General features: G+C 38.8%; 1 protein-coding gene across 1 annotated transcript; it reads left to right on the top strand.

Annotated features, from left to right (window-relative positions):
• Positions 1 to 25,160: 25,160 nt before the first annotated feature.
• LOC124775407 (astacin-like) lies at positions 25,161 to 111,874 on the top strand. Its single transcript, XM_047250243.1, has 3 exons — positions 25,161 to 25,260; positions 71,657 to 71,833; positions 111,549 to 111,874. Exons 1-3 carry the CDS (start codon positions 25,161 to 25,163, stop codon positions 111,872 to 111,874), a joined length of 603 nt encoding a protein of 200 aa, XP_047106199.1.
• The last annotated feature ends 28,645 nt before the right edge of the window (positions 111,875 to 140,519 follow it).

A 140,519-nucleotide genomic window follows, 5' to 3' on the forward strand; every position in this document is an offset into this window, starting at 1 on the left:
GACTTGCATCTGGTGGTCAAAACTGGAACTAATTTTTTCCCAGTGTACACACCCTTTCACTTCTGCAACGTGTTGTTGCAATTTCTTCAGATGTTGGTGGTTACTGCTTTCACTGGCCATTTACCAAGTTCATCAATGAAACTGTCAAAGGCAACAATTTTCTTAATTAGTTTATTTTCCTCCTATGTCGCATATGTCATTTCTGCAGAATTATCTGCTGTCTTCCAGGTCTTTACAGACAGCCCTTCCTTTCCAGGGCAGTCACCACATTCTTGAAATGAACAAGCCTCTTGCTTTATGTCACAGACTTCTAATGACTTCACATGCCCAACCAAGGTGTCATATCTCACGTGCTCCAGTAAATTCTTCAAAGTTACCACACAAAGTTCAAAATTCGCACAATACACATATATCAGACATCTCTTGGTGGATGTGGAACTACCCACTTAGGTGGTAGAGCATAAAATTTTGATCTTCCAATATGTGAAGTTGTGTAGTTGCTCTTATGAACTGCAAAAGTTGTAGAACACCAGTTTTCTTTCTCCTGATAATGATGTCATCCTGAATAGTCCCTGCCTGGAGATCCAAATGGGGGACTATTTTACCACCAGAATATTTTACCCAAGAGGACGCCATCATCATTTAATGATACAGTAAAGCTGCATGCCCTCGGGAAAATTACAGCTGCAGTTTCCCCGTGCTTTCAGTACCAGCACAGCAAGGCCGTTTTGGTTAATGTTACAAGGCCAGATCAGTCAATCATCCAGACAGTTGCCCCTGCAATTACTGAAAAGGCTGCTGCCCCTCTTCGGAACCACACTTTTTTCTGGCCTCTCAACAGATACCCCTCCGTTGTGGCTGCACCTATAGTACGGCTATCTGTATTGCTGAGGCACGTGAGCCTCCTCACCAACAGCAAGGTCCATGGTTCATGGGAGGAGAACAAATGTACTATTTGGGTCAGTATGACCTGACATAAAAAAATGCTTTAAAAACAGTTGTTATATTACAATATGTTGCTAATGATCATAATGATAATAGTAACAACAACAACAGCAACAATAATAATATACAAAACTTCACTAAAGAAAATTTATTATTTTAATATTCATGCAGGATGTATTAGGAACAACAGACATTTCCACCAAAAAGTCATTCTCAACAACCATCTATCTGTCTACCCATGTCCATTTCTTCCCTTCTTATTTACTACAGTTTGGACACAAGAAGGTGACATATGTTTTGCATATATGTTTATTACACCATCTGTACGTGTTTGTTTTATTGTCATTGCTTGAAGGATGGAACTTACAGCGTACACATTTAGTAGAGTTTCCTGTTGTTACTGATTTAGCCACACTTGTCACTCTTTCAGGTCGTGGATGCTCCTGACCATTCTGAGAGAATCTTCTGTTCTTGGAAAATGCTTCCTAGATGCAACGTGCTCTGAAACAAGTTTCTCCAAAAATATTCTCCTTCTAGTCAATTTTCTTGCATTCCAGTTAGTGTCAGTTGAAGTCCACAAGACATAATATGCATTATAAGCAGCAGTCTCAAGGTTATTGCAGAAAACCATCATGGTCCATTTATCAGTTTTTTTGTTGGCAAATATATGTACCTGCTAGGTGACCGAGCATGTCTACAGCCCCTTTCGTTGAATTACAATCTAGAATCATTTTTGTATTCTTATCAGCCCTGTCAGTTACCTCCACACGATGGTGGAAAGTGCTCATCCGTACAACATTCTTATTTATCTTATGAATATAACTGACCATCGTAGTGTCATTTGTGAACTTACGGATTTCTTATCAAATTGCAAGATATGAGATATTTTACATAATGTTTTTAGGGTTGCTCAAAATGTGTTTCACCCAGTATCCTTATCCCACAAAATCTGTAGATTCCTCATGTGAACAATATACACTCACAAGGAATAGGAGTCCTAAGTATGCATAAAAAAGAGAATCATCAACAATTTTCCATTGGTCCATTGTCTACCATAAACTCATTGCCCCTCAATATTTGACATCTCTATTATTTCATTCTGAAGTACTGTAGAAAATAATACTTCAAATGAACTTTTTACTTCACTTATTCTGCTGCTTACATACTGTGTAACTCTCGAGATACTCCTGATAATGTTCAAAACAGGCAGGTGGCCATGTTGAGCTGGTGGCTGCAACAGCCATTCTATGTTCCAATTTTTAGAAATAGCAGTCTGTATGTCACTTTGAACCGGTTGTGGATTTTTGTCAATGTCATCAGAACAATCGCTTTCAGATGCATTACTGACATGCTCTTTGAACTAGGAAAGTGATCATCCATCTGTTGACCTATTTACTAATTTTGCCAACTCAGTGTCAGTCAATGATGTAATCGCCATGATGTCACGATTCAGACTGATCACAAATGATAGAGAACACAAACTGAGCAGAAACAATGGATAATTTGAAGAGTTTACAAGACATAATGACAAGTCCATTATTGTAATCGCAGGAACTTTGTTGACTTGTTGAATGGTGAGAGTAAGTATGAACAATGGAAGTTATTACTATTATAAAATATGAGACAACCAGAAAGTATTTGACTTTACAGTAATCATGATTATGTTGGGTCATACTGAGCCAAACATTACATATGTAACTCTTTAAGGTTTATGACCAGATGACTTAAAATATTTTAAAACTTTTTAACCACATACTGCCCTTGTATTTTCAAAGTCACCAAATTTCATAAAGTTATTTTGATATTTAAATAATAAGAAACGAAATTTAAAACCATTTCAGGTCGTATATACCTGAACAGAACAGCAGCATTAAACAACAGTTGTTCCTGAAAGCCAAAGAAATATATATTAAACACTTATCTGCAGAAAGAAAAGTTTAAGCTGCTGCTACTCAATTTGCTGATTGCAAAGTGACTATAATGTCCATATACTGTCTGCCCACAACAGTCATTATAGATTTTATGGAGAGCATAGAAAAAGTATTATTTATTATTATCATTACTTAAATAGAAGACATATAGAATATTAATCATTGGCGATATTCACTTAGATGTGTTAGCAAAAATTTCTATGACTAGGCTCTTTCTAGATGCTCAAAGGTCACATAACTTTTACTGCTTCAATGTCAAACCTACCAGACAAAATGCTAGCCTAGATAATGTCATCTCAGATATATGTAAACATGGGACTCACTTGAACATCATTATGCCTTTGCTGTCTGACCATGATGGCCTAATCTTAAGACTGTCTGGAGTTGGAAATATTCACAAACATGAGGCTGAAACCAGAACAGTGAGATTACTGCATGACAGACATATAACAAATATCAGATATAATCTGTAGATTACTGACTGGAACTCCATTCTCAATGAGTATCAGTCCTCCTGTGAAGCATATGAAAATTTCTTACACACTAAAGTACTCTCCTTTAATTAATGCAGTCCTATTTCAAATACCAAGAGGACTTGGTCAAAGAAAAACGGGAAAGGACACATAACTAGCTGGTACACTCCTTATCTGTATAATCTAAACCGAAACTAAAAATACTGCTAATGTCCTACTATGAAATGTCATGAACCAACAGTATGTACAAGCCAGTATATGTGGAACTGAAGTGATATTACAGAAAGGGAATAAGTCAAGCTAATAATTATATAGATCAGTCAAGTAACAAATGTATGGCAGCATGGAAGATATAAAAGCAAAATTTGGGATCTCTACAAAAACACTACCTGCTCCTGTAAGCCCATAAAACTCAATCTCTGCTTTGTCAGTTCAGAAAATACAATGATAATCCAGTAACCAATAATGACCTTGAACCAGCCTTAGTTGCCTTATTGGGTGCAGACTTTGAAACCAACTCCACAGTAATGGTGAGTTTGAATGGAAACCAGTCTCTTCTAAGGATATAGTAGTTGTAATAGCAAAACTCAGTAACTCAAAAACTGAAGATTATTATGGTCCTCCAAATTTATTGTAAAAGAAATTATATAAATAATAACCCAACCCTGTGCTACCTTATAAATTGGTTGTTTGAGGAAAATGTCTTTCCTGAATGTTTTAAGTTAAGTGTAATTTTACTTGAGCACAAAAATGGAGATAGTGAATCACCAAAAAATTATAGACCCATTGCCATATTTTCAATATTATCTAAAATCATTGAGGTGATAATGAAAAAGCAACTAAATGAATATTTTGAGAACAAATGCCTTTTAAATCAGGTCCAATATAGATTTCATGGGAGTCAGTCCACAGTTAATGCAGTTCAGGATATTGTTTCACCTATCTTAAAGGGGACCGAACATAAGAAATATACATGTGCCACATTAGTAGATCCAGCAAAGGCCTTTGACATAATATCACATAATATTCTCATAAGTAAACTTAAACAGTATGGAATAACTGATAAGAGGGTGGCATTCTGCAACCATACTTGTCCATTAGGAAGCAAATGGTCCTAACAGATTCAAAGAGAAGTCAGGCTTCCTGAAATTCATAAGAGAAGTGCCTCAGGGATCAATGATTGGACAATTTTTGTTCGTTGTTTGATAATCTGTCTAGCCTGCTGTCTTTCAAAGCAATAATGCATGCAGATGACACTACGTTTATTACTTCCCATAGTGACAAAAATACCATGCAGGAAATGAATAAAGTTATGATGGATGAGGCATCTTGCTGGTTTAAGGCAAATGAATTAAAAATGAAACATTAGCAAAACCAAGAGTATAACATTCTCCTTTAAAGATAATGGCTCCCATGGCAATGACTCTGTCAAACAACGTATCCATTTCAATACGAAACTGAACTGGAACACACACACACACACACACACACACACACACACACACACACATACATACACACAGATAATTTATGCAGTAAACTATCCAGTGTGTTGTACTTATTTAGGAAATTAAAAACCTGTGTTAATGCACAATAGTTACTTCTTGCCCACTATGCCTTTCCCTACACACATATAACTATGGAATAATGATGTGGTGTAGTTCTGCAGTAGCCAGAAGAGTCTTTATTTGGCAAAAATTGGCAATTAGATGTATGTATGGTCTAAGAACCAACACTCCATGCAAAATGTATTTCACTGATAACAAAATAATGATTGCCCCAAGTCTACACATATTTCACACCCTTATGCACACCAACAACAATTGAGATTAGCACGACACAAGATTGAACATCCACTCTTTCAGAACTAGGAGCAGGTTCTCTTTGAATATTCTCTGGACCAGGCTTATAAAAATGCAAAAAAACTTTCTGCACACAGAAAGGTCTCTTTGTAACAAACTACCAAGTGGGATGAGGCAGTTAAATACAACTAAGTTCAGACACGTTATAGAATCCTGACTGAAAGAGAAAGCTTTCTACACTGTTGATGAATTTTTAAACAGTTACATAAGTGATCTAGCAATTTAGTTATAAACAAATTACTGCTCTCCTTATTAACCATTAATTTAATCATAAACAAACAGCTTCAATCCTTATTATTCATCAGAGTTTGAGCAGAACAACTCTGTGTAGGTAGTGTAACCAAACTTAACACAATGTAACTATAAAATTTTCGAATTTCACACTGTGCAATCCAACCTGTTTTTCAAAAACATATGTATGTAATTATATGTTGCCTTATGTAGCTTCAAAGCTGTCTTATGGACTATTGAATAAATAATAAATGAAGTTTATTAATTTCAAATCCTGTACACCAAGTTAGCAAGTTATTTTCTTGGATATAGAGCAAAAATGATTTAAAATGTTGTTAAAAGGTACATGGACTGTAAGAAATACAAAATAAAGAACAGCATGGTCAACAAAATTGCAGTACAGAATGTAATTAACACAACGCTAGTAAAATTATGAATGCAATGTCACCAAAGATGACAAGGTCAACAGATATTTAAAATAAAATAGAGACTGTAAAAATAACGAACAATCACTAGACATAAATATCTAACTGATAATTAATAGATTCTATTGAAGAACATTAGATTATGTTTTATTAAGCAGTTACATGGGTAACAGCCGAAAATGAGCTGTCATCAAGTTGTTCTCATATTCCCTTCCAAATTAGGAAACAAAAGTTCATGGGTATTGTGGTACTCCTAACAGCAACTGATAAATTATTCTTGTTGTTTATGATATTCATCTAAAGTACACATGGATTTTTCTATTAGGGACTGCTTAAGAAGCTGTTGAAACTTTGATTTCCTATTGGGGACTTCTTACGAAGCTGTTGAAACTTTCACACCTCATTGACACCAGATTTTATGTGAGGAGGGAGAACACTGTACACTTTTATGCTAATGTAACGCACACATTTCAAACCAATGCTATGGTTTTTAGTTCACAATGTAAATAAAGCTTTCTCCTTGTACTGCAACTGTTATACGAGTTGTTTGCTTTGTATGCCAATGGTCTTGCCACAGTGGTAACAACGGGTTCCATCAGATCACCAAAGTTAAACTCTGTTGGGCAAGCCTAGCACCTGGATGGGTGACCATCCAGGCTGCCGAGTGATGTTGGCAAGTGGGGTACACTCAGCCCTTGTGAGATCAATTGAGGAGCTATTGGTTGAGAAGTAGTACAGATATGCTGTTGTCAGAATTCCTATTTTTCAAGGCAGTTTTTACCTGAATGTCTAGGGTGAACTTTTTACATGTCTCTAATTATTCTCTTTCTGTTGTCCTGGCTGGTTCCCCCAGATTGCAATACCTTAAGATATCAGTAAATGGAAGTAGGTGAAGTTTGTAGTTTCAATAGTATCAGTATCACAAATAGAAGCAATAATATGGACAGCATAAGAAGCTGAACTAAGCTTTGTTTTAAGGTAAAGAATACGATCAATTCACTTAAGATTACAGTCAATATGTACATACAGGAACTCAGAATGTTACACATTCATTAGGTCTTGATCACTACTCAAATATTGTAACATTAATTCATATCTACATCTAACCAATTAAATTCTTTACTAAAACAGTTTGATGGATGACAAAGTCAAAGGCTTTCGATATGTCATGGAAGATTCCAATTGGAGATATTCTATTATTAATGAATTCTAAGATAAAAGTATGGTCTGTTCAATTCATGTAACATGATGGAGGCAAAACTGGCTTTTGTTCAGTATAGTGTAGTCATTTTGACGATTAACCAAGCTGAACATGATTTTGTAGAATTTTTGAGAAGCATAATAAAAGGGATACCAGACAGTCATTAGTTACTTCCACTTTGTATCACCCTTTCTATAAAGAGATTTAATGATTCAGCTCTCTGTTGCAGCAATTCATGTGGGTATGGCATATTACTCCACTTATAAGCATTATAACATTTTTTGAAGTAGAGCCATGGCTTCATCAGCAGAGTATAGTGTGCCACAATGTAGTATACTAAATTATTTGGAAACCCGTTTACCTTCCTTTATTGCCCTCCATTTCTTTAATGGTAAGTATGTGTTATAAAGTGCCTTAAGTTCCATTAAGTCTGCATGGCTTATATCTGTTTACTGGGAACACAGATGTTGACCACCAAGCATTTCAGAGCATGTGTCTAACATGTCATTTTCATATTTCTTTTGCATTTTCATGTTTCTTCACTGTTGCTTTCTTTCTTTTGGGTGTCAGGAGACTATTCATCCTAGGAGAGTCTTGGAGCATTCCCAGATTCAGACAGAGACTTGATAATGGCAAAGTGTGAGCTGCAAACAGAGGATAAAGCAAGCACAAGATACAATGAAATGAAGTGCACACACATTAAAGTAAACCTTTGGTATACAGAGTCAAAATGAGAAAGTAGGGCAGATTAAACCAAAATTCTGGCAAATCTGCTGTTGTAAATGAAAGAAAATAAGACTTTCAGCAAAAAAGAACACATTGTTAAGTGTGGGAACAATTCAGTTAACATATAGATCTGAGAGCTTGAAAAACTAGAGACCATCACTGAAAACAAGAGATGGCCCTTTATTGTTTGCAACAAAGCCAAAATATTAACTATAACTCAAGAAATTTATTTTTATGAAACACAGGAAAAAGTTTGTCAAAGATGAAAGACTACAAGTATATGGGTAATAGAAAGAGCATGTGAGTGATACTGTTTGCTTCTCCAGTATAATTTTTTACATTATGACTCAGAAAACTTTTGTATCACCTGATTTTGGCCACAGCAGCCTATGCAATTACATAAGCACAGTATATGTTTTATAATTCTGTAAAAAACTGATGTTACAGCTTTGTGTGTCTGTTTTGCAACCTTTTTATAAATTAAAATGAACTGTGCCTTTTTAGTCATGTGACATGCTCAGTGATCTAAAGTAAACTAGTATTAGTGTAGAGGATAGTTCTTTTGTAAGTTCAGTATAAAATCTGACAGATACATAATCAGTTCATATGGCCTTTCCTCAATTGTGAGCTCTTTTTAATCATGCAGTCACATATTTCTGATCGAGCATGGAAAGTTCTTGTGATTGTCTTCAATTACAGAAGATCAAAATTAGGATTTCATCCTCATTTTATCATCCTTTATATTGCTGTAATCATGTACATTGAGTCTTTGTTCCATTGACAGATTTTATCTAGAATCAAAACTTTTAGGGCTTGTGAGAACACAGCAGGTAAGATCTTATTTTCAGATTCAAAGATGATTCTCCCATGGCTGCCCTTACATTCGTTACAACTTCCTTGAACAGTTTTCTTTCTTCTAAGCAATGGTTCAACTTTCTATTAATCTGCTATGTATCACCTTTGTCTTTGATGGTAGCAACTTGTTCTACACACAGATATACACTGTGGTGACAAAAGTCATGGGATAGCGATATACACATATAGAGATGGTAGCAGTATCACGTAAATACATCTACATCTACATTGATACTCCGCAAGCCACCCAACGGTGTGTGGCGGAGGGCACTTTACGTGCCACTGTCATTACCTCCCTTTCCTGTTCCAGTCGCGTATGGTTCGCGGGAAGAACGACTGTCTGAAAGCCTCCGTGCGCGCTCTAATCTCTCTAATTTTACATTCGTGATCTCCTCGGGAAGTATAAGTAGGGGGAAGCAATATATTCGATACCTCATCCAGAAACGCACCCTCTCGAAACCTGGCGAGCAAGCTACACCGCGATGCAGAGCGCCTCTCTTGCAGAGTCTGCCACTTGAGTTTATTAAACATCTCCGTAACGCTATCACGGTTACCAAATAACCCAGTGACGAAACGCGCCACTCTTCTTTGGATCTTCTCTATCTCCTCCGTCAACCCGACCTGGTACGGATCCCACACTGATGAGCAATACTCAAGTATAGGTCGAACGAGTGTTTTGTAAGCCACCTCCTTTGTTGATGGACTACATTTTCTAAGCACTCTCCCAATGAATCTCAACCTGGTACCCGCCTTACCAACAATTAGTTTTATATGATCATTCCACTTCAAATCGTTCCGTACGCATACTCCCAGATATTTTACAGAAGTAACTGCTACCAGTGTTTGTTCCGCTATCATATAATCATACAATAAAGGATCCTTCTTTCTATGTATTCGCAATACATTACATTTGTCTATGTTAAGGGTCAGTTGCCACTCCCTGCACCAAGTGCCTATCCGCTGCAGATCTTCCTGTATTTCGCTACAATTTTCTAATGCAGCAACTTCTCTGTATACTACAGCATCATCCGCGAAAAGCCGCATGGAACTTCCGACACTATCTACTAAGTCATTTATATATATTGTGAAAAGCAATGGTCCCATAACACTCCCCTGTGGCACGCCAGAGGTTACTTTAACGTCTGTAGACGTCTCTCCATTGATAACAACATGCTGTGTTCTGTTTGCTAAAAACTCTTCAATCCAGCCACACAGCTGGTCTGATATTCCGTAGGCTCTTACTTTGTTTATCAGGCGACAGTGCGGAACTGTATCGAACGCCTTCCGGAAGTCAAGAAAAATAGCATCTACCTGGGAGCCTGTATCTAATATTTTCTGGGTCTCATGAACAAATAAGGCGAGTTGGGTCTCACACGATCGCTGTTTCCGGAATCCATGTTGATTCCTACATAGTAGATTCTGGGTTTCCAGAAATGACATGATACGCGAGCAAAAAACATGTTCTAAAATTCTACAAGAGATCGACGTAAGAGATATAGGTCTATAGTTTTGCGCATCTGCTCGACGACCCTTCTTGAAGACTGGGACTATCTGTGCTCTTTTCCAATCATTTGGAACCCTCCGTTCCTCTAGAGACTTGCGGTACACGGCTGTTAGAAGGGGGGCTAGTTCTTTCGCGTACTCTGTGTAGAATCGAATTGGTATCCCGTCAGGTCCAGTGGACTTTCCTCTATTGAGTGATTCCAGTTGCTTTTCTATTCCTTGGACACTTATTTCGATGTCAGCCATTTTTTCGTTTGTGCGAGGATTTAGAGAAGGAACTGCAGTGCGGTCTTCCTCTGTGAAACAGCTTTGGAAAAAGGTGTTTAGTATTTCAGCTTTACGCGAGTCATCCTCTGTTTCAATGCCATCATCATCCCGTAGTGTCTGGATATGCTGTTTCGAGCCACTTACTGATTTAACGTAAGACCAGAACTTCCTAGGATTTTCTGTCAAGTCGGTACATAGAATTTTACTTTCGAATTCAATGAACGCTTCACGCATAGCCCTCCTTACACTAACTTTGACATCGTTTAGCTTCTGTTTGTCTGAGAGGTTTTGGCTGCGTTTAAACTTGGAGTGGAGCTCTCTTTGCTTTCGCAGTAGTTTCCTAACTTTGTTGTTGTACCACGGTGGGTTTTTCCCGTCCCTCACAGTTTTACTCGGCACGTACCTGTCTAAAACGCATTTTACGATTGCCTTGAACTTTTTCCATAAACACTCAACATTGTCAGTGTCGGAACAGAAATTTTCGTTTTGATCTGTTAGGTAGTCTGAAATCTGCCTTCTATTACTCTTGCTAAACAGATAAACCTTCCTCCCTTTTTTTATATTCCTATTAACTTCCATATTCAGGGATGCTGCAACGGCCTTATGATCACTGATTCCCTGCTCTGTACATACAGATTCGAAAAGTTCGGGTCTGTTTGTTATCAGTAGGTCCAATATGTTATCTCCACGAGTCGGTTCTCTGTTTAATTGCTCGAGGTAATTTTCGGATAGTGCACTCAGTATAATGTCACTCGATGCTCTGTCCCTACCACCCGTCCTAAACATCTGAGTGTCCCAGTCTATATCTGGTAAATTGAAATCTCCACCTAAGACTATAACATGCTGAGAAAATTTATGTGAAATGTATTCCAAATTTTCTCTCAGTTGTTCTGCCACTAATGCTGCTGAGTCGGGAGGTCGGTAAAAGGAGCCAATTATTAACCTAGTTCGGTTGTTTAGTGTAACCTCCACCCATAATAATTCACAGGAACTATCCACTTCTACTTCACTACAGGATAAACTACTACTAACAGCGATGAACACTCCACCACCGGTTGCATGCAATCTATCCTTTCTAAACACCGTCTGTACCTTTGTAAAAATTTCGGCAGAATTTATCTCTGGCTTAAGCCAGCTTTCTGTACCTATAACGATTTCAGCTTCGGTGCTTTCTATCAGCGCTTGAAGTTCCGGTACTTTACCAACGCAGCTTCGACAGTTGACAATTAGAATACCGATTGCTGCTTGTTCCCCGCATGTCCTGACTTTGCCCCGCACCCGTTGAGGCTGTTGCCCTTTCTGTACTTGCCCAAGGCCATCTAACCTAAAAAACCGCCCAGCCCACGCCACACAACCCCTGCTACCCGTGTAGCCGCTTGTTGCGTGTAGTGGACTCCTGACCTATCCAGCGGAACCCGAAACCCCACCACCCTATGGCGCAAGTCGAGGAATCTGCAGCCCACACGGTCGCAGAACCGTCTCAGCCTCTGATTCAGACCCTCCACTCGGCTCTGTACCAAAGGTCCGCAGTCAGTCCTGTCGACGATGCTGCAGATGGTGAGCTCTGCTTTCATCCCGGTAGCGAGACTAGCAGCCTTCACCAAATCAGATAGCCGCCGGAAGCCAGAGAGGATTTCCTCCGATCCATAGCGACACACATCATTGGTGCCGACATGAGCGACCACCTGCAGATGGGTGCACCCTGTACCCTTCATGGCATCCGGAAGGACCCTTTCCACATCTGGAATGACTCCCCCCGGTATGCACACGGAGTGCACATTGGTTTTCTTCCCCTCTCTTGCTGCCATTTCCCTAAGAGGGCGACGCACTGACCCAGCCATCATTTGCACTAAGGTGATTCATGTCAAAAGATTTCCAACATGATTATGCCCTCAGGACAGGAACTAACAGACTTCCAATACAGAATGGTAGTTGGGAGTTATACACATGGGACACTCCATTTCATAAATCATTAGGGAATTCAATATTCACAGATGCACAATCTCAAGAGTGCACTCAGAATACCGAATTTCAGTATTACTTCTCACCACAGATAACACAGTGACCAATGACAACTTAACAACCAACAGCAGTGGCATTTGTGTCAAGTTGTCAGTGCAAACAGACAACCAACACTGCATAAAATAACCACAGAAATTAATGTGTGATGTACACAGAACATATCTGTTAGGACAGTGTGGTGAAATTTGGTATTAATGGTCTATAGCAGCAGATGACCCATGTGAGTACCTTTGCTAACACCACAATACTGCCTGCAGCATCTCTCCTCAGCTTGTGACCATATCTGTTGGACCCTAGAGGGTGGGAAACCATGGCCTGGTCACATGAGTTCCAGTTTCAGTTGGCAAGAGCTGGTGGTAGGGTTTGAGTGGGTGCAGACCCTGCAAATCCATGGACCCGAGGTGCCAACGAGGCACTGTGTAAGCTAGTGGTGGCTCCATAATGGTGTGCACTGTGTTTACATGGAATGGTCTGGGTCCTCTGGTTCAACTGAACTGATCATTAACTGGGAATAATTACGTTAAGCTACTTGGCTATTTGCAGCCATTCATGGACTTACAATTTCCGGACAATGATGTGCCACATCACAACTGTTCACGATGTTTTGGAGAACATTCTGGACAGTTTGAGTGAATAATTCAGCCACTCAGAGCATCCATGAATTCCACTGAACATTTATGGATATAACTGAGACATCAATTTGTGCACAAAATCCTGCACTGGAAACAGCTTCACAATTATGGCTCAATATTTATGCACGGGCTTTCAATGAATTGTTGGGTCCATGCCATGTTGAGCTGCTGGACTATGTCATGCAAAAGGAAGTCCAACATAATATCAGGAGGTATCCCATGACTTTTGTCATCTCAGTTTATTTTACATGGTATTTAATATAATTTCTGGTGGACAAACATTTGCAAGTTACCACAATTTAAGTATTGGCAGTAGTTGTGTGTTCATCAGTCATTTCCAACATCAGTTTAATGACATCACATGCAACCTGACTTATTTAATCTTACGTCAACAACTACATTTACATCTGTATATTACAAACCACTGTCAAGTGCAGGCAGAAGGTACACCCCATTGTACTAGTTGGCTGGGCCTTTTTCCAGTCCATTCACATGTGAAGCATGGGAAGAATGACTGTTTAAATGCTTCTGTGCATGGCTGTAATTAATCTAATCCTGTCCTCATGATTGCTGTAGGAGCAATACATAGGAGGTTGTAGTAAAGTCCTAGAATCATTATTTAAAGCTGGTTCTTGAAACTTTCTAAGCAGGCATTCTCGGATTAGTTTGGCTCTATCTGCAAGAGTCAGCTAGGTCAGTTTTTTCAGCATCTCTGTGACACCGTCCCACAGATAAAACAAAGCTGTGAGTATTTACACTACCCTTCTCTGTATACGTTCAGTGTCCTCTATTATTCCTATTTGTTCAGATCTCACACATCGAATCAATATTCAAGGATGGGTCACACAGATTACTTCTAAGCAATGTCATTTGTAAAGTGACTGCATTTCTCCTAGTATTCTACCAATAAACCAAAGTCTGCTATCTGCTTCATGTCCAGTTGAACCTATGTGATTGTTGCATTCATATGCCTACAAAGTGTTGAACCCAGAAATTTGTACGATTTGACTGATTCTAACTGTGACACTTTAATACTATATTCAAAGGATACTATGTTTTTTTTCATTTTGTGAAGTGCACAATTTTATATTTTTGAGAATTTAAAGCAAGTTATCAATTTTTGCACCACTTTAAAATATTATCAATATCTGACTCAATAGTTATGAAAGTTTTTTCAGGCAGTACTTGATTACAGATAACTACATCGTCTGCAAAAAGTCCCAATTTATTATTAATATTTTCTGTAAGTCATTTATATATCATATGAACAGCAAGGATCCAAACCAACTTTACTGATTCACACCCAATGTTGCTTCTACATCTGTCAATGAATCACAATCCAAGATATCATGCTCTTCCTCCTCACCAAAAATCCTCAAGCAGGTCACAAATTTCAAATGATATCCCATTGATTGTACTTTTGGTAATAATTTTAGATGTAATACTAAGTCAATTGCTTTGCATAAATCGATAAATACTGCATCTACCTGATTGCACTGATCCATGTCTTTCAAAATGTCATGTGAGAATAGTGCGAGTTGGGTTTCACATGACTGATGTTTCCAGAATCCATTTTGGTTGGCATGGAACAAGTCATTCTGTTCGAGATACCTCATTATGTGGTTTGTGAGTCACTTGTGCTACACTTTTTGTAGATGGGTAACATATGCTGTTCGTTCAATGGATTTGCATAAGATTATAATTAAAACATGAGCTGACTCAGCCTCAAATTAGGTATGGGTTCTAACAAGGATTACATTGGGTACTGGCACTTGGTTCTGTTTTAGCAGTTTCAGCTGTTTATTAACACCACTGACTCTAATATCTGTGTCACATATCTTTGCAGTGGTGTGAGAATTAAAATGGAGCAACACACATGGATTTTCATTTGTAAAGGAACATATGAAAACCGAGTCTGTTTTTGCTCTGCTACTCTCAGTTTCAGTTCCTTCCTTGTCCACGACCATCTGGACACTAACTTTGGTACCACTTACAGGCTTTACATAGGTCCAGAATTTCTTTGTGTTTTGTGAGAGGTCCTTTGACAATATTCTGCCACATAGTTATTCAAGGCTTCATGCATTGCCCACTTAACAGCCAAATGCATTTCACTCAGCACTTAAGCCCCTAAGCTTGGTTTTACAGCTATTATGCTGTAATCTCTGTTTCTTTAGATGTTTCTGTACAGTGACTGTATACCCCTTTCCAGAAATTCTTCTGCTAGGTATGTATCTATCAACTGTATTATCAACTATTCTTCTAAACATCAACCACTGTTTTTCTACATGCTCCTCCCCAGAGGTAAATGTTTTGAATTCCTTAGTCAGCCTCTTTATCTAGTTTGCTGAAAATATACATCCTACTACTTGTTTTAGTTTCTCTTTGTACACTCATTATCATTGTTGCTACAACTGTCTCATGGTCACTGATACCGGTGTCAATGTGGACACTCTCAAATAAAAGAAGTGTATTTCTTGTTACTAGATCCAATATGTTTCCATAATGAATGAGCTTCTGAACATCCTTCTCTAGGCATTTTTCAGGGAACACATTTAGTAATGTTTCACAGGACGTACTGCCATGAACACCACTTACAAAACTGTAATTTTCCCAACAGATTGTTGGATGATTAATGTATGTCACAATTATGACAGTATGATTGGAGAACTTTTGTATGAATGGACTTAGACCTTGAAACTTCTTGGCAGATTAAACCTGTGTGCTGTACCAGGATTTGAACCTGGGATCTTTGCCTTTCATGGGCAACGGCTTTCCTCTACATGGGGTGTACTAAAATCCTAGTGATTAACTGCTAAAACATTCACAAGAAAGCGCCAGAATATGAATTGTTCATAAAAAACCATAGAGCTTTTAGGTACAGAAAGCTCGTTAGAACCCAAAATTGATAGCAGTGAGATATTTTGGTAAAATTTAAGTGTATAATTGAAGGACATAATGGATTTTCACTCTGCAGTGGAATGTGCTCTGATATGAAACTTTCTGCCAGATTAAAACTGTGCTATAGCACCTGTCCACAAATAGCAAAGGTCCAGGTTCAAGTCCCAGTCTGGCACACAGTTTTAATCTTGCAGAAAGTTTCATATCAATGTACACTTCACTGAAAAGTGAAAATTCATTTTGGAAAATATTCTCCATGGCTATGGCTAAGATACACACATCAAAAAAAGTTTTGCATCAACACAGTTCCCAGAACAGACACAGTACCTTTGACTGTTCAGAGATGTCACTAAATCCACCCAAAGATGTAGACAACCATGCATGAGCAGCGCCTATTAGACGGAGGGTGTCCGACAGCCAATCAGTTCCTGTCATTCCACCAGGAAGGAGGAACACGGCTCATGTTGTCTGTAGTTCAACCATGCCTAGATGGTCAACACCACAGTTTGATTGTGTCAGCATAGTTACTTTGTCCCAGGAAGGGCTCTCAACAAGGGAAGTGTCCAGGCATCTCAGAGTGAACCAAAGCGATGTTGTTCGGACATGTAGGAGATACAGAGAGACAGGAGCTGTCAATGACATGTCTTGCCCAGGCCGCCCAAGGGCTACTACTGCAGTGGATGACCACTGTTATGGATTATGGCTCAGAGGAACCCTGACAGCAATGCCACCATGTTGAATAATGCTTTTCATGCAGCCACAGGGTGTCGTGTTATGACTCAAACTGCATGATGCGCAACTTCTCTCCCGACGTCCATGGCAAGGTCCATCTTTGCATCCACGACACCATGCAGCATGGTACAGATGGGTCCAACAACATGCTGAGTCGACCGCTCAGGATTGGCATCACATTCTCTTCACCAATGAGAGTCGCACATGCCTTCAACAAGACATATTTGGAGGCAACCCGGTCAGGCTGAACGCCTTAGACACACTGTCCAGCGAGTGCGCAAGGTGGAGGTTACCTGTTGTTTTGGGGTGGCATTATGCGGGGCTGATGTACACCATTGGTGATGATGGATGTCACCATAATGGCTGTGCAATACGTGAATGGCATCATCCGACTGATAGTGCAATGATATTGGCAGCATATTGGCGAGGCGCTCGTCTTCAGGGACAACAATTTGCACCCCATGGTGCACATCTTGTGAATGACTTCCTTTAAGATAATGACATCGCTTGACTAGAGTGGCCAGCATGTTCTCCAGACTTGAACCCTATTGAACATGCCTGGGATAGATTGAAAAGGGCTGTTTATGGATGACGTGACCCACCAACCACTCTGAAGGATCTACGCTGAATCGCCATTGAGGAGTGGAACAATCTGGACCAACAGTGCCTTGATGAACCTGTGGATAGTATGCCATGATGAATACAGGCATGCATCAATGCAAGAGGACATGCTACTGAGTGTTAGAGGTGCTGGTGTTTACAGCAATCTGTACAACCACCTCTGAAGTTCTCACTGTATGATGGTACAACATGCAATGTGTGGTTTTCATGAGCAATAAAAATGGCAGAAATGATGTTTATGTTGATCTGTATTCGAATTTTCTGTACAGGTTCCAGAACTCGTGGAACTGAGATGCTGCAAAACTTTTCTTGATGTGTGTATGTCACCACAATATCCTTTCATTGAGGAGTTCTAGTCTGGCAAGTTAGGCAGGAAAACTTCTGTGATGTTTGGGAGGTAGGAGATGAGACAACAGTGGAAGCAAAGCTGTGCGGATGACTTGTGAGTCATGCTTAGATAACTCTGTTGGTAGAACACTTGCCCGCAAAAGTCTAAGGTCCCAAGTTTGAGTCCTGGTCTGGCATGAAGATTTAATCTGCCAGGAAGTTTCATATCAATGCACATGTGGAAGTGAGTCTGGTGGTTGACAGAAGGATGAGATTATAAGTTTATGCCCAGCCTTGATACCCTTTCTTGTCTACTGCAACAAATAAACCACCTCCATTTACCATTAGCCCGTCCTTTGGTTATATACTTAAATTTTACCAACATGTCTCACTGTTGTCAAATTTGGGTTTTAAGCAGCTTTTTGTACCTTAAAGCTCTACATTTTTTAATGGACAATTCATATTCTGTCACTTTCTTATGAATACTTCAGTAGTAAGTCACTAGGATTCTCATACACTCTCTGTAGGGGACTTTTTTGGATCTTATACTGACACTTCCATGTTCCCACCAAACTATCATTACTTACAATGAGTTGAGAGTCACCTAATCTAAAAAAACTCTATTGTGCATCCCACATATAGTTAGCTAGCAGTGCTAGATAGCAGCCTGTGATGTGTAGTGCACACCTGGACACTCTAAAGTGCACCTGGACATTCTACAGCACACCTGGACACCTGGAAACTCTACAGCTCTCAACCCTACAGTAAAAGTCCACAAAGTCACAGTCAGCTATTCACAAAACCTTGCAAGTCTCTGGTTTGGTATTTTCACTCAATTCAGAAGAAGGGGGACACGATCAATTTTGGGGACAATGCTACAAACTGTGAACTTCACTGAACCTCCATGTGCAAGGCTGGTCTTCTCAACAGTCTGCCAGCTTCTGAAGTGATCCAAGCATGATCTCAGAGCCCAGACAACTGGCATTGTTCGTTTCAACATGTACCAATGTCTGCACTTGGTAGCACCCTGTGCCTGCAATGGCTGTTATAATAGCATCTTTGACATGTTGAACAACACCCCCAGGCATACACACTGACAGCATCTTGTGTTTCTTCCCTTCCCTTGCTGCCTTTTCCTTAAGGGATACCATTATTCACTATACATTTGAACTGCATTTGATTAACAGACACTATCCTTTTGTGCTGGCCTCCTCTTGACACAGAATGAAATGGAGCTCACTGGCCTAGTTTCAGTTTCAGTGGCAGACAGCATCTTGAACTTGTTGATTAGGGGATCAGTATAACACCAAGTTCTCCCTGTTTCATGTCTCTTCTGTACAGGGCACCTATCCCTACCACTGCCACAGCACTCACACTCAAATGAATGAGTAATGATAGAACCATTACTCTTGTAGAGGAGACAGTCCAAAGGAGAGGATAGTACTTGAGGTACCTTTGGTATCTTCAAATACTACTCTCATGAGCTCCACCAACACATCCATTCACAGTAGCTTCCAATCACTTGACAGTAGTCTGGGCAATTTCCAGCTGCTTGCAAATGTCAGCTAACTCATCCCATATTCGAAAACAACCTTCACAGTGGGTTTGCATTGTAGCTAGTGCAATGTTTTATGGAGCAGTAAACAAATAACTTTAAAATGAGCCTATTGATTCTCTTTTAATTTGTGCATGTGTTAAGCTACAAGTATTACTAATTCCCTTTAAAAACTTAATCAATTAGTATTGCATGCAAAACAAATTTTTTATTACATTAACAGAAAAACTTAGGATAAAAGTAACTAACTACTTGCACTCTGAGATGCCAGTGCCTCGCTGAGTAGGATAGGTAGTAAAAAGAAGACTTGAAGTGCACTGGCCAACAGTCAACATGCAACTAAAGCTGCTGCCACTTTGAGGAAAAAAGTGATGGATTCAGAGAACACTTAGAGAGTGAGTCTTCTGCACATAGGTAATTTTATCCTACCACTGAAAGTTACAGTTTTGTTATTTTAAAGAATTACACAAGGTAATGAACAAAACCATAATGCATACTGCTGGTTTCTTTAGAATGTGTGAACAGTTGTATTTATACGATACAAAACCGTATCCAAATTAGATATCTGAAAACATGAACTGACTTGATTAATATAAAAAATTGTTTTCTAATTCAAAGCACCTTATCTTGAGTCTGTCAATTTGTGGGTTTAGGTTAAGTGTCTGCCAGCTGTTTTAATCATTATTGGTCAGATACAGTTAATTAAAATAAACTCCTACATTTGCATTGTTGCTATCAGATTCAGTGTACCACTAGCTGGATGTCTCCCTGCAGCTGCAGCAAATTAGTGTTTTTGTGAAGCTGCCATTAATTACCTGCTGACTAGGGCACAGGCAGCAGTCAAAGGTACATATTGTCACATCATAAACACAATCAAGTACAAATCTTAAAGCAGGTTCATCAGTGAAGTACAGCATTTACCACTGAAAACATGTTTATTACAAACACCAGTGTACAGCCAGAATAGAAAGAACTACTGCTATTTGTACAAACATCAAGTATTCTAGAATATACAAACACAAGAACTTCTGTGAACCTTCCAGGAATGATAAATACTAAATAACAAATAACTGAATTGGCAATCCACAGCACAACAGCCAGTGACACAAACCGTTATGCCAAAACTGCAATATCACAATCATCATAATCAATATAATAATGAATATAAAAATAAAACATCTGCTAATAACTTTTCAGAAAACAGCCCAACTTAGTTCCTCTTACACTGCAATACCTATCAAGGTGAAACAATTTGTTCACACTTGTTACTAAATACAAATGACAGTAGGCTAATCAAGGGGTACTGCACATTTCCATTAATTAATTTATTCACTCATCCATCAATCCATCATGTTCCATAGATCCCATCAAGAAGAAGAACACTCAGGGACGTGGAACTTGTCAAGGTATTAACAAATAACAAGAAAATCACAGAAACTTAAACTGTACAGTATATTAACAATAAATCATCACTATTCTGTGTAATGCTATTCAGGCTTCTACCAACTAAATTAAACCAAGTAAATTAGAAAGAAAACTGCTGTTTCAGGAAAAAGCTGTTGCCTCCTCAGTTATACTATGTATCTCCTTGAAACTTCCTGGCAGATTAAAACTGTGTGCCCGACCGAGACTCGAACTCGGGACCTTTGCCTTTCGCGGGCAAGTGCTCTACCAACTGAGCTACCGAAACACGACTCACGCCCGGTCCTCACAGCTTTACTTCTGCCAGTATCTCGTCTCCTACCTTCCAAACTTTACAGAAGCTCTCCTGCGAACCTTGCAGCAATACCAATTACCCAAGTATGTGAAATGAATTGGTGGGCATGAAGATGGTCACAGATACACAGACAGTTTATCTTGAACACATTAGAAAACACCAATACATCCTTGCATAGCGCTCTCACACATCATGTGAATTTTGCTACCTTATTACTCTCTATGGGTCTAATGAAATGTTGTGTTGTGAGGACTGCCCATTGGATAGATCGGTCACCTGGTGCAAGCCTTTTTAATTGACACCACTTCAGTAACTTGATTATGATGGGGATGATACAATGATGAAGACAACACAACACCCAATCTCTGAACAGAGAAAATTTCTGACCCAGTCGGAAATAGAACACAGGCCCCTCATGTGACATTCTGCCACCCTGATCACTCAGCTATGGAGGCAAATAGGGCTGTAATGATGCCTACCTTTATTAATCTTTTGTGTGCCTGATACTACTGTAGCTGATTGCTGCTCACCCAAACGCCTGACATTGAATATTTACATGCTGAACAAGTAACCTGGTAATTCTCATCAAATGATTTAGGAAAACTATGTAAAATCAAAGTCAGTGCAAGTAGTTGGGAATACTGAATATGAATGCTAGGTCTTAAACAGTGAGCCACCTCATCTGGCTGTAGTACATATAAATAAAGGATCACTACATCACAGTAAGTGGTACAGCAGACCATCACAGGGAAAAAAATGTACATGGCTACTGTCTACATTTTCCAAACGCCATCTTGGAAAATAAGGAAGGTCCTTTGCAGTTGACCTAACAACATGTGCATTTTAGTACGTAACTTATTACTTTTATCTTAAGACTGCCTCAGTAGTATGTAGTATTACAAACATTGTAATAGGAAATGTTGCATATAAATAAATACAAATAAAAGAACAGTAAATCATTTGAAAGTCTGTGTAGTGGTGTTGTGTGTCTACATATTGTTTTATTATGAAAAGAGTCACTTAATCTGTTCACCACTGACAAACCCCTGAATGGAGCATTATTCTTTACCACCCGCATCAGTTGCAAGGAAGTCCTCAATCAATGAGATGGTAGGTTTTATAATAATATTATCAAGAATTTAAATAATGCCTATGGCTTCTTTTACATGGAACTTCTGTGATTTCTGCTAACAACTCAGCAGTTACTAATGATAGTAATTTAAAAGCCTCATTTGTTTTGTGTTGTGTTACTCCTTTTCATTGTCACTGGATAGATAGTAAAATGCCCCTGAACGCCTCCAGGTGATAGTGACTGGTGAATTCCATCCCATCATGTTCTGAATCACATTTCAAACGCCAATGTCTGTACTGCTAGAAGGAAGGAAGATTAGGGTTTCATGTACCATCAACAACATGGTCAATAAAGATGGAGCACATGCTCAGATAATGGAAGGAAATTGGTCACGTTTTTCAAAAGAACCATCACAGCATTTATCTTAGTTGAGTTACGGAAATAACTGCAGATTTGCCAGATGTGGATTTCGGCCACCATTCTCCCAAATGAAAATCCAATGTCTTATCACTGTACCAACTCACTCAGTCTGTGTTGTTAATTAACAGCTACACGTATCACTCATTGCTAACACATAGGCTATCTTCACAAACACTTATGCAAATCACACTTGTGAGTAAATGCTGGTCAGTGACAGCCACAATGGCTACATACAATTTATTTGATTTTTGGTAGTAGTTACACAGAGGTACTAGTTACCAGCAGTTGATCTCACATACTTTCAGTATCTACTGCATCCTGAAGGGGCATTTTATGTTAACTCTAAATTCTTCAACAGCCTACTTAATGCTGAAAAATGAACATGTGTGTCATCTCAGAACATCTGCCTATTGTGATCTTGCTTCCAATGTTCCAACTGAATAGCAACACAGTGCCAGAAAAATGTCTTGCAGCCATTCCTATTGTTTTCACTTTTTGCCAGACTATAAAATCATTTTAATGCACATGCCAACATTCCATAGAGGGAAGTAAGTAAGTGGTATAATTTTCAGTATATTGCATTTCTGTGTTTGTTAACACATTATTCATTGTATTTTATGTTGCAATCTTTTATGTTTTGTTAAATCTTCTTAAATCTGTCAAATCTAAATGCCCCACAAATCTGGATATTTTTTCTTTTTCTTTTTTGTGTCCAGGCAGTGTATTTATTTCTATGTACATTAAAATACAAAAATTCTGGGCAGAAAAAGTATATAAAATTGAGGAAAGATAATCATCATGTATTCCTGATTGGTTGTGAATGCAAAAAAATACACTATGTGATCAAAAGTACCTGAACACCTGGCTGAAAATGACTTACAAGTCACGCTGGAATTCAATATGGTGATGGCCCACCCCTAGTTTTGATGACAGCTTTCACTCTCGCAGGCATACATTTAATCAGGTGCTGGAAGGTTTTTTGAGGAATGGCAGCCCATTCTTCGTGGAGTGCTGCACTGAGGAGAGGTATCAATGTCTGTCAGTGAGGCCTGGCATGAAGTCAGCGTTCCAAAACATCCCAAAGGTGTTCTATAGGATTCAGGTCAGGACTCTGTTCAGTCTAGTTCATTACAGGGATGTTATTGTCATGTAACCACTTTACCACAGGCTGTTCGTTATGAACAGACACTCAATCATGTTGAAAGATGCCATTGACATCCCCAAATTGATCTTCAACAGTGGGAAGTGAGAAGATGCTTAAAACATCTATGTAGGCTTGAGCTGTGATAGTGCCATGCAAAACAATAAGGGGTGAAAGCCCCCTCCATGAAAAACATGACCACATCACACCCTAATACCACCGCCTCCAGATTTTACTGTTAGCACTACAGATGTTGGCAGATGACGTTCACCAGGCATTCGCCATACCCACACCCTTCCATCAGATCGCCACATTGTGCACCATGATTCTCACTCCACACATCGTTTTTCCAATGTTCAATCATCCAATGTTTACGCTCTTTACACCAAGCGAGGCGTTGATAGGCATTTACCGGCTTGATGTGTGGCTTATGAGCAGCTGCTTGACCATGAAATCAAAGTTTTCTCACCTCCTGTCTAACTGTCATAGTAATTGCAGTGCATCCTGATGCAGTTTGGAATTCCTGTGTGGTGGTCTGCATAGATGTCTGCCTATTACACATTACGACCCTCTTCAACTGTCGGCGGTCTCTGTCAGTCTGTCAGTCAACAGACGAGGTCGGCTTGTACGCTTTGTGCTGTGCGTGTCCCTTCCTATTTCCAATTCACTATCACATCAGAAACAGTGGACCTAGGGATGTTTAGGAGTGTGGAAATCTCGTGTACAGACGAATGACACAAGTGACACCCAATCACCTGACCACATTCAAAGTCCGCGAGTTCCGCAGAGTGCCCCATTCTGCTCTCTCACAATATCTAATGACTACCTAGGTCGCTGATATGGAGTACCTGGCAGTAGGTGGCAGCAAAATGCACCTAATATGAAAAACATATGTTTTTGGGGGTGTCAGGATACTTTTGACCATGTAGTGTACATGTCAGCATAGAACATTACTTTCTTTCAAGCTACTGACATTTTCTATTTTAAGTATATACACCCCTACACTTACTCATGGCCATGCTTGGTTAACTTGTGTGTCAGTGTGTGTCAGAGTCTGCATCTACATCCAAAAGGTGCAAACCAATGTTTCATATGTTGAAATTTCGGCACTTTCCAATTGCATATGAAGACAGGAAGAATGACTACTTAAGTGTTCTGTATGCACTAAAATTAATCTAAACTTGCCTTTTCAATTCCCATGGGAGCAATATATAGGGGGCGGTAGTACATTCATATATTCCTCACTAAAGTGGGCTTTCATAGGAGTGTGTGTACTAAAAGAAGTGCAATAGTTCAGAAGTTAGTAATGTGTCTACATTCTACAGTCTATGCTCTTAGGTGTTTCTATGCACCACAAATCATTCAGCTATAGGTGAGTCATTGTCTTTTCTAATTTTCTATTATAATTTCATACACAATACACAAAATTTTGTAACGTAAGTTTGATATATATTTCTTTATGATTACAGAAACAACAGTAATATTATAAAATTAGTTCTACTATAATTGTGAAAGAGTAATATTTTTCATGCAGTAGATTGTATATTAGTCAAATTCTCTTGTCCTTTTTTTATAGGAGGATGACATCAACATTAACGTCCATAATGGCACTGGTCACTGCATCACTGATGGCTGCAGAAATTGAGCCTCCTGAACCTGTCCACAAAGGACTCTACTTTGACCTAGATGTAATCAAACAATCAGGTATAATTCATCCACTGTCTTATTTTTTCACATTAAGTTTCCTATATTGATTTCAAGAGAACAAGTGTAGTTCATCACACACACACACACACGATACTCTGTTTTAAAAGAGAATGCACACATATTACACTAGTAGGTATCTGAAAAAGCAAAAATAGAGCTGCTGCTGAGGCAGTATTTAAGGTGCCAGCCCTGAGAATGACAAAAATATTGCTTGGTGAATAATGATAACCATAGAAAGCCTCTGCAATAAGTTCCAAAACACAAGTTTTGTTATTCAATTGAAACAGTAACACTTTTACTACACATGGTCATCCTTTGAAGGAGACCAAACCTCGATGACAACATTATCAACCTCATTTTCTTGTTTTAGTCACATAGGCCAAATGTGTCAAACCTGTTCAAAAAGGGTTTTGCACCTCCTGCATATCTGTGTGTGGGCTTAGATTCAAGGGAAGCAGGAAAATTAAAGAAATGCACAATAGAAATAAAAATTTACTTTACTGTGAGACAATAACAAAACAATAATCCAAATATAGACAGCCATTCAAAACTGCATACCTTTGTACATATTTGGATTTAAAAACTGCTACTTCATATCATTCAATTCAGTATTGCTCCATCACGAATATTTCAATGTGCTTAGATCCTCTTGGCATGCTGTCTACTTGGTGATTGAGATGTTGTTCCTCAAGCCTGCTCCATTCTTTGGTAACAGCCCTTCTTGGGTCATCTGAGTGAGGAGGTGTATGGGAGTGGTAGACTGAGAGACATCACATAATGGCTTCAAACTGAGAAGCATGTCACACTACTTCAGCGCCCACACCAAATTACATGAAGTTTGACTAAATAGACAATAATGTGAACCTTACAAATCCAACAACTTCTTCAACGCTTTATTTAGAAACTATAAATTGCAGAACTCTAGGACAAAATGAAAATGAATCTAGTTACAAGAGAACTTAAATAACTTAATAAAATAGGAAATGCAGGGGCTATTGGAAGAACAACAAAAAGGCAGAGATAAAATATACTGTACTTAAAATGTGGCCAGAGAAAAAAAGCAGGGAAAGTTCAGCTATAGAATTTACTGTTGATCAGAAAATTAACAACAACATTACAGACACTGAAGGAATGACAGGCAATAGCAGCACTTGTTTTGAAAAATTGTTTTCATCGAAATAATTAAAATCACTGCATCAATCTGCTCACAGTCTGATAAGAAGCTAGAAGATCTCACTAGAAAGTTTTAGACATGGAAAAATAACATAATATTGAACTACAAGATGATTTTAATGTGAAAGTAGCACAAAACTAAAAAATAATAACTCAGTGTTGAACTTTGGATATGATTCCAGAAATCACATAGGTCATATATCAGTAGAATTTCTGAGAAGAGTAATATGTTCCCCCTCAACACATACTCCCAGACTTCCAGACAAGAACAAATAGAAAATGGAATTGGCAAGGTACTTGGCAACATACAACTGGAACTAAAAATGAAATTCTCTATGTTTTATCAAAGAATTAAAAAAAACTGTAGTAATACACCATTTTTGAATGGAAAGTGTTCATAGACACATAATGTGCAGAGTAAAAATAGATATAAAACTAGAAGAAAGCAGGTGCATCAGGCATGACCAAGGAAATGTAGATTTTGAGAATTTATTTAATAAGAAGTTGGTACACAGGTTAAATTGCACAACACATGCAGCATCTTAGAAAATGAAGACAGCAGAGACATAGAAGAAGTGTATAATTATTTAATAAACAGCTACAGAGTTTGCAAGTGTGAAAAATGTGCAAGATAACAGAAACAAGGTAGTTAGTAAAGAGAAGGGAAGAGTTTCAATCAAATGTTAAAGAGAATTATGACCTATAGATTCTATGGAATGTGCTGACTTACACAAAACTACTTGGAAGTGCCTTTGAGAGGATGTAAGTTAAAATCACTGACTCCAAAGTTCAATCAATTCTTCTTAGTAGTGGCCATAACCAGAAGTGCAGAAAAAGGACCATCAAAATCAGAAACTTAAGTTTTCCAGATCATGTGCCAACAGCATGACATCTGAACCGTAGCCTACAACTGACACCCATGGATGAAGTAGATGACTCAACATTGCAGGGGCACTGTTTCATCAACACATGGTGGAGTTTTACTTTTATTTGACTGCAAGGTCATGGCAAGTCAGTGGGTTTTCCAGGAGTTTAGTTGCACTTGTAAGTTCAGTATGTAACAGGTGACCACAGACATGTTTTGAGGAGACTTAAACATAAGTGTTAGTTCTCACCTGATTGATACGGGTAGTACGGGTGTCAAAAACAAGAGGTGTGGCTCATTGTCTAGCAGTTCACTAAACTCTCACTAATCCGGCCTTCAGTAGTCTGGCCCCTCAGTAATCTGGTCCACATTCAGTTCTAGTCACTCAAGCAGAAATGATGCATACAATAATGAATGCTCGTGTGCAACAATGTTGTTAGTTAATTACAATGTTAAACAATGCTATACATGTTTGAAATTGTGGCTTTCTTTATGGTTCAGTATAATGACTTTTAAAAGGAAACACATTATGTTAGGTCTCAAGTAGAAACTTGAAAATAGAGATAAGCTGAACTGAGTTTCTTCACAGGCAGAGTGCAATGTTGTATGAGGAACTAATTATGACCAAAATTTAACAAATAAAGAGATAATCAAAAGCATACAGGAAAATCATGATGAAAGTGATGAATAAGAGGAATAGGAGGAGAGAACATGAAGATACCTCACAGTGCTTGTGCTGAAGCTGCAGACATCCTCTTGGAGTACATTAAGCAATAATCAGAATCATGCAGTATTGATGTAATGCTTGAAAAGCCGTTTGTAATAGAGCATACTGTTCTCATCTATCATCATCAAGATAACTAAAAATTTGGGACATGTTTCATAGCTAGTAATGCTACTTTATATGTACATACTCAAGGACTAAGTTTTCTGTGAAAATGAATGCATCTTTAGATTTAATAAAATACAATCCTTACATGTTAACATTAAATTTAAGACTCTCTCAATAATCCAGCACTTCTGCTAATCCAGCACCCATATGTACCAGAAATGTCCTCCTCAGCAAGAGTCTAGTGTATATAAGCTGTTAATCATGAGCAGTGACTCAGGAGGTGAAGCTAAACGGTACTTAAGGATGTAAAGATGTGAGAAGTGTTGGGGTAGTGGTATATTTCAATTTTTTTTCCTTTGTGTTTGTGTCACTGATAAGAGGTAATCATGTGAACAGTACCACAGGGAGCATCAGGATTGTCAATACCAAAAGAGCTACTTCAAGGGAAGTGCTTAAAATTTTAATAGGTGAAGTAGGTAAGTTGCGAGTGGAGAAGGTTGAGCATCTAAGAGATTAGAAGCACCTGATGCTGAGGAGAAGGAAAAAGCTGATCACAAAACTTCAGGGTATAGAGACAAGCTGTGGGGAGAGCACAATGACTGGTTGATTGAAAATCAGTCCCAGGGTGGGAGGAAAATGTTGATTATGGAGGGAATGAAAAGAAGGGAAAGAGAGGAAGCAGAGAGGAGGGAGGAGTAGGAAGCTGGATGGGAGAGGTGCAGGCTTTTAGATAGTTTGCTTGTTCCTGCAGGGCATCTGACTGTTATTAATGTAGTTAAACCTGTTGATCCTGTGAAGTGTAAAGGAGGAATGTCATCAATAGATGGACAATCTTTTGAGTTGGAAGATTAAATTAATTATAGATGGTGTCATAATAAAAGTTCCTGGGAATTTAAGCAAGACAGAGTAATGATATTGTTGAAGTTAAGATGAGTAATGTAGAAGTACTAGCTCTGATCCAAGAGAAATAGTGGAGTATGTGGTGCAGGAATGGTAATGGGCTGTACCAAAGTGATTAATTGCTGGGATAGAAACATAGGTGACGTAAGTGTAGTAGTTTCTGCCCCAGTGGGTGACAGTAGGTGTTTCATTGCACAAAAGAGCCTGGACCAGGTGGACATTATTTTTGCATCATGCAGAATGGAACTGCGGATGGTGACATTGTTTTAGGTTCTACAGGAAATGCACAAGAAGTTGTGGCAGAAATGGTTCAGGCACATACATTTCTTCAGAAGCAGAGTGAAGGGAGGAAAAGAAAGAGACGAGTTTGTGGAGCAGGTTATCAAGTCAACAGGGCTGAATCGGTTGCAAAGTAAACACCACAGGTTCAGAATGTAGCATGAGCACAAGTACTGGATCATGGACTTGCAGGGCAAGCAGCTGATGTGTGCAGGCAGGCTGTTTACAGCACAGCTGAAGTCTGATGTACACTATAAGTATGAGGTGGGTGAAGGGTACAACACAGGCAAGAAACTAAATGTCCTCACTGAATATCAAGCCAATGTTATCCTTTGGCAACAGAAAGATGTTCCCAATGTAAAGCTGTCACAATGTGCATCTAACATATGGAATAAACGAGTTAAACTGTGTACAAATACAATAAGGCATGATTCAAATGGTGTGCTGCTGCCAGGCACTAGAAAGTTGTTTTGGGTGAGCATAAGTACTGGAAAACCAAGCATTTCAAGGGTAATTCAGTCTGTAATGAGTGCTGCACTGTGAGGAATAACTGGGACTGCCTCTTGAAGTGTTGTGAATGGTAGTGGTGTACGTGGCTTTCTTGTGAGGATAGTTCCGGGAGTATATTTGCTGGGAAAGCATAGGGGTAACTATTGTTGCAAGGAGAAACTCTAAAAGCTGTCCCAAAACAAAGGGATAAAACGACCAGATAGACGGATTAGATGCCAAGCACAAGAGTTAAAGGGAACCAGACCACATTTTCTTGAAGTTGATAGGTTAAGGATAATTTATTAAGAAAGAAAGAGTGTCATTTTTAGTTTGAGAGACTCCAAGGTGACAAGAGCCATAGTAACTGTGTGAGAAGTACTGTAGTGTAAATATCAGAAAAAAATAAATTTGTTACGAGTTTAAGGAATGCTGGAAGCATGGAGAAAGCCAAATAGGAGCAAGGATGTGCCCACTACACAGACACAATAGATGAATACTGAATACTGAATACTGAAGGAATTGCAAGGAAGCAGCCATAAAATTTAATGTAGTAAATGTATAATGTTCAAAATTGTCAGTCTAGTATAATCTTGGAAGTGTGCCACTTATTTTATGAATTAACAGGGGAGGTAGTTATAATGGAGAACCACTCCTGAGCAAGACCTGAGGGACAAAGTCTTTCCCACAGAAGGAGGAAATGTAGCAGCACTACCTAGTTTAAAGTAAAACTTATAGGAATGTGAAAGAAAGATGCCATAAAGTATTGCATTAGCTACCACCACCTAGACATTTAGGTTACAGCAACATGTACTCAAAAAGATTGCGAGGCAGGCTAGCCGTGCGCAATGAAACTTGCACCACATAGCAGTAATAGTTGGAGTGGAAAAGCTGCAATTATTTTTTCCAAGCTGCATTATGACTATGAGGGCCTACCATCTTATTACTTTATGCAGGCTATAGTACTCCATACAGACGTCTTATCCAGTACCCATAACCACCACCACACAACAAAATTCCAGCTGAGGCCATAGGCACTGTTGTCCATGCAGCACCAAGTGGAGATGGGGCTGCATGGAGTTCTTTTGTCTGTATTTTGGTGTTATCATTTATTTACTTACAGCAATTACACTATTTTAAAAGAAAAATACAGGAATTTTGAAGCAGGAAATTATAAATTTACGGTATAATTTAAGAAGAGAATAAAAGAAGACAGGAAAGAATAGTCATAGATATCCCTTCATCAGCCCCACCCAGGCAAGGGGACTTGCTATTGAACTTCAAATGCAGCATCTACATGTTCTATCCACATGAACATTCCTCTTTAGGACAACAATTTATTCATTCCATGCAGATCTAATCTATGTTGATATTGTTAGAGTTCTGTGTGAGTTGATGTTCATTAGATTACATAACAACTACTACCACTAGGTTGGTTAGTAAACAAATTCCACATGGCTTTGGAACAATATCCTGTCTCAGTGTAATCTAATTAAGTTATTTATGTTCCTGCATAGCTGTAGGAGATATAACAAGCCATCACTAACCTATTATTAATTTTTAAATACATTTTTATAGAATAAAACTAGACTTTTTTAAGTAGTTGATCCATCAATTTTGTATAATTGCATAATATGCATAATCTGTTTCTGATATGTATTGGCACTCTTTGATTTTGCTTGCTTGCTTTATATTAAATTTATATTACATTCATATTATTACATTTACAATGAAGTGTTCATTTATATGACTACTTAACAATGTTGGATGCAGGTTTAACATGGATTCCGGATTAACATCTATCCATGGACTATTCTTAGTACTCCTACTTTTAATTAGATTCATTCATAATAAGATATAAATTGCAATCTTTAATTAATTTTTATGTGAGTAGTTGTGCAGGTTACACATGTTTAATGTTATGTATATTCTGTGTGTCTATGTTATGTCAGTACTGTCACTGTCACTCGTATCATCATCAGTACTGGAGCTACTCGAGCTATCCATGTTGGCCTGTCTTCATCTCCTGTGCCTTCTGTACTGATGAGTCTGTTTGTATATTTCATGTTCTGCTTTTGAGATGTTGTTGGCAATCGCGTTCAAGTGTATCCATGTATCTTTCCTCAGTGCATCATATAATGTTGTTTCTGTTATGTGTTCTATGTTATTACTAAAGTGCCTCTGTCTAACACATTTCAAAAGGAAGTGTTCTTGGGAACCAATTCATCTGATAAGGGCTATGTTCAGTCACAAAATAAACCATGCCTCAGCTGGGGTTAACATGGTGCAACCATAACTGCTCCATGATGTTGGGCAAAAATGAATAGACTTGACAGTGCAACCATAACTGCTCCCTGATATTGGGCAAAAATGAATAGACTTGACAGTGCTTATCATTCTTGTCCCACTTTATTTGGTGCCTATCTTCTATGTACTGCCCAACGATCTGCAACACTCTCTCATGTATACCCATCTTCAGCCATTATGTTGCAGGCTAAGGGCTATATCGATCTGGTATATTCCAAGCACCACATATAGTGAATCAACTGATGTGGTGCTGAAAACCACAAATAGTCCAAGTAGCACACTCCTTTGCCCCCACCTAACAGTGATCCTATTCATGGAGAGAGCAAGTCCATGTGCCACGTACTAGCTGCAAATCTCAATACCAACTCAAAAAGTGCACAGTGGTACATTATTATATGTGTGAGTGGTTGTCTGTATTGTGTCAAATTTAATGTCACTAGTTTGTGTAGTACACTTTCGGCTTTGGTTGCAATATGCCATTTTCCTTGACTTACAGAAGGCATTCGATACAGTTCTGCACTATCGCCTGATAAATATATTAAGAGCCTATGAAATATCAGACCAGCTGTGTGGCTGGATTGAAGCGTTTTTAGCAAACATAACACAGCATGTTGTTCTCAATGGAGAGACATCTACAGACGTTAAAGTAGCCTCTGGCATGCCACAGGAGAGTGTTATGGGACCATTGTTTTTCACAATATATATAAATGACCTAGTAGATAGTGTCGGAAGTTCCATGCGGCTTTTCGTGGATGATGCTGTAGTATACAGAGAAGTTGCAGCATTAGAAAATTGCAGTGAAACGCAGGAAGATCTGCAGCGGATAGGCACTTGGTGCAGGGAGTGGCAACTGACCCTTAACATAGACAAATGTAATGTATTGCGAAGGCATAGAAAGAAGGATCCTTTATTGTATGATAGTGGAACAAACACTGGTAGCAGTTACTTCTGTAAAATATCTGGGAGTATGCGTACGGAACGATTTGAAGTGGAATGATCATATAAAATTAATTGTTGGTAAGGCGGGTGCCAGGTTGAGATTCACTGGGAGAGTCCTTAGAAAATGTAGTCCATCAACAAAGGAGGTGGCTTACATAACACTCGTTCGACCTGTGCTTGAGTATTGCTCATCAGTGTGGGATCCGTACCAGGTCGGGTTGACAGAGGAGATAGAGAAGACCCTAAGAAGAGTGGCGCATTTTGTCACAGGGTTATTTGGTAAGCGTGATAGCGTTATGGAGATGTTTAGCAAGTGATAGCGTTATGGAGCTGTTTAGCAAACTCAAGTGGCAGACTCTGAAAGAGAGATGCTCTGCATTGCGGTGTTGCCTGCTGTCCAGGTTCGAGAGGGTGCGTATCTGGATGAGATATCGAATATATTGCTTCCCCCTACTTATACCTCCCAAGGAGATCACGAATGTAAACTTAGAGAGATTCGAGTGCACACGGAGGCTTTCCGGCAGTCGTTCTTCCCACGAACCATACGTGACTGGAACAGGAAAGGGAGGTAATGACAGTGGCACGTAAAGTGCCCTCTGCCACACACCGTTGGGTGGGTTGCAGAGTATAAATGTAGATGTAAATGTGTTCATTGAAGCTATGACATTCATCAATGTGTACCCCAAGACATTTAGCTACTATTTCATGTTTTACATTCATGTCGTTTATTTTAATTGCCAGGTGTCTTTGTAGTGATCCTTTAAGTGTTGTGTATGCTGTTTTTTTGTACTGCTATGGATAATTTGCTTTGGTTGCACCATTGTTGTATTGTGTGTAACATACCACTGACCTTGTTTTCCAATATTGCTCTTGCACTGACTGATTCGCAACTAACAGGTCATCAGCATATGCAACGATCCCATCTGAACATTCATCTCCCTTGATTAACAGCAGTTTTTTAAGGGTAGGGCAGGCAGAAACAAAAGATGCTCAGAGACAGGTTGAAAATTACATTCACATTTATAAAACGGGCAGCCAGAAAGCACATTTTAATGTACACAATTGATATATACAACCTCTGATTGAAAGTATAGATACTCAAAAACTAACTGGAAAATTAGGTTCATCAAGTTTCAATTCAGCCAGTGCAGAAAATCAGTTATCTTTATTGCATCGGCATATCTGAGGACTAAGGGGTAAGCCTAATGAGTTGCTTATTTGTGTCAAAGAATTAGTTGAGCAAACCAGTTGATATAATCTGCCTCTCTGAACATCATGTGACCACTGGTATAAATAGGTTAAATGTTACAGGATTCAAGTTAGTTTCTTACTTCTGGAGAGAAAATATGGAGAAAGGAGGAGTTGCCACATTTGTCAGAAACTGTGTTGATTTTAAGAATATTGATATTAATAAATTTTGCTCAGAACAGCACTCAGAAACTTGTGCAACGGAAGTAGTATTTCATAATACGTTCTTTATAATAATAAGTATATACACTTCATCTTCAGGAAATTTTAACCTCTTTATAAAAAATCTGGAATCTCTGTTGTCCCGTCTCACAGTAAAAAACAAGAAAATGGTGGCGACTGGTGATTTTAATGTGGATTTATTGAGAAGCTCTGTCAGTGAACAATTATTGCAATCAGTAACACTATCATTCAATTCAGTTCCTACTATGAAATTTGCAACTAGGATATGCAAATGATCTGAGACTGCTATTTGATAATATCTTCATAGACAAATCTAGGGAAAAAGTTATATCACAAAACCAATAGTAAATGGGCTATCTGATGATGACATGTAGCATCTTGTGTTAAATTTTGAAACTTATCAGGATAAAAAAATCTATTAAATCTGAGTATAGGAGGGTAATAAATCAGTCAAAAATTGAGAAATTCAGGAAGTTGCCCAAAGACCTGATCTGGATAGATGTTTACAATACTTCTGACTCAAATGGAAAATACAAAGCATTTGTTAATAAAGTTACTTCCACTTTTGAAAACAGTTTTCCCTTAAAGGTAATCACACAGAAGTCAAAAAAATAAACCACAGATTACACAAGGAATAAAGACATCATGTGGGACAAAAAGGAGACTGTATTTACTACCTAAGAACAGCACTGATGTTTGCGTTGTAATGCATTACAAAGAACACTGTACAATATTGAAGCAAGTAATTTAGAAATCGAACGAGCTTTATTATGAAAAAAAGATAATTACATCGGGCAACAAAATAAAAACTGCATGGGATATAGTGAAAACAGAGACAGGTGGGGCCAAAAAGGAAGAGGAAAAGATAGATTTAAAAAAAAATTAGCTTTTGGCAACAAGTGCATGTAGTGTCGCAAACCTCTTAAACAAGTACTTCATTTCTGTTACTGACAGCTTGGGATTATCAGGTTCAATGAACAGTGCAGTGGAGTATCTGAGACCAGTCTTTAAAAATAACTTCAGTAAAACAGAAATGACACTCATGTCTCCCAAAGAAGTAGCATCCATCACAAAATCCTTAAAATCTAAGTATCCTAGTAGGTATGATAACATATCGACGAAGTTAATCAAAGAGTGCTCATGCAAGATGAGTTCTATCTTAAGTTATTTGTGTAATCAATTTCTTATCAGCAGAACATTTCCAGACTGGCTAAAATATGCCAAAATTAAGCCTCTTTACAAGAAGGGGATAAAAAGATACCATCAAACTATCAACTAATTTTGCTTTTGCCGGTTTCTCAAAAATTTTTGAAAAGTGTCTCCTTAAGCATCTGACTGCAAATAATATACTGCCCAAGTCACTGTTTGAGTTTCTTAAGTGTTCTGATACAGAGAAAGCTATTTACACTTAGTGGGAATGTACTTAATTCATTACATAATATATTAGAGGCTACTGGCATTTTCTGTGATCTGTCAAAAGCCTTTGACTGTGTGAACCACAGCATTCTCTTAGGTAAATTAGAATATTATGGATTCACTGGCAATGCTGTGAAATGGTATGAGCCTTATCTAACTAACAGGACACAAATGGTGTTGTTGCAAAATACCTGTGCAGTAAGCAGTCAGTCTTCATCTGATTGGGAATTAATTACATGGGGTGTTCCTGTGTTCCATTGCTTTTTCTTGTGTCCATTAATGACATCTCATCTGTTACATTGCCAGATGCTAATTTTGTTTTGTTTGCACATGATACATACGTTGCAATAAGTAGCAAGTCAAGTACAGATTTAGAAATAGCTGGTAATCAAATTTTCACTCACATTAATAAATGGTTTAAAGCTAACTCACATTCATTAAACTTTTAAAAGCCCCACCATATGCTGTTCACAGCTTGTAAGAGATTTCCTTCCAGCATGTATATAACATATGAAGACATGCAGATCGAAGAGGCTGACAGTGTTAAATTTCTGGGATTACAGCTCGATAATAAATTCCGTTGGGAAGGGCATACCACAGAATTGCTTAAGCTCCTAAACAAGTCTGTATTTGCAGTGAGAATGATGTTAGATGTAGGAGATGTAAATATAAACAAGCTTGCATATTTTGCTTACTTTCATTCTATTATGTCATATAGGATCATATACTGGGGTAACTCAATCAAACCGAGAAAAAGTTTTTAGCATGCAAAAGCATGTAATAAGAATCATTTGTGGTGTAAATTCAAGAAAGCTGTTCTAGGAACTTTGTATTCTAACCTATGATTCTCAATATATTTACTCCTTAATGAAATTTGTTGCAAGTAAAAATCTTTATTTCCAAGCAATAGCTCAATACATAGTATCAATGCTAGGAATAAGAACAATCTACATAAAGACCTAAAATCACTTACCTTGGTCCAAAAAGGGGTTCAGTGTTCAGGAACACACGTTTTCAACAAATTGCTAGCAACCATTAAAAACTTGGTTTCAAATAAAGCACAGTTAAAATGGAGTTTTAAAGACTTTTTGATAGGCAACTCCTTCTACAACAGATGAATACCTTTACAGGGACTGTTGGACCAGCTTAAGATTTCAGTTTAGACAGCAGTCAGTCACAAGTCAAAATTAGATATTTTGTGTATGATAAATTCATTAAAAGTGCATTACAATGTTTCATTCTGACAGCCTATTAATTCTGTAAATATTGGCAGTCCCAGTTTACTGCACAAATGACCAGGGTAGTAGGTATTATATTCAAATGTTTTATGTTTTTTGTGTTATACTTTCTGACACTTTCACACCCATGATAAGATGTACAGTTATATCATGCCGGACAATGCAAGACCACACATCACTAATGCTTCTATGACGTGTTTTTGATGACAGAATAGTTGACTGGCCTCCTCATTCTTCAGATCTAAACCTGTGTGATTTTTACCTTTGGGGAAGGTATATGCAAACAATCCCCACATGCTTACAGAGTTGGTAAACATGGTTTGGCTAGTCATTTCCCATATTTCAACAGCCAAAATTAATTGAGTGTTTACTAATGTGTTCAGATGTCGGGCTGCTCTTACCACAGAGGGACATCATTTTGAGCACCTACTGTAAATCAAGGTAAGCTTAATTAAATCAGATGGCAATGTTGGTTATGCTTAACTCAGGGGAAGTGCATGCACAGCCAACTACCAGCAGATCTGTGTTGAGTCAGGCATGGCGGCGGCTCGCAGAGGTGGAGGTGGCAGCTGGTGGCTGTGCTGCACAACCTACAGACCTGTCCTGGGCATCTTTTGTGAGACACCCTGTATTTCCTTCAGGGATTCCCATTTGAGTTTGTGAGCATATCCATAAAACTTGCACGCTGATCAACCTACCGGTAATAATGTAGCACGCATCAGAATTGCTCCAATGCCTACCTTTTAGTTGTCCCTGAGTAGGACTCAAGAATGGGTCACATGGGTGTTCTATACATGATCTCATTTATAGATGAGCTACACTTTCCTAAAATTCTCCCAATATACTGAAGGTGACCATTCACTTTCTCTACTACCATTGTTATTTCATATCGCTTTGCAACTTTACATCTGTATATTTAATTGACATGACTTTGTCAAGCAGTACATCACTAATACTGTATTCAAACAATGCAGGATTGTTTTTCCTACTCATCTGCATTGACTTAAAGTTTTTCTACATTTACAGTTAGCCGCATACATCATGTCAAACTGTAATTCTGTCTAAGTCACCCTGTATCTTTCAATACTCACCCAAAAATAACACTTTCCAATATACTACAATGCCATCAGCAAGCAGTCAAAGATTGCTGCTCACACCACTCTTCAGACCATTAACGAGGATCATTTTAAAAGTAAGAACCAATAACCCATCGTGTCCATGCATGTGACATCCATTCATGGTCAGTCATTCTTGGCCAGTCACTCACTACACCGCCATTACGTTTCACGTCTCTGCCGGTGCTGGTTATATGGTTACACTGCTTCATTTGTCACCGTGTTAATCAGTAATCCTACTGCTTGTGAAGTGCGCTCAGTTATTCAGTTCTTAAATTCAAAACAAGTTCATCCTGCTGAAATTCGCCAACAGTTTGTTAAAGTGTATATGGTGCAAGTGTAATGAATGATGGAAATGTGCATAAATGGTATAGGCTGTTTAATGAAGGAAGAGCAAATGTTCATGACGAAAAACGATCTGAAGGGCCTACTGCCATGAATGGAGACTTGACACAGAAAGATGAGGAGGCAATTCACAGTAGTTTTTCACATTGTTGCTGACAAACTTCACTAAAAAAATGTGAGACGGGTGCCAAAAATGATGACAGAAAAACATAAAATAAAGTGAATGGCACCTTCTTTGCCCATTTTGGAGTGCTATCACGAGGATAGTGATGAGTACTTGAGTCACACTGTAACTGGTGGTGCAACATGGATTGTGCGCTACACTCCAGAAAATAGACATCAGTCCGGTGGACGGCACTATTCAAACTCCTAGAGAAACCAAGAACATTCAAATAAGAACCTTCAACATGGGAAATCATGACCACCATTTTTTGGGACTGGGAAGGCATTCTTCTGTAAGATTTTTTTGCCAAGAGGAATGGCAAGAAATGCTGAGAGGTACTGTGAAATATTATTAAAGCTTCGACACACTATTCAAAATCACCAGTGGGGACTGCTGTGCAGCAGCATCATTTCTGCTTCACAACAATGCTAGGCCTCACATTGTGGAAGAACAAAGACACAATTGGACAAGTTTCATTGGGAATTACTGGATTATCCACAATACTGCCCTGACTTAGCACCATCGGACTTTCATCTGTTTCCCAAACTGAAGGAATTTCTTGGTGAAAAGTGCTTAGAAAATGATGACATGTTGAAAGAAACTGTTACTAAATGGTTTAATGGTAAGGCAGTGGAGTTCTTTGATGCTGGGATCCAAAAGCTGGTGGCGTGTCAAACACTTTTTGAAAATCTAGGAATATGGAATTTGCTGTCATCCTTCATCCAGGGTTCATATGATATTGTGTGAGAAAAGGCAAGCTGAGTTTCACATGAATGATGCTTTCTAAATCCACGCTGACTTGTGGACATAAGCTTTTCTGTCTCAAGGGAATGTATTATATTTGAACTTAGAATGTGATCAAGAATTCTGTAATTTTGTGGGTCCGTTCTTTTACTGCTCTTGTACATAGGAATCACCTGTGTCTTTTTTCTGTTGCTTGGAACTTAGGGCTGTATGAGAGGTTCATGACAATAGCAAGCTAAGTATGGTGCCAGTGCCAATAGAGCATTCTCTGTAAACTCAAACTGGGATTTCATCTGGACTTGGTGACATATTTGTTTTCAACTCTTTCAGTTGTTTATCTATGGCAAGGATGCCTTTTACAATGTCCTCCATATGGGAGCCTGTGTGATTGTCAGAAAAAAGCTTGTCTGTATATCCTCCTGAGTGAATGATTTTTTAACCACAAAATTAAAACTTCAGCCTTTTTTTTTTTTTTTTTTTTTTTTTTTTTTTTTTTTTTTTTTTTTTTTTTTTTTTTTGCTGTCCTCTACTGTCACACCACACTGGACAACAAGTGATTGGGTAGAAGCCTTTGCCCTGGTAGTGATATTACAGAGGACTAGAATTTTCTTGGGTTCTCAGCAAGATCTCTCACTACAGTACGACAGTGGAAGTTGTTGTATGCTTCATGTATCGATCTTTTTATACCTGCATCAGTGAACAAAGGAGACTGAGAAAATGCACTCAACCTGCAATAGAGAATGCTTAAAATCACTAGTGTACATAGAACAGGGCCACCATAGGACACTGAACATATACAGAGCAGCACAGCACATATGTCACGGAAAATTGAACTGACATCTGAAGATAGACATCACTGTCCTGAGAATCCTTACTGATAAAGTCTCAAGAATCAATATTAAGCAAGGATTCTAGGGACATACTACAGCCCTCTATGTATTCCCTTACAGCAACCAGAGAGAGAAAATTACCGTATTTACTCGAATCTAAGCCGCACTCGAATCTAAGCCGCACTCGAATCTAAGCCGCACCGGAAAAATGAGATTAGAAATCAAGGAAAAAATATTTTCCCGAATCTAAGCTGCACCTGAAATTTGAGACTCGAAATTCAAGGGGAGAGAAAAGTTTTAGGCTGCACCCCCAAATCGAAACAAAGTTGGTCCATTGTAAAATGAGAGACAATTTAGGTCAAATGAATGACGATACAGCTACAGTAGTTTGGTTCAAGTCATAAGCTCAGCAGTTAAGCTTTACCAGGTAGCCATTGCTATGCGTCAGGCGCTCCGTCTGTATTTATACGGGTACCCTTCCTTTTCCATGTGCTTCGCCTGATTTGAATTGATTGCTTATTTTTCATTGATCTGATAAATGCCGTTCTCTTTGTTATAGGTGTTTACGTCACTCACCTGAAAATGCATTACTGTACTGTGCATTGTTTGTCGCATTCTGATAATGAGTGTTTACGGCCTGTCGCCACTCGCGGCACGGCTTGCTTTTGTGCATGCTTCTGCCGCTTACAATAAAAAAAGACAGGAATTGTCTCATTAGCGAACCCATGGCAAGAGACTGCTATTTGTTGTTACTTACACTGCTGTTTTCTTTGATAATGATCAACAAAAACCAAATAATAGACTGCGTATGATAGATTATGTTCTGAACGAGAGTTTAGCGAAAATTTTTCTCCGTTTGAAAATCTTTGCAGGCGCCTCTTTAGTACATTACATTCTGCACAGAAATTAGTCATCTTAGATTTAAAAATCTAGTCAATTGCCGTCCTTCATTTCTGACTGTATCACTATTAGACATAAGAATAATACGAATATAAACATGACATGATATGTATATTCTTCCGCGTTTGCTGTTGTCTCACTCTAGTTTCGTAGTTTATTAGGCAGACAATTTAAATGAGATAGCAGTAAACATGAAAGAATACGTGGCAAAATGTCTATATTCGTATTATTCTTATGGTGAAGACAATACTGCATGTGATTCACAGTTCATAAAAGTTCCTCTTAGCAACCATCTCTTCTCACAGGTAGGAAAAAATTCAGAACGTAGAGTTGGCCATATTGACAAACATCCCAGTCTTGCCAGTCGGATTTTCGTAGTAAATTGAAATGCTGCTACATACGAAGATGAACAATACGGAATTTTTATCTACTTCGTTGGATAATGTATGAAAATGCAATGGTCAAAACTGGGGGCGGAGAAAAAAAACTCGTCTTCCACCTTTTTTTTTTAAATTTATTTACTGACGCAGGGGTTTTGGCGCCAGTATTTATCGTTGTGCCTGCAAAGCAAGCCTGTGTAGCGCTACATACAGGGTGGTCAGAAAATATGTGAAATAATTGTAGGGATGTTACAGGGCAGGTTGTACTGGGACATAAATGTTAAGAAAGAAATTCGATACATTGCGCCGTTTCCGAGTTATTTAGCATTGAAGTTAGTCAATCAGGTCGTCGCGCGCATAAATTCAAGTTTCAACTAACGAGACAAAGCACTCGTTGGGCAACACCGCCCTGGCAGGCCGCTTGAATGCGAGCGCGCGACGCCCCAATTGGCGAAATTCTATGCTAAATAACTCGGAAACGGAACAACGTATCGAATTTTTTTCTTAACGTTTATGTCTCAGTACAACCTACCCTGTAACATCCCTACAATCATTTCACACCGTCTGACCACCCTGTATATTTGACGGCAGAAGTTAATTGCGGCGGCACCTAGCAACATTTTTCGGAACTTCCGCCTACTTTGCACTCGATTCTAAGCCGGAAAAAAAGTGCGGCTTAGATTCGAGTAAATACGGTAAACTCAGTCATGCTTCTTTGGGCAGAAAGGTATAATCCAATTTACACAATTTAATGGTAGGCGCTTAACCCTTCTGCCTGAAGGTTATTTATATTTGTGCATGAATCCAAGAATGCAAAAATCCATGGAGTTAAAGTATTCAAAGTAGCCTTATACCCTTTTGCTCAAATAAAGTTGTCACTGTTCCCTGAAAGAGCATAATGCACTCAAACTTTTCCAACTTCTGGGCTTATACCCTTCTGCTCAAAGAACAGCAAATTACAGTGTGCACAAAAGCCCTTAAGCAGTTAGTGTTCAAGGTTCCGTATGTGAATGGAACCAGAAGAAATTCTAATACATGGCACAATGGGAAGCACCCTCCTACATGAATGTCACAAATATTTTCAGAGTCTGAATGTAGACATAAATGTACATGCTACTGATTAACTACACAGTGGTTTGTCAAAAGAATTATCAGTGCAAGCCAGCTTTTGCCAATATACCTATATCATCATTGAAAATAAATATTCTACTTCCAGAATGAATTGTCACTCAGCAATAGAGTGTGAACTGATTTGAAATTCTGTGGCAGATTACAACTGTGTGCCAGACTAGGGCTCAAACCTGGAATCTCTACCTTCTGTTGTACCAACCATGACTCATGATCTGCCCTCACAGGTTCACTTCTACCAGTACCTCTCACTACTTTCCAAATTTCACAGAAGTTCTCCTGCTTGCCTTGTAGAAGAAAAACAAATGTTAATCCTGCAAAGTATACAGAAAAACTTCTGAGAAGTTTGGAAGGCAGGAGAGAAGTGCTACCAGAAGTGACTCTGTGAGGGGCAGAAGGGGGTATGGGTTGTAATTTTAGGTGTTGTATGGTAAAAACTTCTTGTACTGAAATAGCCTTCATTGATTTCTCAAGAAAAGTGAACATGAAATAGATGTACTTGGCTTTTAATTGAAACTTTTTGCTACCATTTTCTGAAAAGCAGTGCAGAAAGTTTCATTAAAAGAGTGGTAATTTCAGTGCAAGCACCTTCTACAATTCTTTTTCCTTTCTCATTTTCTGAATCTTTACAAGGATAGCAGTAACATAATGGACTGGAAAATTCTACAGCTAGAAATTAAGGACTATGAACGTATTTCTCATAAGTATATCTGGAAAGGAATATTGATATTTTGACTGTACATCAAAGGAATTTGACAGAAGACGTACTCTCACAGCTAGTGTTGCCTACCAGTGTTCTTTGCATGGAACTGGCATCCATCATTGTTAAATATGATTTTAAAAATCCTGAAGGGACACTTCGCTGCTTTGTGCGGTCAAAACTGAAATAGTAGTAAAAAGTGACCCATTTTTTTACATAAAATATTAAGAAATGAGACACTTAAAGTAGTAAAGGAGTTTTTCTATTTGGGGAGCAAAATAACTGATGATGGTCGAAGTAGAGAAGATATAAAATATAGACTGGCAATGGCAAGGAAAGCTTTTCTGAAGAATAGAAATTTGTTAACATCGAGTACAGATTTAAGTGTCAGGAAGTCGTTCCTGAAAGTATTTGTATGGAGTGTAGCCATGTATGGAAGTGAAACATGGACAATAAATAGTTTAGACAAGAAGGCAATAGAAGCTTTCGAAATGTGGTGCTACAGAAGAATGCTGAAGATTAGATGGGTAGATCACATAACTAATGATGAAGTATTGAATAGAATTGGGGAGGAGTATGAGGCACAACTTGACAAAAAGAAGGGACTGGTTAGTAGGACATGTTCTGAGGCATCAAGGGATTACAAATTTAGCATTGGAGGGCAGCGTGGATGGTAAAAATCATAGAGGGAGACCAAGAGATGAATACACTAAGCAGATTCAGATGGATGCGGGTTGCAGTAAGTACTGGGAGATGAAGAAGCTTGCACAGGATAGGGTAGCATGGAGAGCTGCATCAAACCAGTCTCAGGACTGAAGACCACAACAACAACAATATTAGAAACTTTCAACAGGGAAATAGAGAAAAGTCTTCAACAAAACAACAGCACTGATCTTGTGCTATAATATCATTTAGTCATCCTGAAAAGGGGGCAGAAATTGCAGCTGTAATGCTGCTTGCCCAAAAGTATTCCATTTATTACCAACAGACATCATAGAAGTTGAAGGGCAATTTGAGTGATGAATGTCATAAGACTGTGGCGATGGGGTTTGTGTGGCACTTTTGTGCTCTTGCATTTGTACAGTTTTCCTTTACTGTCTTTGCTTCAGATACCGAAATACAAAACTAATACAAGAAGAATTTGTGACAATGGTGAACACTGTGTGCTGTTGCTGTTGTGGTCTTCAGTCCAAAGACTGGTTTTATGCAGCTCTCCATACTAATCCATCCTGTGCAAGCCTCTTACCAGGCACGGCCTACATCTCAACAGGAAAGGGAAGGGGAAACTGGCTGGGGTAATAGCAGGAAATTTAAGGGGGGGAGGCACTGCCATGAATGGTAAAATACCAGTGGTTACAGGTGTTGGAGCAGCACCTTTTTTAGGATAGGTAAGACAGAAAGATGTCAAGTTCTACGAGAAGTCTGGATTGAAACAAATCTTCAGTTTAGGAAAGAAATTAAACAGCACAATTCTAGCACATTGGATCACCAATCACAGCTATCAATTATAAATTTTCACCAATCACCAGAAATTTTATCTCCACCAAGTTGTATCTCAGTCCTAGGTAATTGCATTGATGAATTAAAGTCACCCAACCCAATTGACATAATCTGCCTCTCTGAACACCATGTGACCACTGGTATAGGAACTAGGCCTAAGCACAATGAGAAACTCAGACAGGAGAGTACTGCAAATGTTAGAATAAGGAAAGGTTCTCATAAAAGTATAATTAAAAATAATGTAAGTATATTTCATCAAAATATTGGGAGTTTAAAGAATAAAGTAGATGAGCTTCTGGTTTGTTTAGAAGATTTAGAAGCTGAGAATGAAATAGACATACTATGCCTGTCTGAGCATCACATTGTTACTGATATGGATAAGGTAAATGTAAGTGGTTATAAGCTCTCTGCACATGTAATGAGAGAAAATATGGAGAAAGGAGGAGTTGCCATATATGTCAAAAGTTATCATTGTGCAAAAAGTATAGAAACAAAAAAGTTTTGTGTAGAGAAACATATAGAAGCATGTGCCTGTGAGCTTAAATTAAATAAAGGCACATTTATAATTGTAACTGTATATAGGTCCCCATCAGGATATTTTCATCTATTTCTGAAAAATTTGGACTCCTTGTTGTGCTGTCAGACAGGGGGAAGCAAATTATTATTTGTGGGGACTTCAATGTAGATTCTCTGAAAGAAGGTAATAGGAAAAATGACCTTGAAGTATTACTCGGTTCTTTCAATTTGACACCCATTATTGATTTTCCTACTCGGGTGGTAAAGGATAGCAGCTCACTGATAGATAACTTCTTTATAGACCAAGATAAGTTTAACCAGGTAAATGCTCAGCCTGTTGAGAATGGTCTTTCTGAGCATGGTGCACAGCTAGTTACAATATATGACATAGCTCCATTCAGCAATACTAAACAGTCCTCCAAAGTAGTACGTTCAGTCAACGATTTAACAATTGCAAATTTCAGGGAAAGCCTACAGCAGTTAGACTGGGATGAGGTGTACCGTGAACCTGATGCCAATTTAAAATATAATTTATTTCATGACATTTTTGTAAATGCATTTGAAAATTGCTTCCCCAAGAAAATAGTTAAATATACTCGTAAGAAACCTTGTAACAAACCATGGCTTACTAAGGGTATAAAAATATCTTGTAACCGGAAAAGGGAAATGTATCTGACAGCAAGAAAGAGTAGTGACCCAGAAACTATCAAAAATTATAAAAACTACTGTGTTATATTAAGAAAAGTTATTAAAAAATCCAGGAGTATGTGTATCATGTCTGAAATCAGCAACTCTGATAATAAAATTAAAACAATTTGGAATATTATTAAAAGAGAAACAGGTCAACCAAGAGCAGAGGAAGACAGTATTACCATCAAATTGAATGAAAACTTTGCGAACAAAAAGTCAGAAGTTGAAAATATTTTTAATAATCATTTTCTAAATGTTGTGGATATAGTAGGATCCAGGTGTTCATTAGAAGATGCTAGGCTGTCAATGGAAGAGGCCATACCTATGCAATTTGATACAATTGAAATCTCACCCACTTCTCCCTCTGAAATTAGGAAAATAATAAACTTGCTTAAAAGCAAAAACTCACATGGAATTGATGGCATTTCCAGCAAAATACTAAAAGCTTGTTCTCAACAGATAAGTAAGATTCTCGGCCACCTGTGTAATAGCTCTCTGGAACAGGGCATTTTCCCTGATAGACTGAAATATGCTATTGTTATACCTTTGCATAAAAAGGGGGATAGATCTGATGTCAACAATTACCGTCCAATCTCCCTTCTAACAGCTTTATCCAAAATTTTTGAGAAAGTAATGTATTCAAGAGTAGCTTCACATATCTGTAAAAATGAAGTACTAACAAAATGTCAGTTTGGTTTCCAGAAAGGTTTTTCAACAGAAAATGCCATATATGCTTTCACCAGTCAAATTTTGAATGATCCGAATAACCGAACACCACCCATTGGGATTTTTTGTGATCTCTCAAAGGCTTTTGATTGTGTAAATCATGAAATTCTGCTAGACAAGCTCAAGTATTGTGGCATGAGTGGGACAGTGCACAAATGGTTTAATTCGTACCTAACTGGAAGAGTGCAGAATGTTGAAATAAGTAGTTCTCGTAACATGCAAAGATCAGCACATTCCTCAAACTGGGGAACTATCAAGAATGGGGTTCCACAAGGGTCAGTCTTGGGTCCTTTGTTGTTCTTATTGTATATTAATGACTTGCCATTCTATATTCATGAAGAGCAGAGTTAGTTCTCTTCGCTGATGATACAAGTATAGTAATCACACCTGAGAAACAAGAATTAACTGATGAAATTGTCAATACTGTCTTTCAGAAAATTACTAAGTGGTTCCTTGTAAACGGACTCTCACTGAATTTTGATAAGACACAGTACATACAGTTCCATACAGTGAATGGTATGACGCCATTAATAAATATAGACCTTAATCAGAAGCATATAGCTAAGGTAGAACATTCCAAATTTTTAGGTATGTCCATTGATGAGAGATTATATTGGAAGAAACACATTGATGATCTGCTGAAATGTTTGAGTTCAGCTACTTATGCAATAAGGGTCATTGCAAATTTTGGTGATAAACATCTTAGTAAATTAGCTTACTACGCCTATTTTCACTCATTGCTTTCATATGACATCATATTTTGGGGTAATTCATCACTGAGGAATAAAGTATTTATTGCACAAAAGCGTGTAATCAGAATAGTAGCTGGAGTCCACCCAAGATCATCCTGCAGACAATTATTTAAGGATCTAGGGATATTCACAGTAGCTTCTCAGTATATATACTCTCTTATGAAATTTGTTATTAACAACCAAACCCAATTCAAAAGTAATAGCAGTGTGCATAACTACAATACTAGGAGAAAGGACGATCTTCACTATTCAAGATTAAATCTAACTTTGACACAGAAAGGGGTGAATTATACTGGCACTAAAGTCTTTGGTCACTTACCAAGTAGTATCAACCAACAAGTATTTAAGAAGAAATTAAAAGAATTTCTGAATGACAACTCCTTCTACTCCATAGAGGAATTTTTAGATATAAATTAAATTAAAAAAAAAAGTTGTTATATTAACTTAAGTATGTTGTGAAATTAACCTAATTATGTCATGTATTGGAAAATTCGACTCGTTCCACATCATTACGAAATATCGTATTCATGATCCATGGAACTAGTATTAATCTAATCTAATCTAATCTAATCTTCACCTCTACTTCCTGTATTCATTCCTTGGACTCCCTTTACAGTCCCCTCCCCCCATTTTCCTTACATTACCAAATTGATAATTCTTTGATGCCTTCAAATGTTATCAATCTACCCACCCTGTCTTCAGCATTCTTCTGTAGCATTACATATCACACCCAAATACCTTCAAAAAAGATTGCTAACACCTAAATTTATACTCAGTGCTAACAAAATCATCTTTTTTTCAGAAATGCTTTTCTTGCTATTGACTGTCTGTATTTTATATCCTTTCTACCTTGGCTGTCAACAGTTAATTTGCTGCTCAAATAGCAAAAATCATATACCACCTTTAGAGTCTCATTTTCTACACTTATGCCCTCAGCACTGCCTGATTGAAGTTGACTACATTCCATTACCCTTGTATTACTTTCAAGACACTATCTATTCCACTCAACTGCTCTTCCAAGTCTTTTGCCATTTATAACAGAATTAGAAAGTCATAATCAATCATCAAATTTTCAATTCTTCTCCCTGGACTTTAATTTCCCTTCCACATTTCTCCTTGATTTCCTTTACTGTTTGTTCAACATACATACTGAATAATACAGCGATGGGTGACCACCCTGTCTCCCTCCCTTCTCAACCACTACTTCACTTTCATGTCATTAGTCTCTTATAACAGCAATATATATACTGTACAAGTTTTAAATACCCTTTTGTTCCCCATATGTAATGCTGCTACATTCAGTACAGTTTAAAACCTAGTTTTGAAATCTTTCTTACTATCATATGGTATGATTTATCCGAGATCTTCCAGTGTCTAGAGGACTCTCATATGTATACAACCTTCTTACATGATTCTTAAACCAAGTGTTAGTAATTATCAAGTTATGCTCCATGCAAAACTCTACCACGCAGCTTTCTCTTTCACTCCTTTCCCACGGTGAATGTAATCCAACTATTGTTTTTTCTCATCCTTTCCTGACTATTGGTTTCCACCTCCCATCACAATTAAATTTTCATCTCCTGTAATTATATGAATAATTTCTTCCATCTCATCATTATCTATGGAGCTAGTGGACATATAAATTGGTACTGCTGTGGTGGTTGTTGGCTTTGTGTCTATCATAACTATGATAATGTATTCACCACGGTGCTTTTAGTAGCTTACTGCATTCCTAGTTTCTTATTCACTGTTAGACCTTCGCCTGCATTACTCTTACTTGATTTTGTGCTATGACATGGTACTCAGCTGACCTGAAGTACTGTTGTTCATATCATTGCACTTCACTAATTCCCATTGTATTCAGTCCCCCTTTTAAGTTCTCTAATCTACCTATGTAATTAAGAGATATAAGGTTCCACATTCTGACCCATCTGAATGCCACTTTTTTTTCCCAACAACCTCCTGAGCACTCCCTCCCAGGCAATCCAATGGGCACTAGTTAACATGTGGTATATTTTATCCAAGAGGATGCCATCATCATTAAAACCTACAGTAAACCTGCATGCCCTTGCAGAAAATAATGGCTGTAGTTTACCCACATTCAGAGAAATCTGCAGTACCATCAGAGCAATGTCATGTTGGCTAGTAATACAGGGCCATTTCAAGCAGTCATCCAAACTGTTGCTTCTGCAATTACTGAAAAGGTGCTGCCCCTTTTCAGGTACTACAGTCCTCTCCACATAAACCACTCCATTGTGGTTGCTGCTATGGTATGGCTATCTGTATTATCAAGACAAGCAACCATCCATCCTCGGAAAGGTCCATAATTCATGGGAGTTGGGAGTGATTTGTTATATCTCAATTACAAGAGATGAAAAATACCAACATAATCATGTTCATTAGCATGTTGAAAGCTGAAAGTACATCATGAGTAAGGAACTACATGTGGCAACAGTGAGACATTAGTATTTTATCATACTGGTACTTTGTTACATATCTTAGTGAAATCCCAGAGTGGAGAACAAATGAAATGCAGACTTAATTAACTTGCTTTCTTGACAAAACAAACAAGGCATAAAATTTGACTAATGCATGTATTTCATTGTAGTCTCACAAAACAAAACATGGAAAGACCCTGAAGGTCAAACATTTTACATACTACTGTTATTTTCCAATCTGAAGTCTATCTACTGTAATTTAAAACATGCAACATGCATTGTGCACACTTTTCAGGTTTCTGAGATTAAAGTATGGTTACTCATATTTAAATGAATTTGTATCTTTTGTTAAGAAAATCATGAAAGCAAAAAATTGCAATGAATTAATGAAGTATGTCAGAATCACAGGACTTTCTCCACCAATAACTACTCTATTTTTAATGTTTAACCCAAATAAGTTCCTTTAGCACCTTCTGTATCAATGCTAGATGGAGAACTTGGTTAAAAGCAGCTTGCTTACCTGCAGCTATGTTTAAGACTACATGCAATTTTTGGATGTTTTGCCAAACTACTCTACTGATGGTAAAGAAAAGAACTCATTGGGGGGGGGGGGGGGGGGGGAGGGGGGTAAGAACTAGAAACTAAATTTCACCATGGACACGGGCAAACTTTCCTTACAATAGTGAACCATTTTGAGGGATGTGAAGATGTAGCAGTGGACAACATCTGGAAACAGAAGCTCAACAATTACTCAGCCAAAAACATTGATGTGCTAGATGTTGCAGTGGACAATAACCTACATTACCATTTAAAAACAAATATACACCTCACCTTGTTTGTTTGGAGTTGAACATTCATTCACATGTACAAATACTTTCAAATTATTACAGATGTAGCCTCAGATAGCATTTAAATACTGAAAATTCACTGTTAACAGCAGTTTGCTAGATGACTGACTGGAATAAGTCACTGTGTTCACCAATGAGCTTTAGAAGTAATGCACTTCAGGTTCAAATTGTTAATTATCTTGTAAACATTCAAGTGTGACCATGTCCAACAACAAAAGGGTGATGTAACCACAGAATAGACACATCTCATCTATACAAAATCAGCAACTGTACTAATGCATCTATCCACAAGTTTCATTAAGTACATGACTGCCATGGGCTATTTCCTAAGCTGCTCAGTTTCAAGACCAAAAGCCAATTTTCTAATTAAACATATGTGGAACATTAAAGTATGCTAATCACCATATGTGTAAATTGGTGCAGTGCTTTATACTGTGTGCCTCCTGATGCTTTCATGGGATACGTTTAACATAATAGATTTAACACAAAATCTGCTATTGTAAGAAATATGTAAACCAGTTTTGCAATGAATAACTGCTTCTGACTAATGGCCATCAATGCATACAAAGCAGTGCTTTCAGTAATGTGTAAACTGTAATAAATTAAGCCTAAATGAGCAGTTTGCAATACCTGTATCACTGTACTGACCATTGCTCCATTGTACAAACACACACACTATGAAGGGGTACACATACTGGGAGATTATTTTAAGAATTCTTCTTCTTCTTCTTCTTCTGTAGTGGTCAATCCAAGGATTAGTTTGCAACAGCTACAATGACAGCTTGTCTCCATTCTGTGTGTCTTTCAGCTTTTCATTTCTTTATAGGTGTTACATCCCACATCTTTCACGATTTGATCCATGTACCTCAGTCGTGGTCTTCCTCTTGGTCTTTTTCCCTCGACATATCCCTCTATGATTGTGTTCAGGAGACCTTTACGTCTTAATAGATGGCCTGTAAATTGCACCCTTCTTTTAACAATGAAACTCCAGAAGCTTCTCTTCTCACCTGCTCTTTCCAGAACCACTTCGTTTGTGACTTTGTCGATACATTTTATTTTGAGCATGCGTCTATAGCACCACATTTCAAAAGAATTTAGCTTCTGGTCTTCCCCTGTCCCGAGAGTCCATGTTTCACACCCATAGCATGCCACACTCCCCACATATGGTTTCAAAAATCTTTTCCTGATTTCAAGGCTGATGCTCTTAGATGTTAATATGTTTTTCTTCTTGTTAAAAGCAGCCTTTGCTTGAGTTATTCTACTTCTCACTTCTGCCTTGCTCCTTCCATCCCTGGTAATATTACTGCCCAGATAAGTAAATTTATCAACTTGTTCAAGCAGTTCATTGCCAGAATTATGTAGTCTTAAAACAGAATCTTACAACTGTGCTCAAAAAACTGGTACACATACATATCTGTGAGAGCGGGAGCATTATCTTGGTGGAGCAATCAGATCCCCTTCTGCCAAATTTGCAGAGTCCAGCTCCAAGAGAATCCAGATAACTCTATGACATGTTCAATTGTCTGTCGTGAGACTTCAAGACCAAATTCACGAATTTTTCTCAAAATATTTTGTCTATTTGGACAGTTGATGGATGTGCAGAATGACACTCCTCATCAGTCAACATGTCACCATTTTTGAGACAAGAAAACTACTTTTAGACTTGAGTTTTTCCCATACGATTAGCTTTTTTAAGCTGTTTTAATCACAACAGTTTCTGCAGTTTCTTCCCTGAGCAGGAAACAAAACTTCATAGCTGTATGCTGTTTACTTACACTTGTCATTATAATAAATAAATAATTAATTTAATCAGTCTTCTGACTGGTTTGATGCAGTCGCAACATGAATTTCTCTCCTGTACCAACCTTTTTCATTTCAGCATATCAGTTGCAACCAGTGTTCTCAATTATGTGCTGGAGCAACCAATGTTCTCAATTATTTTATGGGTGTATTACAATCTCTTTATTCCTCTACAGTTTTTACCATCTACAGCTCCCTGGAAGTTATTCCCTTATGTCTTAACAAATGTCCTATCACCCTGTCCCTTCTTCTTGTCAGTGTTTTCCATATATTCCTTTCCTTGATGATAGCGCAGGGAATGTTGACAGGTGAGGAGCAAGTAAAGTACAATGTTTACTGTGTGTGCTTTAAAAAAAAAATAGTGTTTAACATCTAAGAGTTTATATAAAAATAAAATATATCTGTAAGGTAGGTTGACATAGCAACATATCAAGTATGTATAGAGGTTTTTTTTGTTTACTTTGTGTCTATGTATGTGTGTTATTATATCTAAAAACAAAGATGATGTGACTTACCAAACGAAAGTGCTGGCAGGTCGATAGACACACAAACGTACACACAAAATTCAAGCTTTCGCAACCAACGGTTGCTTCATCAGGAAAGACGGAAGGAGAGGGAAAGACAAAAGGACGTGGGTTTTAAGGGAGAGGGTAAGGAGTCATTCCAATCCTGGGAGTGGAAAGACTTACCTTAGGGGGAAAAAAGAACAGGTATACACTTGCACACACACACATATCCATCCGCACATACACAGACAACATACACATACACAGACAAAATGTCTGCTTTTGTCTGTGTATGTGCGGATGGATATGTGTGTGTGTGCGAGTGTATACCTGTCCTTTTTTCCCCCTAAGGTAAGTCTTTCTGCTCCCGGGATTGGAATGACTCCTTACCCTCTCCCTTAAAACCCACATCCTTTCGTCTTTCCCTCTCCTTCCCTCTTTCCTGATGAAGCAACCGTTGGTTGCGAAAGCTTGAATTTTGTGTGTATGTTTGTGGTTGTTTGTGTGTCTATCGACCTGCCAGCACTTTCGTTTGGTAAGTCACATCATCTTTGTTTTCAGATATATTTTTCCCATGTGGAATGTTTCCCTCTATTATATGTGTGTTATTACATTCACATAAAGTTACAATAAAATTATGATAAAAATCACAGCATAGAACCTCCTCATTCCTTACCCTATCAGTCCAACTCATTTTCCACATTCTTCTGTAGCACCACGTGTCAAATGTTTCAATTCTCCTCCATTGTGGTTGTCCCACAGTCCATATTTCACTATCATACAATGCCATGCTCCAGATTTACATTCTTAGAAATTTCTTCCTCAAATTAAGGCCTATGTTTAGTACTAGTATATCTCTCTTGGCCAGGAATATCCATTTTACCAGGGCTAGTTTGCCTGTTGCATCCTCCTTGCTCTGTCCATCATATGCTATTTTGCTCCCTAGGTACCATTTGTCTACTTTGTGATCCCGAGTTCCGATGTTAAGTTTCTCCGTGTTCTGTTAGGTTTCTCAATGTTCTCATTTCTGCTACTTTCATTACAATTATCTTTCTCTGATTTACTCTCAATCCATATTCTCTCTTCATTAGACTGTTCATTCTATTCAACAGATCCTGTAATTCTTCTTCACTTTCACTGAGGATTGGAATGTCATCAGAAAATCTTATCAATGATATCCTTCCACCTCGAATTTTAATACTACTGTGAGCTTCAACTCATCTGTCTTTTGTATCCATATCTGTCTTTTGTATCCATATTCTATCACTAAATACCTTCTTTCTATTCCAGATAGAGAACCTACTTCAAGTGTTGACCCAATCCTGGGCTTGATGTTCACTCATTTTGTAACACATGTGCATTAAAACATAAAGATTCTACAGTCATCTTTCTATTTGATCTCATGTACGCAGTATTTTGTAAATACAATTTCTCAATATTTTCATAAAAACATTTTTCCTTCAATTACATCAAAACAATCTCTTTTAAGCATAAAAATACATGTAAAAAATAGTGCCAATAAGAGGTGGCCAGATTGGAGGTTTCATTTGTCTATAGGAGGCAGAAGGCATTTTTTGTAATTTTTCTTTGCTCCTTGCACCCTTATGAGAAAATCTTATCTTATGGACGTCTTTCATAGGAAATTTAAGGTAATTTCACATGGGAAAGATGTTTTTGTGATAACATATATATTTTTTTAATTGTAGAGGGTGGGATTTGGCATCTCTGGCATTTTCGCAGAAGGGCCAAAAAAAATCACTGCTTGTCAGCACTCTGTAGCACCATTACCAATCGACAGAAAATCAAACCTCACTAACAGATTTTATAGGAAATTTTGTGTACTTTAACTTTATACAGACTGATCGTCTTTGAAAAACACTTAGTTTTGTAGGTGTAAACGAAAAACTGAAAAAAGTGTGATAATTTTGAGTGTTTTTGCATTTTTTTATTGTGAAGTAAATCTCCTACAAGGTAGCAAACATGAAATTCACATTAATCACACCAAAAAAACATACAGAGCCTCTGCAAAAAACACTTCTGCAGTTTTGTTACGGGAAAACCACCATTTGACTGTGCTAATGTTTGAAAAAGGTTTCTCATTATTCTGCTGTGTTCAATGGTTTCAATTCTTTAAAAAGTGGAAATACTGTTAAACAGTATGTCATTAGAAATAATTTGCTTAGTTCTGTTTATATAGCCCTATTTCACTACTACATACTTTAGTCTGGCATTGACAGAATAACCTGTGAAGTGATCTCCCAATTTTCATATTGCTGCTGTTACCCAGATGCCTCTGATAACAAGTATGTATGTGTGACTAGTAGTATCTCAGGCAATGGGCTGCAGAGTGGGGTAAAATGATTTTATGAAACAAAGAGTAATAGTGAATGATGTGGAATTCAGTGGGGTAAATGTGAATTGGCTGTTACTAGTGAAAAGTGTGTATCCAGGTTTATTATGCTGAAGATGAAATATGGCAGATGTTGTGGGGTTACTTGAGATTATGACTACTTTCCCCCCCCCCCCCCCCCCCCATGAACCATGGACCTTGCCGTTGGTGGGGAGGCTTGCGTGCCTCAGCGATACAGATAGCCGTACCGTAGGTGCAACCACAACGGAGGGGTATCTGTTGAGAGGCCAGACAAACGTGTGGTTCCTGAAGAGGGGCAGCAGCCTTTTCAGTAGTTGCAAGGGCAACAGTCTGGATGATTGACTGATCTGGCCTTGTAACAATAACCAAAACGGCCTTGCTGTGCTGGTACTGCGAACGGCTGAAAGCAAGGGGAAACTACAGCCGTAATTTTTCCCGAGGGCATGCAGCTTTACTGTATGATTACATGATGATGGCGTCCTCTTGGGTAAAATATTCCGGAGGTAAAATAGTCCCCCATTCGGATCTCCGGGCGGGGACTACTCAAGAGGATGTCGTTATCAGGAGAAAGAAAACTGGCGTTCTATGGATCGGAGCGTGGAATGTCAGATCCCTTAATCGGGCAGGTAGGTTAGAAAATTTAAAAAGGGAAATGGATAGATTGAAGTTAGATATAGTGGGAATTAGTGAAGTTCGGTGGCATGAGGAACAAGACTTCTGGTCAGGTGACTACAGGGTTATAAACACAAAATCAAATAGGGGTAATGCAGGAGTAGGTTTAATAATGAATAGGAAAATAGGAATGCGGGTAAGCTACTACAAACAGCATAGTGAACACATTATTGTGGCCAAGATAGACACGAAGCCCACACCTACTACAGTAGTACAAGTTTATATGCCAACTAGCTCTGCAGATGACGAAGAAATTGAAGAAATGTATGATGAAATAAAAGAAATTATTCAGATTGTGAAGGGAGACGAAAATTTAATAGTCATGGGTGACTGGAATTCAAGTGTAGGAAAAGGGAGAGAAGGAAACATAGTAGGTGAATATGTATTGGGGGACAGAGATGAAAGAGGAAGCCGCCTGGTAGAATTTTGCACAGAGCACAACATAATCATAACTAACACTTGGTTTAAGAATCATGAAATAAGGTTGTATACATGGAAGAACCCTGGAGATACTAAAAGGTATCAGATAGATTATATAATGGTAAGACAGAGATTTAGGAACCAGGTTTTAAATTGTAAGACATTTCCAGGGGCAGATGTGGACTCTGACCACAATCTATTGGTTATGACCTGTAGATTAAAACTGAAGAAGCTGCAGAAAGGTGGGAATTTAAGGAGATGGGACCTGGATAAACTAAAAGAACCAGAGGTTGTACAGAGATTCAGGGAGAGCATAAGGGAGCAATTGACAGGAATGGGGGAAATAAATACAGTAGAAGAAGAATGGGTAGCTTTGAGGGATGAAGTAGTGAAGGCAGCAGAGGATCAAGTAGGTAAAAAGACGAGGGCTAGTAGAAATCCTTGGGTAACAGAAGAGATATTGAATTTAATTGATGAAAGGAGAAAATATAAAAATGCAGTAAGTGAAACAGGCAAAAAGGAATACAAACGTCTCAAAAATGAGATCGACAGGAAGTGCAAAATGGCTAAGCAGGGATGGCTAGAGGACAAATGTAAGGATGTAGAGGCCTATCTCACTAGGGGTAAGATAGATACCGCCTACAGGAAAATTAAAGAGACCTTTGGAGATAAGAGAACGACTTGTATGAATATCAAGAGCTCAGATGGAAACCCAGTTCTAAGCAAAGAAGGGAAAGCAGAAAGGTGGAAGGAGTATATAGAGGGTCTATACAAGGGCGATGTACTTGAGGACAATATTATGGAAATGGAAGAGGATGTAGATGAAGATGAAATGGGAGATACGATACTGCGTGAAGAGTTTGACAGAGCACTGAAAGACCTGAGTCGAAACAAGGCCCCCGGAGTAGACAATATTCCATTGGAACTACTGACGGCCGTGGGAGAGCCAGTCCTGACAAAACTCTACCATCTGGTGAGCAAGATGTATGAAACAGGTGAAATACCCTCAGACTTCAAGAAGAATATAATAATTCCAATCCCAAAGAAAGCAGGTGTTGACAGATGTGAAAATTACCGAACTATCAGCTTAATAAGTCACAGCTGCAAAATACTAACACGAATTCTTTACAGACGAATGGAAAAACTAGTAGAAGCCAACCTCGGGGAAGATCAGTTTGGATTCCGTAGAAACACTGGAACACGTGAGGCAATACTGACCTTACGACTTATCTTAGAAGAAAGATTAAGGAGAGGCAAACCTACGTTTCTAGCATTTGTAGACTTAGAGAAAGCTTTTGACAATGTTGACTGGAATACTCTCTTTCAAATTCTAAAGGTGGCAGGGGTAAAATACAGGGAGCGAAAGGCTATTTACAATTTGTACAGAAAGCAGATGGCAGTTATAAGAGTCGAGGGACATGAAAGGGAAGCAGTGGTTGGGAAGGGAGTAAGACAGGGTTGTAGCCTCTCCCCGATGTTGTTCAATCTGTATATTGAGCAAGCAGTAAAGGAAACAAAAGAACCGAGCGAGGTGGCGCAGTGGTTAGCACACTGGACTCGCATTCGGGAGGACGACGGTTCAATCCCGCGTCCGGCCGTCCTGATTTAGGTTTTCCGTGATTTCCCTAAATCTCTCCAGGCAAATGCCGGGATGGTTCCTTTGAAAGGGCACGGCCGACTTCCTTCCGCATCCTTCCCTAATCCGATGAGACCGATGACCTCGCTGTTTGGTCTCTTCCCCCAAACAACCAACCAACCAAACAAAAGAAAAATTCGGGGTAGGTATTAAAATTCATGGAGAAGAAATAAAAACTTTGAGGTTCGCCGATGACATTGTAATTCTGTCAGAGACAGCAAAGGACTTGGAAGAGCAGTTGAATGGAATGGACAGTGTCTTGAAAGGAGGATATAAGATGAACATCAACAAAAGCAAAACAAGGATAATGGAATGTAGTCTAATTAAGTCGGGTGATGCTGAGGGAATTAGATTAGGAAATGAGGCACTTAAAGTAGTAAAGGAGTTTTGCTATTTGGGGAGCAAAGTAACTGATGATGGTCGAAGTAGAGAGGATATAAAATGTAGGCTGGCAATGGCAAGGAAAGCGTTTCTGAAGAAGAGAAATCTGTTAACATCCAGTATTGATTTAAGTGTCAGGAAGTCATTTCTGAAAGTATTCGTATGGAGTGTAGCCATGTATGGAAGTGAAACATGGACGATAAATAGTTTGGACAAGAAGAGAATAGAAGCTTTCGAAATGTGGTGCTACAGAAGAATGCTGAAGATTAGATGGATAGATCACATAACTAATGAGGAGGTATTGAATAGGATTGGGGAGGAGAGAAGTTTGTGGCACAACTTGACCAGAAGAAGGGATCGGTTGGTAGGACATGTTCTGAGGCATCAAGGGATCACCAATTTAGTATTGGAGGGCAGCGTGGAGGGTAAAAATCGTAGAGGGAGACCAAGAGATGAATACACTAAGCAGATTCAGAAGGATGTAGGTTGCTGTAGGTACTGGGAGATGAAAAAGCTTGCACAGGATAGAGTAGCATGGAGAGCTGCATCAAACCAGTCTCAGGACTGAAGACCACAACAACAACAACAATTCTATGTGTACACTCAAGTCGTTCATTACAGCTGATGACAAAAGGCACTTCAATGCTTGTGAATGCATTTTAGATAACAGCATTCTTCACACAACTATAACAATTTAGAAGCATACATTTTGTGTAATAGCAATTTAATGTTCTTGTCCATAACAGAAAGCTCACTACATCATAATGCAAAGAAAACTGGGTATATTTCTAGTCTAGAGTGAACATGTACCCAACCAAACAATTCTGGGTAAGTTTGAGCATCAACAGCATAACAGATCAATTTATCTGAAAACTTGGCAAGAATTAGTTGTGAAGCTTCTTAAAAGTGGAAAGCAGTTTTACATTAACTGTATAAAAACTTAATTGGTAGTTTGGTCCAAATATTAAATGCTATAACAGCAGCAAATATAGGGTATATGTGCTATTACTTACATGATTGGTATTTCAAAGAGAATAGCATTGGTTACATATGCAACATATGCAACAACACCATTCCTCTCGATTTTTCTCTCTCTTTCACTCTGTGCACTTACCTGTGGAATATTGCACAAATGTAGATCACACTGCAAATTCAAAAACCAGCTGAGTGCAGAACATGAACAGCATTTCATGGTCTAGAAAGTGAGGGATGACAAGGATGGGCAGAGTGTCCTTGAAATCATCTATAGAAACATAACTAGTAAAGTAACCTGCTACTGTTTTCTCTACTATTCATGTGCAAACAGGTGTGAAAAGTACCAATGGATATATCATGGAAAAAGCAAAGGTAACCATTGAACATGTAGTTGAGTCACTGAGAGGTAGACAGATAGGTAAATAAGATAATGCAGCTAAGATTTCAAACAATATCCTCCCTTAGAGTTAAAAAAAAAAAGAAAAAATCAAATGTAGACAGCAGCACTATGATCTGACTGACAGACTTCATTTTTTATTTTTATTTTTTATTACATTGTGAAAAAAGGTTGTAATGTTATGCACAACAAATATAAATGTTTTATTTCACCTTTGAGCATATTTGCATGAAATCAATGTCATCAAAGTTGCAAATATTACAAAACATCATACAAATATTTCAAATATCATCAGTAAGTAGACACACTGATTGGTGAGTGTCAATATCCCACAGCTGCCTACATGACGTCTCATACGCAACACCATAGATCAACCGCACAATTTGTTTTTTGTAGTTTAAAAACTTTTTCCACTTTTGCAGCATATACCAAGGATAATTATTACTTATTCACTCAGAAGGTAGCAATACGTGAAATAGTACAACATTATTATTTTCCTGTCAACGTAGTGTGAATAGAGCAGATGATCAACATGTTCATTCTATTTTAATTTATTATCCATTTGTATTCCTAGAAATCTTACATGTGACATTTCGTTTATTTTCTGACCATCCATATGTATTTCAAGAGCTTGTATTTTGTTATTTTCTGCCTGAAACTGCATTAAATTTCTTTTTCAAATGTTTAATGATAGACTAGTGGCTGTGAATTATTTGTATAGTTGTGCTATTGTTCCAGTTGTAATCTACAATGAGGAATTCATGCCCTTCTTCAAGGTACTTGCATCATCAGCAAACAAAGCTATATTTGCATTGTTATTTACAGATACTGATAGATCATTAATGTACACTAAGAAGATCAGTGGTTCAAAGATCAAGCCTTTAGGAACACCTTATTTAATAGTTCCCCACTCTGATTTTATTGATTTACCTGCACTTGCTAAGGCAATTGTTTGTTTCCTGTTAAGTAAGAAGTATTCTAGCCAAGCTAGTGGTTGGTCTTTGATGCTCATTTAAAAAGGGTGCAATGAAATATCGTATGCCACAAGGGTAAAAATTGCATCCGATCCTCATCTTTTGTACGTAGATGACCTGAATGAAACAGTTCATGCCAAACAGGAAACATTATTTGATGAAGACACCAGTATTGTTGTTACGTGGTTAAACCGAAAAGACCTTCAGTCAACTGCAGGCATACGATTGCTGGAGGTAATACACTGGTTGGACAGAAGTAAACTTCTAATAAACATAGAAAAAATAGCAGCCATGAACTTTCATAGATCCCATCCTAAGAACAAAATGATCACTCATTGAAAATAAATAACGAAAGTTTAAAATTGGTTAATTATGTGAAAGTTCAAGCAATACATCCATAGAAGATTTAAAATGGAACACACACATTAATGTTTTTACACCTAAAGTGCCATCAATCTGTTATATGGAATGAATACAAAGATACAGAAATGCTGGCGTCTCATCATAATATTCCAGGGGAATTCACATTGACTGTTCGTATTTTCAAAACCCAAAAACAAGCAGCCAGAATTATACGCAACATAAAGAGACAAGATTTGTGTCCCACTCTCTTCCTGACCTTAAGGATACAGGGTACGTCTAATGGTGGAAAAATCGAAATCTTTTTTATGACTTTATTATGTTCTATAGTCTTTCCTAATTACATTGATATATACACTATAGGGTTTCAAATGAAAAATGACCTATATATACCAAATTTTAAAGTTACGGTCATGTATGCCACCATGCCCCCTTTATTTCTGGTACAGAAAGCAGTATTATTTCAAAAAGAACTGTGAACTTTCTGTTAACAGTGATTATATTTATTTATTTATTTTATTTATCCATCTGTTGACAATAAATATTGTATGGATGTTGTCAAGGGTACATGTAAGCCATTTCAAAGAAATGGGACACAAACAATATATACGTAAAAAAGTACAAAACAAAATAATACAATGAAATTAATATAGCCTATATACATCCCTGCTTGTTATTTTAAATGCATAGTCTGTTTTTCATAAGGCTTTAGTTTTGTCCTCCCTAAACGGCAAGTCCTTATATACACAACACTGCTTAAGTATAAATTTACATCACACAACTGCTGTCCTTTAGGTATGTAAATGTAATGAATGATTAGGTAATGAATGATTAGGTACAGATAGAGTATTTTCCATTTTGACTTTATAAATATCATCAGAAAAAATTTATTGACCTACATAGTCATTTACAGAATAAAAACATTGTTCTACTAGAAATCTTTTAAATTCTGTTTTAAATTTGTTATCATCTTCTAACTGCCTGATGTTGACTGGCGGCAGTGTGTTGTACAGTTTTGCACCGATATGGCTCATATGTCTTTGTGTATTCGTTCTTTTTGTTCGTTGGGGATGGAGTGCTGCACTATTGCGGGTATTGTAGTTATGAAAGTTGGCATTTGTCTGAAAATCTGCAGTGTGGGTCCTGACATACCATACACATTTGTATATGTCTAATGATGATATAGTAAGTATTCTAAGCTTTTTGAATATGGGTTTGCAGTGTGTCTGTGGATGACTGTGAGTTTTATTCGGATGGCCCTCTTCTGCAACAAAAAAATTTGTTTTAGGCACCCTGTTGTGGAACCCCAAAATATTATTCCGTATGTGGCAAGAGATTGAAAATAGCCGAAATATGCCATTCTGGCACCCTCTGAGGTACAAACAGTTGCAATAATTCTGAGGGCAAAACAGGCTGAACTAAGTATCTGTGCAAGTTTTATTACGTGGTCATTAAAATTTAGGTTTTCATCCACATGAATCCTCAGCAATTTTGTGGATGTCACTCTGTCTAAGGCTTTGTCACCCCACACCAGATCGAGATTTACATTTTGACATCTCTTTCCAAACTGCATATAATTTGTTTTACTTACATTCAATGTCAACCTGTTTGCATTGAACCAAGAGTGGATGTAATTTAGTACTTTATCAGCAGTTGTTAGTAGCAATTACTTTGGTGCACTTATTATCACACTAGTATCATCTGCAAATATTATTGCTTTGGATGCATCATCTGAGGTGAAATGAAATGTCGTGTGGCTAGGGCCTCCCGTCAGGTAGACCGTTCGCATGGTGCAGGTCTTTTGATTTGACGCCACTTCGGCGACCTGCGCGTCGATGGGGATGAAATGATGATGATTAGGACGACACAACACCCAGTCCCTGAGCGGAGAAAATCTCCGACCCAGCCGGGAATCGAACCCGGGCCCTTAGGATTGACAGTCTGTCACGCTGACCATTCAGCTACCGGGGGCGGACATCATCTGAAGTGTGAAAATCATTTACATAGACAAGAAACAATATGGGCCCTAGGATGCTGCCTTGTGGTACTCCTATTTCTACATTTTTTGCCTCTGATACTGAATTTATTTTGTGGTTGGAGTAAGTTGATGTCAGTCCTACAACCTGTGTTCTGTTTTTTAGGTATGATTCAAACCATTTTTTTCCTATCCCATGTACACCCAACGCTTCCAATTTTTCTAAAAGAAATGTCCTGGTTCACAGTGTCAAAAGCTTTGGAGAGGTCTAAATTTCCTCCTACTACACTATAATCATTTTCTAGATTTTTGATTATTTGTTCAGTGTAGCACATTACTGCTGTTTCGGTATTTTTACGTGCTTGGAAGCCATGCTGATTTCTGTTTAGTAAATTATGGTCATTTAGATGTTTGTTGATTCGGTGCTTCATTAGTTTTTCTAATATTTTTGAAAATGCTGGGAGGAGAGATATTGGGTGATAGTTTTTTACCTTATACTTGTCACAGTTTTTAAATAATGGCTTCACTTTTGAAATTTTCAGCCTTTCTTGAAAAGCTCCTTCACTGAATGATAAATTGTCTATGTGTGCAAAGGGCTTTGCGATTTGTGGTTCTGTCCTTGTTATGATTGACACAGGCACCTCATGTATGCCAGCCGACATTTTGGGTTTCAAGCTTTGTATCACTTTCAACACTTCACCCTCATTTGTTGGTTCTACCTTCATCCTACAAGCTGTTTTTGGATATTCAGGTTTTTCTTCATTTGTAAGTTTTAAGCTTAATGAAGTTGTTGCATTTATGAAATAATTTGGCAAATCTTGTTTATTAATATTGACATTTTTAAAATTTTTGAGGCTAATGTCCTGGTTTTCACAACTCTTCCCCATTTCAGTCTTCACAATACCCCATATGGCTTTTGATTTGTTTTCAGACTGTCTTATAAAGCTATCATTACTCATGAATTTTGCTTTAGTAATTACTTTTCTATATACCCTCTTATAATTCCTGACATATTCTATGAATTGTGGGTCTGTGGATGTTTTCATTTTAGAAATTAGTCTCTTTAGAGTTACACAGGAAGTTTTGATGCCAGCTGTGATCCAAGAACTTGGCTTTTTATTGCCATGTGACCTGATTTTTGGCAGTTTTTTTGAAAAACACATTTCAAAATATCCCATGAAAATGGAAGAAAATGTGTTATATGCATCATTTGTATTTGTTAGGGATAGTACTTCTGCCCAAGCCTCATTAGTTAGCATATTTATGAATTCTACACAGTTTTCTGTAGAAAAATTTCTTTTATACATGAAGTGCGTTTTTTTTTTCTCTCTCTCTCTCTCGCTCTCTCTCTGTCTCTCTCTCTGTCTCTCTCTTCAGAATTTTGAGGATAAGAGCATTGTGGTCTGATAATCCCAAATCTGGTACATTGTATATGTTGGTTACAGTGCAGGTTTCCAGTGTCTGTAAATGATTAAATTTGCTAGTATTTACTTTTGTTCTGCTGAAGCAGTTTGTTCATGTGTTACTGAATGTTTGTTGCCCAAGTGCTACATATATTTGCGGAAGTACATATCCTTTAGTATGCAAAAATATGAACTATGCCACGCATTGAGAAATTCAATAAAAGGAAATTCCTTGGCAACCAGTTTACAAACAAAGCAAGCCACACTGTTGAAGTAACCTATGTATCAGTTCTTCAGGGAAGAAAGTACCACATGACATGCCTCCTGGTGATTCGAGTTTTTATGTTAACATTGACACTGTTTGTAGTAGATTTGTTGTTATTGATGTGGGCATCTTATCTTCTCTGATAAAGGAAGTGGCAAATTGTAAACAATGTGATGGTGTAGACTATCTGGAAATAACTGAACAACAAAGTAGCAGGAAGGGTTTAGTGTCAAAATTAGTTGTTCTGTCTAGATCCTGCAGTAAATCTACCTCAAAAATGACTTCAAACATTGGGCATAATTCATATGATGTGAATTTGAAGTTAGTGTATGCAAAGCACACAATAGGAAAAGCAAAAAAGGCTACTCAAACGTTTTGTGTTTTGATGGACCTTACTTCTCCTCCCAGTAGGTTCAGCAAGTACATAAAAATACTTTTAGGTGCCTTGGCGGTTGTGTCTAAACCATCTATGAAACGTGTAGTGGAAGAAACTGTAAATATTTGTGGAACCAGGGACAGTGTTGTTGCACTTGATGGGACAAGGCAACGTCGAGGACATCATTCCTTGAATGGTGTTGTAAGTGTTACTTCTCTGGAGAATGGAAAAAGTTGTTGATGTTGAGTGCTTATCTAGGTACTGCCACACCTGCCATAGTAACACTGAAGGACATATTGAACATCAGTGATCTAAGAATTATGACGGTTACAGTGGAGGTATGGAGTGTGATGGAGGCCTAAAAATATTTCAGAGGTCAGTGCCCGTTCATAATGTTAGATATACGAAGTACCTAGGCGATGGGGCTCTAAAGTTTATAATAAAATTAATGTGTTCAATATTTATGGTGATATCTTGGTAACAAAACTGGAGTGTTATGGACATGTGCAAAAGAGGATAGGTGCTAAATTGAGGAAGCTACGAAGAGAAATGAAAGTTGCTATCTAATGGAAAATCTCTGTCTAGAGAAGGCAGATTGGCAGAAACTGAAATAGACCTTCTTCAGAGTTATTATGGACTGCCCATTAGATGAACTGCGCCTCTGAATGAAGTTACAGCAATGAGAAAAGCTGTATGGGTCACCTACTTTTATAAGTTGTCCACAGATGACCACTCTGTTCATGGACTTTGCCCTAAAGGAGCAGATTCTTGGTGAGGCTACCATAAAGCAAAAGAAAGTGGTCAAATATACCATCATAAGCATTCTCTTCCTGAGCCTATTATGAATGAAATAAAATCGATCTTTAGAGACCTGAGTGACCCTGTTTTGATTCATGGGGGCACCCAGAAAACAAATGAAAGTTTCAGCCATTGCATATGCGAAAGATTGCCCACGAACGTTTTTGTAGGACTAAATACAATAAAAGTTGGTGTAATAGATGCAGTGATATGTTTCAGTGATGGAGTGATAGGAAGGTTGGAAGTCCTGAGAAATTTAGGCATAAAATATGGCTCTAATACGGAAGATCAATTGCTCACGTGTGACACACAATGGGTGCATGAAGCTAAAAGATTCACTCTTCATGTTACCAAAGAAGCAAGAAGTGCTAAAAGGAATGCCAAGAAGGAGCTTGAAGATGAAGAAATGCTGCAGGATGAAGACTATGCTTCAGGAATGTTCTGAGGCACAGTTTAATTGGACTAATATCTTCATTCACAATTTCTCGCAAGTTGTATTTTTCAGAATTCAGGTACAAATATTTCCTAAGTTTATAAAGCATTGCTCTATTTTTTTCTGTAACTTACAATAGTACATACTTGTGTAGTAGACCTAAACTTTATTGCAGAATCAACTAAATTATAGAAAAATAACATTTTTATTAGGAAAAAAATTACAAAAATGAAAATGTAAGATGTGATATTTTTTTTATCCTTGTAATATACATAATAGGTGGAATTAAATAGGTCTAGTACCTCAGCTATCATGTCATGCATATCTGGTAAAAATTTTGTCTCCATCAAATGTATAACATTGGATTAAATGGCATCTCATATTGAGGAAGCATTTTGGAAAAAAATGTATCAATATCTTTGTAATTTTTTTAAATACTTCTAAGCATGTTCAAAAATATTCAAAATATTTCTAATTTGCTTAGAAAGTGTGCTGCATTACCTGATATCAACAAAAAAATCTGTAAAACATATACATTATAAACAGTGCCTGAAAGAAATAGGTGTTGATTTTTACATAATATTGAGCCAGAAAAGTACACTGTATCCTTAAAAATGCTGAACCTTCCATGCCTGTATGTATCTAAAACAATAATCTTCATGAGAGAATATTTAGGGACCTCCCATGCATATCAGCAAAAGAGCTCAGTGCACAGTCAGAGAGCAAGAAAGGGCAATAACAGTTATGTCCTCTATGCCAGGACATCAACCTATCATAAAAAAGACCTTCATAGAAGCACACATTCATATAACCACCGCCCCCCCTCCCCTAACAACTACTACTTGTAAATGAATCCCTCACCCATTTAAGTGGAATATTATAATATGCAATAACCAGACATATTACAGCAGTCACGTGTGTGATAAGTCACACAAACTGTATGTATGATGTTGTTGTACTAGCATATCCATTTACATTTACATTAAACTCATCCACTTATCCAAAGCAGTCAACTTTGAATAAATTCTGTTAATTATTGTCATTACATATAATCTTTATCTTTCTGTATTTGTTATTGACTTGTCCTACATTTTTACAAGTTGTTGCATGACCAAAGCAGAATAAATAAATAAATGTCACAGTGTGGTAGTTTCTGTATTAATATGTTCTGTTTTACACAGTCAAGAGCTTTAGTGAGATCACATAAAATCCCTACAGGATGCCTTCTACAGTTCAGTTCATCTACAATTTCTTTTGTCAGGCTAAATGTAGTTCCCTCTGAGGAGAGCCCTTTCCAAAAGCTGAACTGGAAGGTTTTCAGTGAGCCATTTCGTGTTAGGTGATCACATAGCTCATTGTAGACTATCATCTCAAACATTTTTCAAATAACTGGCAACAGAGAGATAGACCAATAGTGCGATATTACAGGTCTCTCCCCATCTCTGCGTATTGGTACAACTGTAGCATGTATTAATCTGTAAGAAAATCCCCCAGTTTCCATAGACCGGTTCACAAATAGCACAATGTGTTGCTAATTAGGAGATCAAATTACAGTGCTCTGGTTGACATTCCATTTTACCCAAGAGCTGGTGTTTTCAGCGATCTGACGATTATTTTAACCTCATTTGGTGTTGTGGAGTTGCAGTGTTATTACTGGTGTATGTGGGTAAAATTAAGTAGTTTTATGGCTTCTGAGGGAGGATCAGTGTTTTGTGTTCCTACTGCTAGGAAAACTTTATTGAATTCGGAAGATGCACTTTTCAGATTGTTATGGTTTGCCTAATTTTTTGTGAAGTCTGCTTCTCCTGACTGTTCTAATTTTCTGCCCCTGTTTGTTTCAGATTTTCCATGTGGTTTTTGTTTTATTGTTTGATCTGTTAATTGACTGTGCACATCAATCTTTTCAACTGCTTACATTTGATTTGGCTTTGATTAGTCTCTGGGGGAAGCTAGCTTTAAAGTGTTTGAGAAACAGGTTTAAGTTAAATTTCTTATATAAATTGTCCCCCTCTTTGTCCATGGTGCAGCAACTGTGATATATTTTCATTAGGAAAAAACATTGTAGGTTGCAAAAACAGTATACAGTTTATAGATATGTTTCACCTTTTTGAGGCCTCTTCAAAAATCATACAGGACCTGTAAGTAATGCATTAGTCATAAGCAGTCAAAATTTTGATGTGCACCTTCAGCAAAGACATGCAGCTATGCTTAGAAAGGGTCACACTCCCAATCTTGACACAAACACTGGTACATAAATCATAGTGGCTGGGAGCACATTACCGCATGTGCACACATTACCCATAGTGTCTTCACGGCAGACTTCTTCCACTAGTTCCTATTGTAGATTATTTCTAAACATGATGCTGGCTTTGTTGTTTATTGTTCTAACATGCGCAACTTGAGTTGTTGCTGAGTTTTACGATTGCTATTTGACTAACATACCAATTTGGCTGCAGTGCCAGAACAATGCACACATGCAATGCATGTGTATATGCGTATTGTTTGCTTGTTAGCTCTGAAGGAGGACATTGTTTGAAAATCTAACTGCGAGTTCAGTTTTGTTTATGCATCTCTTCATGGCTCACCTGTATGGCAGGTGGTAATCTTTATTATTTCCCTTGTTTGTACTGCATCTACAAGTTTTCATTATCACATTTAGGATGATATTATCCTCACTTTTTTAAATGGATGACACACAAAAAAATGTTATTACCGTTCTGCCCAACAACTTCAGTAGGGCTTGATGAAATCCCAGTCTGCGTAATTAAAGATTGTATAGACTTCATAAAGGGCCCTTTAACAGACAAAATTAATGAATCTTTCGAATCTCGATACTTTCCGGAGTACCTAAAACAAGCAAAAGTTATACCTATCCTTAAAAACGGAGATGTGGAAAATGTAGAGAACTACAGGCCGATCTCTATACTGTCTATCATTTCTAAAATAATAGAAATACTCGTCAAAAAGAGACTGCTAAATTACCTGAATAAATATAATCTTCTTTCCAATGACGAATTTGGTTTTAGGCCCGGAAAAGGCACACAATCTGCTATAGCACAGTTCACTAAAGTAATTTTAGAAGCACTGGACAAAGGTGAAAATGTAAGTGGTATCTTTTTAGACTTGTCCAAGGCCTTTGATACAGTTGACCACAAAATCTTACTTCATAAATTAGGGCAAATAGGAATAAGAGGTGTGACAAAGAAGTGGTTCAAATCATACTTGGAAAACAGAGTTCAACGAGTTGAGGTATCACAAGTTTCAAACAATTCCCTTATAAAACACCTGACCCAGAAAATGTGAATATAGGTGTCCCACAGGGAAGTGTATTAGGCCCAATATTGTTTCTTATATACATTAACGACTTCCCACAAAGTATCAGACATGGAGAAAAAATACTTTTTGCTGATGACAGCAACACAGTAATAACAGGTGAAAATCCAACACAACTGTCAGAAAGAGCAAACAAGGCTCTCAATGATGTTGACAACTGGTCATTAAAAAATAAAGTAACCCTAAATGTAAAGAAAACTAACTATATTAACTTCCAATTGAACAAAAAACACAATGCCACTAGAATAAAAGTTAATAATAATGAACTAAAATGTGTAACAAGTACCAAATTCTTAGGGATGAATGTAGACAGCCAGCTGAAATGGACAAACCATGTCAACATTTTGGCAAAGAAATTATCCACAGTGCTCTTAGAATCCTTGCACCGGTATGCAATAATACCCGTCTTAAAAATAACATATTATGGATATCTACACTCAGTCCTCAGCTATGAGATCATGTTTTGGGGAACAAGTGCCAGTAACATACAAACTGTGTTCAAAGTACAAAAAAGGGCCATAAGGATAATAACAAACAGCAACAACAGGGCCCACTGTCTAGAATTATTTAGAAAGCTAGGCGTTCTAACTGTTTCTTGTGAGTATATCTTTCAGAACATAATGTTCATTAAGAAAAATCTCAACATGTACAACACAAACAGCCTAATACATGAGCATGAAACAAGAGCTTGTCACCACCTCCATCTAGATAGAAAGAACAAGGCAAAGACGCAAAAAAGTATATTTTATAATGGGATAAAACTGTATAACAAATTACCACAAGAAATTAAAGAAATAAATGAGCCCCTCACTTTCAGACCAAAGCTTAAAACCTTTTTAGTAAGTAAAAGTTGTTATACTGTAAAAGAATATTTAACATAGATGTAGATTATTAGCAACGTATGACATTATCACCAAAATATTATGTAATTATAAATGTGTGTATGACTAGTTATAAAAACTACACAAAATATGAGAAACCTGTTTCATTGTAAATGTAAATGTGTGCTCATGTGTTGTAAACTGATGACATCCATACGATATTTATTGTTCCACGGATGAATAAATAAATAAATAAAATAAAAAAAATAAAACAACAAAGTATTTACGCAGCAGTCATCACAAATCACTAATGGTTCTGATCTTCAGCCATACTCATATTTCCTATTTGAAAATTATTTTCTAGACACATACTTTGATAGCTGTCATGCACATGTGAGATCATTTATAGATATTTCCTGGTATAGCATTTTCTCTTTTATACACCAAAGTTCAACTGTTACCAAAAATTAACACCCTCATTTTTGTTTGATTACATTTTATGAACTATTGCTGAGTCACTGTATCTTGTAATCTGTAGAGAAATAAAATATAAGAAGACTGTCACAATTTCATGTGCATGAAAAAAATTAAGACAATAATCTCTGCTTTAGCATGAGATCAAGTTATAGAAACTGTATTCCTTTGATTTACTTCTCTATGAAGTGAATTAAGTAGGTATTAATCCAGCTTATGAATGAGTTGATCAGTCATTTCTCACGTTAGAGTACTTTTTGTTTTGGTACAAGTAGACAGTAAGAATGATGATATATTTCTCCTATGTTAGTTCACTTCACATACAGCTACTACTACATATCCATATTATTTAATTTCAATGATATTTTTTAATTTCTTTCAGGTGCAGACCTGTCATTATGGTCACCAGATAATGAAGAAAATCCCTGGGAAGCAAGTGGGCTGCTCGAAGGTGATATCATGATAGCAAAGGTAGATGATTTGAGAAATGTCATTCGGGATGAAGACAAATACTGGCCCAATGGAGTTGTTCCATACTATATAGCCAAAGACCACTTTTGTAAGTCAGCAAAATTTCTGTCAATTTGTATACACTACATCTATAAACACATCAGCCCAATGTGCTGTAGGATGTATGGACTACTTTCTAACCAATGAATACATACAATGTGAAGTGGGTGATTATTACAAATCATAAGAAATTTTTCTCTTCTTCTTTCAGTAGTTGAGAGGCAAATGAATGGGCATTTATGCTTTATGTGATTGATTCAAAGAAACTATGATCCAGTTAGCTGCAAGAATGAATACATATAACATATGTAAATTATGTTTTAAGCTTCTCAAAGCTCCTACGAGAAGCAGTCAAACGTCAGATTCAGAAATCAATGTTTCTAACACTTCAGATTAAAGTGACAGCAAATCACACAGCACATGTGATACTGACTGATTGCCATCTACAAACTAATGTAAATGTTATAGTACATCTCAGTAACACATGAAATTGTCTTCTATATGACCAAAGTCTGCAAATTGTTGTATGTTGTGTCAATAGTGGTTGCTGGCATGACTTAGTCAACTGGATAGGTCAATGTAGTTAGGAATCCACAATGTGTGAATAATGTCTTGGGGGGACATATATGATCACCAGTTTAGAATGTGCTAGAACTATTTACCTATCAAAGAATGAAAAGTATATAATTAATATGCATCCATAACACTTCTTTGAGGATAAAAAAGCTGAACATTACAACAAGGACCAAACAAAATTTTAATTCATATTTGTTTAACATGAGGCATCAGGTGTGCAGAATTGGATTGAGGGAAGGAGAGGCAGCTGGTGCACAAGATAGGAATATGACAATGTACAGGATGCCTGTGAGTTCGTGCAACACACAATGACGATGATATGGAGTGATGGACTGGAAGTGGGTGACAGGACAGGGTAAGGGGAAAGTGTTGGGTAGAGGATGTGGGTGCAGTGGATCAGTGGAGATTGAGGTCAGGAGGAATACAGGAGTGAAGAATGTATTGCAAGGACAGCTTCCATCCATGGATTCCATATTTTCAGTGGCAAGAATTCCCTTGCCCAGTATGCTGAAGGCATCACAAAGGCTTTCATAGACAGTCACTATCTCTCAAAACCGTGCAAATAGATTTCTTGTGCCATATCCTCACACACCCCTAACCCTCCCATCCATTCCAGAAAAACAGCTGCAAAGGAACACCTTCTTGTCTCCCAATATCATCCTGGGCTGGAGCAACTGAACCATGTCCTGACTATCCATGATCATACCCAGAAATGAGGTACATCCTATCCCTGATCTGTCCCATGCTCCTACAGTGGAATTCTGTGACCCACCCAGCCCACACAGCATCCTGGTCCCTATCTCATATTCTCGTCACAGAGATCATACACCTGTGGATGATCCAGATGCAAGACCTTCCCTATTCATCTACCAGGACATCCTACTCTAGTCCTGTCACATCAGACACAGGGCCACTTGGCAAAATAGCAATGCCATATACCAGCACTGCTGCAATTTCTGCACAGCATTTTATATTGGCACAACCATCAACCAACAGAATGAATGTCCACTATAAAACTGTGGCCAGTACAAGAGTTGATCACCCCTTCCTCTGCCCTGTTACCCTCTTCCAGTCTGCATCTCCATCATCATCATCACCACCACCACAATCATGTACTGCACATCTGTTGCCTCCTTCCAAGCTGACAGTTACCCCTCCCCAATCCCTTCTCACACTTCCTACTCTATTTGTCCCTCCACCCACCTCAGCTTATACAACTGCTCACCATAGTGTACCTGCCAAACTTCAGTCTCAGCATTATACACTCCTGGAAATTGAAATAAGAACACCGTGAATTCATTGTCCCAGGAAGGGGAAACTTTATTGACACATTCCTGGGGTCAGATACATCACATGATCACACTGACAGAACCACAGGCACATAGACACAGGCAACAGAGCATGCACAATGTCGGCACTAGTACAGTGTATATCCACCTTTCGCAGCAATGCAGGCTGCTATTCTCCCACGGAGACGATCGTAGAGATGCTGGATGTAGTCCTGTGGAACGGCTTGCCATGCCATTTCCACCTGGCGCCTCAGTTGGACCAGCGTTCGTGCTGGACGTGCAGACCGCGTGAGACGACGCTTCATCCAGTCCCAAACATGCTCAATGGGGGACAGATCCGGAGATCTTGCTGGCCAGGGTAGTTGACTTACACCTTCTAGAGCACGTTGGGTGGCACGGGATACATGCGGACGTGCATTGTCCTGTTGGAACAGCAAGTTCCCTTGCCGGTCTAGGAATGGTAGAACGATGGGTTCGATGACGGTTTGGATGTACCGTGCACTATTCAGTGTCCCCTCGACGATCACCAGTGGTGTACGGCCAGTGTAGGAGATCGCTCCCCACACCATGATGCCGGGTGTTGGCCCTGTGTGCCTCGGTCGTATGCAGTCCTGATTGTGGCGCTCACCTGCACGGCGCCAAACACGCATACGATCATCATTGGCACCAAGGCAGAAGCGACTCTCATCGCTGAAGACGACACGTCTCCATTTGTCCCTCCATTCACGCCTGTCGCGACACCACTGGAGACGGGCTGCACGATGTTGGGGCGTGAGCGGAAGACGGCCTAACGGTGTGCGGGACCGTAGCCCAGCTTCATGGAGACGGTTGCGAATGGTCCTCGCCGATACCCCAGGAGCAACAGTGTCCCTAATTTGCTGGGAAGTGGCGGTGCGGTCCCCTACGGCACTGCGTAGGATCCTACGGTCTTGGCGTGCATCCGTGCGTCGCTGCGGTCCGGTCCCAGGTCGACGGGCACGTGCACCTTCCGCCGACCACTGGCGACAACATCGATGTACTGTGGAGACCTCACGCCCCACGTGTTGAGCAATTCGGCGGTACGTCCACCCGGCCTCCCGCATGCCCACTATACGCCCTCACTCAAAGTCCGTCAACTGCACATACGGTTCACGTCCACGCTGTTGCGGCATGCTACCAGTGTTAAAGACTGCGATGGAGCTCCGTATGCCACGGCAAACTGGCTGACACTGACGGCGGCGGCGCACAAATGCTGCGCAGCTAGCGCCATTCGACGGCCAACACCGCGGTTCCTGGTGTGTCCGCTGTGCCGTGCGTGTGATCATTGCTTGTACAGCCCTCTCGCAGTGTCCGGAGCAAGTATGGTGGGTCTGACACACCGGTGTCAATGTGTTCCTTTTTTCCATTTCCAGGAGTGTATGTTCAACTGAAAAGCTAGCAAAGTTTTCATTCTTTTTTGTGTGCATGTTGATAACTTAACACTGCTACTATTCAGTGAGTAATCTTCTTTACTACTGAATCATTTACATTGTGCCAGAACTTCCCTTATCATATTTATGAATATGTTGTTTTCTAGATTCACTGTACCTAAAAGCAGAGAAATTTAGATTTTATAAAATATAAAGAGAGAGTAAAATTTGGCTACAGGAACAGTGAGACACACTTGGAAATAAGTCATATCACAAAATAACTGTAGGCACTAACAGTTCACAAGGCAATGAAGCACAAGAATAGATGGAAGATCAGACTATAATGACACATAATCGATTAGCTTGCTAGAGATGGAGCAAAGCTTCAAGTGGGACAAGGACAAACAACCACATTAACTAAGTCATGGTTGCAGCACATTGCAAGTTTACTGATTGCCAGGCATTTCAAAACTACAATTTCTCTAAGAAAGAGACAGCTCATAAAAATTCTGACTCCAGTTGTACTGGAATAGTAAATGAATATTACGAACACACGTACACCCACTTCTTAATAGGAGACATATTCTCCAGTGAACAATGTAGATAATCATCACTTTCTTACTACTACTATCATTATTGGCTAAACATTGCCTCAGAACTTCTAAACTTGTTAGGAGAAGCATCAAGTAAATGAGCATTCAAGTTTGTGTGTTGAATCTATGACACAGGGGACTGAAGCTGAGTGCATTAGCAGTGTGTTGTCATGCATAAGAGCGTGCCATGAAAGGGCAATCATGTGAACTTCTGAAAGAGCCCATGAGTGCCTTTTTAAACCCTGCCACACTATGTTTGCACTCAGTTATCATGTTATTACTGCTTGCATACATTTGCCTTATCTTCTTATCTTCAGTGTATATTATGATGATTAGCATGCATGCCACTGTCTATTAAAGTCATACTAACATTCTTAGTTGTTTGTGTGTCCAAGTTACAACAGAGACATACCAGCAAGAAGAACATCAACCACACAATACCAAAAATAGCAAGGACAGATAAATCAGCTTGACAGCTCATGCATCCAAGTTGTGACTAGAATAATATACAGTGGAATGGAAATGAAAATTAAGGACTTATTACATGAAAATAAATTTGGCTTTAGAAATCATAAAGATACTAGAGGGGCAGTTCTGGTATTACACTTGATAATGGAAGCTAGATTCATCAGAAATCTAGACAATCTCACAGGATTCATTGGTCCAGAAAAAATATTACCTAACATAAACTTCATGGACGTATGTTCCATCTATGCAACTAATTGAAGGCTGTTTGTTTATTGCCATATGCTTTTCGATTCTTTTATTTTTGAAGCATCTTCAGTAGCCAGTAACACGTTTCTTTTTATACATATAATAAATGTATTATGTTATAGTTACAATATATTGCTATGTTAAATTTTGTAACAATATAGTGTAACTACCACATAATACACTTATTATATGTATAAAAAGAAACATGTATTACAGGCCACTGAAGATGCATCACAAATAAAAGAAGCAAAATGCATATGACAATAAATAAACTGCCTTCAATTAGTTGCTTAGACAGGACATACCTCCATGAGTCGGCAAGACTCACCGGAGGAGAAACACCCCCCGTCTGAAGATATCCAGCGCAGCTCTGGACGAAATGTTAGGAACAGAAGAGTTTCATGGACCACGACCTTACATCCCGGAAGGTTTACCAGAAGATATGTTATCTGGTCGTGAAAGCTTTCATACTATGATACCTCCATGAATTTTAAAGCAACTAAGGAAAGACAGAAAACAGAAAAAATGACAATAACGTAAAGTGTTGCAAAGTGTTTGAGATCCACGGGAAAAAGGTATATGTCTGTGCCTTAAGAAATAATGGTAATGTAGAATACAGTCATATAGTAAAAGGGAAAAATACAAATGGACAAGTTACAGAGAAATAATCTGATTAAATACAGCATAGGTCAGGGACAGAATCTTTCTCCTCTATTTTCACCCTTTATATCAAAGAAGTACTGAAAAGATTAAAAACAAATTGAGACATAGGATTAACTACCAGGGTGAAAGGAAACCAATTATAAAATTCACTGATGACATTGATATCCTCTACGAAGCTGAGGACAAATTTATGGGATCTGCTGAATGGAATGAACAGGTTGTTGACCACTTAATATGAAAGAAAAAGGTTAATGACAAGCAGAAGTAGTAGACAAAGTGAAGAAAATCTACTACCACAGGAGCAAAATGATGCATTGACATAAGATGCCGACTAGTGCAACATAATAAAGTCCACTAGTATCAAACACAGCCTTTAATTTGGCAAATAAATTTCAGAGAATGTAGGTCTGGAGCACATCATCATAATTGTTGTTGTTCTTGTTCTTGTCATCTTCAGCCCAAAGGCTGCCTATCTTGTGCTAGCCTCTTCGTCTCAGCATAGCTGCTGCATCTACATCCACTTTAACCCACTTCCTGTAGTCAAGACTAGGTCTCCTTCTGCAGTGTTTACCTCCCACACTACCATCCATCCCAAACTGCCCCCTGTAACCAAATTGAGTATTCCTATTAACAGATACTTTATTTTACGCAAGCTGTGCCATAATGCTCTTTTGTCCTCACTTTGATTCAGTACTTATTCGTTAGTTATCTGACCTATCCATTTAATCTTCAACAACCTTTACTAACATTTTCAAAGCTTCTGTTCTCTTCTTGTCTATTTTACTTATCATCTGTATTTCACATCCATTTAAGGCTGCCCTCCAGAAAAATACATTCAGAAAAGACTCCTATTACTTAAATTAATATTGGGTATTAGCAAATATTTCTTTTTCAAAAATACTTTTCTTGGTATTGCCAGTCTGCAAAACCCAAATAGCAAAGCTCTTCTACAACTTGTTGTGTCTCATTTCCTAATCTAACCGTCTCAGAATTTTCCTACATTTCATTACCCTGAAGCACTTTTGTTGACCATCTTATAAAGTGTTTTCAAGACACTATCCGTTCTTTTCAACTGATCTTGTAAGACCACTGCTATCTCTGATAGCATTACAATGTCACCAGCAAACTTTTTGTAACATCTCCCTCAACTTCAGAACTATTACCAAATTTCCCTTCGGTTTCTTTGTTGTTTGCTCCATGTGCAGACTGAATTATAGGTTGGAGAGGCTACACCCCTGTTTCACTCCCCTCTCAACTGTTGTCTCCCTTTGATGTCCTTCCATTCTTATAACTGAAATCCAGTTTCTGTACAAGCAGTAGATAACATTTCACTCCTTGTATTTTGTCCCTGCTACATTCAGAATTTCAGTCAACATTATCAAAAACTTGCTTCATCTATCTTCATTCTATCTTCTAAGACATGTCAGATGGTCAGTGCAAACTATCCCTCATGTTCTTACATTGCCCTGCAACCCAAACTTACTTTCCTCAAGGTTAGCATCTACGAGTCCACAGTATTGTATAATGTGAATTATGGTCTTCTGGAAAACTGGAAAAGAAGAAAACTGTCATTTTACATGCAGTCTTACAGAAAGATGATGAAAATTTAATATATCAATAAGTAAAGAAATAAGATTATCCATGAAATTGGGTAGGAAAGAGATACTGACGAAACACGAACTAGAAGAAGGGGCAGCATGATAGACAACATGTAAAGAGACCACAGAACTACTAGAGAAGTACTACAGAAATCCACTGAGGACAAAAACTGTAGGGGAAGCCAGAAAATGGAATATATGCAACAAAAAATTGAGGAATTCTAGTAGTCCTATATGTGCTACTCTGAGATGGAGAGATTGCACAAGAAAGAAAATCATGGTAGGCAACATTGAATCACTCAGAAGTTGATGAACACCTTCCCTTGCTGTCTCTTTGTTAAAAAGAACATAAAACAGCACACCATGGCGGCAACAACATATCAAAATAATAATAGGTAATCATTCATCTACAGATAGATGATGTGTAGCACATAGGAACATCATAAAGATCAGAAAATCACATTAGTCTTAGGGTTTCAATCTTCTAGTTTTCATACATACAATGACCTTTGTTCATAATTTGACTTCTCCCTATGATGTGGAATAAGTCAGTTTTACAATTATACCACAGTTTCTCTGTGGAAATCATGACAAAACCTGCATACAGCGATTTATAGATAACTAATCTCTCTTCCTCTCTTGGTTTGCTTTGCCTTTTACATACAGCAGCAATTTATATTTAACTATATTCATTCTGCCTCTCTACCCCCCACCCCCCACCCTGTCTGATTTCAGTTTTCTGAATTCTTACTATTAATACTTTATTCAGAATTTTTTCTTACATATTCAAACTATTTATTACCAACTTACTGAAGAAGCAAAATAGACAAAATTACAATAAAAGATTCCCAACAAGTAAATATGATTCAGTTTTGGGCATACACACATTTCAGTAATTTATTACAATAAAATAGATTAATAACATCACTGAGGTTAGCATACAGCTCAGATAGTAACACAAGTGCTACAATTTTTCTACTGAAGTTAATATAGTAGGCTCTCAAAGTTTAATCCCATTCCTTATGTATGAGTTGAAATCCAAGTAAGCATTAAAATTTTTTTTTATCATTGTGAGAACTGTCAATGTTTCTAAATTTATATATTTGTTTTAATCTGTGAACAAAGCAACAATAATTAATTATTACTTAAACATTCTCTCTACACATGCACTGAAACTCGAATTTTACAGGAAGTCAACCAACCATTGTGAAAAATGTCTAAAAGTTTCCTGTGTCATTTCATTGACACTAACGGCTAATTTGTTCTCAGTACAATGATATATCTTCACAACACTTACTCACACAAGAATCTGTTTTTGTCATTTGTTATTTTGTAATGGTGATGAGCTTTAATATTGATATAGTTTAAAACAATGTACATAAGGCCATTAAAGGAAAATTACTGAAAGCTACTGCCACTAAAACTACATAAGTCTAATTTGTGTTTTATTACACAATGTAACAATAGCTGTTGAGCAAGCAGTTGATAAGAGTAGTTACAACCACTACAAACAACAATATGATGATGATGATGTTTGGTTTGTGGGGTGCTCAACTGCACAGTTATCAACGCCCGTACAAATTCCCAGCCTCTGCTCAGCCCAATCTCACTACTTTCATGAATGATGGTGAAATCATGAGGACAACACAAACACCCAGTCATCTCGAGGCAGGTGAAAGTCCCTGGCCCCGCCGGGAATCGAACCCGGGACCCCATGCTCCGGAAGCGAGAACGCGACTGCGAGACCACAAGCTGTGGACCCAAACAACAATAGAAGCACAATCTCACAAGCAGTCACATAAGTCTTAGAACAAATGAGAAAAATATTAGTAAGCAGAATAGGAGCAATCTGGCAGAAGAATAAGCAAGTAAATTAGTAGTAAATTAGTAGTACTGCAGATCAACTGTGTATAAGAACACCCATGCTGCACAAGGCATGTGAACAACCAAACACAGTGTGATGTAAAATAAAGGAATCCCCACCAATGTAGGTGACAAAACAACAAAACATGCATGGGAAGTAATAAACAACAACAAACTGTTTCTTGCTGAAGGTGTACTCCTCAAAATACAGGCTATTATTGATTGTTTGAACAATAAATAACTGTTTGTATGAGTGAAAAATGGCAGGAAACATAAACAGAAAATGTGAGTTTTCTGAAGAAAATCACCACGAGATAGTTTTATTTATGACGATCTGTTCTGTTGATTGAGAAGATTTCTGAAATGGCTCACATCATTCACAGGTATATTCAAAGCTGATATCATGTAAATTTATAGCAGAACTGTTGAATAGAATCAATTTCCAACTTCTGTAATTGCTGTTTTGTGGAATGTAAAAAAAGCTTAATATTTTCTGTCATAATTTGTCCAGCAAAATATTTACTTAATTCATCATTTAAACACAGATAATATTGACATGTGGAATAATCGGGTCTACTGCCAGCTGTTTGTGTCGCTCTGGCACAATATTTCGACTACGTAACTCGTTGCCTACTTAAGGTGCTACCTGAGACTACATTAGGAAGAAATGAAGATTATATATATATAAAAACAAAGATGAGGTGACTTACCGAACGAAAGCGCTGGCATGTCGATATACACACAAACAAACACAAACATACACACAAAATTCAAGCTTTCGCAACAAACTGTTGTCTCATCAGGAAAGAGGGAAGGAGAGGGAAAAACGAAAGGAAGTGGGTTTTAAGGGAGAGGGTAAGGAGTCATTCCAATCCTGGGAGCGGAAAGACTTACCTTAGGGGGAAAAAAAGGACAGGTATACACTCGCACACACACACATGTCCATCCACACATACAGACACAAATATGTCTGCTTGTGTCTGTATGTGTGGATGGATATGTGTGTGTGTGCGAGTGTATACCTGTCCTTTTTTCCCCCTAAGGTAAGTCTTTCTGCTCCCGGGATTGGAATGACTCCTTACCCTCTCCCTTAAAACCCACTACCTTTTGTCTTTCCCTCTCCTTCCCTCTTTCCTGATGAGGCAACAGTTTTTTGCAAAAGCTTGAATTTTGTGTGTATGTTTGTGTTTGTTTGTGTGTCTATCGACCTGCCAGCGCTTTCGTTCGGTAAGTCACCTCATCTTTGTTTTTATATATAATTTTTCCCATGTGGAATGTTTCCAGCCACAATGGGGCATCCAGAATTGTTGGGTTTGTGGTTTTTGGGGAGCACGTAGAGGTTGGGTGTGTGGGATGTCATAGAGGTGAGGAGGGAAATGGATTCAGGGGTGATGTTCTGGAAAGATCCTAATGCCTTAAGCAGGGATTGGACTTTGTATTGGAATTCTGGAATGGGATCACTGTGGCAGAGTTTGCAGGTGGAGGAGTCAGATAACTGGCAGAGGCCTTCTGCCAGATAGCCACTGTGATTCATAACAACAGTGGTGGAACCTTTGTCTGCAAGTAGGATGATTAGTTCAGGATTTGTTCTGAGTTAATGCATGGCTGTTCTTTCTTCTACTGAAAGGTCGACATTCTGAGGAAGGGACCTGGGGAAGGACAGCAAGGCTAAGTTGCAGGTAACGAATTCATGGAAGGTGACCAGCGTGTGGTTAGGTATGAGGGGGAAGGGCCACAGTTAGATGGAGATATTAACAGGAAGAGGCAGGGTTTAATGTTGGAATTTGGGTGTTTAGGTTGGAGGGATTAGCAGCAAAAAAGTGCTTCCATTGCAGGGATGGTTACATCTGCTGCTTGCAGGGATGGTTACATCTGCTGCTTGCAGGGATGGTTACATCTGCTGCTTGCATCCCACATGATAGTTGCATAGTGGCCCGAGATATCAGAGCTGACGGTTGTGTGCGCAGGATATGTGCTTGCCTGTGCGCGTGAATCGCATGTGTCCCTCTCTCTTACAGATGAAGGCTGTGGCTGAAAGCTTTATATAAGTGTCTTTTAATTGTGTTTGCCTGTAACTTGATGTGCCTTCTTTACATTAAGTGGTAATCTATCTTTTCTTACATTTTTACTTTCTTTGAAAGTTGCTTTTACATGTATTTCCACTGATAAGTACTTACTAATTTTTAATCTTTAAGATTTCACCTCAGGAATAATTTTACAGTTGTTTGACTTCACACATATTAGATTGTTGATCCTCTGGTAGTTCATGCTATATTTCACACTGAAAAGAGAGGTTCTTTTGAACAATGCACGTTTCAGCTGGAAATGATACATCTTGGTCTTCCTCTAATCTTTCAACTGAGTCAGTAAAATGTACAGTTAAGTCATACTAATGTGACCACTACCTCTGTTCGATGTCAACATGCAGTAACTACTCGATAATATCAGGTGGCAGCACTAGCAGTGAAGGGTGTACAGAAAGCAGAGCAATTTATCTGATGTCCGAAATGGCATGGTCATTGCATTTTGGGCCAAGGGCTACATTTATAAACAGAAATGGCTACATTTGTAAACTGTTCACGTACCACCATGATTAATGTCTACTGTGGATGGCAAAATGGCACTATCCAAAACCAGCACTGAGGCAACTGTGGTGAACCACAAGCCATAGATGACAGGTTTTTGACATGGAAAACTGTGAAACAACTGTGGAATTTGAAAAGTTATTTTATTTTATTTTCACAGCCAGTTTCAGCAATTCGATATGACGTCTTCAGACACCATAGACACCTCATGTATAGACACTCAAATGTATCAATATTGGCACACTGAAGCCATCAGTTTCTGAATGTCATGAATTCGTATTTCAAGTGCTTCCTTCAAAGATTTCATAACAGCTGTTTGAGATGTCAAGTCTTCGAAGGAAGCAGTTGAAACACAAATTTGTGACATCCAGAAACTGATGACTCCAGTATGCCAATATTGATATGCTTGAGTATCTATAGATGAGGTGCATAGAGGGCCTGAAGTAGCATATTGAATTGCCAAAACTGGTTGTGAAAATAAAATAACTTCTCAAATTGCATGACTGTGCAGCAATTTTCCTTGTTAAATATTGGGCCAGCCACTGTCCTGCATCCATAATCGATCAGCAGAGATATGGTAGATGACAGCCATGAATGATGATTCAAGTGAATAGACATGCAACGGTTGAGCAACTGACCACCCAAATGAACCGAGGTCTACCAATGACCACTCAGTGAACACTGCTGCATAGGGGGCTCTGCAGCAGGCATCTGGTTCATGCACCCTATCTGACTGCTGTTCATTGGTGACAAAGATCGTAATTTTTCACCAATCCACTGAGTGCGACAGAGGCTCTTTTCAGATGAATCACCTTTTACATCCCATCATGCAGATGACCATTGGCATGTACAGTGCGAAACATCTTAAAGTTAATGCTTTGTAATAATCGTCTAAAGGGTGCAGGCCAGAGGAGAGAGTGTTATGGTTGGGGGAATGTTTTTGTGGCATTCCCTAGCTAATCTCATCATTCTGGAAGGCACAATGGATCAACACAAGTATGCATCTATCCTTGGGGTCATGTACGCCCCTACATGCAAGTTGTTTTCCTTAGTACAATGGGATCTACTGGGAGGAAGATGCAACCTGTCACACAGCTCACAGTGTATGTGCATAGTTTGAAGAGCACCAGGATGAGTTTACCATACTCACCTGGCCAAACCCAATCAAGGACTTATGTGAACATCTTCACATCATGGATCCTCAGCCTCGAAACCAAGCACAGCTGGCCACAGCATTGGAGTCGGTATGGCTCCATACCCCTATCTGTACCTTTCAGAACTTCAGTGGCTGTTTCTGCATGTCTCACAGTGGTCTGCACTGCTCGAGGTGGTTATTTAGGGTTTTAACAGATGGTCACATTAATGTGACTGGACAGTGTATATGAGGCTTACAGTTTAACATATACTATAAATCAGGCTGCAATTTATATTTATAAATTATAAAAATATTTTCCAAAGGTTTTAAAAACTCATGCTTTCACATGGGAGACAGTGATATTATTTTTAAATATTTTTGTTTAAGTGACCTATGGTCTCCAGTAGCTTTTTAATGAGTAATAATGTGATTATGATGTCAATGCTTTGGTCTACATCCCCACACAGACTCAGCAAACCACTGTGATGTGCATAGCCAGTGTACTTAGCACAGAACCACATGTTAAAGAGTTTATTTCCAATTGTGAATGGAGTATAGAAAGAATGACCACATAAATGTCTCTGTGTTACAACTTTGAAATATGGAAAGGTCTTGATCGCAAAGTTCTTTATTAAGCATTATGCATTTCAAAATTTCATCATCAGACAAAAGCCTTGGGATAACGTGTACTAAGTAATTGATGATAACACATATACAGTGTGTTCGGAAATTCCCATTACAAGCTTCTATTACTTGTAGAGGGGAGTGAGTATATAATGTTTTGAATTGGAACCCAATGTTTTCCAAGCTACAACCATTTAAATACGTGCTGGTTAAGACAAGCACTTTTACAAGTAACTGATTAAGCATAACCCAGTACATTACTTGTTTTACACTTCCATTAATTAATAGCCAAAGAAACTGCTCAAGTACTCATTGGCAGGTTCTCTTCAATGTGGTGCAGTATGGCCTCTTCCAATTCAGGTGCGCAGTATCTTGTGACAGTGAAGGTAACTTTCTCGATGCCATTGCATAACTGTAGCAAAAAGGGTATGCGGTGGAGTCAGACCTTGCAGAGAACAATCTAGACGAAGGAAATGAGCAGCTCTTTCATTGCCGTGAGCTTTGCCATTCAGAAAGATTATGTCGGCGTATTCTGCAAACGTGTACTCAACTATGTTGCTCTGACACTCAGAGACACATGAATGAGGCTCAAACCAGATCAGAGAGGTAGGACAGATTTCAAATGACATTAGCCGATCCAATGTAACCACCCCCCACCTTGACTACCCTGTTGCATACCCACCAAGCAAATATGTTTTCAAACAGCTGTAGCACAGAAACGGTAGATTTCTGGACATGTGTTCCTATTCAAAATATTATGTGCTCACTCACCTCTACAAGTCCTAGAAATTTGTAACGGAAATTTTCGAACACCCTTATACATACTAACATAACTATTCATATTAGTGATCCATACACAGAATTTTCAGTTATTCAAACTTTAGTAAAAGGCTCACAAAAGTGAGCACATAGACTGAATGTAATATAGACTCACCTTACATAGGCATATTTTACAGTGCTGTTGTCTATTTGAAAAGAACCAGTGCCAAACTGACTGTGCTGATCAAGATGTCTAAGACACAAGTGAAGGCTGGTAAGTGGCACCAGCATTGACTATAGAAATGTAATCAAAAAGTAATACAAAGAAACAATACATAAGAAGGAAGAATAAGTTGGAACACCATGGACAACTTGACGAGCATACAGTTATGCTACTGTATAAAGAAGAAACTCATAATGGTATTAGATAAAAGTTACATGGAATGCCTCTGTGTAAAGATGGTGGTTTATATACAAGCTGTGGTAAATTGCTCTGTAAATTTTGAGTTATTATCATCAGTAAAGTGTTGTTCAAGTGATATTATAGTGGAAAAAGATGTTAGAACATGCTCACTAATGCATAAATGGTACCACACAAGTTGTTTTGTAAAATTAAACTCTGATAGAATCTCGTGGAATTGTGGTCAACTGTGTAACGGTCTCCAAGTAGCAATGGAAATGTGCAGTGCTGGAATCGAACTAAATGTGTTACATTAGCTTTATTGTGATATAAATGCAACTAGAAAATATGTAGAATTTCTGGAGAATTTAAAGTAGGTATTGGGGAATCCTCTTGAAAACAAAAACTGTGAATCAGAAAGTGTTTACAGCAGGCCTAGACCTAAAAAGCTACAGAACAATTTCGCCACTCTAGACGGTCGAAAAGCAAACAAGGAAGACTTTAATGATACTGACTGCCATCTAACAGATGCTGCTGATATATGAAAATATAGCAGTAGTACTGCCCCAAAAGCAGTAAAGGCAGAAATACGTATCTTAGGAAATCCAAGTTAGTTGTTTACTCAGACAGTCATGGTCGCGATCTCACAGAAATCTTAGAGCTACCAGCTATGTAAAACCTGGGGCCCCTATGCATGAAGTTATAAGGAACATATTGTGTGATAACATTACACAAGAAACTTGGGTTTTGGTTATAATTGGTGGTGCAAATGATGTCTATTGCAATGAACTAAAAAGTACTGTCCATGACTTACAGAAAATCCTAGATACAGTGAAAAATGAAAGTGTAATAGTGACTGGAATACCACATAGATATGACCTAATAGAAATGTCATTTGTCAACAAAGAAATTATTAAGGCCAACAGGCAATTTCGCAAAATATGCAAAGCATAAGGAAACACAAACTTCCCAGATGTGAAATTCTTGGAAAGGAAACACTTCACCAGGCATGGTATGCATTTAAATATTCAAGGGAAAAAGTTCAGAGGTTCTAGAATAAATGAGATGGCTGAGATGATGTACACAGATAACAACATCATGCCTATTATTGTATCAACTCAAAACAGAGTAGCCATTTCATCACAGATGCTACCAGCAACAAAAAAAGCAGCATAAAAAACACAACCAACAGCAATTACACAAAATGCAGCAGTAGAAACAATAATTGGAGCAGAAATGCCAACAACAGCATTACCATCAACAGCCGCATCACAGACAACAGTAACAGCAGAAATCCCAGCAATAGCAGGAGCAGCAGCAGACATGGAAACAACCATCCACAGGGCAGCAAATAGATGGAAAAGGATATCTCCTTCCCATCTGACGGATTTTTTAATTGCAGATATGATGAAAAAGAAGCCACCAAGATAAATAATATTATGTCTAACAGTACTTCATTAAAATATTCATTGTGTAAAAAACAAAGTGCAACAGCTAGAAGTCGAGTTACAAATCTTATACAGCACTGTTATCTGTATTACAGAACATTGGTGTAAAGAAAGTGAAATCATATATATTAATTTCCCCTCATATGTCCAAGCATGTTCTTATTGCAGAAACACAATGAAAGGTGAAGGATCATGTATTTATGTTAAGAACGGTATTCAATTTAAAGTCAGAAATGATATTATCGTGCTAAGTGTAGACAAAGACTTTGAAGTGTCAGCAATAGAGATAGTTGCTATAAATATGACCAAAAAACTAACTATATTATGTGTATACTGTTCTCCCAGTGATAATTTAGAGATATTCTTTTCAAAACTTACACAAAGCCTAGAACTAGAGTTGACTCAGAAACATAATATCATTTTGTGCAGGGACTTTAACAGAAATACAGCTAAAACAGATGACAACAGTAACACATTTATGAATATCCTACGTAGTTTTCGCATGTCATCACTAGTCAACTGTGCAACAAGAATAACCACACATTCATCATCTGCCATTGACCATGTAGCTACAGATGTAGGCAGAAAAAACTGTGATAAACTTGTTAAAAATCTGGGGCTGTCTGACCATCTATGTCAGATTATAAAAGTAAAATCTTGTGTAAAAAAAAAAAAGAATCAAAACTGCATGTATATAAAAGAGTCTACTCTCTATCAGTTTTGCAAGAGTTTTCCTTAAAGTTAACCCCTGAAAGTTGGGAAGGAGTATATACAGAAACTAAAGTGAATAGCACATTCTCCAATTTTATGTCTGATTTTAAATTAAAATTTGAAGAAACATTCTGCAAAGCATTAATTCCTATTTGAACACCCACCAACAATAAATGGAATTAGAAAATGTGCTCAAACTTGTAAATACCTAAACTCCATTAAAAAGGGCAATAGTGATCTAGTTTTTTGCACTACTACAAAAACTACAAAAGGATCTACAGGAAGGTACTCAACACTGCAAGAAAATCAGCCAACAATAGGTTCATAAATTTAGCCAAAAATAAAAGTAAAGCTACATGGGCTGTAGTGAAACAAGAAACAGGAACTGTGAAGCAGAGAGGTACAAACACACAAATCAAGAACAAGGAAAACTTATAAAGTAACCCGAAAGAATTAGCAAATTATGTGAATATCTACTTTAGCAGCATTGCAATGAAGTTACAGAAAAATTTTCCAAGTGCTAATCAATCAATACAGAAGCATATAGCAAACTCAATGGTATTGCTTCCAACTACTGAGGAGGAAGTATGCAATGCTGTAAAGCAAGTAAAGAACAAAAACTCAGCAGGTTTAGATGAAATCCCAATGTTTGTGCTGAAAAAATGCATAAATCGTATCAATGCTCCACTAACAGAAATCATAAATGAATCCTCGTTGCTTCCCTGACTATCTGAAGCATGCCAAAATTTTACCAGTTTACAATAAAGGTGACACAGAAAATGTTGAGAATACAGACCAATAGCCCTACTGTCATGCTTTTCCAGTAATAGAAGCAATAATGAAAACCAGACTTATGAGCTATCTAACTAAATTCAACCTTCTCTGCAATGGCCAGCATGGTTTCAAAGCCTGGTAAATGTACAGAATCTGCAATAGCACAATTTATAAAAACAGTTTTAGAAGCACTAGTTGAGAACAGCTATGTAACTGGCCTTTTATTTATTTATTTTTATTTATGCATTTATTTTATCTGGGAAGATTAGGGCCTTCAGGCCCTCTCTTACACCTAACCAGGCATACTCAAATTGAACGAATTTCAGTTTGTACAGAACATTAAGGACATATAACGTGTTATACAGTATTAATGTTAAAGAAGAAAAATAGAGACTATAACAGCAGCACAATGATAATTACAACAATCAAAAAATAATAATTATAACAATCAAGAGTAATAATAATAATAGTAATGACTATGTATATGAAAGTAAACATATTTTTCTTTTTATGAATGTCAGCCCTATTGCTAGTTGGGAATTTAATCATTATGTTCTTGCAGCTTGTGAGTTATTCTCATCGAGCAGAGACATAAGACGATAGAATGGGGTGAAAGAGATATAGAAGAGGTAGCTTGGTTAGAGGAAGAGAAATAGAATGGTAAAATTCGAAGCTATGATGGAGAGGAGAAAGAAAGAGATGAGAGGGGCACAACAATGGTGGCTATACCGTCCCTAATATGTAAGTCTTGAGTTCCCTCTTGAGTGTTGAGTGGTTCTGGATAAGACGCAGATCACAGGGGAGTGCGTTCCATAGTCGTATGGCTGCGATGGAGAATGACACGGAGAAAGATTTAGTGTTATGTAAAGGTACAGCCAAGATGCTAGACATATCCGATCTGGTATTGCGGTTGTGGAATGATGATAGGTGTTTAATGAGAGAAGATAAGTATCGAGGGCACCAGTGGCTAAGAAATCGATGAGGTAAGCACATCGTGTGGAGATCGTGTGCCTTATGTGGGCGTATCCAACCTAGCTGGGAGTATGAAGGACCGCAAGACCAATAAAACCCAGAGTTCAAAGTGACATGTTCTTGTGGGAAAGTAAGCAACTAACAAATTCCCAGGACTGGGTAGAAACAACTTGCCAAGCCAGCCAGTTAAAACAACAGAAGCTGTGGCATCAACTGCAGACTCTTCAGTGGACTCCATTTACTGCAACACCAGGCAGTTTGGCAACTCCTCGGACTGTACGGAGCAAGAAGGCACCTCAACAGCTACCTTGACAACCAGACAGACAGAAGCCAGGTTGGGTAGTAGATCAAGAAATGCAAGATCGCCAAAGAACAGGAACACTTTTAATGCCTGGATCCGGAACTTATGTAAGTGAACCAACTCAGTGCATTTTAAAGGAAGATAATCAGAGTGACCAGTTAAAAATACCACTAAAGCTCATGCACCTAAACATACAGTACCTTAGAAATAAGCTTAATATATTACAGGTTTTTGTAAATGAACAGTCACCTCATATAGTAGTGTTAACTGAGCATGGATTAAAATCTGATGAAATTATTTACTGTAAACTAGAGGGCTACTCCTTAGCAAATAGTTATTGTAGACAACAACATAAGGGTGGTGGTGTGGCAGTTTACATTAGTGAGAATCTCAAGTACAAGAAAATAAACTATCTAGACCAGTACAACAAAGAAGGCTTGATTGAAGTGACAGGCATTGAAGTCCACACCAAAGAGTGTAGAGAGGTTATGAGAAAACATAAAGTTATTGGGATTTATCATCCACCAAAGGCTGATGTAGTTAGCTTCATAGACATATTTAGTAGAGTAGTGGGACGTTGTGGTCCCAGTGACCTAACTATACTTGGTGATCTGAATATTGAGGCAAAATCTTCCAGTTTGTGTAATATGAGGTTAATTGATACTCTTAACCCATATAATCTCATAAATGTAGTAAATAGTGATACCAGGGTAACAAAGTCCACATCTAGCAGAATTGATTACATTATACTATGTAAACATATTAAAGACAGTGTTAGGTGCTGGAATATGGATTTTCACTACTCTGACCACAAATGCCAGCTTGTAGAGTATGTAAACACAAGCATCCCAAAAATGACAAAAGTTATCAAAAACAAAGGATCTGAAAACAAATGGGCCAAATTCTATGATACTATGCTAAGACACTTTGACAGATGCTGCCCTGTTAAGAAAATACAAAGAGTGCAAAAACCAACAGACTGATACTTCCAGCAAATATGATAAAACTCAGGCAAAACATCCAGGACCTGGATGTGTTACACAAGTCAACAAACCTGCAGGTTTTTAAGGCCAAGTACAATGAAGTGAAGAAAATCTTTAAGAAAGAGCTTTCAAATCTAAGAAAACAGAGATACAGCAGTGAAATAGCTCAATCAGACAATATAGCCGAGACCTCATGGAGAATTGTAAATCAATTTCACAAAGCCATACCGAAGCCAGAAACTGAAATGTAAATATAAGACATGAAGGAAACACAATTAAAGATCCTAATAAAGTCTGCAATGTTTTCAATAAATACTTTATATGTGCAGCTGTTAGTCCAGTTAATATCACAGTTGTGAGTAGTGAGGTAAAGCTCTGCCCCTTTGAAGAGCCACCTTTTGAATTCAAACAAGTAAGTGAAAAAGAAACAGGCAGGATAATAAATAACCTAAAGAATAAGTTCTCCTCTGGATGGGATGGTTTGAGTAGTATCGTGATTAAAAAACGTAATAAGGAATTAGTTAAAATAATCACCCACCTGGTAAACTGCAGTATAAGAGAACATACATTTCCAAATGTATTGAAATGGAGCACAGTTAAACCAGTGCAGAAAAAAGGATCCAAGGAAGAGGTTTCAAATTTCAGGCCCATATCATTAACACCTGTCTTCAGCAAAGTATTTGAAGTTGTGCTGCTGACACAACTTAGGGACTATTTCTTGAAAAATAAGTTCCTAACAGAGACACAACACAGATTCCGAAAAGATCATAGCACTATCACAGCAATTACGGAATTTCTTCACAAAACGTATGGTGCCCGTGATCAAGGAATGCAAACAGCTGGCATATTTCTAGACCTTACTAAAGCCTTTGACTCGGTAAACCAAGAGTTACTTTTAAGTAAACTTGAGTCATACAATGTAAATGCTGCATCCATGCAATTGGTGGTTACATATTTATTTAACCACAAGCAGTGTACAAAGATGACTTACAAAATCAATAATCAGATCATTAATTTCCAGTCCAAATATGAGACAGTCACACAAGGTGTACCCCACGGCTCGATTTTGGGCCCTTTCCTTTTCCTAGTGTACATAAATGATATAGAGCAACCTTTCAACTACCAATTGGTAACCTATGCAGACAATACCTCACTGTTATTTCTTGGTAAACAAAATCATGAGTTAACATTGTTAGCAACTGAGGGACTACGTCAAGTAACTACTTATTTCCAAGATCAAGGTTTGAAAGTTAATATCAGTAAATCTCAGTTATCGCCATTTAAACTTACTAACTCACACCAAACCTCTATCAGTAACATAGGTGGAATTGAAGTAGTGAACACAGAAGGCTGCAGATTTCTAGGTATTCACCTAGATGAAAATCTAAGATGAGTAAACCATATCAAATTTTTATGCAATAAAATCAGCAGTTCATTACATCTAATCAGCCAGTTATCAAAAGTATCCCACATCAGACATTAAAAACAATTTATTATGGAACCATTTTTGCACAGATTAATTACGGGATAGAGATATGGGGTTGTGCTGCTGACATACATATGAACAGAATATTAACCCTACAGAAAAGAGCAATCAGTATTATCCATGGATTAGGGTATAGAGATTCATGCAGGGAAATCTTTGTTCATCATAAATACCTCACAGTCTACTCACTGTATCTTTACAAATTAATTATATTTTTTGTGACACATCAAAACAAAGCAACAAAGTGCTCTGATATGCATGCCTATAATACAAGAAATAAAGACTGCTACTACAGACAAAGAACAAAATTAAAAACAACAGACCATAGTCCATGCATTAGTGGTTAAATATGGTACAACAGATTACTGAGCTCTATAAGGTGCCACAAAGGGAACTTATTCAAAGTGAAACTGAAATATTTATTGATTGACAAGTGTTTATATTCTTTAAGTGAATATTAACAGTAAACTAAAATAAATTATTGTATATTTATAATAGAGGGAAACATTCCACGTGGGAAAAATATATCTAAAAACAAAGATGATGTGACTTACCAAACAAAAGCGCTGGCAGGTTGATAGACACACAAACAAACACAAACATACACACAGAATTCAAGCTTTCGCAACCCTCTCCCTTAAAACCCACATCCTTTTGTCTTTCCCTCTCCTTCCCTCTTTCCTGATGAAGCAACTGTTGGTTGCGAAAGCTTGAATTTTGTGTGTATGTTTGTGTTTGTTTGTGTGTCTATCAACCTGCCAGTGCTTTCGTTTGGTAAGTCACATCATCTTTGTTTTTATATATATATATATAGTTGTGTAAAATCTGAATATTTGTAATAGGTACGATGTAACACCCAATCTTGTGCCTTATTAGGTACAATGGTACATTTGTATCATGTATATGTAATCACATATGTATATATGACTGTACTAAACTTGTAAAAAAATGCTATGACGTTTGCAAAAGACACCAGTTGGTGTCTCCATGCAAAAAAATACAATAAATAAAAATAAAAATAAAATAAATATGATCATACAACCGTATATTGCACACGTATCTAACACAAGCATTCATCACTAGCTCGAGGCATCTCAAATATTCACTATTTGTGCCACACAGTAGTAAAGATTAGGCAAGACCTGTCTCCAGCATTTGATACAGTTGACCACCAGAAGCTCTCACATAAGTTAGAGGCACTAGAAGCAAGGGGAGTGGTTCTCAAATGGTTTTGTTCATATCTAGAAAACAGAGTACAGTCAATAGAGATCAGACAATGCCAGTGGATCAAATTACATTGCGAAACATATATATGATCCACAATATATCAATATTGGGGTCCCACAACGAAGTTTACTGGGGCCAGTATTGTTTCTGGTGTATGTAAATGATTTCCCGCAACATATCAGCCATGGAGAAAAGATATTGTTTGCTGATGACAGCAATGTTGTAATCATCAGTAAGACACCAGAACAAACGCTAGAAAATTCTACTGAAGTGATGAGGCATGATCACAAATGGTCTCAGGAAAACAAAGTAACTCTCAACATAAAGAAAACAATTACAATATGCTTTAGAATGAACAGAAAACAGAGTCCCTTAAATTTAAAACTAGATAACATCTCCATAGATGATGTACCTACAACAAAATTCTTAGGCTTGCACATTGACAGCCAAATGAAGCGGAATGAACATGCTATGAAACTCTCAAAAAAGATATCCACAACATGTTATGTACTAAGAGTCCTCGTATCCGCATGCATTAATGAATGATTGAGAACTGTATACTTTAGTTATGTTCATTCAGTGATCAGTTATGGTATTATTTTCTGGGGAAACAGTGCTCAGAATTTGCAAACAGTATTTAAAATGCAAAAAGAGGGCAGTAAAAATTATAACAAAAAACAGTAAGCAGGCCCACTGCAGAGAACTTTTCAAAATGTTAGACATTCTAACGGTTTCTTGTGAATTTATATTCCAAACCATAGTGTACATCAAGAAAAACCTAGAAAATTATAGAACAAATAGCAGTTTTCATAACTATAGTACAAGAACAAGTCACAGTCTTCACCTAGACAGGAAAAATAAATGTAAGACTCAAAATAGCTTCTTATATGAAGGTGTAAAACTGTATAATAAACTGCCACAGAAAATAAAAAGAACAGGTAACATGTACTGCTTTAGGAAAAATCTTAAACTGTTTTTACAGGAACACTGCTTTTACACTATAAGTGAATTCCTTAGTACAAAATGATTGTAAATAACTTTTGTTTCACAATATTTAACTATATGTAACGTTTTGATAAGGATTGTAAATAGTTTATACGTCACAATGTTTAACTACATGTAACAGCAAACTGTATAAATATATGAATGTACACAAACTGACAACATCCATACATTTTAAAATGTCCAAGGATGGCTAAATAAATAATTAAATAAAATGTATGTTAAAAGATTACATCATGAACAACTTAATAGAAATAGTTGGTTAATAATCAAAACAGAAGACATAGTTGCAACAAGTAAAGTGGTGTAGTACAATGTAACTTAAATATGAAACCAACACAGACAAAAAAATTAAATATAAATTGTGACAGAATGAGTTTCCAGCCATAACAAACTAAAATGTTACACGAATATGATAAAATGTAGTCATATTACAATTTTTGAACATATAATAATTGACACAGAACAGAACCATAGATACCTTAATTGCCACAGTCACTTTGGCACTGGTCCTTTTCAAATAGACAACAGCACTGTCATATATCCCTATGAGTTAAGATTTTGTATTATATTCAGTCTATGAGCTCACATTCTTGAGCCTTTAACTAAAGTTTGATTTAAATGTAAGTATGATGTTAACTGAAAATTCTGAATATTATTCACTATTATGCATACTGGTACTTATGTTAGTATGTAAGCTATATATTTGTTGTCATTAACTCCTTTGTACACTTTATGCTGCAGCTTCTGTCTAATGATGAAGCTTTGAAATGAGTAACACTTTATATAGAATTGTGCAATCACGACCTTTCCATATTTCAAAGTTTTGCCATTCATGGTCGCATGCCTCTACCATGGCTCTATTTATCCATCAAGTAATGGGTCACCGTATGTGTTGTAATCAATCTAATCTTGAATTCCTTAAGGAAGTAATACATAAAGGGGCTGAAGAATATCCAGGGTTGGTTTAGGCCCAAGTGACACAAGTGGCCAACTGAAGCGCCTTGCTCAAAGAGCGGAAGAGGGGGCAAAATGCAAAATTTACATACAGGGCATATCAGAATTAGTAGAAAATACTGACATGGATTAAGAATACGATATCAGAAGCAAGAACATACCAGTAAACGAAAGTTTGCAAACGAACTGTTTTGCAAGAAAATTAAGAATATATGGCTAGGAGCCAACACTGACTTCAGTATGAACTATTGTCCTCAATACAAATGTATTTGAAATTTAGTAATATTTTTAGGAAAGGATTAAATTCCTAGGCATCCTAAATCCAGTGACAAAATGACAGGACAGAACTATGTTGAATGTCTTCCGAATTTCATTGAACGTGGCATCAAAATGGATGCCTTTTTCCACAGAAAAATATTAAATTCAGTCTTCTAACACTGATTCATCACGAAATATTGTAATTACTTTTACATATGTTGATTTTGTCCCGTTGAGAAAGACACGATTAAAATTTCGATATAGTGATTTTATTTCAGGGAATGTAAGTCAGCAACGTACATATTCTTAACAAGTGCAGAAGTTATGCATAACTTTATTTATAAAATATTTCTCTTTCGTGTCACAAATAAATTTACGTTTTCCTTTACTATTGTAGACATAAATATTTTGACTGTGTTTATCAGCTGTCAATCACTTTCATAAGAAATTTCCTAATTTTCTAAAATATAACTACTTACTGGTGAGTATTCCTCAGACCTAACATACAGCTTAGACAGTTAAACAGTGTCTTTCGTTGATTTAAACAAAACACTATGACATTTGTTTTGTATTTCCGCACGTCTTCCAATGGAAAGCGAAACGATTTGTAAATTATAGAACTATAAGACTCACTGTAAACTAAAAAAATTGCAGAAAATTTATACTTTTATTCTGTCCTCTCTGTTAAAACGGCCTTGCTTTCTTCGATAATTATTTGTGACCTCTCAGTGTCTGCGCCCTTGCCGGGGGCCTACGTCTGCAGCCTTGTGTGTGACACCAACACTGACTGCAGAATCCAAAACAATACCAAACATTTTGTCCAAAAATAAGAGATATATAGTGATAAGCACGCCCAGGCGTTTCTGCCTGCAACAGACATGGCGTTCGCCGTGCCTAACTGACGTTACGTCACGAACAAGCGCCGAGGCCTTCCTTTGAGTCGGTGTTGGTGACACTCAGCGAGACAGAAGAGCACACTAGTGTACTGTTTGTTCACGATGATTCGACCGTTTTTCTAGTGCTGCCAGAAGCGGAGAAAATCGGCTCTGGTTGAAAGACAGTCATGTATTTCGGAGCGCTGCCAGCCTTAAGCTGCTCCCAGAAGCGAAGAATTACTGCACACATAGTTAAGGCTAATAGTGCCGAAGTACGTATTATTTGAGAACCGGCTGGAAATGCATTGAAAGTGACAGAGAAAAATACTTCAAAAATCACTGTGCCTGAACTCAAAATTACTGAAAAGAACATACAACAAGATTTCTCGACAACATTTAGTAAGCTAGATTATCATATTCTCTGGCCTTAATTCAGACTATTAATTGTCATGATTTCGGGAGTATTCTGGATATCAAACTATTTCGCAGTCCCACTCCAGTTAGATACAGACAATTCATATCTACTCTGAAAAAGCATGCGAATAAAGTTAAGGCTAGGGAAAGAGTAATTAAAACTTAGAAATGAGGTCGAAGATGGCTCATTACATTTAGTGGAAACTGTAATGTATAGGGAAACATTAATCCCCACAACATTAGTATTTGGGAAATTACAAATGCTATGCTGTTATTATAAAGTCTCACCTCCTCCCACAGTTTTACTCTCCGCTGAAACAATCGAATGATTACTTAGTAACACTTCTCCATCTCTGAAAATAATTATACGTATTATCATAAAAGGCCAAAGCACTTGTGCTGTAGTGCTGGACTTCCACTGACTTTAAAATACATTTCCTTTTTCGGCTCCATGAGATTATTCACTTCTACATGTGCTACCTCCTTCTTCCCTGTCTTTTTTCACTTGTTCCATAGATCGCACCTTTGTCAGCTTTTTTCTTTGGCCAAGAATCGTTTTACAAATTATTTAATTCTATCTTATCTGTTGTGCAGCCCTCTTACAACTGTCTCATGTGTCGGTACGGAGAATGTTACGCCAACAGTTGTCAAATGTGTGATATTTTTAGCACAACATGTTTTGGGGCTACGTTATCACATTATCAAATACTTAAAGCTTCTATGCCGTTAGCCATCACCAGAAGTACAATACCAGCAGCTGTGCTTAGAGAGAATAAAACGCCAACATGAGATATTTAAGAAGAGTTTTATGTTTGCCAATGCATGTTTGCTGCTGGATTTTTGCTTCTAACGGTGCCTAATGACTCTTTGCAGAACTATATATATCAGCAGACAGCCGTACTCGCCTTCGAGTATATAAGGCGCATTATTAGTTATAATAAGCAACATTGTACACTTACTATAGTTTCTGAATAGTCCTGGTGCACGACAATGCTTGTTCATTTACTGTTATCAACTCTTGATAAGTTTCAGATGGAGAAGTTCGGCCTATATATTTTTTTAGGCTCCCAAAGATATCCACTTCCTCCCCTACACGAAGAAAATGATGATGACCTTCAAGACGCCTTTGAATTACGGCGGCAACAGAGTTCAACGACGTTAAGTCCCTGTCTTACACCCTTTTTAATCCGAGCACTTCGTTCTTACATTTCACTCTTGTTGTTCCCTCTTGGCCCTTGCATATATTGTATATTACCCATGTTTCCCTATAGCTTACCCCTATTTTTCTCAGAATTTCGAACATCTTGCAACACTTGGCATTGTCGAACGCTTCTTCCAAATCGATAAATCCCTTGAATGTGTTGATTTTTCTTTATTCTTGTTTCCATTATCAGCCACAACGTTTTCTTTTCCATTATTCTTAAGAGCAACTTGGATGCATGAGCTGTTGAGATGACTGGTCTATAATTCTCGCACTTGATAGTGTATCTCCAACTCATATATTCTACACACCAATGTTAATACTCGTTTCGTAGCCACTTCCCTCAATGACTTCAGAAATTCTAATAGAATGTTATCAATCTCTAATGCCTTATTTGATCTTAAGTCTTCCAAAGCTCTTTTAAATTCTCTCTTTTAAATTCAGATTCTAATGCTGGATCATCTATCTCCTCTATGTCGACTCTTGTTTCTTCTTCTATCACGTTATCAGACAGGTCTTTCCCCCTCACAGAGGCCTCTCTTTCCACCTATCGGTTTTCTCCTCTGCCTTTGACAATGGAATTCGCACTGCTCTCTTAATGTTACCATCCTGCTTTTAATTTCGCCTAAGGTTGTTTTGACATTTCTACACGGCGAGTCAGTCCTTCCCACAATCATTTCTTTTTCGATTTCGTCACATTTTTCACGCAGCCATTTCGTCTTAGCTTCCCTGCACTTCCTGTTTATTTCATTCCTCAGCGACTTGTAATTATGTATTCTGGTGGAATGGCGACGATGTGGTGTATTACGAATTGCCTCCACGAGGTGCACCCATCACTACTGACATTCATTGTCAAACAAATGAGACATCTTGCAGACGCAATTCAAGAACAACGACCAGGTAAAGGTCCGCCCGCGTTTTGCTATACTAACAAAAAAACACTACACTAGAGTTGGATTGGGAAGTCTCTCCGTACCCACCTTATTCACCCGATCTTGCGCTCCCAGATTTCACCTTTTCCGCTCTCTATTGAACAACCTTCAAGGAACTCCATTTCCCGATGAAAATGCGTTCCGAATATGGCTCGACGAATTCTTCGTGATTTCTACACTCGTGAAATAGAGAAGTTACCCCAGCTTTGGCAGAGTGTTGTGAATAATGGAGGACGATACACTCGTGTTACTGATGGCTAAAGACTCTGTTATGTGTGTTTATTGTGTTTCTTAAAATTAAGGGAAAAGCTGTGAACTTGCGCACCGACCGAAAAAAATGCACTTGTTCTGCAGTTTTACTGATTGGTGGAAACAGTTTTTAAAGTCGTCGGAAGTTTTAATGCGTAGAACATTCAGTGACGTTTGTTTCACCTGAAAACCTGCCTTGTAGATCCCTTTACGTTCTGGAGAACAGGAGAACTTCGCAGTGCTCTTGATCTGAGGAAAGTGGATGAAGCTTCATTTTGTTTGCTGCGAAACGACACCTGATACGCAACGCCATGTGACCCGAAGCATTGTCTTGGTGAAGGAGACAGACGTTGATTGTAATAGTGTACACTGCTTGCCTTGTAGTACCTTATATGCTGATTTTAGCAGATGATCGTTTCGAACTCTGCCTTTCAAGCTGAAAAAACCATCATTGTTTTCACTTTGGTTCTCGCCTTTTTACTTTCTTTGTTCGTGGTAATGACGAAAAAGGTTCCCAGTCGTACGTCTGACGAGGGAGAGCACAAAAAACAGAACTTGGGTTTAGCGTGTTAAACTGTCATGTCCTCAACTGCAAAATCTCCCGTCACGCGAAACAGCGTTTGAAAAAACGTGCAAACACTTTAACCTAACTAATACTGCCACACAGACGATGACTGGTCAACAGACTCAAAGCAGTGTGTAGTAGAGGCACTTCGCTGGAGAACCCGTTAATAATGCCCCTCCACTCATAGGAAAACAATTCTCGTTAAGTTTGGCTCCCTGTTCTTGTTTCATCCCATAAACAGCTCCATTCTTTCAAGTATCTGGCGTAGTGACTTGCTGTGGCGTCCTTCCATTTCACATATGTTGATTTATTGATATCTGGGTACGCAATGTAGAATTTATCGTGACAGTATAATTAGCTGCAAGTAGTTTTGTCTCTATTCTTGAAGGGCATGTGTTATAGTTGTTATGTCAACCTTACTGGTTACGATTGCATTGTGTTTAGAAGTTTATAACCAGGAGTTTTCCTCAGAAATTCCATTTCAGCATTATCTTTATTGATTTCATATGGTCCGTGCTAACCCAGATGGTTACTCTTATTAAAATTGAGATGTTAAGCTTGTTCAGTTTTGGATTTTATTGTTTTTGAGAAGTTCACTGATGATTCTGGGTGTTGTATTGTAGTTTTTCCTTTATGTGGTATATTTGAGTACTTTTATAAGACAGTTTGTTGCATAATTGTTTAAAATAATTAATTTCCTCTGTTATCAAATTTTATATTCAACACTTGTCCATTGAAACTATTGCTGTAGTTTTTTATGTTTAAGATTTACCATATTTTATTTACTTTTTGGCTGAAATATTTAAATGGTGAGTAGAGTATTGCATCTTTAGTAACAGCAAAGCGAACCTGCCTGTCGTATGGTATTTATACCTTAAACTTGAGTGTTGATATAAACTGTTAATTTCCATTCTCACACAACAGAATTGATATGAATGTCAAACAGATGTAATGATCATGTAACCTAACCATGCTCCAAAATTAATTGAATTCAATTTAGTAAGTTCTGCTCATTTCATTCAGATCATATTTTTTCCGAATAATTTATAAACAGAGTATATAAAAGCAAAGGACTTGGAAGAGCAGTTGAACGGAATGGACAGTGTCTTGAAAGGAGGGTATAAGATGAACATCAGCAAAAGCATAACGAGGATAATGGAATGCAGTCAAATTAAGTCGCGTAATGCTGAGGGAATTAGATTAGGAAATGAGACACTTAAAGTGGTAAAGGAGTTTTGCTACTGGGGGAGCAAAAAACTGAAGATGGTCGAAGTAGACAGGATATAAAATGTAGACTGGCAATGGCAAGGAAAACGTTTCTGAAGAAGAGAAATTTGTTAACATCGAGTATTGATTTAAGTGTCAGGAAGTCGTTTCTGAAAGTATTTGTATGGAGTGTAGCCATCTATGGAAGTGAAACATGACGATAAATAGTTTAGACAAGAAGAGAATAGAAGCTTTCGAAATGTGGTGCTACAGAAGAATGCTGAAGATTAGATGGGTAGATCATATAACTAATGAGGAGGTATTAAATAGAATTGGGGAGAAGATGAGTTTGTGGCACAACTTGACTAGAAGAAGGGATCGGTTGGTAGGACATGTTCTGAGGCATCAAGGGATCACCAATTTAGTATTGGAGTGCAGCGTGGGGGGTAAAACTCGTAGAGGAAGACCAAGAAATGAATACACTAAGCAGATTCAGAAGGATGTAGGCTGCAGTAGGTACTGGGAGATGAAGAAGCTTGCACAGGATAGAGTAGCATGGAGAGCTGCATCAAGCCAGTCTCAGGACTGAAGACCACAACAACAACAACGTATAAAATGATTAGACGTTTCGCCAGGTCCTAAAATTGCAGTAAGTCGTTTTCTATCTTCGCGATCAGTGTCTTCTTATAATAGATTATCACGATCAGTGTTTCTTTATTAAATTCTTTATGCTTTTTACTTAAAGCTTTTAGAGTAAAACAGACCTCTCTTTTCGAAAACCATTTTGTTCTTTACCTACAATTTTCGTTGCGAGTTTTGTGCGTGGAAAAAGCTACACCTGTTATTTTCATAGATTTACAGACTTCCTTTTTAGAAAATTGGAATAACTATAGCTTTTTCCATGATGTAAGTGAATCTCCTCCTGCATATAAATTATTTAGCAACAAGGGCATACCGAATGAGTGGTGCGGGAGGCATACCACTTACCTGCTCCAATTGCACCCCCCCGCCGCGACTACCCCCCCCCCTCCCCAAAAAAATGTGTTCTTCCCAGAGCGAACTCGCATCACGCTCCGCCACACAAATAGACGTATCGGAGTTATTCGCCGGGAAATTTCTAAACCATTTCGCCGTTCGCCGCTATTGTTCTTGTAACAGAAGATGCCAGGTGGCTATGGGTTATTAAAGATTTCAGGGATGTTGTACCTTCAGTTTGTGGTGTTTTATTTCTTGTTGTCAGACAATGCAAAAAAAAAAAAAACTATTAAATATGTGACTGCATAAATATTCTCACATGTCTGAATGTTACGTACCAATCTCATACAAAAAATATTCCCTCTCAGTTAAGTGCATCGTAAGTAGTAGTTACCAGTAGCAAAGTGGTAGCATTAGTATAATTGATGACTAATAGTCTCTGCTTTTTTCAGTAGTTTTCAGTCTGATTTTCTAAGAAAAACTAAAATGGCATATTTGTATTGGTGGAACATGCACAACTACTATGTGTAATGGTCAGGATTAATACATCCACTACAGTTGTACAGTCATTTACCTACATCCATGTGATTACTCTGCAGTTCACAGTTAGGTGCGTGGCAGAGGGTTAATTGAACCAGCTCCAAGCTATTTCTCTACGGTTCCACTCTTTAAAAGCGCGCGGGAAAAACGAGCACTGGAGGGGAGTACGTACGTCCTATACCTACAGTGTTAAATTTGCAATATTTATGACCCATTATCTCAGATCCTTTGAGAGACAGGATCTGAAATTTTTAGGAAGTATAGTTTCACTCATTTTCTGATTACTGAACCAGGATCAGAATGTACAGACAAATAATTGGTTAGTTAAGCTTTTTCAAAAATTATCTTAAAAATTTTTTTTTTTGAAAAAAGTCCCCTGTTCCTTCTCTAAGTAAAAACTTTTACAAGTAGAGATGTTTTGATGGTTCAGCAGGGGCGGTATACTAAGAGGTAACATTGTGCAAAATATGACATATGTATCTGTAATAGTTCCTGAGATAATGGGTCAAATATTTTTTTAAAAAATTTCATTTCCGGGAAATCAAGTTTAAACATTTTATTTGATATTATCTTACATATGGAGCCATGCCAGCTCCTAGAAACAGCCAGGCCCATTATCAGCATTATCTGGAACGCATACTTGATCATCCTGCAAACCTAGAAGCTTCCTTCTTTTCCTGCCTCTTGCTTTTTTAGTCATTTCCTCTGCTGCACGCTGCGCTTCCATGATCCTGAGTCGATCCATTAGGTGGAAGGCTTGCAGTGTGTTGGCTCCTGGAGTGATACCAGGTTGTTCCAGTACCCTAATTCTTCCCTTATTTCCATCATAAAACGTTGTCACAGCATCAAAACCCCCAAGCATAGAGATTTCATGCCTACAAAGACTTTTTTGGTACGTGTCCAAATGACACTATTGAAAGACATTTGGAAAGAAGATCAGGATGAGCTAACTCTCTATATATTGGCTTAATTACTGCCATCACTGCAGATGGCATGGTGTTTTTGTGCCTAAATTGTTCCTCCGTACCCGCTGCCTGAGCTCTGCAGTACTTGCACCATGAATAAGCACCAGGTGGGCAAAGACCATGTATAGGCGTATCATCAGTGGATGATTTGTGGAAGAATGTAGTCCGCACTGCTCTTTTCATTCCTTGTAGGTCATTTGTGTTGTTCCTTATTGCTATTCCATAATATTGCTGGAGTTCATCAATGTTTTTGTCTGTAAATCTTCTTTTACCATTTAGAGTCTTTGCATCCGATAACTTCTCTTTCACTTTGGTCTGCTTCAGTTTTCGAAGGCGTTTTCCCATCCGTTTTTAAACGTGGCCCACACATTCAATCTTCAAAATATACTTTTCACGATAAGGTTGGCTTTCCACGGCTGATTTGAAGGCCTTCGAATCACCATACCCCAAGACTCAGTGTAGCACACACCTCTTTCCTGCTGTGAGCGTCTGAACAACTGCAGCAGCCTCCATACCCCCACTAGTTCCCTCATAATTCCTGGCACAGTTTGTTTTATGACTTTCACTTGTTTCATTGTCAACTGATTTACACTGATGGCAGTATTTAGTTAGCGCTTCGATGTCTAAAATTTTACCTGTGTCTACACAAGTGACAGTTGCAACTGCATTTTTAGATGTGTGGCCTCTCTTCCGCCATGTACCATCAACTGCCACATAAGTCTGTCTTGCTATTTAACTCTACTGCTTCTTTAACAGCGGCCTGCATAGAAGCAACAGCAACAGATTTGACACATTCACCAATTACTTCTGTGTAGTTATTTGATCTGGTTGGTGGGTTTCACAAGTTCAGTCTCGCACATAATACTTGAGCATCCTTTACGTATGCATCTCATTCCATACAAGAATCTAACAGTGCTCTCAAACAAGTCATTCTTGCGCCTTTGAAAAGTCCAAAATGACGCAGAGGGCCTGCAGACTTGGCACTGAATAAGTTTGTTAGCTAGTCCAGTCCTTGCAGATGTTTCCTCAAAGATGCTAATTTGCCCACCACAAACCTTACACGATACAGCATCTTGTAAAAACTTATCCTAACACACTCAAATCTAATAAAAGATAACCTAAACTATTTACATGCTCCCCCTTGTCAATAAATAAGTCCTCATGGTTTCCCAGTCTCCTCCTCCATGTACTAGTAGGCGTGTCCTTCTTGTGTGCTGTGAAACATCTGTTTCAGGATCAGCTCTGTATTGAGATCCAGTAGTGTGCTGATTTCCACGGAAACGTCGCTTCTTAAAAGAACTCTTTCTTTTCGTCATGTTGGAAAGAGGTAGAACATGTAATAGTACACCAGACCACTATGTTTACAGTTCAACACTTATAAAACACTACACCCACAAAGTAAATCCACAAGATGCATGTGCAATACTGTCATTTCTGTTTACACAGTGCATCCAACCTCTTAACATGAATTCAAGGAATAAATAGCTGAAAGTCACAGGCTTGTAGATGGAATAATTCCAGAGATAGCAAGTCAATGCGGAAAGACCAGATGCTTTTACATTTGCACTATTAACTTTGAAATGATAAAAACTATATTTCCAATAGGAATTAATCGACATACGTACTCCCCTTAAATCGTTCCGTGCGAGCTCTGATTTCTCGTATTTTATCATGGCGATCATTTCTCGCTAAGTAGGTGCGAACCAACAGAATATTTTCGGATTCGGAGGAGGAAGGTGGTATCGGCCGCTGTGGCCGAGCGGTTCTAGGCGCTTCCGTCCGGAACCGCGTTGCTGCTACAGTCGCAGGTTCGAATCCTGCCTCGGGAATGGATGTGTGTGATGTCCTTAGGTTAGTTAGGTTTAAGTAGTTCTAAATATAGGAGACTGATGACCTCAGATGGTAAGTCCCATAGTGCTTAGAGCCATTTTGAGAAAGTTGGTGATGAAATTTCACAACATTCTGCCGCAACGAAAAACGCCTTTGTTTTAATGACTGCCACCCTAATTCACGCATCATGTCCGTTACACTGTCTCCCCTGTTTCGCGATAATACAAAACGAGCTGCCCTTCTTTGGACTTTTTCGATATCCTCCGTCAGTCTCATCTGGTGCAGATCTCGCAAAGCAAAACATTACTGCAGAAGAGGGCCGACGAGTGTGGTTTAGGCAGTCTCCAGTAGAAAAAAATGGTTCAAATGGCTCTGAGCACTATGGGACTCAACTGCCGGGGTCATTAGTCCCCTAGAACTTAGAACTACTTAAACCTAACTAACCTAAGGACATCACACACACCCATGCCCGAGGCAGGATTCGAACCTGCGACCGTAGCAGCAGCGCGGCTCCGGACTGGAGCGCCTAGAACCGCACGGCCACCGCGGCCGGCAGTCTCCAATAGATTTGTTGCATTTTATAATTGTTCTACCAATAAATCGCAGTCTTTAGTTTGCTTTACCCTCAACATTATCTATGTGATCGTTCCAATTGAAGGTATTCGTACTTGAAATCTCTAAGTATTTAGTTGAATTTACAGCCTTTAGATTCGTGTGATTTATCGTGTAACCGAAATTTAGCGGATTTCTTTTAGTACTCATGTGGAGAACTTCGCACTTTCGTTATTTAGAGTCAATTGCCACTTTTTGCACCATACAGACATCGTGTCTAAATCATTTTGCAGTTGGTTTTGATCATCTGATAACTTGAAGACGGTAAATGACAGCATCATCTGTAAACAATCTAAGAGGGCTACTTGGATTGCCTCCTATGTCGTTAATATAGATCAGGAACAATAGAGGGCCTATAACACTTCCTTGTTTAACGCCGGACATTACTTCTGTTTTACTCGATGACTTTCCGTCAATTAATACGAAATGTAACCTACCTGACAGGAATTCACGAATCCAGTCGCACAACTGTGGCGATACTCCATTGGCATGCAATTTGATTAGAAGACGAACGGTGTCGCAAGCCTTCTGGAAAACCTTAAAATACCGAATCAATATGACAACCCCTATCAATAGCACTCAGTACTTCGTGAGAATAGAGAGCTACTTGTATTTCGCAAGAACGATTTTTCCTGAATCCGTGCTGACTACTTATCAATAAATCTTCTTCTTCGAGATAATTCATTATGTTCGAACAGAGAATATGTCCCAAAACACTACTGCAAATCGACGTTAGTGACATGGGTTAGTAATTCAGCGGCCTGCTCCTGTTTCCTTTCTTGGATACTGGTGTGACTCGTGCAACTTTCCAGTCCTCAGGTCGCTTGTATATCATTTTTAGATGCGTAACTACTCTGTCAGCATACTCTGAAAGGAATCTGACTTCCATGCAGTCTGGACCGGAAGTCATGCCTTTATTAAGTGATCTAAGCTGCTTCACTACACTGAGGAAATCTACTTCCAAGTTACTCATGTTGTCAGTCGTTCTAGATTCGAATTCTGGAATATTTACTTCGCCTTCTTTGGTGAACGAGTTTCAAAAAACCGTGTTTAGTTACTCCGATTTAGTGGCACTGTCATCAGCGACATAACCATTGTTATCGCACCTGAAGGTATTGATTGCGTCTTGCCACTGGTATACTTTACATATGACCAGAATCTCTGAGTTTTCTGCCTGATTTCGAAACAAACTATGTTGTGGAAACTGTTAGAAGCATCTCGCATTGACGTTCGCGCTAAATTTCGAGTTTATTGACTGAAGTCTGTAAACTACTAGATCTCAGGGAGTGTATCTATAAATAGTAAGTCGAAGCGTCCGTGAAAGCTAACTTACAAGGCCAGCACATCTGCCGTACATGGCTCATCAGATTGAAAACATTTGGGTACACCTGAAGATGTGGCAGAGTCCCTGAATAACTGTACAACTGCAAGCGGATGTTTTAATCGTGAACAAACTTTACACTGATGAAAAAAATCGCAACACCAGGAAGGAGTTGTGCGACGTAAGCGAAGTTGGTAGGCATGTTCCAATAACTGAAAGATGATGTCTATTGAAATTTCGCACTACTCGCGTAAGAATGGTTCTAGTCGCGCCACTATGAGGATACAAATCAGGTATGCTACAAAATACAGGATGTAACGGTCGTGAGAGCAAGTTACCTTTGAGATTGGACGTGGGAGTTAATGTCAATCAAGAATGCCTTTAAGGCGACATAGACACTATTACCAGAACGTCACTGACTTTGAAGGAGGTCGTGTAATAGGGCTACGAGAAGCTGGATGTTCCCTCTGAGATACTGCAGAAACACTTGGCAGGAATGCAGCCACTGCAAATGACTGCTTGCAGCGGTGGTCACGAGAATGTACGGTCGCAAGAAGACCGGGCTCCGGACGGCCACGTGACACTACTGAGAGGGAAGACCATCGTGTTCGGTGTAAGTTTCTGTTGCATCATACTGCATCTGCAGCGGCAACTTGAGTAATAGTTGGCACCACAGTGACACAACGAACTGTTACAAATTGGTTGCTTCAACGACAGCTCCAAGCCAGACGCCCTGTAACATGCATTCCACTGACCCCAAACTACAGCCATTTGCGACTTTAGTGGTGTCAAGCTCATTGAAAGGCGGGGTGGAGGCCTGTTGTGTTTTCTGATGAAAGCTGATTCTGCCTTGGTGCCAGTGATGGCCGTGTGTTGGTTAGCAGGAGGCCCGTTGAGGGTCTGCAATCAACCTGTCTGCGTGCTGGACACACCCAGAGTCATGGAGCGGGGTGCGATTTCGTATAATAGTAGGAGCTCTCTTATGGCTATCCCACGTACCTCGACTACGAATTTCCTCGAGTTGTTTTGCTACCAATAATGAACAGCAAAAGAATGGTAAATCTACGTTTCTAGCATTTGTAGATTTAGAGAAAGCTTTTGACAATGTTGACTGAAATACTCTCTTTCAAATTCTGAAGGTGGCAGGCGTAAAGTACAGGGAGCGAAAGGCAATTTACAATCTGTGCAGTTATAAGAGTCGAGGGACATGAGAGAGAGGCAGTGGTTGGGAAGGGAGTGAGACAGGGTTGTAGCCTCTCCCCGATGTTATTCAATCTGTATATTGAGCAACCAGTAAAGGAAACAGAAGAAAAATTCGGAGTAGATATTAAAATCCATGGAGAAGACATAAAAACTTTGAGGTTCGCCGATGACATTGTAATTCTGTCAGTGACAGCAAAGGACTTGGAAGAGCAGTAAAACGGAATGGACATTGTCTTAAAAGGAGGATATAGGATGAACATCAACAAAAGCAAAACGGGGATAATGGAATGTAGTCGAATTAAGTCGGGTGATGCTGAGGGAATTAGATTAGGAAACGAGACACTTAAAGTAGTAAAAGAGTTTTGCTATTAGGGGAGCAAAATAACTGATGATGGTCGAAGTACAGAGGATATAAAATGTAGACTGGCAATGGCAAGGAAGGCGTTTCTGATGAAGAGAAATTTGTTAACATCGAGTATAGATTTAGGTGTCAGGAAGTCGTTTCTGAAAGTATTTGTATGGAGTGTAGCCATGTATGGAAGTGAAACACGGACGATATATAGTTTGGACAAGAAGAGAATACAAGCTTTCGAAATGTGGTGCTACAGAAGAACGCTGAAGATTAGATGGGTAGATCATATAACTAATGAGGAGTATTGAATAGAATCGGGGAGGGGATTGTGGACAACTTGACTAGAAGAAGGGATCGGTTGGTAGGACATGTTCTGAGGCATCAAGGGATCACCAATTTAGTATTGGAGGGCAGCGTGGAGGGTAAAAATCCTAGAGGGAGACCAAGAGATGAATAGACTAAGCAGATTCAGAAGAATGTAGGTTGCAGTAGGTATTGGGAGATGAAGAAGCTTGCACAGGATAGAGTAGCATGAAGAGCTGCATCAAACCAGTCTCAGGACTGAAGACCACAACAACAACAACAATGAACAGCATTCCAGAGAGTATTTTCCAGCAGGATAACGCTCTCTCATATGCCGCTATCGTAGCGCAATATGCTCTACAGAGTGTCGGCATGTTGCCTTGGCCTGCACGATGACCACATATGTCTGCATATATGGGACACCATCGGACGATAAGTCCAGCGTCATCACAACCAGCATTAACTGTCCGTGTACTGACCGAACAAGTGCAACAGGCGTGGAACTCCATCTAGCAAACTGACATCCGGCACCTGTACAACCGAATGCATGCACGGCACGTTTACGTGTTTGCGTACAACGTTCTGGCTGTTACATCGGTTATTACTGTACCAGCACTTCACATTTGAATGACTTATCTCGCGCTTAAATTAACGTGTGATCTTGCCATGTTAATCACTTAGATATGTCACCTAGACAAATGTATTACCGAAATTTCATTACTCTGTTTTTTGGTGTCACAATTTTTTTTCCGTCAGTGTAAATCTCTTCCGCTCCTTCCTCAGTATAGATATTGGGTGCGCTCCAGTTTAACTGTCTAAGGATTCAAATATTACTAACTTTAGGCTGCCCATATTTCATCTTGTGGCTGTTATCATCTACATCTACATTTACATGGATACTCTGCACATCACATTTAAGTGCCTGGCAGAGGGTTCATGGAACCACCTTCACTATTCTCCATTATTCCAATCTCGTATAGCGCGCCTAAAGAATGAACACCTATATCTTTCCGTACGAGCTCTGATTTCCCTTATTTTATCTTGGTGATCGTTTCTCCCTATGTAGGTCGGTGTCAACAAAATATTTTCGCATTCGGAGGAGAAAGTTGGTGATTGGAATTTCGTGAGAAGATTCCGTCGCAACGAAAAACGCCTTTCTTTCAATGATTTCCAGCCCAAATCCTGCATCATTTCTGTGACACTCTCTCCCATATTTCGCGATAATACAAAACGTGCTGCCTTTCTTTGAACTTTTTCGATGTACTCCGTGAGTCCTATCTGGTAAGGATCCCACGCCGCGCAGCAGTATTCTAAAAGGGGACGGACAAGCGTAGTGTAGGCAGTCTCTTTAGTAGGTCTGTTAAATTTTCTAAGTGTCCTGCCAATAAAACGCAGCCTTTTGTTAGCCTTCCCCACAACATTTTCTATGTGTTCTTTCCAATTTAAGTTGTTCGTAAGTGTAATACTAGGTATTTAGTTGAATTTACGGCTTTTAGATTAGACTGATTTATCGTGTAACCGAAGTTTAACGAGTTCCTTTTAGCACTCATGTGGATGACCTCACACTTTTCGTTATTTAGGGTCAACTGATACATTCGCACCATTCCGATATTTTTTTAAAATCGTTTTGCAGTTTTTTTTGATCTTCTGATGACTTTATTAGTCGATAAACGACAGCGTCATTTGCAAACAACCGAAGACGGCTGCTCAGATTGTCTCCCAAATCGTTTATGTAGGTAAGGAACAGCAAAGGGCCTATAACACTACTTTGGGGAACGCCTGAAATCATGGGGAATATCGTTACTGTTTGTATGCAGCACTGTAATCAATCATTACATTCAAAGATCTTAACTTTCTAGAATGTCTACTATTACACAAAATTAATAAGTTCTGTTTTATTATTATTATATTACAGCGCAAGAAGAAAGAAGTCGAATTCGCAGTGCCTTAAAAGAAATCAACGACAGTACCTGCGTAGTCATTCGCGAATTTCAAAAAGGTGATGAGGACTTCGTTAAAATAAAAGGAAATGCTACAGGCTGCTGGTCTTACATAGGACGGAAACGTGGTGGGCAGGTAGTCAACCTGCAAGCTCCTGCGTGTCTCCGCAAGGGTACTGTCATCCACGAGTTTCTTCACGTCCTTGGATTCCACCATCAGCATAGCTCGCACGACCGCGACTCCTTCATAGACATACACTGGGAAAATATTAGACCAGGTGAGAAAGGATACACCTTGTAGGGTGTGAAAATGTAGTAAAACCTAATTGGTGAATAAGACAGCGGCATGCTAAACCCGATCACGAATCAGGAACAACATATAACGAAAACGGAACGTGTCTCACAGTGATTGTAATCGCAAGCTTCACCCTGCTACTTATTCGATAAAATTTAGTAAGCGACCACAGCGTTCCAACATACACCATGGTGAGAATAGCCGCGGGATACCTCCTACTGTCGTGTCGGAACTGCTTTTGCCTAGCATAGTGCAGCAGGTCGACGTGGCATGGACTCAACAACTCCCTGGAAGCCTCCTGCAGAAATAATGAGCCATGCTGCTTCTATAGTTGTCCACAATTGCGAAGCTGTTGCCAGTGCAGGATTTTGTGCGCGAACAGACTTCTCGATTATGTCCTGTAAATGTTCAATAGAATTCACGTCGGGAGAAGTGGGCGGCCAAATCATTCGCTCGAATTGTCCAGTATGTTCTTCAAACCGACCGCAAACAATGTGACCCGGTGATAATGGCACATTGTCATCCATGTAAACACAGCCCATATCATGATGGAACCACCCACCACCAGCTTGACAACTTGAGTCCCATGCTTCGTGGGACCTTCAACACACTCACACACTACCACCAGTTCTTAGCAACTGAAATCGGGACTCACCTGACCAGCCCACTGTTTCCAATCCAACCAATATGGTCACGCGCCTTAGGAGTGGCGATGTCGTGCTGCTAGCAAAGACACACGCGTCGGTTGTCTGCTGCCATGGCCCATTAACGCCTTATTTCGCCGCACTGTCCTAACGTAGACTTTCGTCGTACGTCCCACATTGATTTCTGTTATTATTTCACTCAGTGTTGCTTGTCTGTTAGCACTGACAACTCTACGCAAACGCCGCTGCTCTAGGTCTTTGGGGGAAGGCCGTCTGCCACTGCGTTGTCCGTGGTGAGAGATAATGCCTGAAATTTGCCATTCTCGGCACGCTCTTGACTCTGTTGATCTCGGAATATTGGATTCCCTAACGATTTCAGAAATGAAATGACCCAAGCGTCTAGCTCCAACTACCGTTCTGCTTTCAAATTCTGTTTAATTCCCGTCGTGCGGCCATATTCACCCGGGAAACCTTTTCACATCAATCACCTGAGTACAAATGACAACTCTACCAATGCACTGTCCTTTTATACTTTGTGTACGCGACACTGTCTCCATCTGTATATGTGCATATCATTATCCCATGACATTTGTCACTTTGGTGTAGGTCAGCATGTTATGTAGGAAAGAAACACAGTACCTTGTGTTCCAGAATACATGCATAGAGAGGAGCTGTATATACGATGTGTGTTTATAATGGATTAAAGTGCAGCTACTCACAAAGGTCTGTAATTATCGTATGGTGGCGTTACTTGGTGCTAAAGAGGTCCAAAGCTCACAAGATTCTCACCACAGTAAAATAAATAATAATGTTACCATATTTAACCAAAATGTTGGTGGATTAAAGAAAAAAGTAAATTCTCACAAAAGTAAAGTAAAAAATAATGTTACCATTTTTCACCAAAATATTCCGGGATTGAAGAATAAAGTAGATGAGCTCCTGGTTTGTTTAAATGACATTGTATCTGATAATGTAATAGATATACTATGCCTTTCTGATATGGAAAAGGTAAATATGAGTGGTTATAAACTAGCTGCACATATGAGTAGAGAGAATAAGGTGAGAGGAGGAGTTGCCATATATGTCAAAAGTTATCACTGCGTAGAAAGCTTAGATACAAAAAAGGTTTGTCTAGAGCAACATATAGAAGCATATGCCTGTCAACTTAAACTGAAGGAGGGCTCTTTTATAATTGTAACAGTATATAGGTGCCCTTCAGGAAACTTTCATTTATTCCTGGAAAACTCGGATGCCTTGTTGTGCTATCTGTCAGATAGGGGAAAGCAAATTATTATTTGTGGGGACTTCAATGTTGATTCACTGAAAGAGTGTAATTGGAAGAGTGACCGGGAAGTCCTGCTGGGTTCTTTCAATTTGACGTCTGTCATTAATTTTCCTACACGGGTAGTTAAGGACAGCAGCACATTGATAGATAACACTGTTATAGACCAAGATAGGTTTAAAAACATAAATTCTTGTCCTGTTGAGGATGGGCTTTCTGCTCATGATGCGAGAGAAGCTCATCAAAAATCTTGGGATAGAATGATATCACACACTGAAATATCTATGTGGTAGACAAGAGATGGCTTATAAACTCCTGAAACAACAAACAGGAGAAAGACTCTGAGCGATTACATGTAATAGACGAAGAAGCTGTGATAAAACACTATCGGAGATTACGGGTAGAAAACAATGACAAAATTGAGCTAAAAAATAGACCAGGAAAAAGAACAGGCTGATGAAATCTATCAAGGAGACAACATTTCGTAACAGGAGATACAAGGAGCATTAAAGCAGATGAAGAACAGAAAACCACCAGTACCCTATAACATCAATGCAGAACTTATAAAATATGGAGATTTAATATTAGAACTGAGGCTATTGCATTTATTAAATGAATGTTGGAAACTGAAGATGATACCGGACACCAAGAGAGTGGCAGAAGTAATATTACTCTACTAATAAGGAGCTAGACATGCTTGTGACAACTATAAAAAAATAAGTCTGCTGAACATTGGCTATAAATTATATGCAAGAATAATTGATGACAGACTGAAAAGGATAACTGAACGCCCTCTTATTGGAGAAACAAAATGGTTTTAGAAAAGAAAGATCATGCAGTGACAATATTACAATAGTGCGGTAGATAATCGAAAAGAGACGAGAAAATAATTTGGAAACTCATATTGCATTTGTCGATCATGAAAAAGTCTTCGACAGAGCTTATAGGTATATGCTATGGAATATACTAGAATGACGAGCTTGTCCGAAATGCTTAATACAAGTGATAAAAAGGTTGTATTTAAAAAACAAAATTTTAACTAATACAGCAAAGAAAGAAAAGGACCAATTTTAAAGGAAAGTAGAAGGATGTTTTCTGAGAGGTCAAATAAGGAATTCTGAAATAAGGACAGAATTGAAACTTTCCTGGCAGATTAAAACTGTGTGCCGGACCGAGACTCGAACTCGGGACCTTTGCCAGTCGCGGGCAAGTGCTCTACCATCTGAGCTACCCAAGCACGACTCACGCCCCTGTAAGAACGGGGCGTGAGTCGTGCGTAGGTAGCTCAGATGGTACAGCACTTGCCCGCGACAGGCAAAGGTCCCGAGTTCGAGTCTCGGTCCGGCACACAGTTTTAATCTGCCAGGAAAGTTTCATATCAGCGCATAATCCGCTGCAGAGTGAAAATCTCATTCTGGAAGGAGAGAATTAAATATATTCTGCATGAATGAAGGAATAGAAAACGAGATGAAAAATGGTAGAAGCATGCTGAAAGACTGTGGACAGAAAGAGACATGAGACTGTAGGAGAGAGAGATCTAGGAAGAGCGAGGGAAAGATGGCTATAAGTCAACTCTTTGAACTGAAGAAGAAGAAGAAGAAGATAAGCTACCAATCGAGATTGCCACAAAACTCAATGTCGCAATATGAACGAGACAGACTAAAAGCATCGCCCTTCGTTTATAATTTTTTGAAAATTTTCTGTGAAACCCTAGGTAACCATTAGATTGAAGATTGTGGGTGAACTGAGGACAGAAGGTGCAGGGAGCCCATGTGCGCACTTCCTGAGCCAAGCAGCTTTCTTCGTTCCGTACAACTCCCCCATCTCAGGCGAGTCGACTCTGGATAGTCTACAGACATCCCTGATCTATGAAGCCGACCAACAAGTGACAATCGAAAAATGGCGTAACACTACCAGATTGTAGCAGTTTTCTCCCTCTAACAAGGACCACTGCAAGTCTGTCAAAGAACTGTTTCTGTTTTTATAGGTTATGTCTGGTTTTATAGGATGACGCTGCCTAATGCCCGAGAAGATTTTATTCAAGTTGACAATGACCACGCCACATAAGCCTATCCACTTATGTTAGGTAGTGTTTTATGAGATATTTCTCGTATACTAAAAAAAGAATTGGCCAGGTGCGAATAAGGCTCGCGCTCCGAGGGTTCCGTGCAAATTTAATTATGCATAAAGACAGTTCATCTATCCCGGGAACGGAGAATCTCGACCATTTTTTGCATGCTATCGACATTGATACTGGCAAGATAACGGGTCCGGGGAAACCAAAACTTTCGAGAATGTCTTAAGTTTGAAGTCGGATAGCAAAAGAGAAAAAGTATATATTTCTTTGTGTGATATAATTGAAAACTAACAGTTTTCTGTTTTTTTTCATTTACTTTTACTGGGAAACCTTGCTCCTTGCCAAATTTCATGATTATAGGTCATCCTATAGGTTTTAATGAGTGAGTTTGCGAGTATCAAAATATGTGATATAAATGACTGCATTGACTTTGGAGCTTACATTATTACACCGCCAACGAACTATAGACCTTAGTATGTCATATAGATTGCAACTGGAGACGCCTACCCAGTCTTGAGGAAAAGGGATATTAATAGACGGACGGACATACGGGTAGTCGGATAACAAAACACAAATTTTTTCCCATGATATAATTTAAGATTCACAACTTTAGGATTTTTCTCGTTACTTCTACTGTGAAACTTTGCTTCTTGCCAAATTCCATGATCTAGTTCAATGGAAGTACCCTGCAAGTTTTGATGAGAATTTTCGCCTATAAAACTATGTGACTTAAGTGTCTCCATCTTTTGATTGGATTTACTTAGAAGCTTCAATTTTTTGAACCGCCAAGGGACCGTAGACGTTGATGTGAGGCATAAATTTAAACTTTATACGTCCACTCGTTCCTGAGAAAAATGGTTTCAACAGTGGAAGAGACAAATAGACAGACAGGCGAACAACAAAATGATGCTGTAAGAGCTTGGTATTTTGAACCAACAAGTTCCTTGTGTGTTAGAAGGAACTTGCTCCTCTTTTGGCAGCAAACTGTCGTAGATTGGTATGTGAACGAACTAGATCGGTCGAACCAATGCACACAACTACAGGTCTGTATCACTGACGCCAGTTGTAGAAGTTTGGTACACGATTTATTCGCGCGTACTATGCTCTTTTTGTAGTCAGAAAATCTCCTCCTGTAGAATTCTTGAACTCTTTAACTAAATCCGTCCAGTTTACCACTTAGTCAGCTGCTTTAAAATGCTACTATTATGTTAATTATAAGTCTTCACACCAATCAGGTATTAATTAATGGTGCAAGATTAGTGATAACTCATTTAGGCAAGTACATCATCACTGCCAAATTCACTGATTCCGATAAAACTGTGCTACCACCACGCATTAAACTCATACCATTGATCTACCGTGCCTTTTCAAACGATAAGAAAACAGCTCCCAATAAAAGTGGCTTTCGCTATGACCATTAATAGCACGAGGGCAGGCGCTCAAAGGACAGGATTGCATTTATCAGAACCTTTTCTTTTTTTCGCATGGCTTTTTCACGAGCCGCGCAGTTATTGATATTTGTATTTGTGCTGAAGAAACATGATAATGTTATAACTTTCAACATTGTTTTCAAAGAAGTTTTGTAAAATAAAGAAGTTTTTTAAAAAAAGAAAAATAGTATGACCAAGACAATATCTTTCTTTTATAAGTTTTACAATTAAACATATTGTATATAATGATACCGATTTTTTACAGTGAGACTAATATCTGTTACCCCTATTCAAAATACAACACCTTTTATGGATAAATACTTGCATTTACTTATTTCTTCATTACTATATTACCTGCCGGTGACTGGTCAGGACAGAGTGGGCGTTATTCTCACACGTCAACTAGTATCCACAAAAGATTTCTGTGGAAAAAGATGCACATCTGTCTGAAAGTAAATCAATGCCAATAAAGATTCACAGAGTTTAGGTGAGAGCTAAGAGAATTGTCCTTCAGTGATCCAAGGGATATTTTGCAAAGCAATAAAATATTCATTTACTTGTCTCCCTTAGACTGCTTGCACGAGATGTTTTAGTATGTCACCTGTTGCAATAGAAATGACTTTTCTTAAGATTAAAAAAATATCTTTCTGGTTCTTTTCTGAACAGGTCACGAAAACAATTTTAAGAAATACAATGAGACGATCGTAACTGATTATGGAATCGGTTACGACTACAATAGCGTAATGCATTACAGCAAGAGAGCATTCTCGAAAAATCGTGAGCCTACAATTGTACCAAAAGTAAGTATTATCAAACTAGGCTTACAAAACTCCTAAACGCAGCATAAAAGTTATTAATAGACGGCTATGCGAACATGCATACCAATTTTTTCAGTAAACTAATATGAAATGTTTCGATCAGGGAACAATCGAAATTAGCTGGTAACTCTGATTCAACTATAATGATGAAACTCTGTCACTCTTTTACAAGTAGCTTGCATTTGACAGTACAAACAAATCTTTTTCTATACATGTGATAACCATATATTTCTCACAATGGAGACTACAGCTCAGAAAGCTAGCTTTTGGACACGTGTCAGTCTTCCAGGTTTTTGTGTTCCTGCCTCTCTCTCCACCATTGATCTTTTTTTTCCTTTTTCTTCTTTTTTTTGTTGGGACGGCGTTATTGTCTCTTTTTCTTGTGTTGTCTAGTAGCCTGAAAATTTTGAAGTTTTTATCTTGATTCTATCATGAACTTCGACACCAGGAGACCAGTACAGTGTCAGACAAAATTTAGATTCTTCTACATACCATCTTTTGTTCTTGAAACGCCCTGAAGTCAGTACTTTTTTCGGAAGAACCCACTTTGACAGTTAAATATCACACCACTGCAACTTTTTTATGTTCAAAATGTCTGGGCCTTGATGAGATCACCTATTTGACACTTCATTTGCTTACTCACGCTGGTCAGTTTGAATCCCAATTGTCCGTTTCCCTCTTTTTGTTTGTCTCTGAAAATTCGGACAAGAATCCATAGCGTAATTTTCTTTCAAATCACTCATTAAGTTATTCTTAATTCATCACTTTTGGTGTTAAATCTATCACTAATCTCATTCCTGCTACTCCTCATTACTTTCGTCTTTCTTCGGTTTACTCTCAATCCATGTAATGCACTCATCGACTGTTCATGCCATTCAACATGTCTTGTAATTCTTCCTCACTTTTATTGAGGATAGAAATGCCATCAGCGAATCTTATCCTTGATATCCTTTCACCGTGAGTTTTAATCCCACTCCTGGATTTTTCTTTTATTACCGTGACTGTTTTTCAATGTATCGGCTGAACAATAGGAGCGAAAGACGGCACCCCTGACTTCTCCTATTGTTCCCTCTTGATTCTTGTACATATTGTATATTACTCGTCATCTCTCAGCATTTCGGACATGTTGCACCATTTTACACTGTCGAACACTTTTTCCGGGATGGCAAATCTTATCAACGTGTCTTGATTTTTCTTATGTCTCGCTTCTATTATCAACCTCATTGTCGGAACTGCTCCTCTGGTGCCCTTACCTTTCCGAAAGCCAAACTGGTCCTCATCTAACAGATTCTCAGTTTCTTTTTCCATTCTTCTGTTTACTGTTCTCGTGAGAAACTTGGATGCATGAGTCGTTAAGTTGATTGTGCGATAGTTCTCGCACTTATCTCCCCTTGCTATCTTTGAGATAGTGTGGATGCTATTTTGCCGAGTAATGATATGTCTCCAGTCTCAAAAATTCTACACACTAACTTGAATAGCCGTTTAGTTGCCACTTCCCCTGATGATTTTAAAAATTCCTAAGGTATGTTGCCTGTCCCTCCAGCCTTACTTGATTGCAAATCTTCCAAAACTCTGTTAAAGTCTGGCTCTAATACTGAATGCCCCATGTCTTCCATGTCGACTGCAATTTCTTATTTCATCACATCAGCAGACAAGTCCTCTGGCGCGTAGATGTCTTCAATTTACTCATTCCGTGTATTCGCTCCTCCTCTGTGTTTAACTATGGAATTCACGTGGCATTCTTAATGTTGCAGCTCTTGTTCTTAATGTTATCGAAGGCTGTTTCGACCTTTCTATCTGCTTTTCTATATGTTGACTCACTTTTCCCGACGACCATTACGTTTCCAGTTTCTTCACGTTTTTGCATTTTTCCCACAGCATTTCGCCTTGGCTTCTCAGCACTTTTTCACTCCCAAATAACATATATTGCTTTACTGTTGTCTTCCATTGCTTTGTCGTTCCACTAAACATTTTTGTATATCCTTCTTTCGTCGATTAACTGAAGCAGCCGGCGGGTGTGGCCGAGCGGTTCTAGGCGCTTCAGACTGGAACCGCGCGACCGCGACGGTCGCAGGTTCGAACCCTGCCTCGGGCATGGATGTGTGTGATGTCCTTAGGTTAGTTAGGTTTGAGTAGTTCTAAGTTCTAGGGGACTGATGACAACAGCAGTTGAGTCCCATAGTGCTCAGAGCCATTTGAACTGAACTGTTCATAGTACCTCACTACCTGCCCTACTTTCCTATTCCTAACGAACAGTACTCCAGTTATACCAATTTCTGCTGCTATTGATATTACTCTATATTCTTTTTACCAGAAATCGTTATCTTGTTCCCATATTATTTCGCTAACCCACATTGTACCTAGAGCGAGCGTTTTCACTTCACTTCAGTTGTTTTCTTGGTTCCCTAGCACGTTCAAACTTCTGATATCCTGCACTCTGTCTCGTACAATGTTATGCTTTCGTTGGTTACTGAATCTTTTTCTCGTGGCTCTCTCCCCCTTCGCATTCTCCTACCGGAGATACGAATGAGGGACTAATCAATAATCTTTTGTCAAAGGAGAGATCATCATTACACTTTTAAATTACCGGCCACATTTCCTATTGATAAACATTATGTGTCTTTCATGTAGTGGTTTGCATTGCCTTCTGCATCCACGTGGTTGATTCTCCTGCCTTATAGGTAGATAATTTCTTTTCGTTTTCCACTTGCTAAGGAAAATTTTATCTAAGATTTAGCTGTTGTACAGAATGGTCAACACATGCGACTTATTTATATTAGCTTACCTCAAGGTAGTTAGTTCTTCAAAATTATCGTTTCCAAGAAACCTGCAAATACGTTCTTCCGCCTGCAAACAAAATGGCATTGTGACCAGCTCAAGGGTAAAGCATGTATTTGTAGCTTCATTCACTAACGGCAGCACTATGCAAGAACACGCTGCAGTAGAACTACATGTAGAGTGTTGACCCGAGTTGCAGAATTTAAGAATAAAAAGTTACAGTGGGCTGTTGTCACCTAGTAGTATCTAAGCCACAAAGTTGCCCACTTTTGTAGTAACAGATCTGTCTACGCCAGTGACATAATCTTTTATTTCTTTCTTACAGAGCGTGCATTTGTTGTGTGTTTGGAATGTTCCGTTATTAATGTAAGCAAAAGAGAAAATAGGGAGGATATGGCCCAACAAATAGATTTATGGAGAAATGTATGCTCAGAGTCCATAAGCGAATCGTAACTTTGCTGTGCCAGAATTTCGGCTCTACATACATAACTTTGCTGTACCAGAATTTCCGCTCAATATACACAAATTATGACCATCTACCCAATAGCCGGTATGTCCACTTTTCGCACAGATAACAGCGGCGGCGAGCCGTGGCATGAAAGCAGTGAAGCATTGGTAGGTCGCTGGAGGGAGTTGGCACCACATCTGCACGCAGAAGTCACCTAATTTCGGTAAATTTCGAGGAGGGGGGCGATGACCTCTGGCGTCATGTTCAGTCACATCCCAGATTTGTCGATCGGGCTCAGATCTGGCGTATCGGAGCGCTAGCCCATCAACTGGAACTCGCCATTGTCTTGCTCTAACGAGTCCATCACACTCCTGGCTTGTGACATGGCGCATTATCTTGCTGAAAAATGCCACTGCCGTCGGGAAACATGATCGTCATGAAGTAGTGTACGTGGTCCACAACCGGTGAGCGATACTACTTGGTCATCATAGTCCCTTTCACGCGCTCCATTGGACCCATGGATGCCCACGTGAATGTTCCCCAGACCATAATGGAGCCGCCGCCAACTTGTCTCTGTCCCACAGGAGAGGTGCCAAGGAGCTGTTCCCCTACATGACGGCGGATTCGCGCCCTCCTATCGGCATGACGATGAAGGTGTGGCAATCTATCAGACCGTGTGACACTCTGACACTGCGCGAACGTCCAGTGCTGATTGTCACGTGCCCATTTGAGGCGTAGCGTCGATGTCGTGGTGTTAACATTGGCACACGCATGGATCGTCGGCTGCGGAGGCCCATCGCTAGGAGTGTTCGGAGTACTGTGTGTTCAGACACACTTGTACTCTGCCCAGCGTTAAAGTGTGATCAGTTCCGCCGCAGTTCGCTCAAAACCACCTACATGACCGAGAGTTCTGAAGAAAATTTATTTAATAAAGGTTTTCGAGAAGCCAGAGAACAACTGGGTTCGCTGCCTAGCCTATGACGTCCGACATCTGAACGAGGGGTGGCCGCCCATCCACACGACTTCTGTATGTGGTTTCACCTTGGTTTCGCCTTGAGTTGAAGACACTCACCACTGCGCTCGACGAACACAAGACGTGCAGTTTCCGAAATGCTAGTGCCGAGCCTTCAAGCCAATCTGCCCTCAGTCAAACTCAGATAGATCGCGCCTTTCCCATTCTACACACAGACAGGACGCTCTCTGATAATACGTGCACCGTCGTTATGTCTGACTGACAGCCGTTCCTCGCCAGCTAAAGCTGCTATCGCCTGGACGGGTTTATATCGATAGTAGGTCGGTGGCCATAATGTAATGGCGGATCAGTATATAGTAGAAATCATTCTTCCACTCCGCTGTACTGACATGATGCATTCGTCCTTTTATGCAACAATGAATTGGTCCAGTCTTATGCAGGTCGCAAACATGAATCAATATCAAATTAGAGGCATTTTTGTCTCTAAATACAGTTGTAAATTATGTAATAATTTTTCTTACTCACAAAAGTCAGAGTTATGCGAAACAATAACTGTCGTTCTAATAACCACAGATTTTTGTTGACAGGACAAAAATGCTACCATTGGTCAACGGAAAGGGCTTAGTGAGAAGGATATCAAGAAACTTAAAAAGACGTACAAGTGTAGTGAAAATATTCCAGTTATTAATACAGTTCCATCTGGTGACTCCAAATGCTGTAATAAAAATATAGTCTCCGGTTCAAATAAAAGTGATGGATAAACATATTGTTTTTTTGGTTCAGCTAGAGTCTAAGAACTACTTAAGGTAACTTCAATATTTGAGTGAGGCGGAGATCACAAATCATTGGTACATGCTAGTTGTAGAAGTTTCTATCATGGCTCATTTTATATATACCAGTACTTCAATGTATGCATGTGTTTGCGTGGTAGTGTGTGTGTGTGTGTGTGTGTGTGTGTGTGTTGTTGACAAACGTGTGTACAATATGATTTTTGTAAAAATTGGCATATGAGGTTACATATAACTACTAATGATTTGTTATAGAGGGGAAAATTAATTTAGAACCAGTGATACAGTTAAGCTTATATAATATTTATTTTCATTATTTAGTTGAATACGTTGTTGATGGTTGTTGTTATAAAATTTTGATGTCATGAATCTACAGTTTAGTATTCTTCAAAGAAAATGAGCCAAGTGATAGCTTTTGGAAGCTGTGTGTTACTGCAAGCGTCTTCATAATTACTTAAAATAACGCAGGCTTGGCATACTGTCTTCAGGAAAAACAATAAAGATAATTTACTTAAAATGAGCTTCTGCAATTCTCAGATATTAGAATAAAAAAGAAACATATATTTTCCTCAGACATCAAAATGTTAAGTTCATTGTTTGAAGTTTGTTTGATATTCTTTGTATTTAATAAATTACTTATTTATTCTGATTTTATCAATTGTAACCATGTATCGCACTCTTTTCTGTAATATCATATAATGTACTGCACATTATCAATAAAGACGTGAAATATTTTGGGTACTTAAAAACGTAGTAGCATTTTCCTTATCGATTCCCTGTTTTCTTTAAGTTTAATAGTTATAATACAAAAGACATGTCGCAAAGGGTAAATTCGGCATTATTGGAGGTAACGAAAACTACAACGAAAGGAACGACCCACCACAACAACCACGCCGCCGTAATGATTAATCGTGTGCAATGCGTAGTGCCACATGTCCGGTTTTTCTGTGAGGCAAATGAATAACGTAGTTCGACTCAAGAGCATTGAAGGTGCACCAGTTACCACAGCTCTGTTGTGTGGTCTGTTCTGCAGTGCAGTGACTCGTACAGGAACGTACAAACACGAGGAGAAGGCGGAACCGGAAGCATTAGCAGAATGCCACAGACGACATCCAAACCAACGTAACCGTAATCATTGGCCGTTTAATGAAACGATTCAAACATACAGGCAAGTTCACGATAATAGACGTTTCAGACGACCATGCACATCAACAGGGGATAAATAGTCAACAACTGTATCAGCTAAGGCGATAGTAAGTCTAACCAGAGCCACCCAGAAGACCTCAACAGTCTGTGCGTGGTGTCATCAATATGGGTCATACTACTACACGAGATGCTTTCAGCTGCCAGCCTGTACTGAACTTTACGTTCATCAAATGTTTATCTAAAATAAAAAATTCTGATACTTTAAATAATGAATATTTGTTGCCTTATTTTTATGATGCACTGCCTTGTTTTCGTAGCATCACACTGAAACTTAATTTGAAGTTAAGTGAAGTTTTGAGTTATCTGTGCCAATACTTGCTTCGGGGAATCAAGGAAAGGTTTCGAAATCGATAACAATGAATTATCACTTATGTTTATATAATTATTTACTTTTTTACTTGGGCTTAAAAATACAGAAACCTTCGCAGAACCAAATTTTCAGTACACATATGTGGTTCTCTTGACTCTTGTAACACTATTTGTATTTACAATGTCATTGACCCGTCTGGTATAATTATTCAAGAGAATATTGTCTGCAGGACCAAGCATACAGCCAAGATTTCATGTACAGTGTGATTTGCAGTGCAGTCAAACCCAACTAATACGATAAGAATCAAATTGCTACAACATACGCAAAACAATACATTTCTTTGGCAGCTTTCCCGAAGAAACACTTCTTCTTTTTCAGTGCGCAATTTCTCTGCAGTTAACATACACATATGCTGTACATGCTACAATAACCTGACTAGGACAACACAGTCCACCTCTACTGGTAACAACTGTTAAAAGATGTCGGTAGTCTTTCCCGTACTCATCATCTGCTGTTAGAAACATTTTATTTATATTTATTTTTCTTCAAGATACGATATGAGCCACTTCTGTAATGTGATACAGGCGACATGTTCTTATCTAACTCCCGTATGTCAGTATCGTCTGCAATTAAATTTAACTCTTCATTAAATATCACTAGTGAAAGGTCATTTATACCTGACTCATTAGACAAAATATCATCCTGGGAAACTGCATCATCAACCATTTTTGTGACTTTAATATTAATGACACATTGCTTTGTAATCTCAGTTTACTTTCTGTCTCAAAAATCTGTCCGATTGAGACGTGGTAATTACCACCACTCAACTGACGACACTTTCCAAACCTGCTTTCCAGGTCATCAGTTGCCATCTTGCCTCTTAAGAAGTATTGTCCACCAAGCGAAGAGACGTACGTCTATGATCTAAATGAGCTTGTCTGCTAAGCCTAATTAAAGGTCTGTCCTCAGAATTTTTCATCATTAACCAGTATGCAAACTGGCGTAGCAAATCTACATTGTCTATAGAATTCCTGGTTGCTGGCTCTTGAAACCTATTTAACAACTACTGATCTTTTATCAAAGTTCGAATATGAATTGCATCCCACCAGTCCCAAACTATCTCAACTAAATTTGTAATATCATATTCAGTATTATGTCTGGAACCTAATTCCTTGAGAGCAATAGCTTTTGCACGGTCAAAAAGATGAAGAGCAACTTTTATACTCTGCCTTTCCGTGGTCGACGAATGCAGTGATTTAAGACACAGTTTGTTGGCAAATTTTAATAAATTTGCCTTATCAAGCGAATGAAGAGATTTCAAACTACTGAAAAATGCAAAACCAACATCAACTTCACGGCTAAAATTTAGAAACTCCATAATTTTTCTTCCTGATTTAGTTAGTGGTTACGTATACAGGGTGGTCCATTGATTGTGACCGGGCCAAATATCTCACGAAATAAGCGTCAAACGAAAAAGCTACAAAGAACGAAACTTGTCTAGCTTGAAGGGGGGAAACCAGATGGCGCCATGGCGCTGCCATAGGTCAAACGGATATCAACTGCGTTTTTTAAAATAGGAACCCCCACTTTTATTACAGATTCGTGTAGTACGTAAAGAAATATGAATGTTTTAGTTGGACCACTTTTTTCACTTTGTGATAGATGCCGCTGTAATAGTCACAAACATATGGCTCACAGTTTTAGACGAACAGTTGGTAACAGGTAGGTTTTTTAAATTAAAATACAGAACGTACGTACGTTTGAACATTTTATTTCGATTGTTCCAATGTGATACATGTACCTTTGTGAACTTATCATTTTTGAGAACGCATGCTGTTACAGAGTGATTACCTGTAAATACCACACTGATGCAATAAATGCTGAAAATGATGTCCGTCAACCTCAACGCATTTGGCAATACGTGTAACAACATTCCTCTCAACAGCGAGTAGCTCGCCTTCCGTAATGTTCGCACATGCATTGACAATGCGTTGACACATGTTGTCAGGCGTTGTCAGTGGGTCATGATAGCAAATATCCTTCAACTTTTCCCACAAAAAAAAATCTGGGGACGTCAGATCCGGTGAACGTGTGGGATATGGTATGGTGCTTCGACGACCAATCCACCTGTCATGAAACATGATATTCAATACCGCTTCAACCGCACGCAAGCTATGTGCCAGACATCCACCATGTTGGAAGTACATCGCCATTCTGTCATGCAGTGAAACACCTTGTAGTAACATCTGTAGAAAATTACGTAGGAAATCAGCATACATTGCACCATTTAGATTGACATCGATAAAATGGGGGCCAATTATCCTTCCTTCCATAATGCCGCACCATACATTAACCCGCCAAGGTCGCTGATGTTCCCCTTGTCGCAGCCATCGTGGATTTTCCGTTGCCCAATAGTGCATATTATGCCGGTTTACGTTACCGCTGTCGGTGAATGACGCTTCGTCGCTAAATAGAACGCGTGCAAAAAATCTGTCATAGTCCCGTAATTTCTCTTGTGCCCAGTGGCAGAACTGTACACGACGTTCAAAGTCGTCGCCATGCAATTCCTGGAGCATAGAAATATGGTACGGGTGCAATCGATGTTGATGTAGCATTCTCAACACCGACGTTTTTCAGATTCCCGTTTGCCGCGCAATTTGTCTGCTACTGATGTGCGGATTAGCCGCGACAGCAGCTACAACACCTACTTGGGCATCATCATTTGTTGCAGGTCGTGGTTGACGTTTCACATGTGGCTGAACATTTCCTGTTTCTTTAAATAACGTAACTATTCGGCGAACGGTCCGGACACTTCGATGATGTCGTCCAGGATACCGAGCAGCATACATAGCACAATAGCCATACATCAACACGATATCGACCTTTTCCGCAATTGGTAAACGGTCCATTTTAACACGGCTAATGTATCACGAAGCAAATACCGTCCGCACTGGAAGAATGTTACGTGATACCACGCACTTATACGTTTGTGACTGTTGCAGCGCCATCTATCACAAAGCGAAAAACGTGGTCCAACTGAAACATTCATATTTCTTTACGTACCACACGAATATGTAATAAAAGAATGAGGGTTCATAATTAAAAAAAAAAACTCAGTTGATATCCGTTTGACCCATGGCAGCGCCATCTAGCGGGCCACTCAGAGCGCCATCCGGTTTTCCCCTTCAAGCTAGACGAGTTTCTTTCTTTGTAGTTTTTTCGTTTGATGCTAATTTCGTGAGATATTTGGCCCGGTCACTATCAATGGACCACCCTGTATATTTCAACAGTTGCACACTATTGTAAGTAGGCTGTTTAGGTTTTTATGTTGGTGACACCACGTAGCGCTCTGTAAGAAAATCGCTGACTGCGCTGTGTGGAGTCTGCGGCTGGTTGGACTCATTGTTGGATTATTCACTAGTGTAGTGTTGGGCTGTTGGATGTGAACAGCGCGTAGCGTTGGGCAATTGGAGGTGAGCCGCCAGCAGTGGTGGATGTGGGGAGAGAGATGCCACAGTTTTGAGATGTTAATATGAGCGGACGATGGACGTGTGTCCATCAGAAAAAGGAAATTTGCCAAAATAGATGTCTAGAATTTATATGTATATTATGACTTTTGTACACGATTAAGGTAAATTGTTTGTTCTCTATCAAAATCTTTCATTTGATAACTATATGCCTATCAGTAGTTAGAGCCTTCAGTAGTTAGAATCTTTTATTTAGTATTGGCGCTCGCTCTATTGCAGTAGTTCGAGTAACGAAGATTTTTGTAAGGTAAGTGATTCATGAAGAGTATAGGTTATTGTTAGTCAGGGTTGTTCTTTTGTAGGGATTATTAAAAGTCAGTTTGCGTGGCGCTAAAATATTGTGCGTCAGTTTAGAAATGATCAGAATGAGTAAATAGAAAACTGTCCGAGTATGTTCAGTTTTACTCAGCTGTTTTGGTATCAAATAACGTAGAAGTTTACCAGCACAGTCTTTCCTTACATTCAAATGGGAAGTTTCACTATCAAACAGAAAATACCAAGGCCTGCATCCAGCTCCTGGAACAGGGTGTGGTACTTAATTTTAAGTTATGGTGATCACTGAAGTATGGTACAGATTTCTTATTGATGGCATTATTATCAGATACAACACCAACACCTTCAAACCCTATGCTCTCAAATTTCAATACAATATATTTAAGGAAGATGGAAAGTGCAGCCGGCCGTGGTGGCCGATCTGTTCTAGTCGCTACAGTCTGGAACCGCACGAGCGCTACGGTCGCAGGTTCGAATCCTGCCTCGGGCATGGATGTGTGTGATGTCCTTAGGTTAGTTAGGTTTAAGTAGTTCTAAGTTCTAGGGGACTGATGACCTTAGATGTTAAGTCCCATAGTACTCAGAGCCATTTGAACCATTTTTGGAAAGTGCAGCGGTCTGCGTGACTTTGGCAAGCAGAACATGAACGGCAACAGTGTACTGTGTGTCCAAACTACACACCATGAATATATAGGCTTTAGATGTACACTCCTGGAAATTGAAATAAGAACACCGTGAATTCATTGTCCCAGGAAGGGGAAACTTTATTGACACATTCCTGGGGTCAGATACATCACATGATCACACTGACAGAACCACAGGCACATAGGCACAAGCAACAGAGCATGCACAATGTCGGCACTAGTACAGTGTATATCCACCTTTCGCAGCAATGCAGGCTGCTATTCTCCCATGAAGACGATCGTAGAGATGCTGGATGTAGTCCTGTGGAACGGCTTGCCATGCCATTTCCACCTGGCGCCTCAGTTGGACCAGCGTTCGTGCTGGACGTGCAGACCGCGTGAGACGACGCTTCATCCAGTCCCAAACATGCTCAATGGGGGACAGATCCGGAGATCTTGCTGGCCAGGGTAGTTGACTTACACCTTCTAGAGCACGTTGGGTGGCACGGGATACATGCGGACGTGCATTGTCCTGTTGGAACAGCAAGTTCCCTTGCCGGTCTAGGAATGGTAGAACGATGGGTTCGATGACGGTTTGGATGTACCGTGCACTATTCAGTGTCCCCTCGACGATCACCAGTGGTGTACGGCCAGTGTAGGAGATCGCTCCCCACACCATGATGCCGGGTGTTGGCCCTGTGTGCCTCGGTCGTATGCAGTCCTGATTGTGGCGCTCACCTGCACGGCGTCAAACACGCATATGACCATCATTGGCACCAAGGCAGAAGCGACTCTCATCGCTGAAGACGACACGTCTCCATTCGTCCCTCCATTCACGCCTGTCGCGACACCACTGGAGGCGGGCTGCACGATGTTGGGGCGTGAGCGGAAGACGGCCTAACGGTGTGCAGGACCGTAGCCCAGCTTCATGGAGACGGTTGCGAATGGTCCTCGCCGATACCCCAGGAGCAACAGTGTCCCTAATTTGCTGGGAAGTGGCGGTGCGGTCCCCTACGGCACTGCGTAGGATCCTACGGTCTTGGCGTGCATCCGTGCGTCGCTGCGGTCCGGTCCCAGGTCGACGGGCACGTGCACCTTCCGCCGACCACTGGTGACAACATCGATGTACTGTGGAGACCTCACGCCCCACGTGTTGAGCAATTCGGCGGTACGTCCACCCGGCCTCCCGCATGCCCACTATACGCCCTCGCTCAAAGTCCGTCAACTGCACGTACGGTTCACGTCCACGCTGTCGCGGCATGCTACCAGTGTTAAAGACTCCGATGGAGCTCCGTACGCCACGGCAAACTGGCTGACACTGACGGCGGCGGTGCACAAATGCTGCGCAGCTAGCACCATTCGACGGCCAACACCGCGGTTCCTGGTGTGTCCGCTGTGCCGTGCGTGTGATCATTGCTTGTACAGCCCTCTCGCAGTGTCCGGAGCAAGTATGGTGGGTCTGACACACCGGTGTCAATGTGTTCTTTTTTCCATTTCCAGGAGTGTACATTCACTACTATTATGGCCTGTTTCACAACATCCCCCCCCCCCCTTTGAAATGTTGTAACCTCCCCACAAAAGATTCTGTAACCTCCCAACAGTAAAATATATATATAATTATTTATTTCATTCACATTCTGCGTAACTTCCCACAGATAAATTCTGTAACCTTGGAACAACAAAATGTGACTAATCTCCTAATAAAAAAATGTGACTCTTACACAACCTTTCAATAATTGACTGTGTGAATTTAAACTGGTAAATTTTAGACGTCAGCAGTGCTGCATCATGGCCCTGAAAGATCATTCTGAATAAATATTTGGGACAACTAATCATATTAACAAATGAAATGAAGTGCACACGCACTGTAAAGGTCTTTAACATTTTGCAAAAACTGAATACATTAAGAAAAGAAATAAAGTGCACAAGCATTGTAAAAGTTTTTAGCATCTCTTTTATTTTGTTTTATAAGAACTGAATACATCAGGAAATGAAATAAAGTGCATATGCACTGTATAGTCTCTAACATTTTACAAGAATTAAATACATTAAGAAATGAAATAAAGTGCACACGCACTGTAAAAGTCTTTTATCATTTTTACAAGAACTAGGAAAGGAATGGAAGGATAGCATCATGGTTGTAGCACAGTGGGTTGCACGTAGCTGCACTGAAAGTCCACACCTTTCTACAGAATCACAACACCAAATGAGACAATCTGAAGTTCTCTTCCCTGAAGTATTTATCAGTGTAGCCAAGACACTGAAAAGTTGTATTAATATTCTACGTTATGATTTTGGTAGTACATTAGGTACACCAAACAGTAGGACCATAATGACATCTCTATCGTTCAAGATGGTGGACAGCTTGATATGTCGACACCACATTCTTGTAGAATCCATACTCTTATATCAACGTAGAATTAGTGCAAAAACCAGATATAGTGCTCCATGATCATGAGGATGGACAGGACATACGGATACAGCAGTAATTGGTGGTAATTAGGTCAGAAGGTGAAGGACATTAATTCTTATGCTAGTCATCATTCAGAATTACACTAGTGTATCAACCGATTTGAATAATTATTCACACTCATTGGCCAGTTACAAAACATGTAGTAAGTATTGAGTATTACAAAACACTATTCATAAGTCATCTTATTACAGTAATTATTGGCATAGTATTCATGCATAAGTCATCTCATTACAGTAATCATTGGCATAGCATTTATGCATAAGCCCTCTCATTACAGTAATCATTGGCATAGAGCGTAACCTCCCCACAAAAGATTCTGTAACCTCCCAACAGTAAAATATATATATAATTATTTATTTCATTCACATTCTGCGTAACTTCCCACAGATAAATTCTGTAACCTTGGAACAATAAAATGTGACTAATCTCCTAATAAAAAAATGTGACTCTTACACAACCTTTCAATAATTGACTGTGTGAATTTAAACTGGTAAATTTTAGACGTCAGCAGTGCTGCGTCATGGCCCTGAAAGATCATTCTGAATAAATTGAAAAATCGTACCTCAATGAAGTCGCCGGATAACGCATATATATCTGCTCCTATATGAAATTTTTCTGGCACAGCCCAGTACAATGCTGGCCGATAGATTTCTCATGTATAAAAAGAACAACTGAATTTTTCGTTACAATAATCGGGATGACCATGGACTGGAGAAATTAGTAAATTCTTTAAATTGAAATGAATGATTGTCAAAAGTTGCTTTTTATGAGAAAGATTATTGCTAAGAGATTTTTTAAAACATTTACATGGGATTTGGTTTAACAATACTACATATGCGCGACGCTGCTTTTACCTTATACTACAACGCTCAGGCATCGCCATCGGTCCCCAAGACCGGCCCAGCCAACACGATACACCGGACTACTCGCTAGCAACCACTTACTCCTACTGACACATAGTTCCTACTGCTGACAACATTGTTCTCTGGTAGAGATTCTCTTATAGTTCACATATCGCAGGCAGCGCATGAGCAAAAATTACATCTGCTCGCGTGCGCTAGCAACAAATTCCTTAATCATGGACCTCTTACAATGAGTCTGTGACTTAATTGGATTTCATCCATCAGGAGAAGAACTGTTCGATGCTGTTCAGTTGAAAATTACACTTCCTTAGCTGTGTATCCTAGAAAATGTGCAGAAAATTGTTAAAGAACAAGAAGACTAGAAAATCCACCACATATTCTAGTCAAAGTCGCAGGGCTAGGTATCATTATTATTCCTGGGCCGTAACTTATCTCTGAAATGATTAGTGGGTCGGCTCTTTCTCGTGCCCGCGCTTTGTCGCGGTGCAATTGGTTGCGATCGTCTATTTAGTCGCGTGCGGAACGATTCAAAGGAGGTCGGTCTCCAGCGAGGTTGGAGGGAGTTACGAGCTGCCCGGGAGAGGGGAGTACTCCCGTGTACCGGGTGTGATACGGCAACGGCGGCCACAGCGAACAGTCAGCCGCGGGGCCGCTGTTATATGTTACTCTGTGACTGGGGTCAGCAGCGTCCGCAGTGGAAGCCGTTGCTGTCCGTGGGCGATTAAGGCCTAGGTGGGGGCTGTATTCCAGTTACGTGCTCCATTATACCAAGTTGTTGGCGGTTATTTTTCAGTTGGAAACTTTACCGTGTTGTGATTGTACTGCTTTACTTTCTGGCTCACCACCACCCGAGTTCTGCCTCTTCTATACTGCTATTCATATTTAAACCAGTTTATTGTAGTGTTCAAGTCGCCTGTGTTAACAGTTGCGTCTTAAGAATGAGTTTCTAAGGGCGTGTCAAGTACGTACCATATAAAATGTTTTAATGTGAGGTCAGTGAATAAATGCTAAGTACCTGTAGTTTTGTTAGTAATTCTTAAACTATATTCAGTTCGGATTGTCATTATAGACACGGAAATTTTCAAATGTTTCTGCTGAACGTTACTGGTATTCGGAGTTACCTAGGTTAGTTAAGCCTTCTAACCGCCCAGTGCTTCTATAACTTGTATTGTGTAATTAAATACCAATACGCTGTGATTATCTAAAGAGTATAGGTAGAATCGGATTAGCCGGCCGGAGTGGCCGAGCGGTTCTAGGCGCTTCAGTCTGGAACCGCGCGACAGCTACGGTCACAGGTTCGAATCCTGCCTCGGCCATGGATGTGTGTGATCTCGTTAGGTTAGTTAAGTTTAAGTAGTTCTAAGTTCTAGGGGACTGATGACCTCAGATTTCAAGTTCCATAGTGCTCAGAGCCATTTAAACCATTTTTTAGAATCAGATTAGTCATAATTAATTTTAGCCCCGTGGGGTAGCCGCGCGGTCTAGGGCGTCTTGTCACGTTCCGCGCGGCTCCCCCCCGTCAGAGGTTCGAGTCCTCCCTCGGGAATGGGTGTGTGTGTCATCGTCAGCGTAAGTTAGTTTAATAGTTTAAGTTAGAATAAGTACTGAGTAAGCTTAGGGACCGATGACCTCAGCTGTTTGGTCCCATAAGACCTTACCACATTTTTTTAAATTAATTTTAACCTTCTTGTCTGAAAGTTGGTATTTATGAGCCACACAACGAGATGTGTGGTACTTAATGAATAATTGACTCCTCTGATCGGTTAATTCAGTGTTTGCTACCTTAATTTAGTGTTATGTAAAAGGCTCACGGCTTCACAAGAGTCACTACGCTTGGCTATAAATTTATTGGTTTCCATGTGTTGTATGTCTCGTCCGGGGCTTAACGTGCTGCCGCCGTCGGGTGCAGTCCGTGGGGCCTACGCCCTCTCAAGGATACCGTGCTGTAACAACACAATGATCAGGAACTGCTTTCTTTAAAAAAAGTTTTTAGTTGTAAACCATGCTATTTTAAGTAAGAGGAAGTAGAGGGTTCTGATTGTACTGGGCCCATCAGGCTGCACAATACACAAACTAAAATTGACGTTCGAAGGATTCGGTGTTTTTCTATTTGTCTCTAAAATAAGTTTATTTATGTGCAGTAAAATTTTCTTGATTGAAGTCCCCTTGCAAGGGATTGCTTGTATCGTTGTGATAATTAATTTTTTTAATGGAATTGCTATATTTGATTCTGTAGTTTAAATTCAGTTGAGATAAAATTTCACTGATGCACTCATAGACATTCTATTTTTTTCTAAGAATTTACGTTTTCAATTACTCAGTGTGTTATATTTCACGGGCTAATTCAGTATATTGTCTATTTAGTTCTTCCTTTTGTTACATTATATTTAAATAAAGTTCGCCAGTGAAAAACCGGTTATTGTAGTCTGAATGTCAATGCTATGCTATTTTGTTGTGGTAAATAAACTTTGTTGTTGAGAATCCTCTATGGTTGGTCCTTTCACGCCCCACAGCCTCGAGAATTGCTAACAACATATCATTGGTAGCAGTGCATGGTTGCGATATTTATAAGTGTGAGGTTTAGAACACTGGTAACAGCAGTAGCAATTCAATCACTGATTGGAAAAAGGTAGAAAGTCCATTTTTTTCGAAAATAAGCTGAGATATACGTTTAAGTTTGGAGCTGTCCATTCATTGAAGAGTGGAAATGGGAAGCAAAAACCAGTAATAACACGGAAAGTACAGCATTTTAAAGTTCGTAATTAGTGGAATAGAGAAGAATGTCCGGACAGTTTTATGTTTTCCACTCACTAGTGTAAGCAGCATCACCAGATGTCAGGCAAAGAATGTTACAACAATGCTACTAAGTGGCATTTAAAAACATTGTTTCAGTTTTACGGTCGCACATTATTGTCAGTGTGTTTACGTAAGTTGCCGTTTGTAGACTCGTAGCATAATGAGTGAAAGTGTCTCTGAAATTGAAAAAGTGCACGGGAGAAGAAAAGGTGTAAGAAATGCAGGTGACTATGTCAAAAGAAAGAGGCAAGAGAGGTAGATCACTTGGGCAGGAATACATAACCTCTAAACCGTTAGTTGTGCCAGCAAAACGGTCTGGTCCACCATGCAAGTAAGTTTTATATAAATGTTTTCATGTGATATTTGCCTTCATTTTACTGCTAAATATCTAAGTTCAAATGGTTCAAATGGCTCTGAGCACTATGGGACTTAACATCTGTGGTCATCAGTCCCCTAGAACTTAGAACTACTTAAACCTAACTAACCTAAGAAGATCACACACATCCATGCCCGAGACAGGATTCGAACCTGCGACCGGAGCGGTCACGCAGTTCCAGACTGAAGCGCCTAGAACCGCACGGCCACACCGGCCGGCAAATATCTAAGTGAAGCACCGGTATATTGTATCTTGCTCCAAAATTCTTTTTTATTGCAGCTGTTCCAAAATGTGTTTTGAACCTTTCAAAGATGAGGATCAAATGGAAATAATTAGGAGAGTGTACGATGGTAAAACTTGTAAGTAGGCTGTTTAGGTTTTTATATAGGTAACGCCGCATAGCGCTCTGTATGTAAATCACTGGCTGTGCTGTGTGCAGTCTGTGGCTAGTTTGCATTGTTGTCTGCCACTGTAGTGTTGGGCAGTTGGATGTTAACAGCGCGTAGCGCTGTGCAGTTGGAGGTGAGCCGCCAGCAGTGGTGGGTGTGGGGAGAGAGATGGAGTTTTGAAATTTGTAAGACTGGATGTCATGAACTGCTATATATATTATGACTATTAAGGTAAATACATTGTTTGTTCTGTATTAAAATCTTTCATTTGCTAACTATGCCTATCAGTAGTTAGTGCCTTCCGTAGTTTGAATCTTTTATTTAGCTGGCAGTAGTGGCGCTCGCTGTATTGCAGTGGTTCGAGTAACGAAGATTTTTGTGAGGTAAGTGATTTGTGAAAGGTATCGGTTACTGTTAGTCAGGGCCATTCTTTTGTAGGGATTATTGAAAGTCAGATTGCGTTGCGCTAAAAAATGTTGTGTGTCAGTTTAAGCACAGTCTTGTATAATTGTTCAAAGGGGACGTTTCAAACTAAGAGGAAGAACGATCTGTGTTTAATGGGACTGATACGGCATTCTCCTGTACAAAGGAGAAGGAGCAAAAAAGAAAATCCGACATTTGTTATGGAAGGTGCATACAGATTCTTTGTTATGAAACAGACTGAGAGGATACAGTTATGTCACAAAGCATTTTGTAGTTTGCACGTTGTGAGTGATAAGGCTGTTGTACGCTTAACATCGCTCCTTGTTAATGGCCAGTCTCCAGATGACCATAGAGGAGAGCATATTAACAGGGGAAATACAGTTGGATCTGACGTCATCGCTAAGACTGATGCTCATATTCGATGTTTCCCAGCCCACCAGTCACACTGCAATGGCAAACGTATTTTATATTTGGATTCCAACTTAAACGTGGCTTGTTTTTTGATATAAACCCAGCATTGACAGTGAAGTATGAATATTATCTCAAATACTACAATGAAAATTTTCGTCATAGATTCGACCGCCCACAAGTAGATATATGTTCTGCCTGTGAGGAACTTCTAGCCAAAATTAAATCTCCGTTCCTGAATGAAGTTGCAAAATGAGTGGCTGTCGCAGAATTGATGGTTCACGGGCGACGAGCATGCAAGTTTTATTAAAAACAACAAGAGGGATAAAACTGTGTGCTGAAAGGAATGATGTACTCGGGCTAGTGTTTGATTTATATGCAAAATGTTCCGCTTCCTTGTCTTCCTGTACAGAAAATTTTCTACTTACAAAATCTGTGGCTTTTTGAATATGGAATCCATAATGTGAAAGACGATACATCACAGTTTTACTGCTACCATGAAGGACAAGGCAATAGAGGTCCCAATGAAGTATACACATTTCGCAGTGACTACATAACTGGACTACCTGACTCAGTGAAAGAACTACATGTGTTCAGTGATTCTTGTGGTGGGCAAAATGAAAACAACAATGTTGTACCGTACCTGATGTATCTCACAGGGACTGGGAAATTTGAAAGAATTCAGTATTATTTTCCTGTTCGAGGTCAGTCCTTCCTCCCATGTGAGGATTGTTCCGTAATAAAGAGTCATACGACAACAACATAGAATCTACTCTGTCAAACTGTACCTTGAGAAGATAGTTAATTCAAGAAAAACAATGACTTCATTCCCAGTCAAGATTATTGAACGTAAAGATATTACTGACTTTAAGGAATGATGGCCACACCACTTTAAAAAATCTTCATTTGCCAAAAATAGTCAAGCAAAGGAAAGATTTTCGTTCGCTAAATTTCGGCATTTGACGTAAATCCATCAGAATCCTGGGTATGATGTTCGTTCAGAATGGATAGATGGACTGCTTCGCAACACATACACGTTTTTAAAGGAAAACAAATACCTGATTATCCCAGAACTGTGGCATACAACAATAAGATTCCTATAAATACGAAGAAACTCAAGATCTTAATAAAATAGTAAATTATATTCCATTAGAGTATCGAGATATTTTTAACAACATTCTTCAGTGACCCACAGGAAATAATGTTTTCCAGTCCTATGGAGAAGATTAGAACTTCCAAAAAGACAACATAGTACAATCTGATGAAGATTAAAAAGTATTAACGAACATTGTTAATGAGAATTTTTTATATTGTATCACAGTACATTGCTGTTCTCAAGTTTTTTTACTTAATAAATATCAATGTTTTCAAATGGTTAGTAACATAAATAAAAATAAATATCTGTGTAACCTATGTTACTGTGACATTCTTTGCAAACTCCCCACGAGAGGATCATTTACTGGAAAAGGGATGAATGTCCACCAACTTCCAAAGAGGATAACTTCAAAAATATTTATCGAATGCGCTGGCACGACTCATCACTGTGTACAGATAACCTAGTTCTACAAGTCTGTAATGGATCACAAAACTGTAAGAACAATACCGGAACTGTTGACGCGCTTTTCTTTTTTAGTTTTCCCTAAACAGAGGTGATTGGACTTCCTCCCTTTTCCAATCAGTGATTCAATTAGTATATTAATTTTTTTGTGATTTTTGTGTTGGTGGCACCTTAGTGGAATACCGTGTTGTTGTTGTTGTTGTTGGTGGTGGTGGTGGTGATGGTAGTGTTACAGCGTGGATACTCCAACGGTTAGGAAGGTCACTGGCGTGGCAAACCTCAGAAACAATGTCCACAGTATGAGCTCCCCATATGGGCACATTGCGAAGACGATAGCATGGCTGAACTTTCCCACCGCTTACATGTTGCTTTGACGGTTCTGCTAAAAATTACCATCGAATCCGTCAGGGAGGTGAGTGAAGCTGTTGAATTTTGTAAGGAGTTGTTGGGTGCTCTTCAGGACGACATATCAGCTTTCGAAGTTGCCCCCCCCCCCCCCTCATCTAAAAATCAAATATGTCGTGTTCAAGCTCTGTCAGACCATCTAGCAAACAGAATTCGCGATATACGTAGTGATACTAAAAACCCTTGAGTATTGCCCGAAGTACAAAAATTTCAGGATGGAGTTGTGGCCCTGCAACAGTAAATGCTGTTTCTTATTTGGGGGAGACCAGGAGCAAGGTGTTGACATTAATACCAATGGGGAGAGTTGTGAAACCAAACCTAGCAACCCGTTACCCAATCCACCCATGGCAATTCTAAAAGCAGAGTCGCATTGGAGTCGCATTTGTGTGTAGGGAGCTGTTACTAGTTACTAGAATTGTTGTGACTTTTGATCAGGTTGCGTGAACAGGCCAATGTGTTGCAAATTGATCATGGAGTACTTTTGCCTGTATTGAAATGCCAACAGTAGAGTTACGATCGGTATCTAGCAGTGCCCGTCGTCCTGTTCAGATGTATTGTCTGCAGGACGACAGTCAGTTTGATCACCTTGTACTTTAGATCTGTGTGTGAACTGCCAGAGGATGATGGTTGCATTGTACAGTTGCGTTTCAGGTTGTCTCTGACCGATGATGTCACGTTTTGTTTGTACGATTAAGGCACATCACTTACATGTGTTCGTCTCTTTGTATTTTCGCTATCTCCACTAATTGAGACTTTGTCCTATGGGCCAAGACTGTTGAATCACCAATGCAGACTTTGTCCTATGGGACATGACTTCGAAATCACCCACTATATTAGTAATATGATATGAGATTGTACTAAGTATAAGTAAACTACCAGTGTTAGATTTTCTGTACACACACCATAAAACTAAATACTTCCAATATGTATGGCACAAATACTACTTGTAGCACTTAATTTACTGGCAGATACGTACAGTATAAACGAATAATTAAAAAAAATGTTTTTTTCTTAATTCTAACGTGTTAATGAAAGTCAGTTTTGACTATCCACTCCCGCTGACTGACTGCTGTTAAAGAATTTCACATGATCATACCTCCTTGAAGTACAACACTATTGTGCGTTATATAATCATCATTACAGGTATTTCAAATCAGTCGTTGCAACTACTAAAAATACATCCTTATTTTATCCTACGCATCTCGTTTCATTCATTTAAAACATCACCAGTAGTGTGGAATGAAACATGTTTACAATTTTGATTCGCTTCTGTATCTAAAAACTATTCTCGCTATGCTTTAAGTGAAAGAAAAAGAACTTGTGTGATAAAATAAATACACATATACACATTTTTTAGTATTTGCAAAGATGGATACGAAATACCTGTAATGACTGAAAAGCAAGCACGGACGCTATGGTCAAACAAATCAAAAGTAAAATCCTTAGCTTGCTGTGTGCACGCATTTGCAGCATCAATCAGTCAGTGCAACTCGCAAATGTAAACCGAATGGCTGTGTAACAATTTAGCATAATAGAGGTATGACCATGACTGTCATTCTAGAGCCGGCCGAAGTGGCCGTGAGGTTCTAGGCGCTACAGTCTGGAACCGAGTGACCGCTACGGTCGCAGGTTCGAATCCTGCCTCGGGCATGGATGTGTGTGATGTCCTTAGGTTAGTCGGGTTTACTTAGTTCTAAGTTCTAGGCGACTGATGACCTCAGAAGTTAAGTCGCATAGTGCTCAGAGCCATTTTTTGTCATTCTAGAAAAACTACAGACTGTTT

This window comes from Schistocerca piceifrons, chromosome 1 (assembly GCF_021461385.2).
Source record: "Schistocerca piceifrons isolate TAMUIC-IGC-003096 chromosome 1, iqSchPice1.1, whole genome shotgun sequence".
Classification (NCBI taxonomy): domain Eukaryota; kingdom Metazoa; phylum Arthropoda; class Insecta; order Orthoptera; family Acrididae; genus Schistocerca; species Schistocerca piceifrons.

Excerpts from the sequence above, each read along its gene's own strand:
- LOC124775407 (XM_047250243.1), top strand. The coding sequence starts at position 25,161 with ATGGCACTGGTCACTGCATCACTGATGGCTGCAGAAATTGAGCCTCCT. Across the intron at positions 25,261-71,656 it reads AGATGTAATCAAACAATCAG|GTGCAGACCTGTCATTATGG; the intron begins GTATAATTCATC and ends AATTTCTTTCAG. Across the intron at positions 71,834-111,548 it reads TATAGCCAAAGACCACTTTT|CGCAAGAAGAAAGAAGTCGA; the intron begins GTAAGTCAGCAA and ends ATTATATTACAG.